The sequence below is a fragment of the Sorex fumeus genome, unplaced genomic scaffold (assembly GCF_029834395.1).
Source record: "Sorex fumeus unplaced genomic scaffold, SorFum_2.1 ptg000098l, whole genome shotgun sequence".
NCBI classification, from domain to species: domain Eukaryota; kingdom Metazoa; phylum Chordata; class Mammalia; order Eulipotyphla; family Soricidae; genus Sorex; species Sorex fumeus.
In genome coordinates this window covers 44,698,293-44,820,188 of record NW_026606155.1, presented here as the reverse complement: position 1 = coordinate 44,820,188, position 121,896 = coordinate 44,698,293, and the positions used below count along the sequence as shown (strand labels likewise).

The window sequence follows — 121,896 nt, the reverse complement described above, 5'->3', positions numbered from 1 at the left end:
GGGGATCTGAAAGATCTTGCTATTTAGCCTCTTTGGCCCTTATTTATTTCCTTCCCAGAACTTAAAAAAATATAATTTGTAATTCTTTTATTTTTGGTATGTTCAACTACATGAATATAAGTTCCAGGAAGGCCAAGTCTACTTCTGTATTTGTTCACCACTGTGTCTCTTGTGCCTAGAACAGTGCCTGGTCCATAGCAGGTTCTCGAGAAATAAAAAACAAACAACCAACCACAACGATGTTTTCTGAAAAAAGGAACCATCTTGTTAAGTCCCCTGGTCTGCCTGTATCTTGAGATGCAGGCATCCCACTTCATCTAGTAGCTGGGGCTGCAGCAAGAGAACCTGGCTCCAGGAGCCTGCTGTGTGCCTTCCTGCAGCCCTGGGCTGGTATTTTTGTTCATCACTGCTTTAGTACAACTGCCAACGCTATGTTCACTCCGACGGCAGTCTAAGATCAATTTTGTGGACCTAAAGTTGCAGGAGAGGTCACAGGGCGAGACCTTTCTGGGAGGTAAGCTCCAATTTCAATCCTTTCCTACCCCTCCTAATAATTTCTTCGCTTCAAAGAAAGCATGAGCAAGGTTATCTGGAGAATTTTCCCATGGCAGTGCCAGTTCAGGTCAGTCACCCCCCAAAAAATCATGATCAGAAAAAACAAACCAACCAAAGAGAACTCACCAACATCAAAAATTAAGGTCAAGAAAAGCGACATGGGGGAATGGCGATGCTGTGACGTGTGGGCTGTCTGGGTCCTTTGTTGGTGAGAGTGGCTGAAGGTGGAAGAGAACATGGGCATTACAGTGGTGGAGGGGAGGGAGGGGGCGGGCTGAGCTGGGGGTGTGAGGCTATGGAGCACCAGCTTATCTCTCCACTTCCTCTGGTCAGCTCCTGGCACCCTGTGCAGGGCTGAGCTCCCCGCTGCCCTCTCAGCTGGAGGAAGGCCAGGCCGCTGGTGCCTCCACAGTAGCAGCCTTAGGCTATGGACGCTCTGCTGGAATAGAAGTCTGGGACCGGCAGTCCCGTGTGGAGCGTGACCTGCAGTGAAGGAAGAGGCTGTTAGGTCCAGAGACAGCGCAGGAGGGTCTCCTCTTTCCCTTACTCCTGAGAAGCAGATTCATTCAATTCCTTTTAAACAACAGTTCTGCTAAGATGCTCAAGAGAACACTGATGGAAGTGTGTTGTGTTGTGAAGCCACGTATCCTGATTAGACTTGATAATATGATTCTCATTCATCTGCCTCTTTTAAGGATTGTGGGGAGTCTGTGCTCCTCATGACCGAATCACACTGCCTGTGTGCACACAGCAAAGTTGGCCACACTGACCTCTGCTGAATTCATGAACAGAGATTAGAAAAACAAAAACAATGAAAATTACTCTTTCTTTGTAACTCATCCACCGCTTCTTCCAGCTAAGATATACTTTTCATTTGGGGATTACATAGGGGTTTGCTGATGATGTGTCCTTCCATTATTCACTCTTTGTCCAACCCCAAATGCCTCAGTGGGCTACATAAACAAGGCTAGTAGGACCATTTCATATGGTCCAGTCATTTTGCCCTTTCTTGTCCAGTCTTGCCCAGTATTTTTGCTTTGGCTCTGTGCTCAGAGATCACTCCTGACAGTGTTCAAAGGAACATACAGTGCTGAACACTGGGTTTAGCCATAATCAAGGCAAGTGCCTTAGCCTTTATACTATCTCTGGTCCTCTAAACTCTCTCTCTCTCTCTCTCTCTCTCTCTCTCTCTCTCTCTCTCTATGTGATTTGTGGGCAGTCATACCCGGAGGTGCTAGAGATTAAACCCAGGGCTTCCCCCATGCAAGCCTGTGCTCTCCCACTAAGCCATATTCTCTGCCATAACAGAGTCTCTGACAAAAGATACTTAGAATAACCTGGGAACTCTTCAAGAGGCTAGATACAATTGAAGATGTGTGAAGTGTTGAGATTTTTTGGAGACTGACTTCTGAGCCATTTCTGGTTTTCTATTTTCCTGTGCAGAGGCTGAACTGTGATATTAAGTTTTGGCCTCCCAGCAGTCCCAGTCTCACTGCAGGAGGAGGGAAGTGCAGAGGGCACCGAATTGCAATCATTGCTACTGCGCAAACTGATAAACAACACTGAGGGTGGGTTTTTTTGTTTTTGCTTTTGCTTTTGGTTTGAAGAGCTCCTGAGGCTGATTCTGAACAGCTCAAAAGGCAGCTGCAGTATTTTATTCTCAGCCCCTATCTCAGATAAGAATGCCATTTACTGAATAAAGTCGAGCAGCTCAAAAGGGAAGTGATCATTGTATAATTGAAACCCAAGCACAAAATTTGTAAGTCTACAACTGTACTTCATGGTGTCTCACTAATAAAAATTAAAAAAATAAATAAAGAGGGAAGTGAATGCCCACATTCTGATAGAGGCGGCAGGGTCTGCTCTCTCCCCCACCGACCTCTCTACCCAGCTCTCCTGAATGAAGCCATTCAGGTCTACGAACTCTGCTTCAGCTCATCTCTGCCTGAAAGAGCTAGCCACAGCTCACTACTTCAGCCCCTTCAAAGTTCAGCCCCTGGGATCCCAATAAGCCTTCCTACACTGACTCCCCAATCTAAGGCCTCAACTGCCATTCCAACCATATACTCTGAAACCCTCATCCTCCCAGGGTCTTTCCTACTTTTCTTTTATCACCTTTCATCACATAATACTTAATGGGTAGCAATCATGCTTATCACTCTTGTAACTACAATGTATGCATAAAGAGGGAAAGGCTTGTTCTCTGTTGCTCTATCCTAAATATGTATATTAGCACCTGACCTGTTTAAGACATCTGGTAAAGATATGAATAAAAGAGAACTTGCTGTTTTCTTCCTACAAGAGTCCCAAGTACCTAGCTCATGGGCAGGTTTTCCTAACACCAAGCAGACATGTGTAAGAATGCAGAGAAGATGCTAGGTCTCTTTTGACAATGGTGTTAACACTTGAGTCCTGTACTGCCACTTCTCAGGCTCATGTAGAACGGGGCATAAGTCAGCCCATTTGTTTTCATGTCAGCTGCTTCAAGAGCTTCAATTTCTCCTGGAGATGAATGTAGGACTCTGGTGGCCAATCCTTAGCAAAGCACAGAGAGAGTTGCAGATTCCCACCTGTGATTGTTTAGAGTATTTCCAAGCATTGAGAGGCGCATGGGGCCATGGAGGTGACTGAGACTATGCCCTATGTGTGGAAGGCCCTCAGTTCTGTCCCTGGCACCTTATACCCCCCCCCCCACTCTCAGCCCCTCTGGGTGTGGCATCCACCACAACAACATCAACAACAACAAAGAGAGCTCAGATGGGTTTACAGTAATCTCATTTGCTAATGCAGAGCCCCCTCCTTCCTCCTTTGCTCCAGGTCTTCATCTGGACCAGTGGCTTCCCTTGGGGATTGGTGATGCTCAGGCAGCCTCAACTTACCTGCACATTCCTGTTCAGGCTGACCGCGGGGAAGAACATACCCTCCACGTTCTCAAATGCTATGGGGCCTTGCTGCTCATCATTGATGAAAAAGGTCAAGGTTTTCCTATTTAGGTCAAGAAGGACCCCGATGGTGGCTCCCTTGGTGATCCCTCCTTCTGTTCTGTGAGGAAAGAAGACAACTGGGCTTCACTGGCCTGTTATTAGTTTTGCAGCTCCTCCTTATGCACGGTAAAATCAGGTTTCTCAACCCATTCAAGACGATTGTCTTCCCCCAACTCCCACCCCAGGAACTGTTTGGAATAGATTTTTCCCACACACAACATTCAAATGCCACAGATATACAATATATATCTTTTTATGTGATTGTATGTATATCTGTGATATGATATATATACATACGTATACAGATATTGATATATATATATGAGTAAAAGTTTTTGCTCATTTCCACCCCTGCCCAAACCAATTTTCAGTCCCTGGAGGGTGAGGGAAAAGTACTGCCACATGTTGAGAGGTACAAGTTTAACCACACTGCTCTGCTATTGCTGAGAGTGAGATTGTTCACAGGGTTTTCTATTCAAATCCAGCAGTAGAAAAAAAGAGTATTAAAGACATAAAAATGGGGCTGGAGCAATAGTTCAGCAGATTTGCCTTACACATGGCTGACCTGGGTTCTATCCCTAGCACTCAATATAGTTCCCAGGCCTGCCAGGAGTGATCCCTGGGTGCAGAGCCAGCAATAAGCTCTAAGAACTGCCAGGGTGGTCCGCAAGCCAAATAATAACTACAATAATAAATAATAATGACAAAAAGGTTGACTTTGGATGATTGGAGCTCTGCCTATATCTACCGTGCTGGTTTTGCACAAATGGTATGAATTCAACATCATTAAATCTAAAATGACTTCATTTGAACATGACTATTAAGTATTATCTAAGCTAAAATGGAAAAATATGCAGCAAAAAGTGGCTTGGGAACTTATGTCAACAGCAAAATTCATTTCAGAAAAATGGTAATTTGGGATCCACTGCACTTAAGTTAAGAAGATGGAGATTCTCTCTAAAATGACAACAGTGAAGAAGAGTCTCCCTGTCAAGGGAAGTGATTCTACTGTAGGAGCAGGAGTGATTTTAGAGCACCTGCATTCAAATACAATCACACAGAGAATTGTGCCATACAATTCAGTGGACAATTTCACAAACTCATTCGGGCATGGGGGCTAAGATCTGTGCCTCTGCCCCTCTTTGCTTTCTAGCAGTACTGAACCTCATCTCAGCAGAGCAAAGAGACTTCAGTGTGGTTCCCCCCAAGCCCAGCATGCATAGCACAGACACAGCTGCTAGGTTTCAGATGGCGACTTGTTAACTCACAGCTTTAACAGGGACAGCATGACATGCAGTTTGCATGCAAGCAGGTGTGTTCAGAATGTGTTTCTCTGCCTAGTGTGGCACTTGTGTTAACCTTTACTCCTCTGGACCCAATAAAGAGCCTAAGAGGAAAAAGTAAGCATAGTACCTGGGTGTGGGCATCAGAAACCTAGTGACAGAGGATTTCCACAACTGTAAGTCCCAGAGGATCTTGGGTTGCTGGCAGGTTGAAACTAGTGCTCACTTCAAGTGCTGGGGCCTGATCTTCATCTGCACTGTGTTATGGAAGACAGTGCAAATAACAATGGGCATAGGGAGTGAAAGCCTGAAAAGCCTCCTGGCTAGTGATGCGACAGTGATGGGTTAAAGGGGGTGCCCCTTTACTGACACTACCTGACTTCTTTTCCTTTGAATCTGATTATCCCTACTGAAAAATAGGGGCCTCCCCAGCAGTGTGTTCCAGCGACCCACAGGCAGCTGTGATGGTTGGCCCTGAGGTGCATGTTCCATGCTCAACCCTCGGATTCAATTTGCGCCAACGGTCCTGGGGGCCACCAGAGTCATAGGTAGCAAATTTGGAGCTGGGGTTATACAGTGCTGGGGGTCCAATGCAGGGCCTCAAACATGCCAGGCAAGCACTTTGAACTAAGTCCTAGACCCTTCTGTTTTTCTTTTTCAGAGACACCAATGAGAATTTTGTAAAGTCAAGAATAAAGTGAACCATGTCTGTGAAAGACACTTCTTTATTTAGGAAATTTGAGGAAGAAAGGAAAAGCACAAATCAGATGAAAAAGAAAGTCTGGCACAAATGTGGGTAAAATTGTCTCAGCTTTGTGGTAGAGGAAAACTTTGGAGATGAGGTGTGCAGAACTTGACCAAGAGTAAGAAAATTCTTCAAGTACAAAGCTATGCAGATTGTTTGATATCCATAATATATAGCTTAATAAAGCCTTCAGTTCTGAGTAGTGGTAGTGATAATAGTCATAGTAACAAGACAACTGCTTCTATTCTCCGGTGCCTCTGATGTTAAGCATCCTTGCATTTCTGATTTAATTTTGAGGACCACCCAGCATGGACAAATATTATTCTTATTTGGAAGCTCAGGAAACAGAGGTTCAAAAATAAAAAAAATACCCAAAGTAACTTGTCCAAACTTGTTTTTCTGGTCAGTTGTATGTTTGGGTTTCAGAACCCTGGAATGTTTCTCTATAATGGAAAAGCATGGGGGTTCCTAGTTCATGCCTCTCGGTTCAATGCAAAAAAAAAAAAACAACGAAAAACTAAGCAGGCAAAAATGAATGTTTCTCCCCAACAAAATCCAACAAAACAACAACCAAAAACCCAGCAGATGTACTCAGCTAAGAAGAGTAGAATTCCTGTGCTACTTAATGGAGGCCGCTTATCCAGCTTCTGGAATGGTGTCTGTTTAATAGGTCTTTGAATTGGGGCTCTCATTCTTGACCAGAAGCCAACGTGAAGATGGCTTGGTTTGGGGGCTGCAGGGTACCTGTTGGTGTGCGAGTTGTTGTGCATGAACCAGCTCCGGTTATTGTCCACATACATTGCCCAAGCTTTGTCGTCCTTCCCTAACATCACATCCTTCATCACGTCCATGCGAGCCACGCCAAAGGCAGGGTCAGGGTGGTTGTCGTAGCGATCCACGGTGAGCTCCCAGTAGTGGACACCCTTGGAGAAGCCTGTCTTCCCCAGCACTACCCGGTCATCGTAGCTGCTGCAGGTCACGGTCAAGTTGTCATTGGAGAGGATGATGTCAGAATGCGCCGAGCCAGGGTCGAAGGCAAACCAGGCCACTGGGGGAGAAGAGAAGTGAAGGGGGTTATGAGAAGGGCCCTGGCAGCTCACACCATCCCTTGCTCCTGGTCAGAGGAGGAGCACTGCGCTCTGGTTCATGCTGTCATGCAGGGAGGAGATGTCCTGGGCCCTGCAGGGACTCTGAGTGAGCAGACAGGGGCACGTCCAGTGAGCTGGTGTTCTCTGCACTTCACAGATGAAGGACATGAGACCATTTCAGCAGAGGTTACACTGCACTTCCCAACCGGGTGATCCGGGAGTGAAGTGGCATCGGTTTTGAAAGACCCAAGTCCATTCACCTGGAAAACTGGCAGAATAGTACACCAGAGACGAAGAGGGGTGTGCTAAGAGGTCTGTATAACCTGAGGTGGGTTTGCAAGTCCTAGATGAAGGAGGGATAAAACACACCGAGCAGAACCAGGAATGTGGCAGAAACACTCATATCTAGTTTTTGTAATATTTCCTCAACGCTGTTGAAAGCTTGAAGCTGCAAAGTCATCAGTAATATAAGCTTGTTTTCATGAGTTTGACTTGCATGTCAGATAGATGGCTTCCTTTTTAGGGCTAAATAATACTTGGCTTATTGCTCCTAAAACAGGTGAAATATTTTGCTGGAGTGGTAGATGTTTTGAATGTTGGGTGCAGGGACAGTAACTTCTATGCGCGTATTGCTATGCTCCAGGTCCTACCAATAGCCACACTCCCGAGAGATGAAGATGCTGATTCACTGAACCTGTGTGTCACCATGCATGCACTTTGGTCTTTGCTATTTGTAACAAAATAAGGTTATTCCATACCTGCCAACAGCTTTTTAATGTCAACTGTTGTCATTCCAAATGAAAGGCATAGGAGAAAGAAATAGGAAGCAAAATTGACATTGATAAGAAAAAAAAAAGTCTCTGCCTTGATGAATATCAAAAAGGGGGTCAACTTAAAATGCCACATACACTACAGCGATTTGCCGTATTGGTACCTCTATTGAGGACCCATAAAGAGTACTTTGCATGAATGCATAAGGAAATTGGGAAACAAGTCTTCTTTGTGGTACACAATTGAAACATACATGTGTCTTTTTCAGTTTTCTAAGAATTTCAGAAACTATTATAATGGGGTTTGAATGACAAATAGACAAGTTTATTGACATAAAATAAACTGCTGCCATTTATTTTGTGAAGGAAGTTGAGCATACCAATCATACAAGTCAAAGATAATGATTACAGTAGGTATACTTGCCTAATTGAGAGTATGGTGCAGATTGTGTCTCAAAATTGCATCCTATAAAGAAATACTACACATCAAAGCTATGAAACAATGACTGAGGGATAAAAATTATTTTTATACATGTAAAATCACCAACTAAATCTAATCACCAGAAGCCTGATTCATGAAAAAACAAAGCCCTGATCATGTCAGTTTACTTTGCTGGTAAAATTTACTTCTCTGCTCTTGCAGTTTAATAATCCTTCTTCAATTAATTCTAACTCCTAGACTTAAAATTTTCATCATTTTCTAAGTTCAATCTTTCCCACAAGGTTTCCTATTCAGAAAGGTTGCAATTTTAAAATGATAATTTATCCAATTGACATGTACAATCACTGGATCTTGGTAAAACTCCATTCTACTTCACAATTCTATGCACTTCTAACTCTGGTTATGCCAAGAGGTTTTTGTTGTGATTTGGTCCCAAGTTAAATGATACACAGATAACCAAACATGTTGATAAATACACCTGAAAAATATTAATAATAAGCTATATGTAGTAACCCCCAAATTACTTTAATCACTGTCCTACACGAGTGCTTTTCACCTTAGGGAAGGGTGGTAGATGGTAGGGTAGCAGAGGATTCAGGGATATTAACATCAGCTATGGGATTTTTTCCCCAGTCTCTTGAAGGTTTGGATACTCCTACTTTGCCCATGCAATGATGCATTGGGGTAAAGGAAGCAGTCCAGGCTTAAAATGTACTAAGGTATATGAACTATAATGTACTGTGGGACTCATCTGGAAAAGCCATTCTTGATAAGTGTGGGGGGAGGGAGTAAAGTTTTGCAACTCAGCAAGGCTCTTATCTATTCATTGTTAAAACAACTGAAGGGAAATACATCAATTAAAAATATTTTCAGAAGAACTGAAACAGCAACTTGATACAAAGGACTAATGATTGAAGCAAAACCAAAACTTAAAAAGTATTACCTGAATATTAATTGAAGCATGAAATAATTCACATGTAAAAGAATCATTTTTCAACTAATGACTGATTTTTCTGTTTTACTTCTACCAATTATCACTTCAATTCCCATTGATGGGTTAGAGTGCAACGAATATGAAATACATGGAGTCTATAAACGGAATCTTATATTGAGCATTGAAAATACATTTCTAGAATATGAATAGGGCTTTTACTTTTTTTTAATGAATCATGCTAGGTGCAAATTTGTTTCCAAACAAGTTTTCTGAAACAGTTTTACACTATTTTAAACACACCATTTTACATTTATAGATTCAATGATACAACTAGAACAATGCTGTCAAACACAGCCATCAAATATCCCCAAACCCACATTTTATTTTATTTTGAGACAATATACATTACAAAGACTATAACAATTTTTAGTACATTAGACACAGCAAAAAGAGTTCCATAACAAAGCATGTTTGAAAGCTCATAGTGCACAAGAAAACAATAAGAAACGTAAAAGCACAAAGAAAAACGCCATTTTAACAAGAGTTTGAAGTCCCTGCATCCTTTTTGCACTGTCATGCTGTGGCCTTCTTCATTCCAGAATGTGGGATGAGCAAAAAGAAGAAAATAAAATACCAAAGAAACCTATGGAATGTGAAATGTGAGCCATATGTATCCATGATTACAATATAGTCCTGAAGAGATCAAACGGGTCTGCATCTCAGATCTTTTAAGATTCTATGGGCCAGACAGAGTTCTCTGCACACTAATACGGGTTTAGCTGCTCTGAAATCAGCCTGTCATCATCCACTAGACTGTGGGAAAACTGCAGGAGACCAGACTTTGGGCATTAATAAGGGGTTCTGATTCAACTACTGGTACTCCCGTGACCCTCCTGGCTTGGAAAGAAAAATCAGCCATGAGCACAACCGTCCTACCAGTGAGCACAGGCTTTTGCAGAAAATGCTTTCACTTCCGCTTTGGTTTGTCTGCTTTGTAGGATGCATTCTTCTGTTGGTGTGTTTTGATTTTATTTTTTAAATAAAGATCTCTTGAGTCTATGTTTAATCAGACCACTTTCAGCTGGATGCACTGATCCAGTCTTCCAGACACTGCTGGTTTCCTGGATACAGCAGGACTGCAAACCTCCAAACATAGGCCACCCCCTCCACTCAGCCAAGCACCCGTGCCGTGTGGTGTCACTGCATGTGATGACAGAGAGGGTCATCCATGGTGCTACCAGCTTGTGCAAAAAAAGAACAACTTCATTGATCACTTTCCAATGCCATTAAACATTGACCACAGCTCAATGGTTGGTCCTCACACCATACAAACAAGAACGCCACAATGCTCCATCATCCAAATGCTCCTCATACTGGAAGCAGGTCACAGACACAGATCAGCTCATGGCCCTCTCCAACATACAAGAATGGCAAGAACAAAAACAGGTATTTCAGAGATGCCTTCAAGGCACAAAGATCAAGAGGAAAGGTCAGAGGTGCTCAGCTCACCCGGTGCATTGAGAGACTGTAAAGAGGAATGCAAGCTCAGCTGGTGGGGTGAGGATCTCAAATCAAAGTAGGATCTCCCGGGGAAGCTGGGTTGTAGATTAAGGGTGGAGGAGAAAGGACTCATTCTACGCAGCGGCAATCTTTCCGAAGGCACTGGAAAAGGGGGTGTCTGTTCTTCTGAGTCTGTGTCTAAATGTAAGATCAATGCAAACTAGACATCAGACATCTGCTGCCTCCCCAGGTGCGGTCCCCCCAACACTGCCTTATGGATGCATAGGCACAGACCTCACCCTTCCCAATGGTGTCATGGGCCCTGTGGCGTGGTGCTGGGAGGGCTTTCTTAGCAGATCAGAACCACAAACCATGGGACAACTCTAGCATCTCAGAGACCTGCTTCCATCCCTCCTCCCAGTGTTCCCCACTTACCCCCCCGTCCCAATTTTAGTGGCAGAAAAATAAAGATTTTCTTTTAACTCAGTGAAGTAGTTTTAGAATTCCATTTAGAAACATTGGAGATAAATTTTACCCCTTGATGACCAAGAAATGATTATACTTTTTGGCACCTTCTTCTACTATCTCAGAAATTATCTGTATAACAACATGCTTTCGACTATTTTTATGTAGGAGACAATTGATAAAAAAAATCTTTGCTGATTTTTCCATATTTTCCCCTTTTCCCCGTATCTAAATGGAATATATATACACATACACATACAGATTTATATATGTATATATTTTCCTTTTTTAATGAAATTAGGGCTGAGAGGAAAATATGGCTGAATAAATTATCCTGCCAAAAATTTTAACTATGTTTCTAAATTTTATCACACCCTAGGAATACCACTCAACATTTCTGATTCTTTTATAATAAATATGGTGGGTAGTGGGGAGGTACACTGATGGCAAAATGTCTCTTTTTCTTAGTGGGAAAAAAGGAATTTCATAGCAAGGAGGGCATAATCTTTTAGTTTAATGGAAAAAATTAAATCTAACAACACAATCCTGCCCAACTAAACTTGGTTTCTTTTAGGAAAAACAGATATTTGTAGCTATATTTATATTGAAATTTAAAAAAATTTTTCCAGATACATAATATAATAAAAAGAATAAGAACTCATTAGTTACCTTCTCTTGTTATAGATGGGCTTGTGAGTACTTTCTCTAAATCACTTCTAAAATCTGTTTTCTTTTTTGTCAAACAAAAACTGGTTTTATGTTATACCAAGGTGGTCTGATGAGAAAGGTGGCCTTTTTAAAAAAAACTAATTGGGTACTTCATAGAACTCAGTTTGAGAGAAATGGCTGAAGAAATATACAAATGGTATGATCAGGTAATATCTTATGTCCAAAACCAGTCAAGGAACTTTTTTCTCATTGTTTTTTTGTTTTGGTGGCTAGAGAGTGTTCCTGGGAATATTTATTTTATTTAAATCTGTTAGCATGTTCCTCTGTCATGGATAGGCCCTGATGCTATCAAAATGGCATTTGGGGGAATGTCCAAGAAAAAACAACTGGAATTCAGGTGTGTGAAATATGATCCTAGTTGAAAGTGTGGAATAAGACATCAGAGGGGTTAAATATACTGCAAAGAGTTGGCCTTATTTTCATTTCAGAACTTACAATATTAAAGCTATCTTTTCAAGATTTAGACTCTTCCTAAGGGAAATTTATTGCTTTAAAAAAAGCATAAACCCATATTTCAGAGAAAATAAATTGGTATTTATAAACTTAAGGCTTTATATTTCCCATAAGAATACGTTCAACATTTTCTTCTACCTAAACTTCATGTGATTTGGATAACTAGTCAAGTGTGACTATTGCTTTGCTCAGAAGTGGTAAATCAGAAATTATTTTTGTTAGAATTACATCACAGGGAAATTAGTCTTTTAATTTAATGGGGGAAAAAAAAGAAATCTAACAACACAACCCTGCCTAAGTGAAATGAGTTTCTTTTAGGAAAAATAGGTACTTATAGCTATATTCATATTGAAAAAGTTTTTTATTTTCAGGAATTTGTTTGAAACTTTGTTTTTCTCCTGTCGGTAACTACTCATTAATTGAAAACACAATTGCTTTACAAATTAAGAGAACAAATACAGAAAGCAAAATAATTGTCAGAGACTATTGAACTTTCAAATAATCATGCTAAAATTAGTGAAGAGATGTGTAATGAATCCAGACTTTGAAGAGCATATCAACATTTATCAAGAATTGTACTTACCTTTCTATTCTCAGCACCAAGAGGAAGAATTTAGAGTCAGTGATGACACCACTCAGTGGAGTAAGGGTTGAAAGTAGCTATTTTTTTTTAATGAGAATAAGTTCTTTACTGATACCCCATTTTCCTTTCATTTCTGCCACTCTTGAATCATAGCCTTTATTAAGGCAAATTATTTAATATTCAAGTTCTCTAATTGTTCCATCTGAATTTTCCCTAACTTTGATTTTCATGCTCTTCACTTGAGCATCCTATAGTAATTTTTCTAAGCAGCTCCAGATTTTTTCCACCTACCTTGTTACCAAAGGAATTACCAAAGCAAGAACACTTGATTCTATTCAGGACACATGAGTATTGTCCCTTTATGGCCTTCCTCAAGGATTTGGTCAGTATCTGTAGGTCATCTTTGTCACTTCATATTATCTTGCTCGATTTGCTCGAGCGGGCCCAGTAACGTCTCCATTGGAGACTTTGTTGTTACTGTATTTGGCATATCGAATACTCTCGGTAGCTTGCCGGGCTCTCCGAGAGGGGCGGAGGAATCGAACTCGGGTCGGCCATGTAGACACTTTGTCCATAACATCTGAAGAACAATCCTCAAGATTTCCCTTAAGATCCACTGGCTCACAGAACTCATTGCCTCTGGGAAGTCACTGCAGTTTGTACTTATTATTGCTTATACTGGTCTGAATAGACCTCTCCAGGAAGTCTATGGTACTACTAGGACACAAAAACATCTACAACTTGTTCTTCAAGTATTTAAAGGCAGCCACCAATCCCTTTAAAATCTCTTCTCTGGACTAAACAGAATTTGTTTCCAATATTTCCTTTAATGGTATGAATTGAAGCTCATCATTCTTTACATGCCCCTCTGGATATGTTCAAAGATGTGAAGAACCAAAGTAAATCCTGGGAAAAACATAGCCACACAGCTTTTCATGTGTGTATTCTGTGTAATGCCTGCAGATGGCAGAAAGGCTGTACATCCTATTTCTTCACCAAATTTTAGATATGGAGAGGTTTCTAAGCTATTAATGTTCTATTAGTGAAGACTGAGACGAAAGAGTACATTTTTTTCATTATTGTTTTCTGAGTTCATGATGCAGTTTTCTATCTAGCTAAAACCAGGATAATTATTAGAGAAAGGCAAGTGTCTCCTTAAAAGAGTTTTAAGTTTTCATCCAGTTTTAGCATATGCAGTGCTCCTATTGTTGGGTTAAAGGCTGGAGAGATAGTATAGTGATAGGGCATTTCCTTGAACATGGCTGACCCGAGTTCAATCTTTGACACATCAAATGCTCCCCTGGGTCACGCCAGGAGTGATCCCTGGGTGAAGAGCCAGGAGTAAGCCCTGAATATTACATATGTTTCCAGAAATACAAACAAAAATTAAAAACCAAAAACAACTTGGCAAAAAGTATGGCAGCTGAACACTGATGTGACCTCTCTAGACATGCCTGTAACTGCTAGATGAGGACGGGGCTCATAGCAGGAATGTATCAACACATGCGTTCCATCAATGCTGTCAGTGAGAACAAGTGTTCTCCTGCCCTTTCCTGGACTACTTCCTTCACAATTGGGTTCAGCTGGAGTTTGGAGTAGGGAGCCTCTGTAGAAGTAATAAAACAATATCAATGCAAAGATTGGCTAGAGAGTTATAATTCACTAACATTTGGGTTAGAGCCAAATAAAGAATATTTGGGTAGTATATGCTCATCAATTCACTATCTCTTTGATTTATCTATTAATGAATGAAGGATACCTTCCACATGTTTATGTTAAAACTGAGCAGTTGGGAAAAAGGATGTTGGCAGGAGAACTGATAATAAGAAAAATAATAGTTTAGAAAAATTTCGGGTTCTCTATTACTGATGTTTGTACTTCTGGGGGTAGAATTTTTGACTAATTTCAACAAAGATAGAGTGGTAAAATTTCCTATGGATGTTTTATTGCAGAAAATTTTGAAAATGTGAAATATAGCTTCTGAGATGTTACTTTTGAAATTCAAAGAGGAAAATCAAAGATTCTTTATGACCATGTGTGCTGATTCAACGTTTTCAGTATCTTGGTAGCATTCTTGTTTGTCTTCCTGCATGTAAGTGAACAATTTCCTGATCCAAGCAGCTCTGGGCATGAATCCAAAGAGATGATTGCATTTCAGAGCACAGTAAAGCAGGATGTGTCCTGAAGTACTCTGCACACATACAGAGTTAAATATGTGTTTCAGTGCAATTTAAGCCAGCTGTAAAATAATTTGCTTTTGTTGGGAAGATTTTGAAAGGGACAAAGAAATAATGAAGGTGGCTGAGGTTCCTTAAATGATCTAATAAGTATCCAAAATTATAATTAGGTGCAACTAGTACATAATTTACAACAAACAGTGGTGTTTTAAGCTTTCTTAAGTGTGGCATTAATTGTAGTTGAAAAGTGAGAAACAAATCTGTTTTGAAAAATCTCCTTTAGAAAAGAAAAATGAAAAGCCTCGTATTACCCCTGGGATGCTTGTATGCCGTGTTACCAAGCCATTCACTCCAATGTAGAGTACCATGGGGTTTAAAACAGACTATCCTCTGAAGAACTGAGAAATGTTCTAGTTCAAATAAATATAAAATATTTCAAAGGACTACTGTCCTTCAGAGTGTTGACTCCAAAGTACATCCCTCAAACACCAAACAGACTCTGGGTCCAATATAGACATATGGAAATATTCAGGAAGTTCCCTGGGATATCACATAAGTTGGCAAGATGAAAAGGAACAGTGTTCTGAAAACTATTGTTATGCCTCTCACTTTGAATTTCAAAATCTATCCCATTTTTCCCCTTATGATTTACCTACCTGGAGAAAATGGTCCTGGGAATGCACATTCTTTAAACTATTTCTAGGAAGCTCTATGCTCTGGGTCAAGTAGAGCAAAGCAGAAGCACAGGGAAAATAGCTGCAATGGTAGCAAGGTAGTTAAAAATAATAGCTCTGAATTGTATGGTTTATTATTAGAAAGTTATGTTTTAATAACATTTATAAGAGCTATATCATCTATACACTTCATACATGTATCACTCTTTAAAAATAGCTGTAATGTGTTATATCAGTTTTTTTCTTTCTTTCTTTCTTTTTGATTTTTCAGCCACACACAGCCATACTCAGGACTGACTTCTGTCTCTTCCTTCAGGAATCACTGTGATGGGTCTTGGGGAACCATATGGGGTGCCAGAGATTGAACGTGGGTCAGCATCCTATCTGCTGTGCTATCACTTAGGTCCTCCTTTCTGCGATTATTTTATCAACTCTATTCTGTTAAGTGCTGAATTTTTGGTTTTGCAGAAATCTTTAAAATGTGTTAAGAATATTAAACCAGAGGTGAGGAGGGAGGGGAGAATTAACTCAAAGGGCAGGAGAACTTTGCATGCAGAAGGCTGGGTTACAGGTCCAGCACCACTTGGTCTCCCAAGAATTGCCTGGAGAACCCCTGAATATTAATGTGGAAGTAGCTCCTGAGCACTGTTTTGTGTAACTCCCAAACAAAATAATTTTTAAGGAGGACAGAGGTATCTGTTGTTGGTACATTGCACCTCTGAAATAGTTAACAGATTTCAGTGATAATTTTTTTATAAGGACCCCACCCCATCCAGTGGTCCTGGCAGAGATGGCGTGGGTGTCTGGGACTACTCCCGAGAGATGCTCAGACTGAAGGTTTGGTGCAGAATCCTGAAGGGCACTGTTTATGATGCACCCAGAGGTTCGAGGCCTCACCAGGAACACGTGTGGTAGTGCTGGAGGCAAAATGAGGTACTGGGAATTTAATTGTTTTAAACCTGTGTTCTACTACCAGAGTCATATACATGGTCTTTTCAGTGGTAATTTTGAATTGAGAAATCACAAAAGTCAAAGGTACTTATAGCAAAGTACTTAGGATATCTTCTCTAAGCCCATAGTTATAGACAAAAAAAATCTCCTCAAAACAAGTCCAGAGAGATTAAGGGGTACATCCAAGTCATTTCATCAACTGAACGAGGCAGGATAGGGGACCAGGCAAAATCAGATCTTGGGGTGGTGGACAAGCCCACTGAGGCTCATTTCGAACACTTTTGGAAATGTTCAAAAGGTAAGGTTTTTGCCATAGGTTAAGGGGGACATTACTGTGGGCCCCACAGTGTCTAAGGTTTGTACAGATGACTAAAATCATTCTCCAAAATCTGAACTATATTAGTCACCTATTCTTCTTCTCTAAATACTGTAGGTTATGGGATCAAAAGGCAAATGCATCATCTTCTCCTTTGGAATTTTGGCCATAGGGAGTGAGTGACCTGCTGTTCTATTGACTTGAAATCAGGTTCCTCAATAAATCAGGATTTAAGAATGCAGTACTGGACTGGGGCAACAGCTCAGTGGTAGAGCACAAGTCTTATGTGTATGAGGCCCTGCTTTCAATTTCTGATAACACAAAATGAAAAACACCCAAACACCGTACTTCAAGTATGGAATAGTTGTGCTTATTCTAAACACTGTAAAATATCTGCAAAGAGATTTTGTAGAGCTACATTTGATGATATGTTTATCTGTGCCACTTAGTATTTTTTCAGTTATTTTCTTTGATGAGTGAGAGAACAGAGCTACCACATAGAGTGGGGGAGTATGGCAGAGCATCTCTTGGGCGGAAGTCACGTCATCTTTCTGAATAACACCTCTGCGTTCCCTTTTAGAAAGCAATTTCTAAGATTTGATTTCAAGACTCCCAGTTCTTTGATTGCCATATAGAAAGACTTGGAGGCGGAACAATGGAATTTACAATCTTATCAAAGCCGATTCTCTTAAAAAATCACTGATGACCACTTTTCCTCAGAGTTGAGATCTTGTGAATAAAGAGCTGCTTTCTACCTGAGAAGAGCCCTGGGTTCCAAACCTCTTTGGGTAGTGTCTTTTAAGAACCTTAAAGGTGTCGCTTGAACCGGTTAAGAGCATCTACTGGCACCACTCGGGGAGAAGAGCCCTCTAGGTGACACAGGGCTGGGGGAGGTAGGGGAAACACAGAGCAGTGAAAAAAGGATGGAAACCAAGGCGGTGCTTGGCTGGTATGCCACAAATGCCAGCTGCTTCTAACCTCCTTCTGAAAACAGGAATGCTCTTTTCAACTAAACAAACAGGGTTCTTTGAATGCTAAGGTCCTATTTTTGGTGTCTGATTAAACACATGAGGCAGCTATGCAATGCTGCTTCATTGTAACAAGTTTTCTGGTACTGAGCAGACAAATGGGACCATCTCCTCTTCCCTCCCTTTATTTTATTTAACTATTTATTGAGATTTGGGCCACACACAGCAGTTCTCAGGGTTTACTCCTGGCTCTGTTCTCAGGGATCATTTCTGGCTAACTCAGGGGATCATATGGGGTTCTGGGAATAGAACCCAGGTCGCCCATGTGCAAGGCAAGTGCTCTAAACAGCAATGTGCTATTTATTCAGCTCCATTTCCCCTTCCTTTAGACAGTGCAAACATCCCTGTTCCAGTGCCAACTCCCAGGGGCAGTGCATTGGGCAGGGAGGGCTGGAAAGCTCAGTCTGACATGTGAAATTCTCAGAGGCTGCTTTACTGTATCTAGAAGGAGACAACAGGAGAGCACAAAGTACAGTGGGTAGGGCATTTACCTTGCATGTGGACAATCCAAGTTCAATCCCTGGCACCCCATATGTCCCATGAGCACCATCAGGAGTGATCCCTGAGTGTAGAGCCAGTAATAAGTCCTGAACAGTGCCGGGTTTGGCCCATCACATACACATACATACACACACACACATGCACATACACACATGAATGGAATAATAATGATGGTTATAGCAAGAATAATTTCCTCTTTAGAATATTGGAGGCAGCATAAGCACCTGTCCCTTCTTTCGGTGTCTGTTATTATCCTCAGAATTTATGAATTTACTTTATAAAACAAAAAGTACTCTAAAGATGCCTGAAAGACCTTGAGATGGGTAAATTATCCCGCGTTATCCAGGGAATTGCAAATAAAAGGGACACAGGAGGATCAGAGTCAGAAAGAGTGTGGATCCAAGTACAGTAGAGAAAAGGGACAGGAAGATTGCTTTACAGCTGGAAGCCTGTCTCATGAGCTGGGAGAGAAGGCGGCTGGGACAGAGAAGGATCATTAAGTCAATGATGGCTGGGAGGATCGTCGGGTTGGAGATGTGTGCTGAAAGTAGATAAAGGACCAAACATGATGGCTTCTCAGGTTTCTGTATTGCAAACCATAATGCCCCAAAGTAGAGAGAGAGAAAGGGGGCAATTGTCTTACATAGAGGCAGGGGTAGGGATGGGATGGGGGAACACTGGTGGTGGAAAATGTACTCTGTTGGAGGAATGAGTGTTTGATCATTGTATGACTGAAACTCAAACATGAAAGCTTTGTAACTATATCTCACAGTTATCCAGTAGATAAACAAATAAATAAATCCTAAATAAAAGCATCTGTCATTTGCCCCTTAATTCATATTCTTATAAAACCAAATGTCACTTTTAAAATGGTTTTAAAAAAAGAAGAGTGTGGAGGATGCTTTGCTGTTGGCTTTGAAAATGGAGGAAAGGGCCAAGAACCAAGGAAGATACAAGGTTTCTAGAAGCTAGAAAAGGAAAGAGAACAAATTCTATCTTCTAATGACTGAAGGAATGTAACCCTGTTCACACCTCACTGTCAGCATAAGTGAATTCTCCTTAGCATTTTATTTTATTCTGTCTTTTATAATCAAATCTATAATCTATTCTATATTCCAGAGCTAGAAGGCAATACATTTGTGTTGTTTTCAGTTACTAAATTTGTGGTAGCCTGTCACAGTTGCAGATTACAGACTAAATCTGGGACATGCAGCAACAGACATGAAGAGAGGGTTGAACCTTGGCAAGGGGGCACAGAGGTGTAGTCTGAATCCCTATAATTATCTTAGGGTGAGTCAAAAATTTCCTATTTCCCCCCACACCCCAGAGAATCTTATGGTGAAATGGAATAGTTATTTCTACAATTCTTTCTTTGTATTTAGTATTCTAAAAATAGTTGTTGGCTCTTATTGGCTCTTATTTCTCCTAGAATTTTTTTCATATACAATGAAGAAAGTTCTCAGAAGTTTGAGTTTGAACCAAAACAAAACTGGGTTTTTCTAATTTCATGTTATGACCTCCTAACTCACTGATACATATCACCAAGGATTTGAAATAAAATCAATATATTGACTTTTAAATGTATTAAAATCTTTTTCAAACATGTTATATACTTTGTGACTTTTAAACTCAGATCATATTATCTTAGACAGAATGCTCTTTTGATTTTCGTTTTTTATTTTTTTCATTTACCTCTTAGACTCACTGTTGGAAACCATCTTCACTCACTTCATATCAATCTTCTTTCATTTATCTAATGTGATGCCTATAGTCTATTGTGCTTTTGCAAAAATGCATATGAACTCAGCAGAAGTGTCTCAGGGGCTCTGAGGGCATGGCACAGAAGCATCTATGTCTGTCCTGTTTCCTTTCCAATCATCATCAGTGACTTCTTGATTATAAGATGACCAGATTGCTGAATGGATAGCTTAGTTCTAGAGAGGTGAGGTGGAGGACTAGGTTTAGGTTTTCTGAGCCAGTGCTGAGAAATTCAGGAGCAGGAGGAGCAATGGCTGTGGCAGGGTCCTGCATCATGCATGTCTGTGACCCTGGGTCCCAGCTCAAAGTCTAACAAAATTAAGATATTCAACAAATGTTTTCGAGTAAAGGAATTTTACCTTTCCTAAGCAGCTGAGGGCAGATTTTGAATTGTATGCTTTATACACATCTTTTTGCCTTGCATATATTCTCTCTTATCTGAGAAGTTTTCCCTCTTTAGATCTTGTTCATTTCCCCTGCTATATGCTGTATCTTATTTAATGCAGCTATTAGATGAAAAACCATCGGAATATCATTTCTGTTGGAAATATTAGTTCAAAAAGCCTTTTTTAAGGGCTGGTGTACATGTTTTGCATTCTTCAGGCCCTGAGTTCAATCCCCAGAACCACATGGTTCCCCAAATATCTTTGGAGTGGCCTTGGTACCCCCCACTCCAGTACCACCTGATATAGATCTGATGGTCCCCTGCATCTCTGGATCCAAGCAGCACCCCGTTGTTTCTAATCAAGCACCTAATCATCAGGTTCACTGCTGCCATACCAAGTATAGGCTAGATCAGGGTTTCTTAAACTTTTTCCTCTCATAACCCTTTTACATCCCAAGAAAATTTTTATGTGGTCTGGATATATAGCCATACAAAATAGATATATAAATCAAACATTTACTGATATTAAATCTTAGATAAATTTATTTAAAAACAACTCCCTCATTCAATTACATGATCCCATGTAGGGTCAAGATCCACAGTTTAAGAAACCAAGATCTAGATTAGCTCCAGGTCCCTAAGCATTTCTGGGGAGACCGCCCCCTCTCAACCCTTCGTTTGGAACCACTTTTTTTTGTTTCTGTTTTTTGAGCCAGCAGTGCTCAGCCTTACTGCTGGCAGGCTCGGTGGACCATATGGGGTGCTGAAGATTGAATGCTGGGGATAGAACCCTAGTTGGCCACATGCAAGGCAGGTGCCCTGCATGCTGTACTTTCCCTCCATTTCCATAGAAACAATTTTTACTTTTAGAAGAGATTGTTTATTAGTAGAAATTAAACTCAAGGAAGAAATTAAGGTGATATAAAAATGGAATGGCTCATACATTTCTGTTCTAAACTATCTGAAAACCAATATGAAAACACAGATCAACAGCTTTCAAAAAAGTCCATTTTCTTTAGTACAATAATTATACCCTAAGAATTTGTCCCAGAGTTTGTATATATATATACACATACACTATATATATAAATATATATAAATATATATATATATATATATATATATATTTGCTTAAAGATTTTGAGAAGGAGCTAGGAGATAGCTCAAGGGACTGGAGCACATACTTTGCACATGAGAGTCCTGAATTCCATCTCCAGCACATGGTCCATGGAGTGACCCCCAAACATTTTCCCTGATTCCATCCATGTGTCCCTCCTTCCTTCCTTCCCTTCAAAAGGAAATTGTGTTAGGTTGGCTTTGTTGTCATCCTCAGTATTACAAGTGCCCTGATGAAGTCTATGTGAAGTGATTCTTGGCTTAAGATCAGAGGACAGTTAGAAAGAAGCCTTCTTAGGCTGGAGAGAGTATAGCAGGTAGGGAACTTGCCTTGCATATGGCTGACCTGGGTTAAATCCCAGCATCTCATATGGTCCTTCAATCCCCACCAGGAGTGATCCCTGAATTCAGAGCTAGGAGTATTCCTTGCGCACTGTTGGATGTTCACAAAACAAAACAAAACAAAACAAAACAAAACAAAATAAAACAAATCAATAAGGTCTTCTCATTTCAGCTACATAGCTCAGGGAGTTGTCTGAGTCTCAGGAACAATACTTTTGGTCTATTTCATTATCCTTTCTAGATTATAAAAAAAAAAGTACCATTTGTTTAGATCCACAGAAATATAAAAAAATAAGAAAAATGTTCCTATCCTGTTTTCAACCTTTTCTTTTAAAACAAACTAATAAGAGTTTTGAAGTAGTCTCTCAGACACAGAATAAGCCTGAGAACATGATGTTCTAAGAAGGCCTCATTACTGGATTTCAGCGGGTGCTCTCACAGATGGTTGCAAAGACTGCTTGCTGGCTCAAAGGCTGCTACAGTCAGGATGACTGTTACATGCATTCCTTCTGAGAGAAATACAACCACAGTGGTAGACATTATTTTGTCATTTTCATTAAAATTTTCAGTTGCTTACCCTATCTTAAGTCATGGTTGATTTGGTTGATTTAGTTTTTTTTTTCTTTTTGGCTTATTGGGTCACTCAGCAATGCTCAGGGAATTACTCTGCACTCAGGAATTACTCCTGGGGTTGCTTGGGGGATCATAAAAGATGCCAGGGCTTGAACCTGGGTTGGCCGTGTGCAAGGCAAAAGCCCTATCTGCTGTACCATCACTCTGGCACCTGAAACTGGTCTTTAAAAAATTATTTTAGACACTATGATTTACAACATTGGTAATAATGGTAGCCTTTAGTAGTTGTCTTAGGTCTGTCCCCAAGAAATTTGCTTTCAGAGAACTAACCAAGCTTGGACTCATGTAATGATGCGCTTCCCTTTCTTCTTCTATTTTCATTATTTGTAATTTCTATTGAATTCACTTACTTTAAATTCTTGTGTTTTCTGATAAATTACTCTATACAAATTGTGTCTTCTTTCTGGTCCGTCTGTGTAAGCCTGCACTGTCTGGGGTCTCCCCAGGAGGCCTGCCTCTCTCTCAGATTGGAAACTCTCAGACCCCACAGCGCCCCAACAACTCTTGAAGCAAACATGTTCCATCAAAATACAAATCAATTTGCTTTTGAAAAAACAACCAGAATTTATCACAGTGTGAATATGTGCTCTCGCCTGTATAAGTTTGTCTTTAGGTCAGCAGCAAAAACTTTGTGATCAAATAAAAGTGAAAAGTGATCTAAGTCTCAGACTTAGCCATAAGTGCCTTTCTGACACTTTTTGTTTTCAATTCTGGAAAAGATGAACTCTTGCTAAGAACAAAGCAAAGGAGTTTGTTTCAGTAGAAAGTCAAGGGAACCCCTATATTATTCATAATAGCATCAAAGGAAAAAATCTCCAAGTAAGTCTCTTTTCAAGAATGGTGGAAAATAAGGTGAATAAAATATAAGTTCAGCTAATGTATAAAACTGTCAAAGGCAGTTTCTAAAACTGATTTCTAAAACTTAAAGAGATACAATTCTTTAAAATGTTTTATATAGGCTTTCTCTGTTAGAAATTAACCAAATCTTCTTAAAAAATAATAAGCTACCATTCATTGAATTTTCTTTTCTTTCTAAATCTTGTCTCACTGAATGAATCAAAATGAGGGAGAAACAAATAGAACAAACCAAAGTTATGGAGAAAGTATGTGTGTGAACTTTATTTCATCATGAGTAAATCACTTCTGTGCAGTAACAGAGAACACTGATATCTACAGGATAAGAGGGTTTTCTTTGTGTTGCGTTACATACCTTATATTTGTACACAATATATAAAATTCATGGAGGAAATGAATTTCTACAGTACAGTTTCTTTGTTGAAAAAGGACTTGCTCCATTAATCTTTCAGAAAATCCATCCCTTCTCCCCCAATTCTGTGCCTGTGATACTAAGGATTGCAGTTCCAACCCTGTTATTTATTAGACACCATATTCTTACAAACATTTAGAGAAACTGAGAAACTACATCCTCCTGCAGGATGAGAAGAGATATGTAAGTGCTCAGGCTCCTATGCTAATAACTTATTTGAGTGGAGTGATATTAGTATGATTTCCATGAAGTATGATGGATAGAAATAGTTTATTATATAGCTGATGACACATGTTAGTGACATGACTATGAGTTCCCTCCTGCCTGACACATGCACTTTCCTCATCACACTGCCTTGTGCCCACGTGAGACAGAGGTCACCACCACCCAGGACTTTCTCATTCTAGAAAATCTGTTGGAGGGTTTTCACATTCAGCATGGAATGTAGGGGACAAAGGCCAACTCTCTCAAGCTGATTTATCATCCCAGAGAGAAGTTCTAAAATGACCATCCCAGAGGAGACTCTTGCTATCCCTGGTACCTGGATGGGTATGAGACATGTGGACATTTCCCCTTCATCACATCCTTCTCTTTGAACACCATTGCTCACAGACTCCCCAACCATGGTTTCCATGGCCAGGGGTCTCACTGTGGGGTTGAAAGTTGTGCTTGTTTTTAACCATGTGAACCATTTCAAGGGTGATTGGCACATGCCAGGGTTTGTAGGAGGCAAGGAAACACACCGCCACAGTTCTTCCCACTCATATCTTGAACTTGGACACAATCAACAGCATCAGTTTTGCAGAGGGAGTCTATGGCTAATGCTGGTGGGGTGGGGCTGACATCTAGGATTAAAATGACTCCGAGAAGGTCTGAAAATGCTTTGGCACCTGATCACAAACACTTCTTCATGGGATAATTTCATGTGCTGCAATTGCTTTCAAAAATCAGTAAGTTAAAAGCCTCAGAAGTTGTACTCATCATCAAATCCAAGCCCCTCATATAAGATAGATGGCTTGCCTTTGATGAGGAGAGTGTTTATAGTAGAGCCAAGATGAAGCAAAGTTCTCTAGAGACAGACCACATATACAGTGGCCTGAGGCAGCCTACCCGAGCCTCGTGGGACTAGCCATGATGAGAATGGTGAGGCAACGAGGAGTTGCTGGTCTCTTCCTGTCTGGTGCCCACAGGAAGCCTCAATCCTGGCGTTGCCGGCCTCAGCTCTGGGTGTGAAATAGAAGCAGTCTGTGCTAGTTAAGCCATGAGTAGCCAAATGGCCCTTTCTGAATAAATCTAGCACCTTGTACTCATGGGAAACACTTTCCGTCAGACAAACCCACAGCTGAAAAGAAGCAAGTTCCCACCCTCAGGAAGAAACAAGCACTACACAGCAACTTAGAATCATTTGGGCAAAACTGGCAAACGATGTGTAACGTGGAGCATGGGAGCCTGCCCTAGAGCCTAGATACATTCGTCTCACACACGAGGGGCACATTCAGGCCTTCATTTGTTCAGCTTCTTCAACTGCAGCTTATTTAGAGGGTTATCAAAGGAAGCCGACGGCCCAGCCATTTGAACTGCTGTTGCGGACTCTTTGGTTGGATCACATCCACATACCATGGGCTCTCTAAAGGCAGGAGAGGAACAGCAACTCTGTGCCAGAATGCAGAGCAAGTCATGGAAACACTTCAGAATGTGGGCAGTGGTAGGGTTACCTCCGGCCTTGCCAACCACTTAGATGCCTCGCAGTTCTCGCTCTGAGGGATACTGCTGAAGGGCCTTACCCTCGGACGTTTGGAGAACCAGGGTCTTGCTGTACTGGCTGACTCCTGTTTTGTTGAAGGCCTTGACTCGAGCATTGTATGTGCTGTTGAAGTGAAGACCGTCCACAGTGCACATTGTCTCCTTCCCAACATAGACTTCCTGAGGGTCAACAAATAACAGGCCAGAACTTAATGGGAATCTTTATGACATGTCAGGAAGACAATGTTTGCAAACCGTTTCATGTCAGCCTGATATGATTTTGAATCCTGTGAGATATTAGACCATTTAACGGACTCCTTTCCGCCTCAGCATCCTTACCTGTTAGAAGAATATCCACCTTATTATGATGGTTGTGAAAGGTCATATGTGAAAACTAACTAGTATAGTGCCTTGTATTTAACAAGGGCCTAGGAACTTAGTGAATGGTGGTAATGAATTAGTAATTGGGGCTTAAAATATCAAAGTTGGGTGCTTATAGGTAGGACTAGACTAGTAATAATTTTAGTAATAAGTAATAAAATTATTACTAATAAAATTTTAGTGATAGTTACAGTGTATTATACCAGTGTGATTTGTAAAAACCAGGTCTGCAAACGTGAGTGGACGGGGGGGGGGGTTCTCTATCATGTCATAAAACTGCCATGAAGACTACCTTCTAAGCTATTACAGGAACTCAGGCTTCAGCACAGCGCAGAGGGAAGGGGGAGGAAACAGGGGAAGGAGGAAGCATGACATTTCAAAGGCTTAAAATAAATCCTAGCAGAATGTATCTTTAGCATAGATTAGGTATTTATTTTACTCTTTATCATTGCAATTTGCAACATTATGCTGACGTAATGGGTAAAAATAATTTGCATTCAAAGCAGAGCCATAAAACACCATCTTTCCAGTGGTGTGCTCAGAAGACTGGGGTCTGGAATGGCAGCAACAGTGGTAGGAGGGAGCTGTTATTACCCTCATCCCAATTTACAAGTGAGCATCTGCAGGCTCCATAGGTGAGAACTAGGCACAGTCACATAGTGAAGAGGTAGCGTTCTTATTTGAATACTGTACGAATACCAGAGCTGCCATAACTGCTTGTACTTTCTCTTAGGAAAAGCAATTTCTAGTCAGAGACTGTTGGTCTGGCGCTGATGATACCTTCGGGGCGGGGAGGGGGGCGGTATTTCCTGGGATGAGGTAGGAGGCTGGCCTAAGACTCCACATGGATGGCTGGAGTCAGGTTTTGGTTTAACAAGGAGTGGGTCTGACTCACCCGGAACTGACCACCACTGCCGTCATCCAGCTCCAGGATATACCCATCTGCAGGCACCGGGGACAGAGGGGGCTGTTTCCAGGACAACGTAGCACTGTTGTTGTGGGTACAACACTCTTCCAGCTGTAGGATGGGGGTCGCTGGGACTGGAGAGGAAGCTAAACAGAAATCAGTGTAACTTTGGTTTCTGTTGAGTTGCAAACACATCAGTAACTTAGTACCATAAACACCTCCCTGATAAATTTATGGCTAGATTGAGTAGCCGTCCTGGGGTACGGCTTGAGGAATCTGAACAGAATCCCTCATAGTGTCCTTACAAATGGGGCCCATTCCTGAGCTACTGTGCTTCCCCCCCAAGTTTATTGTTGCTATTCCTACCTTAATTGGAAGGGACACAACTACTTTGCTCTGACATCATCCAGAAGGAAAACATTTCACATGAGGGATGAATTTCCAGTCCACAACAGCCTATCTAACACAGAACTTGATGGGTACATTGATTGTAAAAGTTACTCTATGGATTAATCTCAAGTTTATATATCAAGGATGACCTGTTTTTAGAAACAGCTTCGAAACCATGATGTTTCTAAGGTTTTATTGCTTTCTTCTACCAGCGATTCTGTGCAAGGTCTTGTGTATATGAGCAATGACAGCAGTGGAATTTTGAAAATTTGGAACCTAGTGACATAGTGATTGAAACAGTTTGAGACTTTTGAAGAACTTGACATGTTCTTTCAAGGTTGAGCACCTTGAAAACAGCACTTGCTCCATCCCTCATCTTTTGCCAGCACAGAAGAGCCAACTATGAATCTGAAGCGTAGTTCAGGGGAATACTGGCACTGAAAGTGGAGGGTCCAGGAATTCTCAAGACCTTTAAAAATCTTTATTTAAATTTTAAAAAATTGTGTTTTTTGGGCTGATCTTACCTGGCATAGGTCAGGACTTATTCCTTTCAGTGCCAGGAATCACTTTTGGCAGTGCTATGAGACCATATTTGGTGCCAGAGATCAAATCAGAGCTGACTTGCAAGGCAAGTACCCTACTGGCTGTATAATCTCTTTGGGCCCGAATCTTTAATATTTTGGGAGACTCTATTACCAAGTTACTTCCAATAGACCTTCTCCCCATTTTGTGCTAAGAATATTTTATATTCACTAAAACTGTACACTAGTTGAGTTATCAGAATGCAGATATTATGTAACAAGTCATTACTGCTCCTAGCATACCAAAATCTGATTCTGGGAATAATTGTTTTTTTTTGTTTGTTTTTTTGTGGTTTTTTTTTTTTTGGTAATTGGTTAAGATGCTTTTTAGCACCAACATATAAATACATTTTCTTTGGTAGTTATTTAACAACAGGAGAGAACAATTTGGATTACCTCCAGGGACATTTAGATGAACAAATGTTAATGTGGAACACCTGGTGTGCTGTACCAAAATTGGAATTGAAGTGTCATGCATCGAATTAAATCTGAACCTTGCTAGTCACCCCAACAAAGGTTATTAATTTAACAGCAATTTAGAGAACAACTTCTATGGCAAACAACCTAGGAAATGAAAATCCTGACTCATAAGAGCTGAGAAGGTGAAGCAGGTCAATTATTTTATACTTTAAAAAGACTGTGATACCACACACACATACACACACACACATACACACACATGCACACACACACGCGCGCGCATGCATGCACACATGCATGATGTTTGAGTTAGTAGACCAGACTTAGTAAAATCAAATTTATAACCAGTTAACTGGAGATGATCAGTTTAGGAAGGGAAATCATGTTTCAAGAATCAATTGCACAAAATTTAGGTTTTATCAGAAAACCAATAACTTCTGCAGTTTCAGAGGTTCCAGGATTTCAAGTAAAGGAAATAAATTCATTGCCTACTTCAAGATAGAGAACAAGCCTGCATGGAAAGATGGAAGAGACCAGTTTTCTTGTAATCATTCTAACAATTTGCAAAGCAGCATCAAATAGTTTGTTAAGTGGAGAATTAATTTTAGGTCACAACACACATAGGGAAGTTTGTCATACCACCTTTTTCATTATAAAAAGAGTACATCTAGGGACGGGAGAGATAGTACAATGGGTAAGGCTTGTCTAGTGGTAGCTGAACCTAATTTGATCCTGGAAATATGGTCCCTTGAGCATTGCAAAAAGTCATCCTTGATTATAGAATCAGCCAGATATGGTACAAATCCCCCTACCTAAAAAAATACATTTTAACATATCAACTGTAAAGTAAAATGTATGAAAAGTTTAAGCAACCCATTTAGAGACATGGAATGGTTCTCTTAGTTAGATTTACTTAACTCTTCTTCTTATAGTTTAACATAAATCAACTATTTCTTAGGCCCTATTTATTGCAATAATTTGCCTGTCAGTCTGTATTTTTCCTATGTCTCTCGCAAATCTACATCAACTTTAAAATGAAAAATCACAAGTTGGCTTTAACTTGAATCACAGTAATAATTGTAGTGTGCCTGGGAAGAAACTCAAATTTCCTCATATAGACAGAAATAATTGAAAGATTAATTAAAGCCTTTGGGATAATATGTCTTTAAAATATGTGAATCACATAAGTCCTTAGTAGGCATTCTTTAAAAGACTAAATGGACAGAAAAAATAGTCTAACCAATCACTAATCTTTAGACTTTAATATTGTCCCAGATTTTAAAAAGCAACCAAACAAGCAAAAAGGAACAAAGTGAGAAAGAACAAAGAAACCAAGAGACATTTGCATGTGTTGAAATTTGTCTCAGAGTGCTGAGAATTGTTTCTGCTTTTCCTTATTTACCCCAAGTGATGTTGCATAGAAAAGAAAAATGTGACAAAATTACACCCTCATTAGCAAAGACAAAGGCTGTCATTTTAGAAAAAAAAAGATTTTATAATAGTTGTGATGTTACCTTGTTTTACCTTGGTGTAAGATAAATGGTCTATAAGAATCCAAAATATTTCTGAACTAGTTTATCTGTTTTGATTTGGAAATGGATAGCATTAGATTGCCTAGCCCAACCCTATGAAAAAACATTAAAGTTGATTGGCTGTCACAGATATTTTTATTTTTACTTATTTTTTATACCAGATTTTTAATTTCAAGACATTAATGATAATTCTTAGAATCTTATTTTTCCCAAACTAGTTCTCCTGAGTGGATCAGAATTCTAGTTATTAGCATCATTTCACGTTGTAAAATCAAGTCTGGGCTAAAATACTCCTTTTAGCTACAAGAATGAGGCTTCTTTTATTGACTTTCTCAAAGGAGTCTGGTGGAACTTTGGCTCTGATTTAAATCCCCCAAGTGTGGTTTGCTATGACAAAGTTTTCAAATGTCTTCTATTTTTAGGGTCATGTTAGTTCAAATTATATCTCATATTTTTTCATATTAAAATTTCCCCTTCTAATTTTTCAGCTATAGGTCAAAATAACTACTCCAAAAATGAGATATTACCTCACACCAGTGATATATATGGCCTAAATAAAAAAGGTAAGAAACAACCATGGCTCTCAGATATGTTGAAAGAACTGGAGAGATAGTACAGCAGGGAGAGCATGAATCTGACCTGGGCTCAGTTCAAGCATCCCGTTTGATCCTCTGAGCCTTCTAGGAGTGATTTCTGAGTGCAGAGCCAGAAGTAAGACCTGAGCACAGTCAGGTGTATCCCCCGCCCCCAAATAAATAAACAACAAAAAACAGAGATGTGGTGAAAAAAGAACTCTGCTTCACTGTTGCTGGAGACTTGTTCAACTTCGATGGAAAAGAGTATGGAGACTTTGCAAAACACTGAAAATAGAATCATATTATAAGCATATAGTTCCACTCCTCAGCAACTTCACCAAGAACACAAAAACATTAATAGGAAAGTTATGTGCATTGTTCATTTCAGTATTACTTGTAAGAGCTGAAAAGAATATAAGAGCCCTGGAGGCCATACCTAAGGACAATAGAGATAAGGGCCAGGAGGATCATTCCGTGGCTTGGAAGTCAGTCTCAGGTGCTGGGGGTAAAAGCAGTTGGGCTAGAGAAGGAACCACTAAGTAAATGATGGTTGCAGGGCTTGCTTGGGATGGGAGATGAGTGCTGAAAGTAGGCTATGGACCAAACATGATGGCCCCTTAGTACCTGTATTGCAAACCATAACACCTGAGAGATAGAGAGAGAGAGAGAAAGAGAGAGAGAGAGAGAGAGAGAGAGAGAGAGAGAGAGAGAGAGAGAGAGAGAGAGAATGTAAGAGGGAATGCAACTGCCACAGAGGTAGAGGGTGGGAAGGTAGGGATACTGGGAATATTGCTGATGGAGAATGGACACTGGTTGAGGGATGGGTACTTGAACATTGTATGACTGAAACATGATCACAAAAGTTTGTAAACCTGTAAAAAAAAAGAATATGAGAGCCCATCAATATATGAGTGAATAAAGAAATTGTGGTGTATATACACAACAGAATACTACTCAAATATAAGAAAAAAATCAACCTTGCAATTTGCTACAACTTGAATGGAACTAGAAGATGACATGTTAAGTAATATGTCAGAAGGAGAAACTCAAATATATGTACCAGATGATTTCACTTATATTCAAATGTAAATATAAAGAAAAAGAGCAAGAGAGTGGGCTATGGCTAAGGAAAATCCTAAGACTGGCAAAAGAATGAGATTCCCAGTAAGTTTCCAAAGAGTGGGAAGGGAAAGATGGCCTAGACGAGACCCACAGGGTAGCAGTGGAGGGATTCTGGTACTTCGGTGAAGAAAGCGATTAAATAACATTACATGCCTACAGCATAAATAGGGACAGTATTTGTAAACTTTGCTATTTAAAAAAATTGCCCTGTTAAAGTTAACGGAAGTGCAGGAAAGTTCATGTAAGAGACACAAGTCTGTCTTCTACACTCAGTAAGAAAAAAATTCCTGAATGCTGGATAGTGGAGTAAAAGGTTTACATATATTCTCTTCTTTAATGTGCATAGCAATCCCCAGAAGATAGGTATGTTATTATTTCTGTTTTGTAGATGAAGAGACAGAAACACAGCAAGGTTTCCTGGGTGGCAGGTGGTGTAGCTGGGCTCTGATGCAGGGGACCACACGGGCCCTGCACTGCACTGCTGCTTTAGTCTGCAGGTCAGTGATAGTGTTTCAGAGGGAAGTCTTCCTCTGACTTCTAGGAGGAATGCTTCATTTTATTTCCCAAATGGAAACAATAAATCTCCTCAAAAATTTCTGGTAGTCCTGCAGGGGTAGGGTGGGATGGGGGGGTGGATGGGGGGTGGGAGGGATACTGGGATCCGTGGTGGTGGGAAATGGGCACTGGTGGAGGGATGGGTACTTGATCATTGTATAATTGAAACCCAAGCACAAAAATTTGTAAGCCTACAACTGTACTTCATGGTGTCTCACTAATAAAAATTTTTAAAAAAAGAATTTCTGGTATAGATGAATAAAATATTTCACCTTGAGGGCTATGGAGTTTGGGAAGGCATTTTATAGAGTCATCTTCTTTGAAGGTTTATAGACTGTCATTCCTTTTAGTGGTGTTTGAACACCACCACATTTGAGGAAAGTGTGCCATTTCCGGGAAGTCATCACTAGCATTTTGCTAAGAGTAAATGTGCTGTCTGCCTACTCATTTGAGGTCCCTAAACCATAAATAGACTGTGTGCATGAACGCAGTAAACGCAAAACAGCATGTCCACTCATTCCTGTCACTGCCCAAACCTCTGGGCACTCTTTCTCCGTGATTTATAGGAGGGTATGTTTGGATCACACTGCCCTTGCCTGTGACCATGATGTCAGCTCATGGCTCTTATATCCAACATAAGTTAATAAAGACAACTGGGCCCTAAAGTAAGTAAAGGCACTTAAAGAGATTAATAGCCATTGTGTTTAAAAGGTTCACTAGTCTTAGGTGACAGATTTGGGATAGGAATTAACACATTGGTTCTCTATTTTAATTCCAATGATTCTTGAGATGCTGCATATAGTTAGACAATTCTCACAGAATATTTTCCTATTTAAATCTAAAACCTAACATCAGACCTATATTCTTTGATATTAAGAACAAAAGAGGCATTTGAGATAAAAATGTAAAACTAGAGACATTAAAATTTTGAATTGAATTATACAAACCACAACACACACTAGGAGAGAGAAAACAAAAGGGAATGCCCTGCCACAGAGGCAGGGTGGGATGGGGGATGGGGTGGGGTGGGAGGGATACTGGGATCCGTGGTGGTAGGAAATGGTCACTGGTGGAGGGATGGGTATTCAAAATAAAAAAAAATTGAATTGAGAAGCAAACAGACATTTTAGTTGTCAGAATGAATTATAGCATGGTTTATGTAACTCTGAAAGTATTTTAATTTTCTTTGTAATCTATTTGGCCCAAAAGAAAGCATCATGTGTATTATTAGTTTCATATAAGTCAGATTAGTAAAATTATAAATGAAATTTAGATTTTGGCCCTTTTGTATATGGGTTTTGCAGTATGGTTTCTTGGCATTTTTACTGGCAAGTTCAATAATAATGCAATTTATTAAATTGACAAAGAAAATCATAAAAGAGTGAAAACTCTGATACTACCTCAGGCAAAATTGTGTACATTTCTAGCCAATGGACATCTTAACTACTGCCAATCAGGTTCCATCAACCTTTTGGCCTTTTCTTTCCACTGAAAGAACTGACAGATAAAAATTATTCAGATTCTTAAGAAGATTAAGCTCTCTCTGAATTAATTAAACTTAATGAATACAAAGCAAACCATATAAATTAATTCTGCAGAGGGATGCTAATCAGAAATAAATTAAGATGAAGTGTCAAAAACAAAAGAAAAATGAAATAAATCCAATTTCACACCAAATGACTCATCACATTAACTTCATAAATAACTGTTTGGACAATTTGGTGTATCACATGAATTTTTGTTGTGAGTGTGTAAGTTTTGACCTTTAGAGTGATTGGCAATCTCTGCTCTGTGGACAGATTGTAATGGATTGTAAACACAACCAATAAGGCCCACACTCAGATGAAGGATCTATTCTCTCCAAAACTATTGCTACCACTGTGGCTACTAGCTTGGGCTCCCGACTCAGACAACAAGTAGGGAAGTTTTTCAATTGTTTACAGCATTTCAGAGTCCTGAGACTTTTACCCTTCCATTGTCCCATCTCTTTCCTTATTATAAATGCTAACTGGATTATTTGATTGTTTTTTCTTTTCAACAAAATTCCTTATCATGTCCTTTTGGGGACATAACATTTCCATTGTAGACCTCATTGAAAAAATGGGGTACTGAGAGAAGCTGATGGGGGTGGTGGCAATTACTTGGACTTTATCCATTATTTTGGGTGGCTTTATTTATAGACAGCCAGGTGAAATTATTTCAACAGCAAGAAAGAATTTAAGAGGGGAATTTAAATTTATTTTTAAAGTTTAGAGGGGAATTTCATTATTCCTTGGAAAAGCCTCACAACCTGAAAATTATGCATGTGGGCTCTGGATTTTTGGGTTTGAACACCCCACTCTGCCATTTGCTGGAGGGGTGAGCTTAGACAAGTAACCTGGTATTCCTGTGCCCTATTTTCCTCACTGTCTGGTAGGATTATGAGAATAACATGAATTAATCTATGTTAAGAACCCCAGAGACTGGATTGGTAATAAGTCAATAAATGGACTTTTTGTTACTACAACATAGTTCTTCCCCACCCCCCCAGGGACCACTGCTGACAGTATGTAGAGGAATATATGGGGTATTGGAGATCAAACCCAAGTTGGTCATGTGCAAGACAAATATGTCCACTGTAATACCTTTCTGGCCCCAACAAAACAGTTTTTACTCCGTTAAAAAATTACAGTGCCATTCACAAAGCAATAAACTTATTAAACAAAGAAGGAGAAAACTGGAGAGGAGAGCAAAAATCCATTAAAAGAAAGAAGTACATGTACCAGGTACCAGGTACAGGGATGACTTAAACTATCATATGTGCTGGATTACATGGTTCTCTGATAAAAGAAAACACAGATTTTTCTTAGGAAACATAAATTTAGAGCCAGGACAATAGTATGGGGTTTAAAGTACTTGCCTGGTTCAGCGAATCCTGATTCATACCCAACACTGCATCTAGTCCCCTGATCACTGCCAGAAGTGATCTTCAAGTGCAGAGGCAGTCATGATTACCTCCAGGTGTGACCCACTACCTCCCCCTCCAACCCTGCCCCCAGTAAGAAACAATGTTTGGAACTCAGGGAAATGGCTCAAAGGGCTGGATCATACACTTTTCATATGGAAACTAGGAGATTGATCTCTGGCTCTACATAGTCTTCCAAGGAGCACTAGAGATAAAACCTCAAGCACTGTGCCATGAGTAAACTCCAAGCACTGATGAGTAAACCCCTTAATCCCCAGAAGAAAATAGAACTGGAGAGAGCCTCAATGGGCTGAAGTGAGTGCAAAGCAAGCAGGAGGCCCACGTTTGATCCTAGGCCTTGAAAGTCCTATAAGTATTATTGGGAAAACACAAACCAAGCAACTAGCTGGGAGGAGTCCCTGAGCACTGCTAGGTTTGGTTCCCAAACCGAAAAACAACAACAAAATCCAGAATGTTTAAAGTACTGACATATAAATCATTCATCATATGCTTGAATTGGTAGAAGAAAACTCAATTCAATTTTCTCAGTTTAAAAAAAAAAACAGAAAAATGACAGAACTATGAAGATGGAAAGAAAATTAGTAGTTTCCAGGGATTGTGTAGGGGGTAGGTATGACTGCAAAGAGCTATAAAGGCCCCAGGGTGATTTTTGTGGTGAAGGAATCATTTTTAATCTCATAACAGTGGTGGATAATGAAATCTATACATGTGACAAAATGGTACATAACTATAAACACATTGTACCAAATTCCTGGCTTTGATATTGTAGATATATCTGAATAGGAAAATTGGATGAAAGACCCCTCCTATTTTAACAAATTTCTGTGACTGTCTAGTTATCTCAAAAGAAAAAGTAAAAAGGATATGTACTTTAAAATAGATATTACTTATGCTCCTATAAAATTACTGATTTTTGACTTGAGTTTTCATTTCTTTTTGAAAAAATTATGTTCTTTAACATCATTTTAAATATCAGTAACCCCTAAAATTTCAGAGATTTTGAAATGCTCATTAACCACATAAATCAACAAATTTTATGGGGGCTGGAGTGATAGCACAGCGGGTAGGGCATTTGCCTTGCACGCAGTTGATCCTGGTTTGATTCCCAGCATCCCATTAAGTTCCCCTGAGCACCGCCAGGAGTAATTCCTGAGTGCAGAGCCAGGAGTAACTCCTGCGCATTTCCAGGTGTGATGCAGGAAAAAAAAAATTTTTAAAGTTACATTTCAAATTTCAATTTCTGTATTCCAGCTCATTATCTTGATCAGCATTGGCAAGCAGATATATATCATCTCTCAAATTCCCACTAATCCACGTGCAACCATTAGTTCACTATCTAAACATTACAATCTGTCATCTCAATTCTAAACTTTCTTGATTTAGATCAATAATTATGGGTTACTTTTCATACCAAGATTTTATTTATGTAGTGACATTTTTTTCTTTCTCTGCTCTCTCTCTTCCTCTCTCTCTTTACTCATAGCAGCTGTTCTCTGATGCTGAGCATGTGAAATCGCTAAGACTTTTAAGAGATACGCATTGAGCTTATCTGAATTAAACTCACTTCCTAAGAGGGATGTAACATGGTTACAGGGTTCCCATTACATGACAATACAGAGGCCACTCCAGACCTTTGGAATATTGACCAAAGGATTGTATGTGTGGGAGTGGTGGTGATGGTGGTGTGTATGTGTGTATGCAAGAACATGTGCTTGTGTGTGTTCCCCAGCTTCCAGATGATACATAAGCCACTTGGCAAGTAGCAGCCCATATTCTCCTTCAAGTACAGGAATCCACTGGGGACATGGGGCTGAGGATGCAAACACCCACCTTTCATTTGCACAAAGTCGAGCTGGTGAATGGATTGCAGCAGAGGGCTGTTGTCCAGACTCAGGTCGAAGTCGGTGGTCATCCTGGGAGTCAGCGTCCCTTTTCCCCACTGATCCTCGGTCAGGTGCACTCTTCTTATGAGGGCATCAGAAATCTAATCACATCAAAGAGCATAGTCTAAGGAATATGCCACCATCTTGGGCATAGAACCTCTTCCCAGTTCTCCAGGAACACTTCATTAAACTGCTTCATGACTCACATCTTTCCTGTCTCTGTGCAGGTGGTGAGAAGCCTGTTACAACCAGGATGACTCAATATTTATCAGCTCATTTTGGGCATTTTTGTGATTCAGAGGTGGGTGCTAGAAATAATTAGTTGTCAAATTTGGAATATCTGATCATGTTATGATAGATCAATGGAAACCCAACAACATTAAATATGTATGCAGTTAATTCTACTAGAACCAACAACCCCAAATTTCTAATATGAAGTGTGGGTATCCTGATGAAACTCAGCAATAAGTTTTATAAAGTAGTTTTGAGAGGATGTATAGAAATAAATTTAATCTGTAATTTTTAATTTTAAATCTGTAAAGTATAAAATCTTCAAATCTGTAAAATCTGTAAAGTGGTATCTCTTACATTTTAAGCACATCATCTTCATATATTACTTTGTTTTTGGTTAAAAAAAACTTTTATTTCAAATCTGTGACTCTTGACCAGTTTAATAGAATGTTAGTAAAAAAATGATTTTTTTAAAAAAGGTCTATTTGGAGGGTGGGAAAGTTGGGATATACCTTGGGGTGCTTATGGCTGATTCCCTGCCTCTGCTCAGGGACCATTCCTGGAGATGCTCATGGAACCATATGCAGTGCTGGGAATCAGACCTGCACTGGCCCTGGGGAGGGTCTTGTCCCCTATCCTCTCTATAGCCCAAGAAAGAACTGCACTATCACTGTACACTGTCCTCCCGTTGTTTATCAATTTGCTCGAGTGGGCCCAGTAATGTCTCCATTGTGAGACTTGTTATTACTGTGTTTGGCATATTGAATACGTCACGGGGAGCTTGCCAGGCTTTGCCATACAGGCAAGATACTCTCAGTAGCTTGCTGGGCTCTCCGAGAGGGGTGGAGGAACTGAATCCCGCTTGGCTGTGCAGGCTGCGTGCAAGGCAAATGCCCTACCACTGTGCTATCGCTTCAGCCCCAGCCCAACAAAAGGTCTCCTTATCATTGGTTCAAAAGTTAAGTAAAATTCAGTTGGCAACAGAATCTTAATGAAATAATTAACACTAAAATAATCCTGGAACATGTAAGGAGGAAAAACCCTTCACTACCCTCAGAGCGATAGCACAGCGGTAGGGCGTTTGCCTTGCACGCAGCCAACATGGCCGACCGGAGTTTGATTCCTCCGCCCCTCTCGGAGAGCCTGGCAAGCTACCGAGAGTATCTCGCCCGCACGGCAGAGCCCGGCAAGCTCCCTGTGACGTATTCGATATGCCAAACACAGTAACAACAAAGTCTCCAGTGGAGACGTTACTGGGCCCACTCGAGCAAATCGATGATCAACGGGAGGGCCTTTACTTTACTTACTATTCTTGCAGAAATCACTGGCATATTGGCCAATTGTAGTTGTAAGAAAGTATGATACTTTCATGCTTAAGACATTAGTAGATGGTTAGGTAAAATAATGCAATGTCCTTTTCTTGTTTCAACTATCATACTATAAACAAAGATACTTTTTGTGTGTTTTCTAGTCATACTTTTCATATATTGTACTTATGGCTGTTGGCTTTTAATGACCTACACATAGAGTCATGGACTGGAGGGGAGGGGACTGGGCATTTTGGTGGTGGTGAGTTGAAGTGAGAAAACTGTGAATGCCATGGCCATAAATATCAACATCATTGTAAAGATGCTATAAACATACTTAACCATAATAAATTTTTAAAAAGAAAAAAGATGTCTCTAGTTACAAAGCCGCTTAATACATATAGGAGAAAAGGACTGAGTTCTTAGATTATGCCATATCTCTACTTTGAAGAAACTTTAGGAAATTATATTTTCATGACTATGTACAAGAATAAACAAGACTAAAAATGTCCACATGCTTCAGAATCAGAAGCAGAGACTTCATGGAAGTCAGTCACATGTCCACATAATGCACAGAGAGGTTCCCTTGGCATGTACCCAGACTTTAATGTAGACTCAGTTCATGAGAAAAGTGGGTATGTGAAGCAGGAAGTAGTGGACACTTACCTGCAAAAAGCCACTGGGATCATTTTCCTTAATCACCTCCAGGCAGTACTCCATGAGTCCAGTGGTCTGGCGTAATTTTACGGTGCAGTGAGAGATCTGATCTCGAACCACCTAAGATTTACATGAGAACATAATTAACCAAAATGGCAAAAGTTAGGAAAATAAACTGGTCTTTGGAAATTGTCTTCCAACCAAAATATAAGATTATCATGGGATGGAACTAATTCATGAGAATATTTTGTGGCAATTTATATGATAGATAATGACTCTGAAAGATGCATGGTATATGACTACATAGGAACCTGTCACCCCTCAGAAAGGCAATGATGGAATCTTATTTCCTTGGGACCTATAGAGTATCTTTATAGGTCTTTGTTGGTTCCTTCTTCTGGGTAGCTGACAATCAGGATCTGCCTAAGCAAGGTGTTAAGAAGACTATGTAAAGGAGCTGAGTAAACTGGAACCTGGCTGCAGCTTCTGTTGGGTGACAGTTACCTACCAGTTCCCATCCTCAGTCTATCCCTTCTAAACAACTGATGTTAACAATATGTCCAGTTACTTTCTGTTTCAATTTTATTTTCTAAAATGGGTGGTGTGGTGGATTTAGAAATGGATCTTGTGCTGGAGAAATAGTGCAATAAGGCACTTGCCTTGCTTAGAGTGGCCCAGGTTTGATCCTAGTATCACATACCTGAACACCACCAAGAACGATCTAAGCGGAGCCAGGAGTAAGCCCTGGATCCAGCATAATCACCACCTCCACCCCTCCAATAAATGAGAGTGCATCTGGCTGGGGGAAAAATGAACTACTGGCAACCAGGAAGCCAGAGAAAGATAGATGCAGAATTAAGTTTCAATAATAACCCACAGGATCACCATCTCATTCTGAAAAGCTGTTTTAAAGGCTGCTCTATTTGCCAAGTCTGCTTTAACCTAGGAAGGTGCCTCTCTGCAAATGCACTTCTGCCATGGGCACTCTGGATTCTCCCAGTGCCAAACTCATGATGGTCCTCGAAAATTTCTTTATTCAGAGATTTTCATCTTGTGAGCGCTTTGCTCAGTAACAAATCCTGAAGAGGTTTTTGAGTAGATAGTTGAAGTGGGGTTTTTTTAGGAACCTCAATTACTTATATCCTTGGTATTTGCACTACTCTGTGATAGTCTCAAAAGGACCCCGTGTCACAGATTTCATGGTAACTAATAAAAGGGGTTTTTAATAGTATTCATAAATATCATTTTCATGTAGATTATTGCATTCAGTTTCCTAAACAATTGGAAAGTAAATGGGAAAAAGGTATCATTTCATCATGCACATGCAAAATATGAAAGCATTTTGATATTAGCTTTTCCTCTTGAATTATACTTTCTTATAGTTGCAATAGTAATAGAGACAATTTTATTATATGCATATTTCCTGTTGTCACCATGGATGAGTGTTACTGGCTTACATGCATAACCCATTGAGTGAATTCTCATTATTTACTTAATGATTTCCATTAATCTGTTTTTTTGACATTTAAGTTCTTCCTAGTTTTGAATATTCATTTATTATTGCTCATTTAATTTCTAATTTTTATAGGGCACACACACATCAGCGTTGGGGGAACTATCAGGATTTTACTTGATTGTGCTCAGGGAGCCATAAAATTTTGGGAATTGAACACAGGGGTTCAACACATACTAGGATATGCCAAAAACTGTAACAACAAGTCTCACAATGGAGACGTTACTGGTGTGCGCTTGAGCAAATCGATGAACAACAGAAGGACAGTGCTACAGACAGTGCTACAGTGCTATTTATTTTTTAATTAATTTAAATAATTGTGCTGATTTTCAAAGACACACATGATTATATATTTCTATCAGCAATACATGATAGTTTGAATTTCTTCTTAGCCTCACCAGCACTTACTATTTCTTATTCTTCTTTATTAGTAATAGATACCCTAATGGATATGACTAAAATATGGTATTTTCTTGTGACTCGAATTTCCAGCTTCTTGTTGGCTAATGATATTAAATATTTGTTCATGTATTTAGTGAAAATTTCTATAACTTCTTTGGAAAAGTGTGTATTCAAAGTCTTTCACCCATTTTTAAATTGGGTTGTTGAATTTTTTTATAGCACAAAGTTTATATAATTTCAATGTTTTTACCTTTTGTTACCTGTATATTTGGTGTCACATTCACTAAATAATTGCTAAATCAGTGTCATGAAACTTTAGCCTGGTTTTTGTTTGTTTTGGGTATGCCTGGCAATGGTCAGGGTTACTCCTGGCTCTGCATTCAGGGATCACTTATATGCATTCAGGGAGGATTATATGGGGAGCTGGGAATTGAACTTGGTTCAGCAGCAAGAATGACATGTGCCCTTTTTGCTGTGCCATTGCTTTGGCTCCTGTTTTTGTCTAAGAGTTTTGTAAGCCTTAATTTTGAGTTAAGTGTTTTGTATACTCTTAGATAAGAGTCCAGCATATTTTTGCATGTGGGTGACCTGTTTCCCCAGCATCACTTCTTAAAAAAAAAACTGTGCCATTCCCTTGAGTGGTCTTGAGTTCTTGTCAGAAATGATTTGACCATGTTTATGAGACTTTACTTATATCTGGTTATATCTGCCTAAGTGTCTGTCTTTGAACACTTGCAGTACTAAATTGCACTGATTATTGTAGTATGGAGGCAAGTTTTGTAATCAGGAAACATGAGAACTCCAGTTTTATCTTTTTTCTAAGACTGTTTTGGTTATTGGAAGTTTCCAATTTTTTTTTTACAGATAATTTGTCATTCCTTTTTGTACCTTTAAATTAAAAATGGAAAGTGTAGAATTCCATATATAATGGAATTGGTAAAATAATCAACTTCGGTAGGAAGATTGTGATTTTGGTGTGAAAATAAGTTGGGAGCAGAGATAAAACTGAAAATTCTCTGTTTGATTTATTTTTTCAGGCATTTACTATGTTTTTGTCAAACTACCACACTTTTATTTCTATTCTACTTTTTAAATTAGAACACTGTTTTACTTTTAATTAGAAGGAACACTATCTTACTTTTTAATTAGAAGGTATACTGGAAGGTAAATCTTTTGTTTCTTGAAGGAGGAAAAACCTACTACTAGTAAAGTATATAAAAATGCAAGACTAGTAATTTACAGCTAATATACTGCTTCTCCTTATATATGATGCTTAGCTACAATGTTCCCAGAAAATATTTTTCTATTTTGGTAGTCTGCATATCTACCCTGCTAGGGAATGGAAATCTCAGCAGACACCGTTCACCACCCAGATGCCATCTGCCCTACAGTCATACATAACTAAATAATAAGAACGTGGTGGATCTGAGCACTGTCATTCAAAATGAGTCTGCTTTTGAGGAAGAATACGCCAAACTGCTGTGCTTATTTTCCAGAGCACTCAACTCAGAAGTAGTTTTATGACCTACATGTGCTGAAATAAATACTTTACTCAATCCTCATAAAACTTTATATCTGCTTCTATAAATTTCCTTCCAAGCAAGACTTATTAGATGCCAAAGTTATTGTGTGAGTGTTGTGACTACTGACTATACCCAAGAAGTTTCACTGTCACACTGCCAAGAGTGGGAGTTTTAGCAGCAGGGGTTTTGCTGCTGGCTCCTGTATTTTATGATTCCTTGAAGGACTCAAGATCTTTGAGGTTTTGGCTCTTAACTCCCATTCTTGAGAGAATTAATAATTCCACTGCAATGAATTTTGGCCATCATTTTATATTTAGCCAACATTTCACAATGATCACAATAGTTGATAAAATCACGGCTATTGGTTAGGTACAGCATTCCAGAAGCAGAAGTTTTGGGTGTGTTATAACTGACTTCTAGTTTCTGACATTAGCAAGATTTTTCACCTACAGAGGCCAGCCAGATACTTAGAATTTTTAAGAGTACATATATTAATAACCAAACAACAAACAAAATACAAGTGTTTAGAGAGAGTGATTTGTACTTTTAGCAATATAATTAATTTATTTTGCAAGCACATTGGTAACATAACAGGCAATGCATGGTAAAAATAACAAATATAATTATAACAATAGCAATAATGATTATAACAAAAACCAATGGTACACTAGGATTCAAAATCAAGGATTATGTAGATAACTGTAAATGGGACATGGAGGCCTTATGCAAATTTGAAAAGCTCTATAAACTTCTAAGACTCATGATTATCCCTTAGCATTTTTACTGAGTAACTTTATAAAGTTAATTTATAAACCACACATCAAAGTTAAAGATAAACTAGTTCTAGAATTCTTTTTCTTTTGGAGAATTCTAGATTTGAAAGACAACCAAGAAGACACCTACTACCTCATGCTACTCAACAGATGAATTAATTCTAAAACATTGGGGAGATTACTCATTTAAAATTATTGGAGAAATATTTCAAATTTTGACTGCTACAGAAATATACAGTTATTCTCAGGCCTACCAGAAGAAAAACGGTACTTGAAAAGTTCCTATAAAAATACACATACAAAACACTCATATATATTATGAACAGCACATTTTAATTTGAGCATTGATACAAATTTCTCTTGAGTACCATAGCCTATTAAGGACAGTTTGGGGCTCTCCTCAGCCAAAGAATATAAGAGATGATACAGATAGAACAAGAACTCGAGGGTTCCAGCTTACTCTGCTGATTGTGGCAATATTGCCTCAAGTTTGTAATATGACTTAGTAATGTTTCTTAAAATCTTAGAAGTGTTTTATCCCTTCCAGCAGCTTTCTGACATTTGCTTTAGTTACCACATCCTGAAAATAGATACTTGCCTCCTAGTGTTTTTTCCAAACCACAGAAGAGTATTAACTGTAATTTACATTTCAAACTGAGTTCCTAAAATATGGTAACATCTGCATATATCTCAAAGCCTTTATTTTTTTAAAAAAAGACTTTTAAAAATAGCTACCAAATGTTGTGAACGACTTCATGGGATGCTTGGTTTTAAACTCCTACCACTGAATAATTTCCTAAGTTTAGAGAAATAACACCACCTATAGGGTAATTCTACACTAGCAACTCTAGAATGGTGGAAAATAAGTAGGAGCACTTGTACAGTGAGCTGACTCAAACTTCTGTTGTCATTCTTGTTCAATGATAACAAGAATAACCATAGCTAGTTTTATTAAGTCTTGTGCTAAGTGCTTTCCAATGTCCTATATTTCATGTAGGGATGAAGGGAACTGAGTCACAGACTTGCCCAAAGTGGGAGGTTTGGAAAGTGGTAATATTCTGCTCACCGTGGTTTCCATGACACAGAATCCAGCTCTTAACTCCGCTCTCTCTCTCTGGTCTCAGAACCAGAGCTATTCAATCTGCTTAAGCAACAGAACTTTCAGAGAGGGACATGAGTAGATTACAAAGACTCTCTTTATATGCATTCACTTTCTAGTCTTCCAGCCTTTGAAATTTCTCAAGAAGAGAAACTTGCCAGAAAAAATACACACAACTCTCTTCTTTGTCAGCAAAAAGGAGGCCCCTGGAGAACTTGGCCAAAGGGAAGCGGAAGACTGTAAGATTATCTCTGCCAGACTGTGAGTGATGAGTTAGCCAACAAAGACAGAAAGAAGTACTGTGCTTGGAAGTGATGTCTATAAAAGGCTAGTTTTTTTCTCACACATCTGAATAGCTACAGAAGTGACAAGGAAAGGAAAAGGCAGGAGGAAAAAAAGCAGAGGAGGGAGATGTAGAGACTGGCATTGCTAGCTGTGGTGTCAGCACTGCTGGCTGTTTTTAGGAGCAGTGACAGATACAATCCACTGAAAACAGCAGAGAAACAAATAGTTCCAGATAAAAGACAAAACAACTTTGCTGCCATGGGGGACAACCAGCCACCTGACAAAGGTTTCTGTAGCCCTTTTGGATCTGGGGCAGGGAACACCACCTGCAGCAAGGTCGAGTAAGGGTAGGCAGCTGCCTCTGTGCAGCAGTCCTGAGCACACCCTTGTGCTCTACAGGGAACACATGGATCAATGGACTCTCAACATCTGTGTCCACTGCACAGCCTGTAACCAATACCCATAGTCTCATCCTGCAGAAGCAACAGTGATGAGGAAGAATGGGGGTGGGGGGGCATCTTTCACTCCCTTTGGCCTTTTTGCGATGGATACAGAAGCTTTCTCAAACTTTTCTGTTTCCTTCATTTTTTAAAAACATTTTAAAATTGAATCACACTGAAATATACAGTTACAAGGTTGTTCATGATTGGGTTTCAGTTCTACAATATCCCAAAACCTATCTCTTCACTAATGTACCTTTTCCATCACCAATGTCCCCAGTTTCCCTCCCAATGACCACCCCCCCATTTCCTCCCATTGCCTGCCTCTGTGACAGACAATTTCTTCTCTCTCTCTCTCTCTCTCTTTCTCCCTCTCTCTTTCTCTCCCCCGCCCTCCCTCTCTTCTCTCACACACTCTCCTCTCTCTTTTCTTTTGGGCATTATGGTTTGCAATACAGACACTAAAATTATCACATATATCCCTTTACCTACTTTCAACACTCAGTTCTTATTCAGAGTGATGTGATAGTTTCTTTTTTTTAATCCGTTTAATAGATATTTATTGTATTTTATGTGTTGATGTTTTATTGAATCACTTTGAGATAGAGCATTGCAAAATTGTTCATGATTGCATTTCAGCAATACAATGTTCCAACACCCATCCCTCCACCTTGTAATTTCCTAGCACCAGTGTCTCCAGTTTCCCTCCCAACCCTTCAAGCCACCCTTCATTCTAGCCTGCCTCTATGGCAGGCAGCTGTATTCTCTTTCTATTTCTCTTTCTCTCTCTCTCATTTTAAGCATTATAGTTTGCAATACAGATGCTTAAAGATTGTCATCTATATCCCTTTACCTGCTTTCAACACTCAGTTCTTGTCCAGAGTGTTTATTTCTAATGCGTACTGTCAAAATGGACCCTCCTCTATCTCAACTACCCTCCATTTCTTTCACCATCGACCAACTATTGACCAGTCCTTCTGGCCCATTTTCCCTGGCTTGAATATTACGTTTCATACTTATTTTTTATATCCCACAAATGAATGTCATCATTCTATAACTGTCCCTCTCCTTCTGACCTTCTGACTCATTTCACTCAGCATGATACTCTCCAAGTCTATCCATTTTTAGGCAAATTTCATTGGCTCATTTTTCCTAACAGCTGTGAAGTATTCCATTGTGTAGATGTACCATAGTTTCTTTAACCAGCTTTCTCAATTTTTGATCCCCTCTTCCATCCAGATGACTGACCTTAATTTTCTCTATATAGGAAAACTGGGAGTGGACAGGAGGCACAATATGACTTACTACAATAAAATGTTCATCATATTCTGTGTAAAGATGCTAGGAAAGTACATGACATGCTTAATAAAAGAGATTCTATTGGGAGAATGTAAAAATTTGGTTATTTGGTATTAAAATGGTGGTCCACTATTTATATTTTAATTTATTCATTTGTTTAGGGTCTTGGGATCACACCTGGCAGTGCTCAGGACTGACTACTGGCTCTGTGCTCAGAGATCACTCTTAGCAGGGTTTGAGGGACCATGAGAGGTTCTGAGTTGTATGAGTGCAAGGCAAGCACCCTATCGACTACAATATCTCTTTGGCCTCTGTTCCACTATTTTAAGGAAAAGAAGACCCACTTCCCATGTCATTCCCCACAGGCAGATATGGTTCAATTTCACATAGCTCCATGTGACTCAAATAACATTTTGGGTTCTGTGACCCAGTCCATGGCTCCAACACTCACATAATGTGCTGCAAGATTAGGAAGGTACATTATGCTCACCCCATACTGTACTTCTTCAAATAGGGGCCAGATTTGAGCTCTGAGGCCAGGTTAATAAGACTGGAATTGTTATGGTGCTATCATGTCATCACCTTTAGAATGGAGTAACAGTGACAATGACCTCATGGGGTTGCTGTGAGGAAGAGAGGAACTGATTCCTTCAATGCAGTTTACTGCCTCGGAAATGGGATCCCTAAATGCCAGTAATTGTTATTGTAAAAGCCAGGGCTTGGTTGCAAATGATGATCATTTTGTGTTGGTGGCTGGACAACTACGTAGGCTCATCTCTTGTCATTTTTAGATTAGTTCAGGTAAATGGAAACTTTAGAAGAATTTTCATTAAGGCCTAATATGACTCTCTTGGAGAACACTCTTTACAGAGTAAGTCTATTTCCCATATTGTTGCAGCTAAATATATGACTGATGCCCACATGCTAAAATTTTTAGGGAGGTTTTGAGGTAAAAGAGAGTATCTTTAATATTGTCTCCAAAGTGCCTGGGTATCTCAGTCAATAGAGCATGATACTCTCATAATCACTGTCACTGTCCTCCCGTTGTTCATCAATTTGCTCGAGCGGGCCCAGTAACATTGTGAGACTTGTTACTGTGTTTGGCATATCGAATACGTCACGGGGAGCTTGCCAGGCTTTGCCATGTGGGCGAGATACTCTTGGTAGCTTGCCTGGCTCTCCAAGAGGGGCGGAGGAATCGAACTCGGGTTGGCCATGTTGGCTGCATGCAAGGCAAATACCCTACCCACTGTGCTATCGCTCCAGCCCACTCTCATAATATTGTCCCCAATTTCTTCTCCATGTTTCAGGAATTACTACATACATCATTACTAGATAATTTAGCTTCTTAAACTATGCCTGTGATGACCCCCTGCCCCTCAATTGGGGCTTGTGTAACTGAATGTGGGGTTTCAAAAATTTTGGCAATAGTAAAAAGGCTATGAACATGCAAAGAACAAAAATTACCTTAACATCAACCATGTAATGAATCTAAGATGTTTCTAGCAGTGTTTGTCTATATTGTATTTATTAGGCAATAGAGGCTGTGAATGGACCTGAGCTAGAGAAAGCCACCAAAATAAAGCCACCAGCACTGTGTGAACAATGCATGGACCGAGGGAAACCCCCAGCAAGGCCTGATGCTTTTGGATTACAGTCAGGTCCAGTGCAATGAACTCCGGGACTTGAATTCTTTCTAAGATGAACTCAAGGGGTCTTCCAGCCAGACACACCACCAGGAAATAGTAAAGGCCACTCTGGAACGACCATTAAGATCCCCAGACTTGGCTGTCCAACAATCCACATAAGCTGAGGCTCTGAAAATAAAAGCCTTGGACACTTTTTTCCTCCTCCAAACTCCTGGTTCAGATTCAACTTGAAGAAATGCATTTTTTTTTCTACCAGGAAATTTATTGTGACTCCCTCTGACCAAACTACACTTACTGTCTTCCCAGGGACATTCAAAGAGGCACGCTGATGCTGTGCCAGCAGAGGGCAGGTCAGCCAACTTCATTATGGCAGGCACAGCCCTTGGGAACCATTTCTAGCTTGGATCACCGCACAACCTCCTTGGAGTCATAGTCCTGACATCTCCAAGACAGTGGGGGAAGGTTCATATTCCAGCCACATTTCTGCCTGGACTTTACTGGCCAGACTGTGGGAAGGAAGACACTGTATGTCTCAGAATGTTTTGAGGAGCAACAAGCAGGTAGGTCATGGAGGAAGAAGCTAGAGCACAGTTTTTGTTTTGTTTTGTTTGGTCAGGTGGCTTGCCCTGTCTTCCTGGCAGAGACCTGGGAACTCAGTGCTTGGGGCGGTGGGAGGGGGGAGGGGCGGTTGTGGGGTGGTGGTGGATGGACACAAGTGAAGAACCAGCTGCTCTACTGCTTAGGGCTAAGCCTTGACACTCACTCTCATTGCAGATCTTGCCCAGAGCTCAGGCCCCAGTGAGAAACAGGGTTCTCATTAATTTTTTAATTGAATCACAATAAGATTACAAAGCTTTTGTGATTGGGTTTCAGTCATACAATGTTCCAACACTCATCCCTTCACCAGTGTACATTTTCCACCACTAATATCCCCATTATCCTCCACTGACCCCCCCCCCCCCCTACACACACAGCCTATCTCTAATTAGGGCAAGCACTTTAATCTATCTATCTATCTATCTATCTATCTATCTATCTATCTATCTCTCCCATTTTGGGCATTATGGTTTGCAATACAGATACTGAGAGGCCATCATGTTTGGTCCTTTACCCATTTTCAGCACATATCTCTCATCCAGAGAAATCCCTTCCAACCACCATTTTCATAAGGGTCCCTTCTCTATCCCAACTGCTCTCTCCCCAGCCCTTAAGGCAGGCTTCCAACCGTGGACCATTCATCATAGTCCTTGCAAAAAAAATTAACTCAGACCTCTGTCTAACACCAAGCACAAAGGTCAGATCAAAATGGATTAAAGAAAATAGGTAAAGGGATATACAAGACAGTATTTCAGAATCTGTACTGCAAAGCACAATGACCAAAAGGTGAGAGAGACAGATAGAGGTAGAGGGAGAGACACAGAGAGAAGAGCCTGCCATAGAGACAGGTTGGGGGTGAGGTGGAGGTGATGGGAGGAAATTGGGGTCACTGGTACTGGAAATGTAAGCTGGTGGAGGGATGAGTATTGGAATACTGTATGACTAAAACATAATAATGAACAGCTTTGTAAGGGTCTATATCACAGTAATTAAATTGAAAAAAAAAACAGGATTAAAGACCTCAATATCAGACCTGAAGCCATAAGGTACGTGGAGGAAAACATAGGCAGAATCCTCCATGACATTGAAGATAAAGGCATCTTTGAAGATGAAACACCACTGATCAAGCAAGTAGAAGCAAAGATATACAAATCTATATTTAGCTAAGAAGCTTCCGCACCTCAAAAGAAATGATGATCAAGATACAAATAGCCTAAAGAATGGGAAAAATTATTCACCCAATAATCATCAGTAAGGGGTTAATAAGACATACAAGGCACTGGTAGAAATTTATAAGGAAAAAAAAAACCAATCCCATCAAAAAAATGGGAAGAAGAACAGAAACTTCCTTAAAGAAGAAATATAAATGGCCAAAAAAGCACATGAAAAAATGCTCTACATTGCTAATCATCAGGGAGAGAAGGATTCTTTTTTTTTTTTAATTTTTTATTAGTGAAATACCATGAGGTACAGTTGTAGATTTACAAATGTTTGTGCTTGGGTTTCGATTATACAATGATCAAGTACCTATTCCTCCACCAGTGCCCATTTCCCACCACCATGGATCCGAGTATCCCTCCCACACCCATACCCCCCATCCCACCCTGCCTCTGTGGCAGGGTATTCCCTTCTGTTCTCTCTCTCCTTTTGGGTGTTGTGGTCTTCAAGAGAGGCATTGAGTGGCAATCGTGTTCAGTCCATAGTTTACTTTCAACATGTATCTCCCCTCCTGGGAGGATCCTCCAAACACCCTTTATTTGGTGCTCCCTTCTCTATCTGAGCTGCCCTTTCCACTAGAATGCCCAGCTGGCCTCTAAGCCATGGAGTAATCCTCCTGGTATCGATCTCAGCTATTCTTGGGTATTAATCTCCTATTTTGTTACTTTATGTCCCCTAGATGAATGCAATCTTTTTATGTCTATTCCTCTCTTGAAGAAGGATTCTTATCTTGTTTCTCATCACCATGGACAAGGCATTGGTCCTACTCAGAACTTCCTTGTCACCAGCTATTTGACCCAGATCCTTTAGCTGCACTCCTGTTATTCGTTCTGAATTCTGTCCCTGGTTTTACTACTAAAATAACTTTCTTTTAGAAATGGAATATTCTCTTGTTTTTCAGGGACTGGATTCTGTTCCAGCATACTAAGGAGAACTGCAGCATATGAATGAGCCTGCACCCCTGAGGTTGTTCCATTCTATGTTGTTAACTCTAACAGACAGACAATGGTCTGGCCTCACTTCTCCTTCCAACCCAGTTCCAGGTCAATACTTTATTTTTCTCACACCACCCTCACTTCCTGGCTTAGTTGCCATATATGTAGATGTCTGCTGAGTGCCTACTTTGAAGTTCTCTTCTGCTGAACTACCTGTCCAGTCTGTGTTTACCTTATTGCCCCACCCTTATGGGGGATAAGATGTCTGCAGGAAGAACAATCCTGCCAATAAGTTCCCAGACTTGTAATCAATTGCTATTATTGAGGGATGAGAAAAGTTTATGCAGCTTTTTTAGGCACACCAGTTACTTACAATGTTAAGCAAATCTTAATCATCTTCTGGAAAGAACAGACTCCATTTCTCCACTCAAAAATGTACATTTATTTCTGAATAGTCACACTATGCCTGTCTAAAATTGCAACGCCTTCTCCAGTTCTCCTTAATTTTCCCATCTCCTTCTCCCTCAGAACCTTTTTCTTCCATATTACATACTGTACTGACTTCTCTTATTTACTATTTAGCCATCCTGCTAGAATAGGAGCTCCATGAGAGTAGGGATTTTGATGTATTTTGTTATGCCTGCTCAGAGTAATTCTTAGTCCGGAGACATCACTGAACCAGTAGGGGTGAGATGATGCAGTGGGTAGTGTATGAAGATATGCTTTGCTCCTTGATGGACAAGCCACCAGCACCCAAGGCTATGGCCATTCTGGTTCCTAGAAACGCACATGCTGGGTTTCTGCTCCCCCCACCACATAGCACTCACCTTCAGCTTGTGCTCATGCTCCTTGTTGACACGTGCAAGCAGCTGGGCTTTCCTTCTGTTGAGGGCATCAATGAGGGCATCACACTGGGCCACCAGGCAGGCTTCAAACTCCACACTGTTCTCCTGTGAAAGAGCATACCTCTCAGCCTGGATACTCCTACAACTCAGGCCTCCAGGGGAAATGAAGCTCTCCACCCATTTACAGAGTAGCGATGTTGCCCAAAGAGAATGAAAAGAAACTGTCCACAATATGCATTTGGCAATCAAAAACTGTGTGAGGGATGGGGGTGGGAGGGATACTGGGATCCGTGGTGGTGGGAAATGGGCACTGGTGGAGGGATGGGTATTTGATCATTGTATAATTGAAACCAAAGCACAAAATTTGTAAGTCTACAACAGTACCTCATGGTGTCTCACTAATAAAAATTTTTAAAAAATGGTGTGTGTGTGTGTGTGTGTGTGTGTGTGTGTGTGTGTGTGTCGGCAAGGCAAATGCCTTACCAGCTGCACTCTCTATCCATACTCTCAAAAAAACCTTTAAAATAATAATTCAGGGCAAAAGTACTTACCTTTTTTTTATTAAGGAAGGCACATAATGAGTTCCAGTAGGTAATCATGCATGTAGCTAGTGTAAAAATAAGACGTGAAATAAGACGTGAACACACAGGTTGTAGGGGAAAGGGCATCATGTGACTATGAAGCCGTAAGTCAAGTAAATGATGTGCCATGATGGTTAAGTCAAAGGCTGGATCTAGATTTTACTTGATTAAAAGCTTTATATGCTATAGACAGTTTCTTTAAATAAGCCTTTCACTAAAAGAATTCATGGACTGGAGTGATAGCATAACAGGAAGGGAGAGCTCTTGCTTTGCATGTGGCTGACCTGGGTTCAACCCACAGCACTGCATATGGTCATTTGAGCCCAGCCAGACCCCTGAACAGAGAGTCAGGAGCAAGTCCTGTGCACTGCCAAAACAACAACAAAAAATTAGTAAGGGTTAATTAAAGGTTAATTAAAAATTATTCTTTCAGTAGGTTACATATATAATTTTGACTCTTAAACCATAATCTGAAAACAATTATAATTTACAATTAATGAAGGGCAGAGCACTTACACATTCCCTAGTAACATTGAAAACTGAGCATCTAGCTGAATCATTGTTAGCTTTGGTAGGGGGTGTTGCAAGGAAGGAACAGCTTAGTCTATTAAAATTTAATTTATTTCCCAAAGTATTATTTCTTAATAAAATAATACATTCATTGATAGGTATTTTGTAGCTAGTTTGAAATGAAATATGTTCTTTGTATTAGACCTTCATGACTTTGTATATTACCTTCATGACTGAACAGTGATGTTCAGTTGTTAAGTTTTAGCTTTCATGGTTAATGCTTTTGGGTTCTTATAGAAGTTATTTAAGAGCTTTCTATGTCCCAATGTAGTTTAATATTGGGAGAAATGGAAGGGCCTTCTTCAGGTCTGATTTAGAAGTGAAAGAAAGCTTTTATCTAATGAAATGCTTAGGTGTAGAGGAAAGCTTAGTACATTTTATGCTAGTAGAAGCAAAGAAAGAACTGACTGATAAGCTCTATTGCTTTGGAAAGGAAGTATGCAACTATTAGGTTATTAGGGGACTAAAAGTTGTATTAAAATGCTCATGAATGTCAAGAGGGCAAAGAAATCACTGTGAGATGTTCTGAGAGGTTACTTATTTTGGAAAATATCCTGAAATCCATTTCTGGTTTTCCATGGTTTAAATGTTAGTTTGGAAAACCAACAGACGAATAGCTTGGGCTATCTCTGTGAGGCAAACCTCAAAATATAATAAGAGAACTGTACAGAAGGCTATTGTTTTAGCATCTCATGTAGTTTATTATAGTGCCTTCCCTTCAGCTACAGTGGAGAAATGATAAACTTTCAAATACTGGGTGACAAGTTAGTAATTGTGTCTAAATAAGGCAAAAATGAAATAATAATTACCAGGGAATCATGATAAAAATTACTTAATTATCTAATTAGAGAAAGAAAATTATTATGAAAAAGGAAAAAAGGAAAGAAGGAGGGAAAGGAAGAAGGATGAGAGTGAAAAAAAGGAAAAGTGTGACCTAGTTTTACCATTAAATACAAATATAATCATTGCAAGATGTTTGGGGAATCTATGCATTTTTAAGTCAATAAAATGACTGAATTCATAAAGAGGCTTCATTGCAAATAACCAGAATTTGAGAATTAGGATCTAGAGTGGAACAGAGAAATCATTTGGCCCCCATGTTGTGTTTCTGGGATATTAGAAATATGTAGACATCCTTCTTGCCCTGCCGAGACCACGAGTTCCTCCCCTCCCCCGCTGAGCAGCTCTTCAGCACGGCCATGGCCCCAGAGGCACACAAACCAATCTCGGAACTACATGGCTTTTGGCAAAAATTCCTCCAGACTTAATTAGTAAAATATCAGAAACCTAAAATTGCGTGGCCACTATATCAGCCATGCGACTTCATATAGTCTTCATGAACAGCAATAGAAAACAAATTATTTCACAGTGCCTTTTCAGCAGGTTTGATTGTTGGGGGAAAATTCCAAACAATAATGGTGCATCTTTTGCTGAAATAATGAATGTAATCAAAGTAGAGAGAGAGTTAAGTGGAAATCATCTGCTTCACAGGCATGAAGAGGGGTGGGGTGGGGGGTATATTGGGGTTCTTGGTGGTGGAAAATATGCACTGGTGTAGGGATGGCTGGTGTAGTCATTTGATCATCAAATGACTGAGACTTAAACCTGAAAGCTTTGTAACTGTTCTCACGGTGATTCAATAAAATAATAAATAAATAAAATAAAGGCCCTCCCGTTGATCATCGATTTGCTCGAGCGGGCCCAGTAACGTCTCCATTGGAGACTTTGTTGTTACTGTGTTTGGCATATCGAATACGTCACAGAGAGCTTGCCAGGCTCTGCCGTGCGGGCGAGATACTCTCGGTAGCTTGCTGGGCTCTCCGAGAGGGGTGGAGGAATCGAACTCGGGTCGGCCATGTTGGCTGCATGCAAGGCAAATGCCCTACCACTGTGCTATCGCTCCAGCCCCATATACTCGCTTTGGCCCAGCTCGCTTCGGCAGCACATATACTAAAATTGGAACGATACAGAGATTCAATAAATAAATTTAAAAAAGAATAATACAGTTATGCAGTAACTGAAATAACTAAAGCAAAAAAATAAAAAAGAAAGAAATGTAGACATCATCACAAATCACAAATCATCCTGTTATTCATTGATTGCCTCGAGCAGGCCCCAGTAATGTCTCTTTCATCCTAGCCCTGAGATTATATTCAAGGCTCTTTAGGAGAATGAGACCCATCATTGTTACTGGTATTTGGCATATTGGGTACGCCACGGGGAGTTTGCCAGACTCTGCCATGTGGGCAGGCTACATTTGGTAGCCTGCCAGTTTGTCCAAAGTAGGAATGAGATAATAAGATGTCATAATAAGATGTCGGTTCCGGGAGCTGGTTTTTATAGTCTCTGAGTCTTGGCCGTTGATGGGATTACACGGCACCAAGACTCAGAGACTATAAAAACCAGCTCCCGGAAGAGAACAGTGCAGTCTCCTGCCCCCGCACCTGGCTGTCCTCGCCGGGGCCCCTTGGAGGGGAGCGGGTTGAGCTTTCCTCCCCGCCCCGACCAGGGCTCTGGCTACCAAAGACCTCCAGGACCAGCCACCACCATGCTGAGACCACTTTCTGCACACATGTAGACATCATGGTACTTGAAAAAAGTACATTACAAAGTAACAATAATAATAACGGTTACATAAGTGTCAAAAAATATGTAAATGCCTCAAAAGGGGTATACTTGTAATTGAACTTTACGTATGTTTGTATGTATTAGAAGAGATAAAGTAGAACAAAATAAATGGAAATTTCCAGACCAAGTAAGAGGAAAGAAAAAGAGAAACATCTCACTCTCCAAGTACATCTTACAAGTTTACATTCAGTCTTAGGTGCTGCCAGTACCTGGATCTGCTGCACCATGTTGCGGAGTTGCACCAGGAACTCCTTGGCTTCTTTGGCCCGGTCTGAGAGTCCATTCAGCGCCTGGGAGAGCTGGCTCTGCAAAGACGAAGAAAGAAACCACAGAGTTGTAATCACAGGAATGAGCTTAAGGCCAGCACAGGGCTTTGATGTAAGACTCAAGAGTTCTCAGCTTCCTCCATTATATTTTTTAAGTTTAGGTCACTGAGTTGACATTTTTATATGAGAATTCTGTAAACAATGGTGTGAAGAGTCTTTCTACAGTTTTCCTGGGCGGTTTCTCTTGTGATACCATGAACACTTTTGGTCACAGTTATCACAGGCCTGTACCAGCTGGTATCGGCCCAGAATTCCTCATCTCATTAAGTAGACATTTCAGAGATATTTTTTTAATTTTTTAAAAATTTTTATTTTATTTTATTTATATTTTTTTATTAGTGAAACACCATGAGGTACAGTTATAGACTTACAAATTTTTGTGCTTGGGTTTCAGTTATACAATGATCAAGTACCCATCCCTCCACCAGTACCCATCCTCCACCACCACGGGTCCAAGCACCTCTCCCACTCCCCACCCCCACCCCCCATCCCACCCTACCTCTGTGGCAGGGCATTCCCTTTTGCTCTCTCTCTCTCCTTTTGGGTCCTGTGTTTTGCAAGAGAGGCATTGAGTGGCAATCATGTTTGGTCTATAGTCTACTTTCAGCATGCTTCTCCCACCCTGGGAGGATCCTCCCAACACCCTTTATTTGGTGCTCTCTTCTCTATCTGAGCTTCCTTTTCCCTTAGCACGTGTAGCTGGTCTCCAAGTCATGGAGCAAAATTCCTGGTACTAATCTCGGTCACTTCTGGGTGTTAGTCTCCCATTTTGTTGCTTTATGTTCCCCAGATGAATGCAATCTTTCTGTGTCTATCCCGCTCTTTCTGACTCATTTCGCTTAACATGATACTTCCCATGTAGTACCACTTGTATGAGATAATTTATTTAATGTCTTTTGTTTACCAAAAATCAAAAAATAATCCAAACAGTGGGTCAGATGACTCAATAATGATCAAAAAATGGTTATTAGTCTGGGGGAAAATGAAGAGTTAAAAACAAAATGAGGAAAGGAAGGGTTAGGGCATTAGGTATGATGCTTTGGGCCATTTACATATAGATGACAGATACAAATGCCAGGGCATCATTCTTTTTCCACATCTTCTCTCACCCAGTAGATATCTGTTGCCCTAACTCCTTTCTACATCTTCTCTCTCCCAGTACAGACCAGTTGCCTGGTGTGGTTTTCCACATCACTCTTTTTCTATTTTCCCAAACCTCTCATTAATATGAATGCATTTCCGTCAGAGGAAGGGATGGACGTGAGGACAAATGTGTCCAAGTGAACACTAGTTTTCCCAGCCTGCCTTGCCTGCAGAGGAGGTTCCAGGACATAGTTCTGATTCTTTAAGTAGAAATTTAGTGCTACTAGAGCAGCTTCTTTCTTTTGTTCTCATCTGCCTTCACAGATGGAACTATCATAAAGAGAAGGCCTACATGTTGATAGAAAAAGAAAAAAATCTCTGTTCCAAAGGCATCTGAATAATCTAGCCTCGTACCACTAGGCTTTATATTATGTGGGGAAGGAAATTTAAATACTTTTAGCTAAATCCCTGTACAGAGGTTTTCTATACTTGGAGTCAGAATTACTGTATTTGGTACAGAATTCCTTTTAGCAGTCTGAGTATCTCTTTCCATCCTTTCTGTAAAACATAGAGAAAAGCTTCTCTTCTCACAATGCCTCTTTGGAAAAAATCCAAACCCCACTCTTCTTGCCAAAGCAATGCCTCATTCAGCTTTCAATTAATTATATCTCTTAAGCCTATGAATTTTTCTTTTATGATCCTTCAGTAAATACTTTTTAATTAGGTAAAAACTTTTAAAATATGCAGATCACAATGACAGATGCATGGATAAAGGAGCTGTGGTGTAAATACTCAATGAAATGCTAGTCTGCCATGAAAAAGATAAAATTATTCCATTTGGAAAAAGATGAATGAAACATTTTTTAGTGTTTTTTGTGTGTATGTGTATGTGTGTGTGTGTGTGTGTGTGTGTGTGTGTGTGTGTTTGTAATCCTCACTCTGCACTCAAGGATCACTCCTGATAGGGCTCAGATAGGGCCCAGATCAGCTTCATGCAAGGCAAGTACCTTAACCTTTGTAATATTTCTTCTGCCCCAGAGATAGATAAAACTAAAGAAATTGTGGGGCTGGAGTGACAGCACAGCAGGTAGGGCATTTGCCTAGCATGTGGCCAACCCAGGTTCGATTCTCAGCATCTCATATGGTCCCCTGAGCACCGCCAGGGATAATTCCTGAGTGCAGAGCCAGGAGTGACCCCTGTGCATCGCAGGGTGTGACCCAAAAAGTGAAACAAACAAACAAACAAAACTGAAGAAACTGTGGTAAGCAAAATATGTGATAATTACTAATATAATCATTCATATTTAGATATAAATAAGCTAAAGCAAACTTCTAAACTTGATGTAAACCACAGTGATTACTCGAGGGAAAGGGCATTAGGAGGAATGAGTAGGTTTTTTTTAGTGGTGAGATGGCACAGCATCTTGGGGATAGGGATGGTGATCTGAACACATTGTTAAGCAGTACTTGTGAAACTATATACTATAATCTAATAGTAAAAAAGTGAAAAAGGCCAATATAAGAAGTAGTGTGGAATGATTGTAGAAAAACACAGGCTTTGGAAAAGTTCCTAATACATTTTCCTGCACTGTAGCACTGTCTTCCCATTGTTCATCGATTTGCTTGAGCAGGCCCAGTAACGTCTCCATTGTGAGACTTGTTACTGTGTTTGGCATATCGAATATGTCACGGGTAGCTTGCCAGGCTTTGCCATGCGGGCAAGATACTCTCAGTAGCTTGCCGGGCTCTCCAAGAGGGGCGGAGAGAAGAATACTACTTTGGGCTATTGTAAGTCTTGTATGAGATAGGACAGTTAATGCCTAGATTACTGCTGACATATGGCCTATTACTCAATAAATATCTGATGCTATTCACTGTTATATATCTCTTTACTTCCGACTCACAAAACATGTGCTGACTGATTGGGGGGATGCAGATGGCAGATTCTTAGAATAGGATCTGTTAGAGGATATCCTTCAATACATGTGCCTTTGGTTGGAGGGGGCTTATCAAAAAGTGCTCAAGACTTGCTCTGTACTCAGAGGTCACTCTTGGGTTTGTTTGGAGGACCATATGTGGTTTCAGAGATCAAACCCAGGACAGCTTCATGAGAGGCCTTACCTGCTGTACATCTCTCTGACCCAACACTTACATTGCTCTAAATACTGGGGTTCTGGGAAGTCAGACCAATACAACTGAGTATGAAAGTGCCAAGTGAACTGAACCTGCAGTTACTTAAAGGTCTTCTCAGTTACTTATTACTAGGACCCGGCTGCACTATAATTTGGGGGTAATTATTTTCTCCTTAAGAAATTTCTACAGGAAGTGTAAAAAATTGAAAGAGGGTCTTAGGAACATACAATAAAAAGAGACTCATATTCTAAAGGATTTTTTATTTATACTTTAGAACTTTGTATTTCTGACTACATAATTTCATGCCTTTAATAAATTTATAACCTTACTTGGAAGTTGGAGTATTAAAGCCAAACTTATTCAGTTACATAGAACTGGTTAGCTGATTTCTTAGATTCAGTCTTGGATAATGTAGCTGCATAATGCTAGATGTTAGACCTCACATACCCTTAAAGAAGTGTAGCCCAGGTGAAGCAATGGTTAGGGAAAGAGGCTTGGTCCACACCTGGATGCGTTCAGGGCTTACTCTTTACTCTGTGCTCAGGGACCACATCATCTGGCAGGGCTCAGGGAACTATATGTAATGGTAAGGATAGAATTAAGTGGACTGAACTCAGACAAGCTCCTTATTTCTTGTACTATCTCTGTACCCCCTAGAAACTTTTCTCTTATGCTACAAAGAAATTGAGCAGAAGATAATAAAAAAATCTTGCAATCTATCATCAGAATAATGCTCCTATTAGAAAATTAATAGGTGCATTGCTTTTATAGGATAGCCTTTTGGTCACATTTATAAGCTACAACTGATGTATAAAAATGTTAGTATTGATTGATTTCATTTCCCAAAAGCGTTTAAAATTCTGCTTTGGGCTAACAGTGATATTTGTATTCAGGGCATAAGAACAAGACTGAAAATTTATGACCAGGAACACTGAAGATGTGAACATTTAGGTTACGTTTTTGTTATGGCACCTTTGGTTGCACAGGCCATTATGAGAAGCTGTTTATTATGCCAAAGCAACAACTTTCTGATTTTTTTATATTTCTTTTCCATATTTTCTGAAAAAGGTGTCATAATCAGGGAGTAAATGAGAATGAAAAAATGATTTATCCAAAGAAGGACTGATAAATTTCTAGTCAAGCGGTCAAAACATGTTCTGAATATTCTAGAAAGAGGCAAGTTATTTGGAGATGAAAGGAGAGGAATAAAATCTCTACCCTTCCTTTCCTCTCTTGCTTTCTGTTTGTTTCACTTCTACTTAAGCTTTGGTTCCACTCACCTCTCAGAGAACTGAATGCTACAGGAGACCAGAAGCTTCGCCTGTGAATGCAGAACCCATTATCATGTAAGCTCAGCAAATGGGTAATGAAATTCAGTCCATCCTGACCAATTCCTTATTTACTTACACATCCGGACAGCTGCCAAGCATGCTGAATGAAAACTGTCTCTTTTCTTTTTCCTGCCATAAACATTTAATCATGTGTCCTTTCCTCTCTCAGTTTACTCCACATATTGAATGGAGACAAATTGGGACAAAGGAAGCATCCTTGCTGTCTGAAATTCAACGTTAGAGGCATGAAAAGGGCCAAAAAAAAAAAAAAGGTCAGACAAAGAATTGCCACAAAATCTAGGAGGTGGCTAACCAATAAGTGCAGCTTGGTGGCTCAGAAAATGATCTGCCTGTCTCCCCGGCAGCTCTGTCACAATGTAAGTCACTAAGAAGTGTGACCCATGCCTCTTCCTTCCCAGGTACCAGGGTCAATGCAAAACACAGAGCAGTGATGGGTATAATTTGATTCTAAAGGAATGTGAATAGTATATTTCACAGGTGTATAATTTGATTCTAAAGGAATGTGAATAGTATATTTCACAGGTGTTTTTAAATTTGTAACCTAGTTAATCACAATCATGATGTTGTTGTTTTGTAGAGGTTCAGAGAGGGTATACCTGAATTAAGGATTTACTACTAATACACAGATGAGCTGGAACACAAACCCTAATCTGATTCCAATCATGTTCCTGGCTTAGCCTCCCAAAGAGAATCCGTCTCTCACCAGAAGCATGTAAAACTAAAAGAGGTGAGCGCATGAGGGAGTCTGATTGATTCTGAAGAAAAATTATGCTTAACTGTCAAATAATATGTAAATTATAGCATGGCTGTTTGAGCCATGAATGTTCAAATTCCTTTTTTTTTGCAACATTTTGGAATTCCTGTCATAAAGAGGGGTCTTGCAGAAGGATGCCAAGAATCTTTGGATTAGGCTCAACTCTGGTTTTATCCTGTTAAACTGGGTTATCCTAGATCTACTGATCTTTGGGAAAAACAGAACTGAGTTTTGAATGAGGTAAAGAAATGAGGATTTATGGAGTATCAAGAATATGGAAAACCTTCAAGTTGAGCTGCCCACTGGAATTGATTCCCCTTCTATCTAAAATATTTATTTTTCCTGCTTCCCTGAAGGACTCTCTTTGGATTCCAAACTTACTCAAACCGTAGATTACTGTGACTGGATAAATAGAAAGCCTCAGAGACTGACATGTCAGGAAATGCCAACCTGTTTCTAAGCCCAGAAGCTAACTATTTGTAACTAAAAAAATTAAACTAATAGTCTAGGCAAGCACATGTACATGAGTGTGTGTAAGAGTATGTGGGAAAATATGAGAGTATATGAGTGTGTGAGTATATAAGAGCCTCTTGACTTTGGGTAAGGATGGTGATACCTACAGTAAAACTGACTAATATCAACAGCAATAATAATACTCCTTATATGATTTATTAATTTAATTAATATCCAAGGAGTTTCACCATGGACCACTAGCAATAGCTCATATGAAGCAAAGATAAAGAAATTAGAAACAATGATCTGAAACTACTACAATCTGAGTTTACATAAAAATCTGATTCTATTTAAAATTCTTATTGACTCTAATAAAGCAGAAGATAAGACCATTTGAGCAATCAACAACAGAAATGTAGTTTATCGACCTCTCAGGTAAAATGAGAAGTATTTGCTTTCCTAGTAAGGACAGAGTTAATTCTGACTGGAGTTTGAATTCCAGGAATATTCTACCTAATCTTTATCCACAAAAATTAAGATATTTCTGTGCTGGAGAGATAATAAAGTGGGTAAGGCCTTTGTCTTGTATGTAGGCAAAACTTGTTCAATCCCTGGCACCACATATAGTCCCCTGAGGACTACCACAAATGATCCCTTAGCAGAGAACCAGGAGTAAGCCCTGAACACAGGTGAAAATGGCCCTCAAACAAAAACTAAACGAATTTTGTTTCTTTATATGGGAAAACTCTCAAATCGAAGATGAATCAACATGGTGGGCTTTTCCCCAGCAATGAGATGGGGGAGGACAGCACCTTGGAGATCTTGAACAAACAATCCTACTCTTCACACAAACAAAAACTAAACAACAACAAAATCATAAATAAATAAAAATAAAAATGACAACAAGAAATTGTTGTCTCACCCAGTGATCATTGTTTCTTGAAAGAAAATTGATTTGAGATGCCTCCATGGCTTTTGTTCACAGTGCTGAGGGAGCTGAAAAATTCATGCAGCAACTGTGATTGAAGGCATGTAACTTTACACAGCAGGCACATAGGCTATAAGGTCAGCTCCATTTTGCCTCAGTCTTTGTCAGAGAGCATGCCTTTCTTTGGATATTATAAACCAGGATAGGTGTGTTGTTAGGCAGTATCTAAGTACTTACAGAAGACATTAAAACATCTGCCTTCCTGGAGCTAAGCCTTTGTGCAAATATTGGATTTTACATCCTGGAGATGGAACACAGTCTAGTTGGCCTTTGTGTGAAAGCTGTCTTTTCTCTCAGCTCTAAGTTCTGACTGTTTTCCAGAAAGGTGTAGACAGCATTCCTCATTGTTTGGTACTATCAGGGGAGAGTGTTAAGATAAGCAAGACATTTTTTGAGATGTGGAAATGTTTAGCTCTCTATAGTAGTCAAGTGTTCCAGATAGATATTTTTGATTCAATAAAGACTTCTTCACAAAATAAGTAAAAATATGCTCTTAGAAATAGTGGCAATCAAATAAAAAATCACTGAGCTACTTTTCATATAAATGCACTTTCCTGTGTTCTTTTAGTGACTCAAGTGTTAAAAGTAGAAATGGGTTCTTAATCATTCCTTTGTGTTTCCAAGGATGAGAATGAAATATCAAGAGGGAACTAAGAAATAACCTCTAAAACCTATTTTAAAAGTAGAACATGCTTGTTTGAGAAAAATCAGAAAGTAAAAAGGTTAGGCCAAAGTCACAGCCTTGTGAATATTATAGGGAGGTGTGCACAGACTTGAAATCCAGTCCAAACAGTGCTCCCAGGGTGACTCTGTGGAGAAGGTTCTCAAGGGTGACTGCACTGGGACCTGTGCACTGACTTTATCAGGTGTTATGAGCAGTGTGTGCAAAAAGCAAGGAAGGTGAAGGAGATTCCCAGAGAATCTGGCGTTCATGGGCAAAGGCAAAAAAGTCTGAAGGTTCTTCTTGATATTGAAAGTCACCTTGAAAACTGACTCATTGATAAACAGAGAAACAGAATTTTGTGAGTTAAAGCTGAAGAGAAACTGTTTGATGAGTTTTATTTCTTCCTTATTGATCTTTTTCTCTCACTTGTAAAAGATGATGAACCATCACTTTGAAACAGTATCTCACTGCTCTGGCATTTTGAGAATTTAGTAAGCTAAAACAATTATTTATTGGTATTATGGTTGGAATCAGTCTGGAATCAGATTTAAATATACCTTGCATGTGAATAATTTTTTAAATTCCTGTCAGTATTGCTTGGCCTCTTGATTTATACTGCAGATGACTTTACTTTTTCTGGAGGAGGGGGACATACTCAGTGGTGCTCAGGGATTACTCCTGACTTTGCTCATGGATCACTCTTAGCAGTGCTCATTCCTGGTATAGAATATATAGTTCAGGAGTTAAACTGGAGGGGGCTACTGAGGAATTACTTCTGGGATTACTTTTATAGAATCAAAGTTGACTTTTATTGTGACATTGACACAAAGTGACATTGACATTATTCCACTACATTCCCCCAAATGTTTCACTTAATGTTTAGTATCTCTCAGAAATTAAGAAATGCCATTCTAAATAAACCTTGAATAAAAGAAGTTAAAAATTATTTTGATATTAAGTAGAAATAATAATTTAGGAAAATATATTGCATTAAAGATATTAAGGATATCTTGGGAGACCTCTCTAGGAGTGTTGGGGACCACCACATCTACCCCAATACTAGGGTGACTTTGCAATGCCTAGGATTAAATCTGAGTCTCTGTCCATACCAGATATGGGATCCAGGCCTGAATTATCTTCGTGGTCCATTATATATTATTTGGGGGTTAATTTGGAAGCCCAAATATTTATATAGTATTTCTTTAGATGGAATGTAAAATAATGAAACATTTTTTATTTTCATCCTATACTTACCTCCTAGACCCAGAACAGAATATTTCTCACCTTTCATGTACTGTCAAAGCTAAATCACAATGACAGAATTGGGGAGACAGTACAAAAGTTAGGGCATATGCTTTGTATGTGCTCAATCCAGGCTTATACTTACCTTCCACTCCCAGTCATACTGATAGCCAGATCATGAGAGGTGGCTATTTTCCTCCCTGAATTTCTTTTTAAAAGTGTTCACTTCCAGTATTGCTCTGGCAGTTTGTCCTCATGTTCATCAATAATTTGAGTGTCTCTTTTCCAGTACTAAGAGTTGCATGGAAACTATAAAGAAGTATTTTTTTTCTTTTTCAAAACTTTTGTCCATAATACCAAAGATCAAGTCCTCTCTGATTCTGGACACAAAATTACCTTTAAACTTTATCAGGAGACAACTAACGGCCTTAAAGAACTATTCATTCTTCAGTCTTTGAGACATGTTAGGGGAAGTGAAAGGCACAATGGTCATGTTATGCCTATAGAATGCCTGATGAATTCACTACAAAGGAGCACTAATGTTTTAGCAGTCACTGAAATCGGCATAGATTCTTTCTTAGTGTGTCAAAAAGACTGCAGCTGTTGAATGATGCTCACACCCTAAAATTTTTCACCAGAAACTTCTGCATATGTTTATCTTACTTAGTAAAGGGCACTTTACAGTTATTATGGTTATAGACCTTGAAATAGAGATGTTATATTGGATTGGTTGTGTGAGCCCAATGAATCCTTACATGTAAAGGACATTCTGAGATACAGTCAGTGGGAGGGAAATAAGATTACAGAAGGATCATAGAGAAGCTAAGAAGAGACAGAAATGAAACCCTGGATCAACCAGTGCAGGTAGACTCTAGATTGGAAGATGGAGACAGGGAAGTGGATTCTCCCTAACAGCATCCAAAAAGGAACTCAGTTCTGTGCATCAACTTTCTGAGCTATAAAACTTTAACATAGAAACTCTAATAATAATTTTTAACTTATGAATTTTTTTGCTTAAAAAGCATTGAGTTAAGAGCCCAATGCTTAACTCCCTTTGGTTAGATTGCATTACTTACAGTCAGTAAATACATTTAAAATATACAACTTCTGCTATCCCTTTGAAGTTGGAGGAAATTAGATGGGCAAAATGGCCACAAAGAATAAAATAAACATAATTCATTGCAATCTGTAGACACATTTCAAGGTTGCTCTGAAGAACAAAAATTGACATATTTACATATGAGGCACCTGACATACAGATAAGCCAGAAATTCCGTGAGACTGAGCTGACTCAACAGTCCTATAACTAATCACCAAGAATGAAATGTCCCCATCAGGCTGGAGTCTGCCATTGAATTTTAATGACTTCTTAAAAATTGGGACAGGGAGTTGATTCAATCTCTTTAGAGCAAGTGGCTATTGTTCATTTTGGAAGCCTAAATTGATGTGTCCTTTGGGTACTAACATGTTCCATTCCAGCTTATATCTGTTCTGATAATCAGTTTATGGCTCCCCCGAAACCTTAGTTTATTTATTTGGTCTGTTATTAATGTAAGAAAAACTATGTATTTCTCAAAAGTATGGGGTTTTAGAGTGGTAGGTAATGCTAGTCATAATATTTTAATTTTAATTTTGATCTCAGCAACCCATTGCAAGATTGATGCAGAGTCAGAGCAACTTGTTTTAAAATGAAGGGCACACACTGAGAAGCCAATACACTCCCACTAGCCTAGCTACAGGATGTCTGAGTGATAAAAGTATGAGGGGAAAATGGGCTTTATATTAAAGTTAAATATGCATCTACTCTGTATGACAGCATATCTCCATAAAAGATGCAGATAAATTTTCATTATAGTTTTTAAAATAACAATCCAAAGCTAGAAACAATATAAAGGCTCTTAACTATTGCATGGATAGTGTATATTGAGACATTGCTTGGCAATAGAAAGAGAAAAACACAATTGTTATTATTTTCTTTTGCTTTTCAGCCAGACTTTGCGGTGCTCAGGGCTTAATCTTGGCTCTGCACTCAGGGATCACTCCTGGTAGTACTAGAGGGACCATATATAATGCTAGGGACCAAACTTGGATAAGCTATGGGTAAGGTAAGCATTTACCTCCAGCTTACAAACAAATTTTAAAACACTGTTTTCTACAAAAGAAGTAAGAAACAAAACGTATGTATTGTATTTACATAAAGTTCAAAATAAGAACTAATCAATGAAGACAGAAATAAGAAAAGAGTAATTTTGGAGGGAGAGAGATTGAATAAAAGTGCTGTGAAGAACTTCTCTGAGGTAGGGCCATGTTCTATATCTTGATCTGGTTAGTAGTTATGTATGTGCATATACATAAAAGTATACTGTATTTAACTATAGATAATTATATTCTAAAAATCAGACATTTTTCTATAAGTACTATACATAATTAATCTGTTTATTAAAACAATGTTATACAGAAAAAGTATTTCACACTTAAATCAATATACTGGCAAGCTTCCTGTGAGGTATTCGATATGCCAAACACAGTAATGACAAGTCTCACGATGGAGACGTTACTGGGCCTGCTCGAGCAAATCGATGAACAACGGGGGAGAACAGTGCTACAGTGCTACATTGAAGATAACAATTGACCTCATGGGAAGGGGGGCGTTCCGGTCTGTCCTTCACGCCCTACCGAGGTCACCAGTTGCCCCCCACGAGTGGCTCTCCGGCACGGCCACGGCCCCAAAAGCACAAGGACTTAGCGCAGAAAACCAAACGCTTGGAGCAGAAAAGCGAATGGACTATGTGTTAAACTGCGCCAGCATGCCTGCTCGGAGGGGAAAGGGTGTTGCCCCATTCGCCCTGGCCTCTCTGGAAAGAAAGATGGCGGCTGCACAGGAGCCTTGTGGACAGCAGGTTTGAGCCGGGGGTGGGGGTGGCAGGGACCTCATGGGAAGGGGGGCGTTCTGGTCCGTCCTTCACGCCCTACCAAGGTCACCAGTTGCCCCCCACGAGCGGCTCTCCGGCACGGCCACGACTCCATAACACAGAAATCAATCTCTTAACTATCTAACTTTTAATAGAAATACTTCCAGGGTTAATAAGTAAAATAGCAGAAATCCAAAACTGCACAGCCGTCATCGCGACATCATTTAATTCTTAAACCCAGCTGTAGAAAGCAAATCATTTCACAATGCTTTTTCAGCATGTCTGATTTGGGGGGCGGTCGTAAACTCTAAATAATATGGTGCATCTTTTATTGAAACAATAAATCTAGTCAAAGTAGATAGAGTGTTAACTAGAACTCATCTGCCTCACAGGAATTGGGAGGGGTGGGAGGTGGGGTTCTACTGGGGTTCGCGGGTAAAAATAAGTATTGGTAAAGGGAAATGTGTTTGTTTGATATTTACATGACTGAAACCTAAACCTGAAAGCTCTGTAACTTTTCCCACAGTGATTCAATAAATAAGTAAATTATAAAAAAAAATAAAGATAACAATTGACCAAAGGACACATTTCACTTAGTTTTTTAAATACTTGATTTGAGAATCCTGAACTACAAGGCTCTTATAGACTGGGATAAAGAAAGATGCTGTGACTGTACATGCCCTTCCCTTGGTCAAGACTCTTCTTTTCTACTACAGTCCCTGAGTGGTACCTACTATCTAATCACATTTGACTGCTAACTATGCTCTCCCACAATGACAATTTTAATTTTAGTGTTTTGTCTGGCTGATGGTATTTTAGGGGAAAATCTGTGCCCAATTTGAAAGATGGTAATTTCCCAGAGGGAGCACAAAAGACCCGGAGGTCACAGAGTAATAAACAGGATAACCTACCTCACCTCTGCATGCATCTATATCCATCTTTGGAAATGTCCAATAGAAAGGCACAAATCCCATCAGGCTTGTAATAGATGTGTGCCCTTTCACATAAACTTAGGATGCTTTATAGGAAGAAGTTTTGTGTTGATATGCTCATGTCCTTCATTCTTACTCTGGTGATAGATTGATGATAGATCTACATATTTTTTCCTGCTTGGGGGCTACAGCTGGCTGTTCTCAAGGCTTACTCCTGCTCTGTGCACAGGGATCACTTTTGGCAGGGTTTAGGGAACTTATGTGGTATCAGGGATCAAATTTATGCCAGTCACATGCAAGGCAAGTGCATTAATATGTACTATCTCTCCAGTGCTGATCTATATATTTCTTCTCTAAGAGACTTATCAGTTAATTTTAAAGCCTGATTTATATAAGGAAATAAAGCTATCCTTAATATAATGCTCCTTCCCACTGCCATTTAGCAAGATTTTATTCTAATAAATAAGTCTCTTTTTTGGCAAAAAAGAAACTCTTTGGGATATGTAAATAGCTTTGAAAACATATTTAGGTCTTCCCCTTTTACAGTTTTGAAAGTTTTGTTAGGACCGTTACATGTGGGTCTATTTTCTTCTAACATAAAATTAATCGAGAACATCAGTATTAATATTGTTCAGAAGAGTAGATGTAAGCCATGTCTGATTTCTTTTCACCCTTTCCCCCAGCATCTTTATCAATCCATCTCCATGTAAGTGAACTGCAGTTCCAGCCTAGTGAAATGGGAATGGTTTCCATGGCAACAGATTTTTGCTCTGCTAGTTAGAATCTAAGATTTGACTCCCACAGAAATAAATCTCACCATGGGAATTGGTTGATTTTGTAAACGACTAACTATGCAATCGTTTCCCAAGAAAGCCTGTTATAAGTGTAAAAAGCAAGAACAGGTTACACTAGGTGGTGAATTTGTTGCTAACATCACGACAATGTGCAGGAAAATGTCTACTGTGAGTTACAGCTTGCTTCACCACACTCCTCAGTGTGGGCTGTACAGCATGACCCTCTTGTGAATTTCAATGTTTTAATCCCAGGTGGAGAAAACAAATTTTTGATCACCTCAGTACAAATGACAAGTGTTTATTCCCAAATGATTTCTTTTAATTTCCAGAAACTATTAGTTTCTTAAAAAGATAAGATTCCCATTGTTTTTCTTCTTTTGGTATTCTGTATGGCATGAATTTAATTGTTTATTATCTGAATTGAAACAAACGATGTGCTTTACCGTTGATAAATTCTCTTAAAATTTTGCACATGTACAAGACGAATACATGATTTTGCTGAAATATATATAAAATTAGCAATTTTATTTTGTAGGCTACTTTTTTGGTTTTGGTTTTATTTTTGGTGTTAGTGCCACACGTGGCAGTACTTGAGCTTACTCCTGCCTCTGTGCTCAGGGACTCCTAGTAGTGCTCAGGATACCCAACATGTGGTTCCAGGGATCAAATTGGGGTTGGTTGCTTTAACCCATATACTATGACTCTGGCCTAGATTTATGAATTTTAGATAGTATGTTCAACAGGGAATGTAGATGCTGAAAATGATTTAGATTATGCTGATAAAAGAGATCAGCACCTTTAGAAGGCTCAACAATTTGAATTTTCCTAGAGGTTTCTAATTTCATTCTTTTTTTTCTTTTGTCATATTTCTATTTTTTACTTTAAAAGAATCTACGTACTATTTTCCATAGAGGCTGAACTTACAAACTGTTGGTGAAATTTCTATTCTTTCTAACAGCTTACAGGAGTTTGTATTTTCTTTCTTTCTTTTAATGTATCACCGTAAGGTACAGTTACAGACTTACAAACTTTCATGCTTACATTTCAGTCATACAATGATTGAGTACTCATTCCTCCACTAGTGCTCTTTCTCCACCACCAATGATCCCAGTATCCTTCCCCTCACCCCTCCCCAATCCCCCGCCCCCACCCCCACCCGCCTCTGTGGCAGGCACATTCCCTTTTGCTCTCTCTCTCCTTTTGGGTGTTGTGTTTTGCAACACAGGTATTAAGTGACCATCATGTTTGGTCTATTATCTACTTTCAGCACACCTCTCGCATCCCCAGAGGGCTCTCCAAGCATCCTTTACTTGGTGGTCCCTTCTCTATCTGAGCTGCCTTTGCTAATTTCTTTCTTAATGCTCAATTCCTCCTTCTTCAATTCCAACAAACTGCTGTATTTTTAGAAGCAATAATGTGCTTGGCTAAAAATCATTTTTGAACTTCCTTGCAGCTATGATTAACTAACAAATTATAGCTGGGATTTTGGCAAGGGACTTCTGAGAAAGCTCTTTAATGTGAACTAAAGTTATATGGGAATCAAGACATTTTGTTCTTTCTTTCCTTTCCTTTCTTTCTTTTTCCTGTGTTGGGGATGACTTCAATGAGTGAGATCTTGCAACTATTGGGAACAATGAGACAATCTGGAGGAGTTGCATGATAAGGACACTGGAGATGAAAGACAGAGAAAGCATCAGTCTCTGATGATAATTTAACCACCCTACACATATAGTATGCTCTCAGTATCTATATAAAGAAAAAGTTATTTTATCCAAGTCAGTTTTATTTTCTATTATTTCACTAAATTTAATCCTAACTTGAACAAGCAGGCAGTAAGAAATGAGAGAAATTGGCTAGGTGAGTAGCTACCATTTACTATTTCTTATCATCTTCACCACAGTAAAGTTTCTACAGTAATAGGAGGATTTTGTTTCTCTGTTCGTTTGGTGGGGTTAAGTAGGGGACACACTTGGAAATGCTTGGTCTTATTCCTGTCTCTGCACCCAGGAATCTCTCCTGAGGAGACCATATGTGGACCATATGGGGTGTTAGGGATCAAACCCAGGTTGGCCATGTGCAGGGCAAATGCCTTACCTGCTGTACTATCTCTGGCCCCAAGAGGATTTTATTAAGACAGGAACACTGAGGTTATCTCTAATATTAGAAAAATACTAGTTACTAGAATCCATTATATTTTTAAAGGATAGGAATTTAAGTTTTTTGCTCTCTCTCTCTCACACACACACACATACACACACACACACGCATGCACAAAGACATACAAACACAAACACCCAACCGTGGTGATTTTCATGAGCAAAATTATTTTTTAAAGTCAAGGACAAAAACAAACAAATCTACCAGGATTTGAAGGAATTGAAATTTACCTTTCTACTTATTATTTGTGAAAACTTATTCAAATGAAAACACTGAGTTGTAGTTCCTTTTCGCTAAAAAAGGGATATAACAGTACCCACACCACTGAGTTAGGAGGATCACTTGGTAATGTTTGTTCAATGTCTACAGTATTGCTTGACCCATTTTGTTTTATTTCTGAGCCTCACCAAGCTTATGCCTAGTTTTGTGCTTAGAGATCACTCTAGTCAGTCTTTGAGAGAGCACATGTAGCACTGGGGAGCAAACCCAGGTCAGTTGTGTGCAAGGCAAGTGTCTTACCCACTGTACTATCTCTCTGGTGCTTGGCTCATCTTAACTGATGTTTATTTTTTACATAAACACTATATCATATCACTTACATGAAGTCTGAAAACAGGTGATACTAGAATTGGGATACCTATCTATAGGATAACATCAGTTTGTCCTTCTGCCTTGCCACAGGGAGCTTAGGTTTATTGGGCTACTCCCATCATAGTGCTCCCATTCCTGTGTTTATTTGTAATCTCTTTTTTTGTGCTCCGTTGACTTGTAAATATTGCTTTTCTCTTCTCCTTAAGTCCTTTGCATAGTTAATTCAGAACAATGTCCTTTTTGTATGTACACAAGAAGACAGTTAATGCCATGCCTTTGTCACTTGGGAATTAATTGACTCTGAATGATATTTATCTCCTGCACGTCTGTTCTCTCAACTTAAGCCTCAGTTGCCCTTACTTGCTAGTACTCCCAAATCAGGGCCCTGATGAGGGACTGGATGGACCCAGGGCAAACTGTGAGCTACGTGCTACCCTGGCATCGAAATAGACTTGGCCAAAGCACCATAATACTTAACTATAAGTTAAGAGCATGGTCATTGACAAATTCTGTCATGATCCAAAAAGCAATAACTAGATTCAGACCCTGCTAGGGTTAGGAAAGATTAATCTGGCCTGAGCAATGTAGTCTGGGTCTTTGGTGAGATGTTCCCAGGAGAGCCACCCTACAAGATCAATCTATCTCTTACCGTGTCCATACAAAATAATATTAAGAATCAGAATTAAGATGTTAATTAAGATGTTAATTAAGTTGTTGGACTAAGGAGAAGAGGAACACCACTAGGTGGTGTTTCAGCCCTTGAGTCTGATTGGTGTCAGGAAGGGCTTTCTTATGTTGATTTTGCTACAGGACTGGATGTAATCTACCCTAAATTCTGGGGAGTTGGAGAGAAACAAGAGAGTTGGAGAGAGAGGAGAGACCAGGGCAGCAAGATGGAGCGTGGAGAGACTAGCAAGGGGGACAGAGAGAGAAGACTGTAGTAGAATATAGGAGCAGGCAGGTGGAGAGAGAGAGCCCAGGCTGCAAGATGGAGCGCAGAGAGATGAGTGGGAGAAACAGGAGGAGATGGGAATGAGGGGCAGTGTGAGACTAGAATGGGGGGCTTAGGGAGACTGGAATAGATGCACGGGGAGAATGGAATAAATGGCAACTGATCACCAACTAGCTTGGCCCTCATTTCCTCCTCCGTCCACCCATGGCCTGGGATTCCCCGGGTGGGGGAGCAGCCTGAGACCACCGAACCCTGGCGGCGAGAGGGAGAGACACCAGGGCTCTCCCTAGCCACCCGGAGATTATACACATAACTGCACAATGTAACAATAAAGAAATTTATGAAAGTGATAAGCACAAATTCAGGTCAGAACCACCTTTGATAATGGGAGGGAGATTCCCAAAGGAGACACACACACACACACACACACACACACACACACACACACACACACACACAGAGCATCATTTGTCTGCATGTTTTCTTTTTTTTATTTCTCGAATTCTGCATCTCAAACATACATCATCTCTTCCAAGATGCTGACCTTGCCTATCTCACCCTAATTACTAGGGTAGGGAGACTAAGACCACCTGTCACCCCTTAGGCAGCACCTTAATCTACTTCTATTGACTGTATATTCTTTCATGGCTGTGCTTCCTACTGGGGATCCTTAAAAGCAAGGTTAGGGGCTGGAGCAATAGCACAGTGAGTAGGGTATTTGCCTTGTGTGTGGCCAACCCAGGTTCAATTCCCAGCATCCCATATGGTCCCCCAAGCACTGCCAGGAGTGGTTCCTGAGTGTATGAACAAGGAGTAACTCCTGTGCATCCCCGGGTGTGACCCAAAAAAAAGCAAAAAAAAAAAGCAAGGTTAGATACGTTGTGCATTGAATGACTGCTGACAAATGAATGTAATGCTTATAAAACCTGAAGAATAATGAAATCATGGGATTATTTGTTACCAGAAGAGTTTTAAAGTCAGGAAGTAAAACACTGAATACTCTTTAGCAAGTTATTTGACTAGTAATTAACTGAATAGTCACAATGCATCTAATGTGTAAGACACTGGTCTGGATCTTGCGGGTAAAGGCACATACTCAGGGGATATCTGGCCTAGAATAAGAAAGACTTGTTTAAACTATGTATGATCTTGTTATAAACATAAGCCTTGTAAGAAAAATGATAATAATTTTTTAAGATTATCAATTAAATTCTGTTAGTAAATCATACAACCACTTCTTTTAAGTAATGATAATGAGATAATGAAAGCACCTTAGAGAAGAATAACAGAACTTTCAGTTGGAATAAAAGCTTTTGACAATACTTTACAGAAAAAATATTTTAATGGAACTATATAGGACTTTACTTCCTGTGGTGCCATGAATGGAAACCAGAGCCTCACCTATACAAGCAAATGTTCTACTGCTGAGCTATATCACCAGCCTTGAAATAGTTTAAAAGAAACCTTTTATAGAAAATATCTTAATGGAAGAAGATAGCTTTTAATAAAAATTATATTTTATTCTATTTTCTAATGAAGCAATATTCTGTAAGTGCATTTTCTTATATTATTTATTATTTAAAATTCCCTTAGCAAATCTTTTTTATTAAAGAAAAAAATGATTTATATGATTTACAAAGTTGAGTTTTTGGCATATAATATTTCAACACCAATCCCACTGCCAGCGTCAGTTTCCCTTCACCAGTATTTCCTTATTCCCTCTCCACTCCAACCCCCAACCCCATCCCTGCTTGTCAACTTGACAGGCACATAATAAAGTTTCATTGGTTGCAGCTTAGATACTATATTTTCAGTTTTGTTGAATCTGTATTTTGGATATATAGCTATACCACTCTCCCATACCACCAGAATAACTGAAGCCATGATGCATGTTTACTTTCTGTTTTCTTCTCTCCTTCATTACTTCTGTCCTCCTCTCTAAACTCTGGGGTCAAGGGTGACCTAGGCATCCATACCCCCTTTACTACAATACATTTCATCATTCAGTATTCTATATATCACAGAAAAGGGTTTGTCTTTCTTCTTGCTTACTTCACTCAACCTTGTATCTTTCTGTTTCAACCAGGTTTTAGCAAATTGCATGATTTCACTGGTCCTTGTAACTGCATAGTTTACCACATTTTCATAATCCGGTCATCGGTCATTGGACACCTGGGTTGATTCTGTATCTTAGCTATTGTACTGAAGGCAACAAAAAGTAATTGTGTGCATATGTCCTTTTTGAGAGTGTGTTTTTATGTTCTGGCGGGTAGATGCCCAAAAGTGGAATTGCTGGATCATATGCTAGTTCAATTCTAAGTTCACAGAGAACTCTCCTTACTGAGAGCGGCTGTACCAGACAACATTCCCACCAGCAGTGGATGACAGTACATTTTTTGCCACATCACTGCCAATACAGACTGTTCATACTATTTGTGATATGAGCCATTCTCCCGGTAAGCTACCGAGAGTATTCGATATGCCAGACACAGTAACAACAAAGTCTCCAATGGAGACGTTACTGGGCCCGCTCGAGCAAATCGATGATCAACGGGAGGGCCTTTACTTTACTTTACTTTACTCACTAGTGTGAGATGATATCTCATTGTTGTATTGATTTGTATCTCTCTAATGTAAGTGATGCTAAATTTTTTCATGGGCCCATTGGACATCTGCCTGTCTTGCTGAGAAGTGTCTATTCATTTCCTCTTCCCATTTTTGATAGGGATTTTTAATTTTCTTGTTGTTGATGTCTGTGAATACTTCATATATCCTAGATATCAAACCTTTATCTGATGTGTTGAAACATATATTTTCCCACTCAATTAGCTGTATTTTAGTTTTAGCCTATGTTCCCTTTGTCATTCAGAAGTTCTTTAATTTTATGTAGTCCCATTTGTTTATATTTTATTGTATTGTCTTTGTCAGTAGTATCAGATCATTGAAGAAAACTTTGAGGTCCAAATCTTGCAGTGTTCTGCCTATATTTTCTTCAATGTACTTTATAGTTTCTCATTAGATCGTAAGAGATCCACTTTGATCCACTTTGAATTGACTTTTGTGTGAGGTGGATTCAGCTTTGATTGCTTATGTGTAGTTATCCAGTTTCCCAAGCGCCATTTGTTGAAGAAGCTATCTTCACTCTATTTCAGGTTGTCAGCTCCCTTATCAAAAATTAACTGTCTATACATAGGGTTTTTTTCCCCATAGGGTTTTCAATTCTGACCCATTGATCAGAGGCCTATCTTTATTTCAGTATCATGCCATTTTGATCATTATAGCTCTATAATACCATTACAAATTAGGTAATAAAATACCTCCCAATTTCTTGTTTTTCAGTATGGCTTAGGCTTTTTGTGGTCTCTTCTGATTCCATACAAACTTAATTACTGACTTTCATAGCTCCTAGAAGTCATCTTATTTACTGAATCTATATAACAGTAGGTAGGGCGTTTGCCTTGCACGTGGCCGATCTGGTCAGCCCAGGTTCGATTCCTTCGCCCCTCTCTGAAAGCCCGGCAAGCTACCAAGAGTATCTGGCTTGCATGGCAAAGTCTGGCAAGCTACCCGTGATGTATCCGATATGCCAAACACAGTAACAACAAGTCTCACAATGGAGACGTTACTGGGCCCACTTGAGCAAATCGATGAATAAAGGAGGACAGTGCTACCATGCTATATAATAGCTTAGGGAGGGTACTCATTTTAATTATATTGATCCTCCCAATCCATGAGCATGGGATTTTTTCCCGTTTTCTAAGGTTTTCTATCTATTTCTTAACTGACTTAAACTTATTGTGGCATAGATCTTCCATGTCTTTTGTTAAGCTGATTCCTAGATACTTGATGTTTTGGGGTACTATTTTAAATGAGATAAACTCCTTGATTGTTTTCTCCTTTGATTCATTCTTTCTATGCAACAAACTTTTGTGTATTGACTTTGTAATTAGTCACTTTGTTGTGCTGGTCTATTGTTTATAGATTTTTTTTAACCTTTTATGGTCTTCTATGTATAGCATGTCAACAGCAAATAATGATAATTTAAGTTCTTTTCCAATTTGTATCCCTTTGGTTTGTTTTTCTTTCTGATTTCTGTAGCCAGGACTTCTAATACTATTACCCAATGAATATAAGACCAGGATTCTAAACAAAATCCTATTCAGGATGCTTAATGAAATCCTATTCTCTACTTTAAAGAATGCTTCTTAATAGAGTCTATGCATTTGTGTATCTATTAATCAAATCCTTATTAAGTGTATCATTCTGGTTAGTTGGTAGAGACATCAAGACAAATATGACTGATTATTTCTGGAAAAAGTTATTTATTTAGGAGACGTATATGTGTAAACTATTAAATACACCAAAAATGTTTTACAGTGATGTTAGGGATTTGTGAACAGACAACTATGTAATTAACAGAAAGAAACTATTGGCTTTACTTTACGGGTAGGTACAGGTGAAAAAAGAGGCTGCAAAAAAAAGTCCATGAGTTGATCTCAAGAGAGGGTACATTATTACAAGGGAAATTCAAATAAAAATAACAATGAGATATCACCTCACACCAGTAAGACTGGAACACATCAAAAAGAATAAAAATAATCAATGTTGGCATGGAGGTAGGGAAACAAAAACCCTAATCCACTCTTGTTGGGAATGTTAATTGGTTCAGCCTCTTTGGAAAACGGTATGTGCATGTTTCAAAATCACTGCTGATTCCTAAACCAATGAAAGAGTGAGAGGTAACAAACTGGGTTTTTAGTGCTGTCTAATAGCTAGATCAGGAAAGGCTTTCATGGTAAGGGACTTGGATTTAATTCTAGGTATCATGTAAAGTCAACAGGGAGGTTTTAGTAAGAAACTGACATTTACTAGTTGTAATTTTTTAAAATCTACTTTTCTTCCTATTTCTTATGCCTCTATCTCATCTCAACCATACTTGCTCTCTCTTCAAAATCTATCTCTAGTTCTCTTTTTCTCCTCCCATTCCTTATTGCTGCTTCCCTTTCTCTCTTGTATTCTTTGCTCTTTCTCCTTGACCTGCACAAGGTCACTTAAAGGAATTGGATTCTCTGCACCAAACCACCACTGCAGAGAAAAAAACTCAAGAGGAATTTGGGGTGGGTGGGAGGAGGCAGGCAAATCTTAGCTGGCAGGCCTTTGTAGCACACTGAAGTTGGGAGATGAGAGATTTTAAAACAAAGCACCCAGGAAGAAATACATTCATAATAACTCACTAGTGTGGGTGTAATTAGCAGAGGAGTACAATGCAAATAGCTAAATCATCCAAAACTTGGATTGTTAGTGAGGTACAAATGTGGGCTCCCTGAAAAAAAGATTCAGCAGTCAAACAATTCATACTTAAAGGCTTTTATATCACAGGCACAATGAAGTAACTACTAAATTCCATTAATATCCTTAGCTGGATTGACCTTAAACTAACTCTCTCTGTCTCTCTCTCTCTATATATATATATTATTAATAATATGATGGAAAAAGACCTAATATACTATAAAGAAAACTACTAACTCTTTAAATCTTGAAGAGACCCATCTAAAAATAACAAGAACCATGGTCTATGAATAAGACTAGGATTTACTTTTTAGTCAACAGAAACTCTTCAAAATCTTTCCATTCTTTATTGTGTATATGTTTTATTGGAAATTAAATTTAATCAACAGCTTCATCCTTAGTATTATTATTTTTATTAGTGTTGCTACTAGCAATATTGAATTTGTTAATTACTTACATATTTGACTTTGAATGGAAAGGAGACAGAGATTATGACTGTCTGAAACAGCACTGACAGATTACTGCTCTTCAATGATCTGAGTCATTGATTTCAAGGTAGGAGTTTTGATGTAAGCACAGAGGATGCCAAGATTCTATAAGTAAGCTTAGCAGCTGTCACTATGCACTTGAACTCTATTACTTAAGCAGATTCCCTCTTTAGCCCTTATTTTTCAATCCACATACTGACATCATTGCCTATAAATCTCCAAGTGTTGAGAGTTAGGGTTCAGCAGGTCACATCACTTTACTGGTGTTTTGTCTAAGTACCATAGCTCATTCCTGACACTGATGAAATTTGCCAGTTTACTATCTTTAGAGAAAACCAAACTCAGAATGGAAAAGAGCTTTGAAAAATGTCTTGCATGAAGGACTTTTATTTAACATTTATGAAATACATTATTAGTGCTAATAAGATGAGCTTTATTTTAAGCACTCTCTTGGAATGCATCAGACTTATAAGAATCCCAAGAAGATTCAAAGACCCTTTTTTATCTCAAGGTTCTGCGGAATCCTCTGCTTCTTCCTAGTAGCTTCTTCAGCTTCTTTTACAGTCTTTGAGTTGGGCTGGAGCAACAGTACAGTGGGTGGGGTACTTGTCTTGCATATGGGATGACTCAGGTTTGACCCCTGGCACTACACACGCTCTCTCAAGCCTTGCTAGGAGTGATCTCTGAATACTAAGCACTACTGCCTTGGCCCCCAAACTAAACATAATAAGAAGAACAACAAAATAAATAAAATCTTTAAGTGGAAGATACGGGTGGATAAACGTAGGAAATGCAGTGTCTCTGATTGATGGGAAAGTGATAAAGTATACTTAAACAATAGGAAAGGGTTCCAATCAGAGGCAGAAAAGTTGATGCAAAACTCCTACTCTATGTACTCCAGATACTCTTTCAGAGACTCTGAGACTTAAAAGTTTAAGAGAGAGAGAGAAGTATCTGCCATAGTGGCAGGCAAGGGTATGTGGTGGGGGGCACTGAGGGAATCTGGGGACAATGGTGTTGGGAAACATACACTGGTGAAGGGATGGGTGTTGGAATATTGTATGATTGAAACTCAATCATGAACAACTTTGTAACTGTATCTCATGATGATTCAATTAAAAAGTTTAATTCAATGCTCTACATCATTAATCATCAGAGAGATGCAGATCAAAACCACAATGAGATACCATCCCCCACCTCAGAGACTGGCCCACATCCACAAGAACAAAAGCAACTGCTGTTGGTGCGGATGTGGCGAGAAAGAGACTCTCTTTCACTGCTGGTGGGAATGCCAACTGGTTCAGCCCTTTTGGAAAACAGTATGGACCATTCTCAAGAAATTAGAAATTGAGCTCCCATTTGACCCAGCAATACCACTCCTGGGAATATATCCCAGAGAGGCAAAAATGTATAGTCGAAGTGACATCTGCACTTGTTTGTTCATTGCAGCACTCTTTACAATAGCCAGAATCTGGAAAAAACCTGAGTGCCCAAGAACAGATGACTGGTTAAAGAAACTTTGGTACATCTACACAATGGAGTACTATGTAGCTGTTAGAAAAGATGAAGTCATGAATTTTACATACATGTGGTACCACATGGAAAGTATCATGCTAAGCGAAATGATTCAGAAAGAGAGAGATAGACATAAAAGGATTGCATTCATCTGGGGGACGTAAAGTAACAAAATAGGAGATTAATACCCAAGAATAGCTGAGATCAGCACCAGGAGGATTACTCCATGGCTTAGAGGCCAGCCGGGCATTCTAGGGGAAAGGGCAGCTCAGAAAGAGAAGGAAACACTAAATAAAGGGTGTTTGGAGGATCCTCCCAGGAGGGGAGATACATGTTGAAAGTAGACTATGGACTGAACATGATTGCCACTCGATGCCTCTTTTGCAGACCACAACACCCAAAAGGAGAGAGAAAGAACAAAAGGGAATGCCCTGACACAGAGGCAGGGTGGGATGGGGGGATGGATGTGGGAGGGATACTGGGATCCATGGTGGTGGAAAATGGGCACTGGTGGACAGATGGTTACTTGATCATTGAATAATCGAAACCAAAGCACAAAAATTTGTAAATCTACAACTGTACCTCATGGTGTTTCACTAATAAAAATTTTTTTAAAAGTTTAATTCAATTAACATTGATCATAACATGTATTATTATAGATTGGAGGGGTTGCAAGACTAAATAAAGTTAGTAAATATTTATAAGCAAAAATGGATCTATAAGGTCCAGATGTCTTACAATTTTAATGAATGATCAGTCAAACTGAATTTTAAAAATTCATTATCTTAATGTTTAAAAATTGAAGTCTAGATATTATCCCTGAATTAATCGTCCTTCTCTCAAAATCATTTTTTAAATCCTTTTGAGAGTATGGTTATTATTCATATAGAAGAGAAATTGTTGGGTCTTCATTATACTCATTTCATTTTATTACTTTGAAGTTACAATAAGTTACTTAGCAAGTCTAAATACCATCAGTTGTAAGAAGCAACTTTATTTTATATCAAGGAAAAAAACTTTACCAATAAAACAATATAAGTTTTCTATTTTAAATTTTATCTTTATTTTAAAAAGATTTAACTTTTATGTTGTAGTTTAAGTAGCGTTGTTATTACCGTATTAACTTTCATGGTTTTGGTAAACAATGTCACTGCATCTTCACCATACCAAAGTGCCCAAGACCCTCCACCATTGTCTCCGTGTCACCCCTTGGCCACTTATTCCTTCCCTGCACCCCCCCACCCTACTCCACTGCTTGGAATCTTATTTTTGCCATCTAAAGCCCACAGTTTCTACTCATTTGATATTGTCTATTCCCTTATTTTGTTTCTCACAGATGAGTGAGATCACCAAGTATCTGTTCTCTCTCTGGCTTAATTTACTTAGCATGATGCCCTTCAGTTCCATCCAATTTGTAGCAGACTTTAAGATTTCATCTTTCCAGGGCTGGAGCGATAGCACAGCGGGTAGGGCATTTGCCTTGCATGCGGCCGACCTGGGTTCGATTCCCAGCATCCCATATAGTCCCCTGAGCACCACCAGGAGTAATTCCTGAGTGCAGAGCCAGGAGTAACCCCTGTGCATCAGCAGGTGTGACCCAAAAAGCCCCCCCCAAAAAATAAGATTTCATCTTAGAACTACATAACATTCTAATGTGTGTATCTGTATATTACATCTATATGTATATACATCTGTATATACACACATATATAAATACATGATAATTTCTTTACCCAGTATCTGGTATTTTGGACATTTTGGTTGTAAAAGTTTTCTTATTTTTGTTGACTATTAAGCAAGAAAATAGAAAAACGATGATTGCATAGATAATAAAACATGGAAAGTTTTGTATGGTAGTGAGGACAAGAGTAAAATGCAATATGACTACCTTGTAAGTGTAAGGCATGCACTCAATCCCCAGTGCTGCCCAAATCTGCTGAATTAGATTCCTAATTCTGTTATCTGGAATTCCTGGTACCACAACAGTGTGTAATCTCTAGCCCATTCAAGTCAGAGAATGTGAGCACTGCAAATAAAGATGTGTGAGAACCATGGCAAGGAATGTGACATCCAATTAGTATTACAGGGAGCACCATAGTGACCTCCAGTGAGCACTAAAACCAACATGTGGGTGTGCATCATAACTAAATGAGTGTGACCCCTGGTGAGCAAGTGTGCAAGCACTGAAACAAAGAATGCAATCTTTGGTAACAGTAACAACAAAGGAAAGGGAAATAGTTAATAAAAGACAAAACTGTAATTTTTTAAAATGTATATGGCAGGCAGGATAATGGTTCCACAAACAGGCCTGATCCTCAGAACCTCAGAATATGTTAGGTTACTGAGAAAAGGAAATTAAGATCACAGGTGGAATTAAGGATTGTGAACAAGATTAGGTATTACTCATTTGGGATGTAAGATTCTGTAAAACTGTGTCAGTACCATCAGCATATAGAAAGGTGATCTTGCATCATAATCAAAATTATTTGGGTCCTTAAAGTGGATGACAGAGACAAAAGAATCAGCAGGAGATGTGATCATAGATAATGAGAGAAACTTTGATGGCTTTGATGATGCACATGTTGAAAACTGAATACTACTATTACTTTTGTTACAAAATCAAAATCATGGTCCTCTGTTTGGTTTTGGGACCATAACCAGTAGTTCTCAGGATTTATTCCCAGCTCTGTGCTCAGGGATCACTCCAGGCAATGCTCAGGAAACCATATGTTGTACTGAAGATCAAACTGGGGTCAGCCGGATGCCTGGCAAGCACCTTAATCTCTGTATTATTCGGGTACCCAAATTATGGTCATTTAACTGGAACTCATTTGTCTTTCTTTCAGCAATATAATCCGTTGACTAATCAAGTTTAGATAATAAATAATAAAATTCTTTTAAAACAAAAATATTTATTCAAGGCTAAAACACTGAATTCAAGCAAGAAAGAAAATAAAAGAAAGAGATTTCTGTGGGATCACATTGATACACAAGCTTATCACCACTAAAAAGCAATTAAAGGGGCTGGAGCAATAGCACAGTGGGTAGGGCATTTGCCTTGTATGCGGCCAACCCGGGTTCAATTTCCAGCATCCCATGTGGTCCCCCAGTACCACCAGGAGTACTTCCTGAGTGCAGAGCCAGGAGTAACCTCTGTGCATTGCCAGAATTAATCTCATATTTTGTTATTTTATATCCCCCAGATGAATGTAATCTTTCTATGTCTATCCCTCTCTTTCTGACTCATTTCGCTTAGCATGATACTTTCCATATTGTACCATTTGTATGTAAATTTCATGACTTCATCTTTTCTAACAGCTACATAGTACTCCATTGTGTAGATGTACCAAAGTTTCTTTAACCAGTCATCTGTTCTTGGGCACTCAGGTTTCTTCCAGATTCTGGCTATTGTAAAGAGTGCTGCAATGAACAAACAAGTGCAGATATCACTTCAACTATACATTTTTGCCTCTCTGGGATATATTCCCAGGAGTGGTATTGCTGGGTCAAATGGGAGCTCAATTTCTAATTTTTTGAGAATCATCCATACTGTTTTCCAAAAGGGCTGAACTAGTTGGCATTTCCACCAACAGTGAAGGAGTGTCCCTTTCTCGCCACATCCGCGCCAGCATCGGTTGCTTTTGTTCTTTTGAATGTGGGCCAGTCTCTGAGGTGTGAGATGGTATCTCATTGTGGTTTAGATCTGCATCTTCCTGATTATTAATGATGTAGAGCATTTTCTCATGTGCTCTTTTGCCATTTGGATTTCTTCTTTGAGAAAGTTTCTGTTCATTTCATTGCCCCATTTTTTGATGGGGTTGGATGTTTTCTTCTTGTGGAGTTCAACCAGTACTTTGTATATCCTTGATATCAACCCCTTGTCAGATGTGTGGGAAAGGATATTCGGCGAATATCCTTTCCCATTCTGTAGACTGTCTTTGTATTTTGGTCACTGTTTCTTTGTAGGTGCAGAAGCTTCTTAGTTTAAGATAGTCCCATTTATCTATCTCTGTTTTCACTTGCTCGGCCAGTGGTGTGGCATCTTTGAAAATACCATTAGCCTCAATGTCATGGAGGGTTTTGCCAACTTTGTCTTCAATGTACCTTATGGTTTCTAGTCTGATGTTGAGGTCTTTAATCCATTTTGATCTTACTTTTGTACATGGTGTTAGGCAGAGTTCTGAGCTCATTTTTTTTGCATGTAGCTGTCCAGTGATGCCAGCACAATTTAGAAAGACCATTATTGATTCAATTGCATGTGAATTCTCTCCACTAGAATAGACTGTTTGTGTTAGTCTCTTTTGTAACTCGATATACTACAAGAACTAACCTAGTTATTTATTATTCATTCCAGTGAAGGGAAGTTGTGTGTGTCTCGTGGGGAACCTGACTTCCCTTGTCCTTTTCCCATTGTGGTTTTATGCACACAACATTAGAGTGAGCCATTCTGATCCCTGTGGGTAATGGCAACAAGACAATAGGTATTACATGATGACTGTTTTGGAAGAACATGTATATTCATCTCAGACTTTTATGTGAAAGAAATAACTTCCCACCTTGTTTAAGCTTCTTCAATTCGGCTGCATGTGAAGTTACTGGCATCTATCATATCTCATATCTAGCACATCTATTCAAATGACAATCTGAAAATTCTGGGTGGATTTTCAATGAGATATTTTAACAAAAATACTATAAAGTTTGTACCTTAAATGGGTCATATTTGTAGTTCTCTTTTCATAAGTTAAATTCTCCTGAGACATCTTGCATTTTTCTTCAGATTGTTGTATAAAACAAAGGTTTTGAAAACTTGCACTAAATTCACAGATTTCAAGTACTCTACGACATGTCAAATAGGTTTGGAGGGGAAGAGTTGATGAAATGGAGTCTTCGTCTGCCAGGTTTGGGATCAGTCCCAATAATCAGCACAATTTGCACTATCTCTATTCCATAATGATCCTTGAGACATCATGCTTTTCTCCAAGGAGGGAAACAGTAGAATACCAGAATACCAGAGAATAGAAGGGCAGAGAACCTTCATTCCCCCTATACACTATTTCTACAAGTAAGCTTCATGTTTCCACAGTTACCACATCACTTTTAAATTAATTTTCACAGAATCAGCAATTGTAGAAGCCAAAATACATTGTGGTTAACCAGATGACTTCAGTAATAATAGAATACAAGCTTCACAAGCCTCATCTGCTAAGAATATATACAGTAGGGTCACTGTTTCTTTAAATACTTAAATATTTACTTTTGATTATTCACTAGTATTCAAATTAGAGACATAATAAAGAGACTAATATCCCCATTCCTTTTATGCAGTTTTAGTCATCTAACCATCAATGTGGCTTTTTTAGAATATTGACTACTAGCAAGATCCTAAAATCAGGCTCCAAATAATACATTGAGTGGAAAATATGGAACTAACTCTGAAAGAAAGGCTCATCTGAAGTTTCATATTTTCTTAGCCTTTAAGTTTAAAAGAATTCCACCAAATAAAACACACAGACAAAAAACCTCCTGCCTGGAACTCTTCAGAATTTCTACCAGGTTTTCTTTGATTTCAATTTTATCTTCAATAAATCATTTGCCTGTCATTATAGTACTTTAAGAAACATTATTTTCACCACATTTTTCACTTGTAAAGAATCTATATATTAAAATTAATGGCAAAAAATGTATACTTTGCATTTGGTCATTTCTCACTCCTTTAGCCTAGCCTTCAAATCCCCACATTAACCCATCTTCCTGGTATCATCTGGCTGAACTCTTTAGGCCCTCAGTCCTTCTATGGATAGCAGGCAATTTTCTGAATATATCATAATTTTCTCTATCATAGAATCATACACTATGTATTTTATATTAATTGCTTTCATTCAACCAATTTTTTGAAAGTACTGCTGGGTACCCCCAAACAAAACAAAAAATGAAAAAGCTCACCCATTCACTTCTGAGCTCCTTGCCACAGAGTAAGTTTCTAGAAGAGCTTGTAGAGTGCCAATTTGAATCTAGCTCTTGTTGAAGCCCTAGAACTTGTGAAGAGTAGTTGGATCTGGAGAGCGAAGGGCCTGGTTTCGTTTCTCCCTCCTAGGCTCTCATTTCTGGTTGTCTTTGGAGAGAGCCCTGTGGTTTGTGTGAAATTCCTTGTCTGTGTGAGATTTGTGATGCTTGGTGCCAGTTTCTTTTCAGGTTCTGGTGTAGGGGTGTTAAAGATTCGTTTGAACTAACAATCTTTTTTCCTGACAGTTGTCCTTGAGCAATATATGTGTATTACATACATTTATATATTCATTTGCACAGCTGAGCCTGGCAAGCTATCTGTGGTGTATTCAATATGCCAAAAACAGTAACAATAACGGGCCTCATTCCCCTGACCCTGAAAGAGCCTCCAATATGGCAGTGCTGGGAAAGATGAGTAAGGAGATGCTTATGTAGAGCAACATGTAAGTAAATAGAACACTTATCATAGAGAAGAGATGCCCATATCCTCTGTAAAAACTATTACTGGATGATAAGCATAAAGCAGCTAATCTTTTAAAATTAACTTTAAAAAATGTCTGTGAATAATAAAGAAGTTTCAAGGACAAGTAGGATTTTAATAAAAGGAAAGCAGACAAATTAATGGAAAAAATGGACAAGTGGGCAATTTCAGTGATACCGCACAAAATAATGACCAGAAAATACATGTGTTCAAAGCTATTGGTTATCACAACCATCCACTATCGCTGTATGCTTTCCAAGATAGTTAAAATATAGAGCAACATAAACATAACAATAATAGCCATATTAGTGTGAAGGAGGACTATTGTTGACAGAAATGCACTAAAGATATCATAGTTTGGTAGCACTGTTTGGCAGAGTGTGATACTGCTGAGTTTATATAAATATTATCACCCAGAAAATTCCTTTTTTAGGAACACTTCTTACAGGACTATTCATTTTTGTGCCCCAAAATTATGTTCTGTTGTAGTCTTAATATCAGAAACCTATAAGCTGCTCAAATGTAATTCAACAGAAGAATAGATAAATTGTGGAAATTTCCTAAAATGTAATTCTATTTAACCCTAAGACTGAATGATATGGAATTATGTTAAACAATGTGAATGAAACAAATATAAGGATGAATAAATTACATCATTCTGTAATCTGTGCTTTTTCTCCACAGTTACATGTAATACAAAAGTAGTAAAATTTAATATACAGTTACTTTGCAAGTTCTTTCAGAAAGTGAAACAGGAACACTCCTGAATAGTTTCCATAAGACCAATACTACTTCTATACCAAAAGTAAAAGGACATCATTAAAAGAGAAAATTAAAGAACAATTTCTCTCATGAAGACAAATGCAAAAATCCTCAGCAAATCTTGTCAAACAGAATATTAAATGACTTATACACCACAATCAAGGATAGTTTAAATAAGCATATCAATTAATGTGACATACCACATTAATAAAAGTAATGATAAAAGTCAAATGATTACATCATGGGTGCAGAGAAAGCATTTGACAAGATTTCAACACATTTATGATTAAAAAGTATCAAGAATAGGTGCTAACAGTGCTTACCTCATTTACTTCACACCAACAGCTTTATACTAATTAGTGAAAAACTGAAAGATTTTCCTCTAAGATTAGGCAAAGGACATAAATCTCCACTCTCACAACTATTATTCAAGATAGATTTGAAGTCTTACTAGACAGGCAGGAAAGCAAACTAAAGTAATTAAAATTAGTAAAGAAGCAAAACCATAGTTATTCACAGATGATGTAATATTGTGAATAGAAAAGCCTAGAGACTATAAAAATTTCTAGAAACATTAACCTATAAAGTAATAGATCAAAAATTAATGTACAAAAGAAATCAGATGTTTTCTTATATGTAAACTAATGCAGAAGAGAAAAAAATTTTAATTTTCACTTTCCATCAAATAATAAAATAGAAACAACTCAGGTGCCTCAGAAACAACTTATGAAAGAAGATTAAAGACTTATTAAGGAAAATTATAAATCACTATTGAAAGAAACAAAAGAAAATTTAAACATAGTCTTTGTTTTCTGTATTAGAAAAATTAACATAATTACAATCACCATCCAATCCAAAGTACTATACAGTATGACAGCAATTCCCATAAAAATTTTCATTACAGTTCTCAAATATAGGGAAAATATGGGGCTGGCATGATAGTACAGTGGGTAGGGCATTTGCCTTGAATGCGGTTGACCAGAGTTCAATCCCTGGCATTCCAAATAGTCCCCGAAGCACTGTCAGGAGTAATTCCTGAGTGCAGAGCTAGGTGTAACCCCTGAGCATCGCTAGGTATGACCCAAAAAGAAAAAAAATAGAGAAAATAAAAATCCTTATGGGATCACAAAACTGCACAAATAGTTAAAACAATTCTAGAAAAAAGAATATGGGCAGCTTTGCAATCCATGACTTTAAACAATACCATTAATTAACTCATGGTGATCAAAACTGTGTGGTTCTGGGATAAAAACAGACTCTCAGACAATGAACATAATTGAGAGCCTAGAGATAAACCCTCAGTTTTATGGATCTACCTCTCTATCTCTCTATAAAGTTTATAGAGAGTTTACTTCAAAGCAACTTCATTTACTTCAAATAAACAGTTTAGCACAGCGGGTAGGGCGTTCGCCTTACAAGCGGCCAACATGGCCGACCCAAGTTCGATTCCTCCGCCCCTCTCGGAGAGCCCGGCAAGCTACCGAGAGTATTCAATATGCCAGACACAGTAACAACAAAGTCTCCAATGGAGACGTTACTGGGCCCGCTCGAGCAAATCGACGATCAACGGGAGGGCCTTTACCTTTACCTTTACTAATTAATGAAAAAACAAAGATTTTCCTCTAAGATTAGGCAAAAGACAAAGATGTCCACTCTCACCACTATTACCACTGTTATTCAACATAGATTGGAAATATTAGTAGGAGGGCAGAAAGACAAATTAAAGGAATTTAAATTGGTAAAGAAGCAATTTACTCTTTGATATATATATTCATATATGTAAACATATTTACACATCTATACTGATATATGTACATATATGTACACACATATATATATACATATACATATATACACACATGTATCTGAGTGCATTAAATAGAACAAGGAAAGACTTTTCAAATATGCTAGCCCTTTAAGAAAAAGGGTACTCTCATGTGTAACGAAAAAAAACTTGTCTCATTTCTCATGAAGACAAAAGCAAAAATCCTCAGGAAATCTTGTCAAGAAAAAAGACCCCTGTTTCACATCAGACACAAATGTTAATTCAAAAACATTAATTCAAATCTAAGACCTAGATATGAGACCTGTATCCATAAAACACAGTGAGGAAAACACGGGTAGAACTCTCAACAATATTGTTCAATGAGAAGACCCTACTAGCAAGGAAAATAAAGCAGAAATAAACAAATGGAACTATATTGAATTAAATCATTTCTAATTGTGAAAAAATGATGATAAAATACACTCCCCCAGAAGGAGAAATATATATTTGACAAAGGGCTAATATCCAATATACATCAAAAGAACTTATGAAGCTCAATGACAACAAAACAAATACTCACTGAGAAAATGGGGAGAGAAGGAGAGGTAGTATAGAGGTTAAGAAGATTGCTTTGCAAGATATCTACCCTGTTTGGATCACCAGAACTAGATATGGTCTCCCAGTCCCACCAGGCATGATCCCTCAGTATAGTAAGGAGTACACCCTGAGCACATCTGGGTGTGAACTCAAACCAAAAATCAATCAGTTAAGGTAAGAGAAGAGCTGGAGGAACGATGGTATAAAAGCAAAGCACTTGCCTTGCCTGTGGTCAACTTTGGGTTCAATCCTTGATACTGCAGCTGGTTCTCTGAGCACCAACAGGAATGAACCCTGAGCACAGAGCCAGGAGTAAGCCCTGGGCAATGTTGAATATGGACAACCTCTCCCTCCTGGTGGGAGAAGAAATGAACAGATATATCTTCAAAGAAGATAAGCAGATGGCCAACAGTCATATGAAAAAAGTGTTCATCATGACTATTATGGAAATGCAAATCAAAACAACAATTAGATATCATCTCATACCAGTAATTACTTTGCAAAAATTATTTTGAGCTATATATTTGTGATTTTTATACTAACAATTTCTGCAACATTTCTTTTCTTTTTCATAGCAGTTGCTGGCTTAAACAATTAAAAAAATCATTTTAGAAAACTTGCAGTCTGACATTTCCATCTGAATAAAGCTAAAGAATTAAAAAATGATGGCATTGCCCGGAGGGGAAATGGTGTTGGTCTCTTCCGCCTTTTTCCCTCTAGAAAGAAAGATGGCAGCCGCTTGGGAGCTTTGTGGAAAGCCAGGTATGAGCCAGTCGTGGGGCGACTGATGGGAAGGGGGGCGTTCCCAGCTCGTCCTTCACGCCCTACCGAGGTCACGAATTGCCCCCCAAGAGCGGCTCTACGGCACGGCCAAGGCTCCAGAGCACAGAAACCAATCTCATAACTATCTGACCCTCAGCAGAAATTCTTCCAGGGTTGGTTAATAAGTAAAATACCAGAAATCCAAAATCTCGCGGCCGTAATATTGTTTGATTCTTGTGTCTAGCTGTAGAAAACAAATTATTTCACAATGCCTTTTCAGCATGTCTGATTTGGGGATGTAAACTCTAAATAATAATGGTACATCTTTTGTTGAAACAATGAATCTATTCGAAGTAGATAGAGTGTTAACTAGAATTCATCTGCCTCACATGCATTGGGAGGATTGAGGGGGTTTATTGCGGTTCTTCGTGTTGAAAAATAAGTATTGGTAAAGGGAAATGGGTTTGATATCTGCATGACCGAGCCTTAAACCTGAAAGCTTTGTAACTTTTCCCACAGTGATTCAATAAATAAATCACAATCACTTAACTTCCCGTTAGTCGTCGATTTGCTCGAGCGGGTGCCAGTAACGTCTCCATTTGTCCCTGTCGCGTGCTAGTGTAGCCCAATGGCATCTGTTCGCTCTGGGAACATGAAGAGCCTCAAACCGATCGTTCATGATCTTGATGAAGAAGTCTGACCATCTGGTAAGTGGGCGGCCACACGGTCTTTTGATACCCCGTGGAATCCAGTCGGTAACAGCTCTAGTCCAGCGGTCATCTTTAAATCTCATTACGTGACCAGCCCATCTGATTTTTGACACCTTGGCAAACGAGACAGTGTCCCTGATTCTTGATCGTCGACGGATGTCGGAACCCCGGATTCTTTCTCTCATTTGAGTGAAACGTGAATTCCAAGCATAGCTCTTTCAATTCTTTTGGAGACCTGAATAGCATTCTCATCCTGTTTGCGTAGGGCCCAGGTCTCTGAGGCATATGTTAATGCAGGAAGAACAGTGGAATCAAAGAGATGTGCCCAGATCCAGAGGTTCGAAGTTCTTGAAGGTGTTCCAAGCCTCCTGCACAGCTCGGGTGACAGGTCATTTGTCATGTTGACTTCTCGACATAACTGTTGCATTCGGAGATGGTTGTTCCGTTGAGAGCAAATGGGGCGTCAGGAACAAGGCTGTTTCTCATAAACATTGTCTTCGTAAGATTCAGCTGTAGTCCTACCTTTCCACACTCACGGTCAAAGTCGGCCAGCATTTGTGCCGCTTGGCTGATGTTTGGTGTTATTAAAACAATGTCATCAGCAAAGCAGAGGTGGTGTAGTTGCCGACCATCTATCTTCACTCCCATTCCTTCCCATTCCAGTCGTCGCATGATGTTCTCGACGGTGGCACTGAAGAGTTTCGGTGAAATGGTATCACCCTGCCGAACCCCTCTCTTGACATCAATGATTACTTCTTTGTAGAATGGTGAGATCCTGGTAGTGAATCCGCAATACAGCTCACGGAGGATCTTGATGTATTGGGCTTGAATGCCCGATTGGCTAGGGCTTCAATGACTGCTTCCGTCTCATCAGAATCAAAGGCCTTCTTTAAATCAATGTACGTTAAACAGAGTGGCATCTTGAACTCCCGAGAAACCTCAATGAGCTTGGTTATCGTGTGGATATGGTCGATGGTGCTGAATCCTTTGTGGAACCCGGCTTGCTCGCATGGTTGTCCTTCATCTAGTGTTCTGCCAATCCTATTTAGGATGACTCGAGTGAACAACTTGTAGATGACAGACAATAGGCAGATCGGGCGATAGTTGCCAATGTCATGGATGTCTCCCTTCTTAAACAGTAGTACGGTCCTGCTGGTTTTCCATTGGGACGGAACCTTGCATTCAGACAGGTAGCGAGTGAAGAGCCGAGCCAGTGTATTGATGAGTAGTGACGGCAGGTTCTTCAGGTGTTCAGGTCTGACCTTGTCTGGGCCGGTGCTGTTCATTTCTTTACCGACGAAATGGCGTGTCAGATTTTCGAAGGGAGAACGACATATCCATCCTGTGGAATTTGGTATTTCGGCAAGTGGACATGGCTATCAAAGAGATTTGAGTAGAAGTCATGGATAATCTTCTCCATTGCCATTCTGGAGGATGTGATGGATCCATCAGGACGTCGGAGGGCAGTCATCTTGGTCTTGTAGTTGGCAAAGGACAGGCGGGCGTTACGAATACTTTTTTCGGCTTCTGCCGCATCTACCAGCACTTCTGCTCTTCTCTCAATAAATAATTAAATAAATAAATAAAATGATGGCATGCTGTAACTTAAATTTGTGACTTATAGTGACTCTCTAACTTGAAGATCAATCAATCTCCTAATGTTAGAATGGCCTGAAGTTAGTCCTGGAAAATTCTGCAAATCAAGGATTCTGCATATTTACTGGTATAGCACTGAATAGCAGCAAACTCAACGAAAACAAAAATTACTTGACATAGAAGGAATCTGATACCTAAAGTGAACAGCCCTTAAAAGTTTAGCATCAAACACACTCTTTCATTAAGATAAGGAACTTCAGTTCAGGTTTACTCAATCTTCATGATAGGGGAGTAAGAAGGTTGAAAGCTTATTTACTCATCTTGTTTTCATCAAATCTTGCTTCTCATTTTAGGAAGTAGAGTCAAACACTGTTTTCATTGCTTCTTCATCCCACCTATTCCTTACTTTTATCTTTCTCTGTAAGGAATGAACTGCAATCACTCCACAAGTGTTAGACCACAGTCATTGCCAATCTGCTTGAAAGTTCTTACACATGGGATGCAATAGTAAAATTTAAAGCTGGTCAGTGCTTGCTCTCCTCTTCCCACGTAGTGCCTTCTGTAAGTTTTGCTAAAGACAGATAAATGGGATTTCTCAGCTACAACTGCATGAACCAATTTCTTATAATAAACAATATCTATCTATATTTCTATATATATATATACTGGCTGTCTCTTGAAGAATACTGGTTAAAACACCCTACTTCTTCACTTGGAGCAAAATGCACTGAACATCAAAAAAAGAAAAAGAAAAAGTATGAGTGTGTGTGTGTATCTTGTCAGAAAAAAATACTACAAGAGGATTATAGTAAATTCAACAAATGTCCCATTAAATGTATTTTTATTTAACAAGTAGGTAATTTTAAGGACTGCTTCCTTGTTTTCACTGTATAGATAGTATTTACAAAAGTATTGAAGCTCCAATACAAATTATTAAATGACCTTTAAATATAAAATGCTATTAATTATTAAAGACCTGTTGGAGCTGGGTACATTTTAGACAGTCTTATTGAGTTTGCCTTACAACCCTTGGAAGTGAGTGGTGTTTGTAAATGAGGAAATGGTTGCAGATGGGTTAAATAGCTTGCCAAAGACTCAAGTGAAAAAAGTGAACGTTTCTGGTCTCAAAGCTTGGGCTCTTTCTCAGAATGAATGTACTGACTCCCCTTTTCTTATAATCAGGACTAACTATAAAGGACTGCCAGACATCCTGCTAGAATTTTCTGTCTCCTGGGCTTTCCTTTCTTCTCAGTTTCTTTAGTCCTGGTCTTTCTATGAAAGGTAGTTTGTGTTATTTGGCTGCTGGACTTTCTCTATTCCCAGGGGAGGGACTTATTTGTGAAAAGAACAAGTCAAAAAGTTTTGGCTGTCCTTTCACTTTGTGTGATTCTCATTACACGGATGCACAATCATCACAAAGAAATAACTTGGATTTGTTAAAGAAGAGAGTTTGTTTCTTGGACATTCATTCTCTTGTTCCATTCTCCTGAACAAGATCTAACTCCGAGTCTAGGCTAAAATTACCAGCTTCACTTAAACAGGTTACAAACACTAGCTGATATTAATTGTCTAATTATTCTACTTATTCAGTTCTGTTCTAAGGGTTTTGTGTTGACCATTCCTTTAGTCCTCACAACAGTCCTTGGAGGTTAATTTCAGCTTTACCACCATTTAACATATGAGGAAAACCAAGGAACAGAGATGTCAAGAATTAAGCAAGTTCACACAGCTGAACAATGGAAAACTCAGAGGTTAAATAAATACAGGCAGACTGCTTCAAGTTTCATGTTTTTAACCACTTCACTGCATTGCCTGGTAATAGAGCTAAGGAATAAGCTAGCTTTATTGACCATACAAGTACGCTAAATACTGCCATATAGTCTTCACTATAGCTTTTAATCACACACACACACACACACATACACACACACACACACAAATAAGGCCTCTTTAGCTGAGCTCTAGGCCATTATTCCTAACTCTCATTTTAGCAGTTGTTCTCAAGGGGCTTAACAAGAGATTGGTTTTTTATTTCTTCCATGCTCATTTTATTCTCATTTTTCCTATTTTATTGTGAGTTAATCGAAATCCCTGCTGTGTAGATCAGGTTCTCCTTAGTTTATATAAAGTATTATAATGTCATCATTTTCTCTCAACTAATAAAACATGGTATAGTAATATCATAATGGCATACAATGACTATATATATTTTAGTAATAGGGAGAAAGGAGTCTTATGTTTTCTAAAGAGGACATTGTAGCCTAAACAAAGTACTTTCTTGAGATAAGGTGAACTTGATCTGTCAGATCTTTTCCTGTCCATTAGTCTCAGCCTCAAATCACACAAAATCCTCCAAGTTAACTTCTCCTCACTTTTAAATCAAATTGCTTATGACAGAAGAGAAACCACATGTTAAAAGCCTGGTTCACAAAGCAAATACTGTTTCAGTCACAGCTGTTTCATAATCTTGGTTTTAACATCTTACAAAAACTAGTTCTTATTTGAATCCCTTGGAAATAAATATGACCATCACTATTATCTGTGTAGTCTATTATTCAGTTCTTTCTCTGGGCACATAAAGATGTTTTTATTTATGTAATCAAAATGGAAATAATACTGTATAGACTTCCCAGTTGAGCTATTTTATAAAACAGGTGAAACATATAAATAATTCTTTACTTCCTTCTCTCAATATAAGGAAAAATCTCAGGTTCTATGAAACAGTGGTCATATTTCATCTCAGTGGTGGATACATGTCAGGGATTCTGTACTTACATCTAGTTAAATAAGTTTATTGCATGTTTCAAAGGAAAGAGTTATATAAGTAAATTTTAATGTAAACCAGATGTAGATTTTGTAACCTTAATTTAACATCACAGACCAAATACATTAGAGTAATCTATTGTTGGAATTAGTGCCAGCCCTTAAACCATTATCCACGAGTTATGAGTTATGATTTGCAGTGCTGATTTGAGACTCTCAGGTGAAAAGAAGGCAGGGGCAGTGTCAGTACAGTGGGCAAGGTGCTTGCCTTGAATGTAGCTGACCCAGGTTCAATACTCAGCATCCCATATGGTCCCTGAATCACCACCAAGAAAGATTCCTGGGTGTAGAGCCAGTAGTAACCCTTGAACATCTTTGGGTGTGGCTCTCAAACAAAAATAAAAACAAACAGAAAAATAAGTCAGGAACAGGAAAAGCCTGAGTCACACTGAAGGCAGAAGGTGGACCAGCCAGATGGGATGGGCAGAGAGATTCCTCAGCAGTTACTGGTCAAGAGTCTCTAGCTAGGTAAGTAGCCTGAAAATACATCAGTTATTATGCAGTTGACCAGGAAGGAAGGAATATCATTATAACTGAAGGTGGACGTGAAGACAGATAAGCAGTAACCAGAATACTATGAGACTATGGGAAAGTGAGTGAAGTAAAGGCTGCTACCATAAAGCTGGCAAGTAGTGCACCAGAATTATTTCGAGTAAAAATGACAGATAATAACAACTGTTTGATGATAAAACAAAGAAATTTGGGCTCTCATACATTATGATAGCAATGTGAGATTATACAGTCTCTTTGGAAAAAAAGAATAAAAATTATTAATGCTAGAAACAATATGTTCCCTTTCACTAGATGTTGCTTAAAATTCATATGAAATATTTATATGTAGTAACCAGAAAAAGAAGAAATCCATGTCTTTATATAGGAGTCGGTTTTTATACTGTAAGGGAATGGTAGTTAAGTTCTGTAAATTTATCATTATGCTGATTGAGGCCATCTAGGAAATTTAGTGCCTACACAAGTTTCTATATCTTATTTCTTGTTCTTCAAAGGGAAAAGTAGAGAAAATTGTATTTAACTTTTTTTTGATGCTGGGGATTGAACCCAGAGTCATATATATGAAACATGAGCTTTCTATCAATGAGCTATATTCACTGTCAATTTTATTCAATACTGAATAACATTTTTAGTTCCTCTCATAGAAAAGTCACTCGCATAATGGCAGAAGACTCAGATGACACTAACTGAATGTAAAATATTAAGCCTCTACATTGGTTGTATCCCAAAACTGTTAATCATATTTTCTTGCTAAGTTTTGGCTAGATGATTGATGGCAAAATCAGTAAAAAATGCTTCTTAAAAGTATGACACATTTATCTATCCAACATAAGATTTATAGGATTGGATAGGTGCTATAAGTTTCACATTTGATATTTATATGACTAATACTCTTGAGTCAACATTTCATATGACGGGGGGAAGGCATAGCATTCAAGTTATCAACTTATCAAGTTCAAGAAATGGTATGTTTGTATGATGGTAAATATGATCAGTAGCATTATGGAATAAAATACTACATATATTTAGAGTAATATCAGTTGTTGACTACTTGCAATTATGAAAAGAATCTGACACAGAGATGATAAAAATGGTAAATTATGTTACAGGCATTATCCTTTGGCTTTGGGAAAAATTTTAGTATACTTAAACCTATGTATATTTGATTTTCCAAGCATTATTCCCTACAAATTCAAAGTCTTGGGTAGAAACTGCTTTATTCCCCAAATGTACATTTACTTCTTTTTAAAAACCATTTTGTTTAGAGACTAGATAATATCTTAGACTGAAGAACAGCACAGGTCAGAACAGTGTGGCCATTTCATACACTTTTTCTGGAGCATTGGAGACAGTGATAAGAATCTGGTGTCCAACGGATACTTCTTGACATGCAAGCTTCAAGCAAAGTAAGAGTAACTAGAATATGAATAATAATTTTAATAAAGCTGAACTGATACTATCTGGCTAGAAAGTCAGCTTCATATGCATAAATCAACATTAGATGAGAATTAATCATCTCTGTGTACAGCTAATGACAAAAAGTAGCTATTTCCCACAGTAAAGAACAATTTTAGCGTTCAACTTCTGATGCTAATTCTCTAAAGGTTGGTTTCTTGTTAGAGAAAACTGATTTATAGCTCTGGATCTATGTAATGCTTAAGAAAATCATTTTGGATGGTCTTTAAATTTGTTATTAAATAATATGTTTAAACAATACGCATCTTAAGCAATATGTTTTCCAGTTTACATGCTCTTTGTTACATTTGTAATAAGCATGAAGGTATATATTCTTGAATAGTAATATACATTTGCTTTTAGCTTTGTAACAAGGGTACAGAAAATGCTAAAAGTAAGCATAAAGCAAATGTCTGAAGACATATTTAAACACATTTGTGCTTTAAAATGCATACATAAATATTTTAGATTTACAGAAATAAAGATACCTAAAATGCCAGGAAATGTTATTTATTTATTTACTTATATTTTTGCTATTTACAGCTATAACTTTTTTTGCAGAGCCAAATATCAAATTCAGGTTCTCATTCATGTGAAGTTAGTTTTCAGTCAGTGAGTTGTGTCCCTCACAAGCTGTCTATAAATTTTACAGTGACTGTTTTGTTAGAGCTGTCTGTAAATTTTATAGTGATTGTTTTGTTAGAAGAGGAATATGAATCTGTGGCTGAGTTGGTGGTATTTTATTATCTAATAGAGTTACTATAAGGCAACTTGGTCTCTCCAGTATATCTTAATGATCTGGTCTATGCAATATTTGATGTACCTGTCTTTCTTTTCTGCCAACCATGTAGCTTCTTCTGTAAATTTATTCAATAACAGGAAATCTAGAAGACAGATTACTTTACATTTTTTAGTAATTTTCATACACAAGAATTAAATCTGTTATTTGTGATGTTATAATAAGTCTATAAAATTTAACTTATAAAATTAATAGATTTTTCTCTGGTCATAAGAAAATAGGAAAGAACAGCAGTTAAATCCATGAAATTCAAACTTGGATCTTCCATTTATAAGTGGTATGACTTCACACCCTTTCTGTGTCCTAGTTTTCTCATAGAAAATCATGTGTTTTACAATGGTTATATGAGAAAGTGCCTGGAAAGGGTTTACGCACAAAGGAACTATTCAGTACATTTCTAGAGAAAATATGAAAAATAATTTTTCCATTTAAAAGTTGTCAATAAACTGACTCATCTGAGATAGTCTTGGCAAGTTAGTTGGGTGATATGAAGTCTAGGTGAAGAAAATGATAAAAGGTAGGTAAGTCTGATACGCATGTTGAGAACTCAGTGGAGAAGTTAAAAGAGCAGAATGAGATCAAGAATAAATAGGTAACTTAGGGAGAAGAAATAATGAAATATTTTTAAAAGAAATATTAATGCAAAAATCCATGATGAACAAAAAGATAAAGAACCTTCAATAAGGACAGGCTTGTACTGATTTTTCCTTTTGTCTTTGGCTCCAATATGGCTCAAACATAGCACTGTAACCATAGCACTGTTATTCGTTTGTTTTGGGAACACACCTGGTAGTACTCAGGGCTTACTCCTTGCTCTACGCTCAGGGATTACTCCTGGCAGACTTGGGGGACCATACAGGAGTGCCAGAGAGCAAACACAGGTTGACTTAAGTGCTCTGCAGGTACTATCATTCTCTCCCCACACTAACTAATTTTATCATTATTTAAAATATTTTTATCTTGCTCATTGTTTTGTTATTGAATTATAATGATCTTTCATCTTTATTATGTTTTTTGTGCTTCCTTAGTCTTTGCACTTGAGGTGAGTGATTCACTCACCTAATCTGCATTTATTAAACAACAAAAGGGACTGTGACCAAGTCAGTTGCTAGCAGATACCTGCTTCAAGTTGAGTCAATCTATCCATTCCACAAACTAGAAAACATGAACTGACTGCCACAGAAACACTTAGTTAGATGATAGCAAACTGTCATCTTAAACTGAAATGCTAGCTCTCACCCACTACTGGTGGGAATGTCAACTGGTCTAGCCTTTCTGAAAAACAATATGGACATTTCTGGAAAAAAAAAACCTACTAGAAATTAACCTTCCATTTGACTCAGCAATTCACTTCTTGGAATATAAATGACCCCAAAAAAAAAGAAATGGAGAAAAGACATTTGCTCCCCCATGTTCCTTGCAGCACTATCCAAAATAGTAAAAATATGGAAACAAACCCATGTGTCTAAAAATAGGAGACTGGATAAAAAATAAGGTACGTATACACAATAGAATATTACTCAGTAATAACAAAAGATAAAACCATGCAATTTGCTGTTACATGAATCGATCTAGAGATTATCTAGAGATTATCATGCTAGGCAAAATTAGTCAGAGGGAGAGAGACAGACACAGAATTATCTCTCTCATATGTGGGAATGTAAAAAAAAATACTGGCGGAATAATGAATGCCCAAAACAACTGAAACAAAGAACATAAGAACTTGTCTTCAGTAGGAAACATGCCATGGAGGTGGGTAGGAATAGGACATAAAGGTGGCAGCAATTATGGTGGAGGGAAGTGTCAACTCAGAGAAGAAGGTGGTGCTGGAAGATGGTAAAGTGTTATGCATGAAATCCTATCAATAACAGTACTGTTAACTACAGTGCAAAACCTACCCCAAAAAGCACCTCTCACAGAGGCAGTGGGTGGAGGACTAATAGGGTAGGGGCAGTGGCAGAGGGAAGCAGACACTGGTGAAGGGACTGGTGTTCAAATATTGTACGTTTGGGAATGAAGGAGCCATGCTGGGCCTTGCACAGGCTAAGAAATCTATTCCTGGGGAGAAGCAGAGTTTAGCATGTGGTGGGTTGCAGTCATCCAAAATACTCTCTGCCCTCCTCTATAGGGTGTTTGACTTGTGCATCTCTTTACTGGAACGTGTAGATCCTGCAGCAGGAACACCAGGCTTGTTTATACTATTTGTTTCAGCCAATCGACAAGTTACATGTCACAGCTGAAGAGAATATTCCCATGTCATTCAGTTCTGTTTTGCTTTCTTCCCTCTGTCATGGGTTGGTATATTCCAAATATGCTTTCTGACGAAGTTCAAGAATAAGAAAAATGTGCCCCTGTTGAACAGGGGCACAGGGAACTCTCAGTAAACATTGACTGTGAACAATTCAATGCTGTTGTAATCAAGGAAGGTTTGGAGATTGATTGCTACTGTAGCACAACTTAGTCCAAGCTGACTGATACAACAGAGGGTGAATTTGATTTCTAGCTACATTCTCCATGTGAAATTGTTTTGTTTCATTTTCTTTGAAATCCTTTGAGATCCCCTTAGTGAGTTTCTGTTCTTCACAACAAAGAATTTTTAATTAAACTACAAATGATATTATTTAGAATTATTTTGTTGTTAAACATCAAAAAGTTTTAGGCTTGCTCTTCATCCCTTGAAAACATATCTCACTTGCCTGTCTCTATGTTTCTTTGCTTGCTTTTTCCACACTGAAGAAGCCTCTGTTATCTCTTGAACACATTTTTCCTTTCTTTCCTCTCACATCTTTCTAAGCCAGTTTTATTCAATAAAAACCACCTTGGTGTACACACACACTGTCACTGTCCTCCTGTTGTTCATCAATTTGCTCTAGCGGGCCCAATAACGTCTCCATTGTGACAATTGTTACTGTGTTTGGCATATAGAATACGTCAAGGGTAGCTTGCTAGGCTTTGCCCTGAGGGTGAGATACTTTCGGTAGCTCGCAGGGCTCTCTGAGAGGGACAGAGGAATTGAACTCGGGTCGGCCATGTTGGCCGCTTGCAAGGCAAATGCCTCACCACTGAACTATCGCTCCAGTCCATACACACACACACACACACACACACACAAACAAACAAACAATAAACAATTCTATCCTTCTCCTGCCAAAATCAACTGGATATATATTTTAAGAAATGTTTTGGTCATAAAAGTATAATTCATTATGATATTGATTGAAAGAATAACTTTTGCCTGTGGGTATCATTACTTAATAACAGGGAGGGGACTGTGGTAATTTTCTCTTAGTTTATGTAAACTTTGATTTAACCCAAAATTTCAATTAATAGCATGTTTTCATACCAAATATACAAGAACAAATGCAGATACTTCAAAATATTAGTATCATCATGAAGAATCTGAAAAACTTACCCATCTTAGTTAAAATTTTAGTTCCATTGTAATAAAATTAGTTTGTTTAATACATAAATAAATGTAAATGAGTGCTCTCATTCCTTTAGTTTAATTCACCTGCACATTCTCCATGAAAACATGGCTGACTGTTTCAGGACATCTTTCAGAGTGGCCTTTGTATTGTTCTCTGTGCTCTAAAAGGAGAAAGTAAAGCACCCCACATTGGCAGTTCAGGTTTATTGTTGGTGGTACTGTTGTTGTTGTTACAGACACACTCAGAAGTGTTCAGAAACTATGCCTGGTGCTGTGCCCAGGGCCACACCTGGAAGTGCTTGGGAAACCATATTGTACCAGGATTGAACCTAGACCACCTCTATGCCAAGCACATACTCTGGTTCTTCCAGCTATTTTTCCAGCTCAGGGGAAGATTTTCATAAACTGAAAGGTAACAATAACTTACCCTTAAGCCAGAATTAAATTGGTAACATAAACACTAAATTATTAAAATATATTCACAAATACAGTTTGAGTTTTTACATGTAATCACAGAGAAATTATAAGGCTTGCTTAAAGAGAGTGGTGAGGGCTGGAGAACATGCTCAAAGGGGTGTCATGCATAGCTACAGGTACAAAAAATGAACTCTGTGTAGTGTGATGGCTTTCAAGAAACACTGGGAAGACCCTCTAAAAGATACTGGAGATTAAGAGGTAGTATCAGAAACCCAGATAACTTGGGTCAGAGAGCTAGCACAAGTATTCATATGTTAAGACACTTGACTTGAACACAGCTGACCCCTGCTTCAATCCTCAGCCCTACATATAGTTCCCTGAGCACCACCAAGAGTGACCCCTGAGTGCAGAGGCTGGAATAAGACCTGAGACTGCTGGTGTAACCCCAAAACAAATAAGCAAAAAATTTAAAGCAGAAAGAAAAAAAGACAAAAAGAAAACCCAGGCTCTTATCATCTAGTTCTCTTATGCATCAGTGCTAAAAGGAATAATTCAGTTTCCATAACATTCTTCATAATGCCTGTGAGTATATTTACATTGCACATGAACTTTCTGATTTGTACTAGAAGCAAGTGAATAGAAAAAAAATGAAGTTATGTTGTCATAGTTACCACAGAAACATCCAGATTTTATTATTTGCTGTTCATAATTAGTTGAATGCTATTTTAGTTATATTAAATGTAACACAAATTTTGCTACAAAATTATTTGATGAGATGCCACTATATTACAAAACAAAGATTATTCCCAGTATAGTTGGTTTTTTTTTGTTTTGTTTTGTTTTGTTTTGTTTTGCTTTTTGATTCACACCCGGCTATGCACAGGGGTTACTCCTGCTCTGCACTCAGGAGTCTGCACTCAGTAGTTACTCCTGGCGGTGCTTAGGGGACCTTATGGGATGCTGGGAATGGAACCTGGGTCGGCCACGTGCAAGGCAAATGCCCTACCCGCTGTGCTATCCTTCCAGCCCCATTCCCAGTATAGTTTGAAAATGAAAGGTTAACTTTGTTTAATTTAAATGTTTAAACTGCAAATACTCATTTAAAATAAACTGAGAAATAATATTTGAGACAAGATTAAGTGTTTAGAATAGGAAGGAAAAGAAAATTCTTGTTCAACAGCACAAATACAAAAGAATGATCATAAACATATTACTAATTCTATGATAAAACTTGTATTAGTACTTTAAGGAAAATATTAAAGTTAGGATTGTGAGTTTCTAGGATTACAAAGTAAAAATTGTAGTTCTAATTGCTTATTTAAAACAACAAAATCTTTTTTGGGTAGTAATTCTATATTCCAATTTTTAAGTTGGGTAAAAGAATATAGTAGGTGCTGATACTAAATAAAAATTGTCACTAGACATTTATATGTCTTAGAATATCATCTCACACATCATTTTTCATGGATTTTGAAGACCACAGATATTTGAAAAGTATTTTAGTTTGATCAACTGACAACTGATAAATTTTAATAAGTGGTTTCAAGATAAATTAAAAATAAACTTTATCCATTTTCTTTAAATGTGGAAGATTAAAGAGTATAGTACTTAAGAGCAATATTATTTCCAAGATTATTTTTAATCACTAAAAGTGATTAACCAACATAGCTGAACACGAAGAAAAAATATTAAAATCTGGGATGGATAATCTATGTTTATAATGAATTGCCCAACTTTGGGGGAACTAGATAGTGTAGTTTTTCACTCATCTACATTTTCAAGGTCATGGAAATTCTGGCCAATGAGTTTTTGTGGGGATAAAGGTATTATTCACTAGAATATATAGATTATGTAAAAAACTCAATAATTAACACATAATATGCCTTATAAAGGAGCTAAGATGAGGGAGTAATGTTTGTTGTTCATGTGTTCATGTAACAGATGAAAAGTGAATGTTGAAATCTGTTATCCTTCTGCCTCATTTTTTCTTGGCAGCTTAATAACCCTGATATTGACTGAACAAAATCTATACTTATTATTGTGAAAAAACATAAAAAGAATAATAGAAAAATTGTCTTTTCACAATGAATTAATAGTTTTCTGTCTATTCTACTATTGTATACCAAAAGCTTTAACATCACTGTGATTTTTCATAACTATAATATATGAATTGTAATATAATAATTATAATAACAATTTTATATCCAGCAAGCACCTTATCCCCTATAGTATCTCTCTGATCCTTATTATTATTTTTTATCAGACTTTAAAACTCAGCTCAGACCACAGCACAGTGACTATTCTCAACTTCCACTACCAACAAAACAAGTGATTCATCATTTCAAATATAGATGAGATCTGACAATGAAAGGCTGCTTCAGTCTTAGTAGATAAATTATTGCTCCTCTTCACACACAAAAAGAATTCTGCAATTGACTATACTAATTGGCATGTTGTTTTTTTCTTAGCATCTCTACATTGTTTTTCCAGACTGGACGATTAATTTATTAATTCCAAGGATAGTATTGTAGGGCAATTTAACATAGATTGTAGTGGTTGAAAAGTGAAATCATAAAATGTAAAGAGGCTTGCTTTTCAAGTCTGTGTTCTCCCTTGAACATCTACCTTGCTTGCTTGTCTCTGTTTTTTTTTTCTTCTTGCTTATTTCTCCTCTGGAGAAGCCTGTGTTCTCTCTCAAGTGAGTACTTATCTCTTTCTCTCCCTTCTTATCTTTCTAAATAAGTTTCAAAAAAAGCTACCTTGTTTCACCATCCCCATTGGCTGTGAACTAAAGTTTAGGAAACTTTAAAAGTTAAGTGTCATGTAAAATTTTTTAAGTTTTAAAAAATAGTGATATGTGGATGATCTGATTCATAAGTGTATATAGCAAAGTAGAAATGGATGGGGGAACTGATGAGCAACATAAGGGAATGGAAGTAACATAAGGATATTAGTGTAAAGTGTGGAGAACTTCAATGGTGGTGGTAAAGTGTGGTAGCTGTGAATATACTTGCATGTAGCCAATCTAGGTTCAATCCCTGGTATTTTATATGGTCCCCTAAACCCTTTCAGGAGTAATCCCTGGGCACGGAGCCATAAGTAAGCCCTGATAATCACCAGGTGTGGCCCCAAAACCAAAAATAAAAGAAAAAGGAAAAAAAGGTTTATGTCTAAGGAGACTCACATCTGTGCTGAATTTTATTTCTACCAAGATTAACATAGTTTAATAGGGTATATGTGAGAACACAAATGACTATAACAAAATGCTTATTACATAAATGACATTCAAATAATAATGAGTTGAGAAGACATTTTGTTTCTTTAAAAAGAGTCAATATTTTCTTTTGCTGTAAATAAAATATCAGTGGCTTTGCTTAGTTATCCTTTTTCGTTCCAAGAAATGCTAGGAAACTCTGGGGGCAGAGCTAAGGCTTAAACATCTGAACTGTGCTCATTAATCTTTGGACTTGCAACTCCAAATGTGAACAACACGTCCTTACAATAATTTTGACACCCTGTCTTGCTCTTTACACCCCACCCCCTATTAAGTGAATTATTTAAAAAGAGTCAGATTTATGCAGACCTTGATGCGCTTCTTCCCTCTAAGCAGTCTTTCGTTACAATCATTCATCATGAAGTTTTTTTCCATTGTATGTCGAGGAAAGAGAAAGCAATACACAAAAGTAACATGATCATTAAAATATATAGTGTGCCAGAGTAATAAATGCTACAGAGAAAAATTAAGCAGGGAAGTAATTATCTGGTTCCTTCAGGAAGATTTCCCTGCAAATGTGACTTTATGAGTAAACATAAAAAGGAGATCAAAAAATGTGAGCCATTAGAAAATGGAGTATTGGGAAGGATCATCTCAGGCTGAGTGAACATCAAATGCAAAGGCCTGAAGGTGTTGCTTGTTGACCAAAAAGATAAACAGTGTGGCTGGAACTGAGGGCAAGAGTGTGAAGAAATGAAATAATGAAGATAAAGGAGAACAAGTCATGTAGGTGCTAGTGGATCTTCCCTAAGGACCATATAAGAGAAAGTGGGAGGATTGAGTTGAGGAATGGCATAACCTGACATATAACCTGGCACTTTCCTTGAAACTAGCTTTGGTGGAGACTCCATCAAAAGGGATCAAACGGTAACAGGTGTCTCAGAGTTGCACCACGTGCAACTAAAGAAAGATGAAAGAATAGAATCCTGGAGAAATGGGCATATATATGACTGGGAAGACAGAGGCGCAGGTAGGGGAGGGGGAAGTGTCCCAGAAAAGGTGTGCTTATCTAGCTTTCAGGTTAGGATCACAAAGAAACCTTTAATTCTACTGCTCCAGTATCAGGTCCCTTCCCCAAAAGCTAGGGTAGGAACCACAGCTTTTGAGTTTGCGTTGCCATGGCGACCACGGGGTTTTTGTTGTTGTTGTCGTCTCCCTTCCACTTTCCTCTTGGCCTCTCCAGCTCCAAGCACCCTTAAGGCACCCAGCGCATCCTCTCAGACAGGAGCACAGGGTCTGGGCCAGCGCAGACATTAGTATTCCGCTGCTGATGCCTTCCAGCCCCAGCCCTGAGATTCACACAATCTGGCTCCTCCAGCAGTTCAGTGCCTCCGCGTTGGTTCCCAACCACTACCCTAGGCCGCGCCACGGAACAAGCTCCCAATCTCCTCCCTGTGTAAATGCTCCTGGTACCCAGCGTCAGGTTTTGCCCTTGGAGAACGCCAGGCAGGCCTGACCACTGGAGTGGCTCTGTCCAGTTATGCAACGCTGTTTTGCTCGGTGGCAAGGGTCGCAGGGTACACTTTCGCGGAGGAGAAGGGGTGCCCTACGCCCGACTCCAGGCTGCGCGCGCCTGGAGAACCGCTGGAAGGACGTCCCCGCAACTCTCTGGAGGAACTCCACTCCCCTGTGAGGGCTTAAGGTCCCCCGGCTCTTCCTGCAATGCACCAGACGGGGGAAGCAGACACAGGCGGTACCTGCATTGCGCCCCCGCCGGGATGCTCCGTGAGCAGACAGAGGGACCAACCGTCTGCTGCAAAATCAGAGGCAAGCAGGCACGGGGAGTCAGGGGTGGATATTCATAGGACTCACCTTGTGCAGCTTCCACATGGCCCCCAACGCCTTGACTTCGTGACTGGAGTGTTTGCCCTCTTCCAAGCACTGGTAGCACACGGGCATCTTGCACTGCACGCAGTACATGCTGTGATTCTCCAGCTCGTGATCTGTGCAGGTGGAAACCTTGCGGGGACTCAGCCGCCGGCTCACGCGTCCCTGGGCTGGAGGCACCAGCCTGTGCTTAGCGAGGGGACCCCGGGGCGGGTGACAGCGCAGGCGGCACGGGTCGCAGTAGAAGACATCGCACTGTTCGCACATGACGGTGGCCTCCTTGGGCGCCTTCTCACACAGCTGGCACTTGAGGGCCGCGGCTTTGCTCTGCTGGTAGCGGTCAATCACGCCTTCCAGAACGCGGTTCTTGGGGAAGCCGCGGAGCCCCCGGTCGTCCAAGATGAGGCTGCGGTGGCACTGGGGGCAGGTGATACAGGAGTTGCGAGGCACCGGCGCCAAGGCTGGGGACAGGTGGGTGGCCGGCGGCGGCATCGCCGGGGGGAACACACGGACGCCGTTTGGAGACTTCTGGCACGGGGTCGTGGGGGCGCTGGCGAATCCCCCGTAGGAACCATAGCCGCTATCCGCCTCGCTGTACAGGCTCATCTTGTCCAGATCCAGATAATCATAGTCGGAGACCCCGGAGCCCGAGGCCCGACGGCTCTGGGGCGACTCGGACTCCGGGGTCTGCACCAGGATATTGCGGGCGCATGCCTGACATAAATTGTGGGAGCAAGGCAGGATGATGGGCTCCCGATAGAAGGAGCCGCACACCGGGCATTTTAACTCTTCTTCCATTTCTTCCATGGGGACCCAGCGGAGAGGGAAGCAGCCTCGGCTGCCGCGGTTACCTTAGCTAGCGAGGTGGCCGAGCGGCCTGTCTTGGTCCAGCACCTTGGCCAGCGGCGGCGGCTGCGGCGGCGGCGGCGACGCCGACTCCCGGCGTTGCCCGGCGCTCCCTCCGCGAGTCACTGAAGCGCCGCGCGGGGCGCCAGCCCGGGCCCGCCCCCTTCTCCCCTCCTAGTCCCGCCCCGGCCTGTAAACAACCTCCTATTGGACCGGCGCCGAGATGACGGGGCTCTCATTGGCTCAGTGCCCTGTCCTTCTCTTCTCCTCCGCAGGCCGCGGGCCTGATTTCGCCGGCGCTCCCCTCAAGCTGAAAGGAATCTTCGCCCGCCGCTGTTTGATTTCGGGAGGGGGCTGGCGTGCGGAGGCGACGGGCGCGGGAAGGAGGAAACTAGGCGGGATGACTCATCCCTCGCCCAGCTTCCTTCCGATCTCGGGTGCTGGGGGGCGTAAAAAAACCCTCCCCTCGGCGAGGGGGCTGGCGGAGCCCCTCTTGACAACAGTCAGCCTTTGGCTGCCCGCCCCAGTCTCCCCTCAGGCCTCCCCCACAGCAAGCGGGCCGCGGGAGACCCGCCCCTCCTTCCCCTATCGCGGCTCCCCGAGGCTGAATGTCCGTGTGACAGCTGGGCTCTTCCCCCTCAGCCACCCGCCGAAAGCCTCCACGGTCGCTCCCGCCACCCGGGACTTGGTCGGTTTCGGTGCTTTCGCCGTCTTAGACCCTGGCATCACTGGAAAAGGGGGGGGGGGGGCGACTCTGCTTCCTGGGGGAGAGCGAGAGGCTATTTCTTAAAATCCCCGCCCGCGGCATTCCACGCTGGAATTCCCAGATTCGGCCTAGAAGTTTCCATGCTAGCCTGTGAACGTCGTCTGTTTGCTCTTCGCCTTCTGCCTCCCCAGACGGAGCCCAGTGGCCGCTCACAGCTTTTCCTAGGTTAGGCGGAGCCGAAGAGAGGGACGCCAGCGCCTGAGCGCCCGCAGTTTAGAGACTGGCTCCGATTCACCTTGCCCCTGCCGAGTGCCGGTGTTTGGCTCCCAACCGGGTTATTTCACATCGAGGTCAGCAGCGGCTGCCACAAGGGCGGGGTCTTTCCGGTTTCTTCAGGAGGAGCTGGAGGGATGGTGGAGTGGGAGGTGGTGGGGCTCCTTGACGGATATAGGGGGCGGATCTAATGGTTGGTCTCCTACACTGAATGTCCCTGCTCCTCTCTCCAAAACACCGTCAAAGATACCTGTTTTATACCTTTGCCTGAAGGACTGCTGATTTGGTGATGGAGGATGGAAAACGAGAAAAATATCTTTGAGTCAAAGTGACGGCACGATATTTTGAAACAGAAACATTTGAGCTAGCGCAACGGGTGCTTTCTGCTCTGTGATTCGTGACGCCAGTGACAAAAACTTTATAAGTTCCAAGCAATCTTCCAATTTTCCATGAGAGGAGATCTTGATATGTCGCTATACTGACCAATTAAAATTTGGCCAGAAGAAAAAAAAACTCCATAAATTTGTCCTTGGAAAAGTAGTTCAATAAAGTAAGGTTATTTTCCAACACCTTTTTTTTTTAAATTGAGGCTGTAGTTTATTTATCAAAAGTATCCTACCCACACGGCAGAGTCTGGCAAACTCCCCGTGGCTACCCAATATGCCAAATACCAGTAACAATGATGGGTCTCATTCTCCTAACCCTGAAAGAACCTTGAATATGGCACTTTTTAAAATCTCAGGGCTAGGACAAAGGAGTCGTTACTGGTGCCTGCTTGAGGCAGTCCACGAACAACAGAATGATCGTGATCATGGTCGTGATGGTTTATGATTTATACAGTACTACTGTATATGCATGTATTAAAGGTAAATGCCACACCTCTTCAATAAAGTGTTACTACACCACACCCACCACCAAAGTACCACTATATCCCTCCAATACAGTCCAGAGGGCCCCCTCCACCACCTCCAATGACAATGAAAATAGATTTGATCACCACCTGGGGGAAGTGTTCTCTTGGTTATTTAAAGTTATGCTAAAACAAATCCTATGGGATTTATTTTTAACTTGACTTTTAGCTAGTTGAGACAGTCTCCAAAGAAAAGCATAAGAATTCAATTTACAGACATTTCTTCATGTGGCTTTGGGGTGGGATCTTTACTTTCACAATATATCTATTACTGTGTAGGTCTCAAGAGAATTTGCTAATACCGAGTAGTGTTTCCTTTTTTTTTTTTAAACTGCTAAAAGGAGTCTCTGTACCACTCATACTATGCAGTCTCTTTCATGATTTATTTGTGCATTTGGTCAAAGAGCCAAGGCTTTAAACAACCGAAGGTGAACAGCTGTTTCTATTTTTATGAGTTTGAACTTTGCTTATTAGAGTTACCATTCAGTACATACTGTTTGCCTTCCTCAAATTCCTGTGTTAAAATCCTGCCTGCCAAGGTGATGATACAGGGAGGTTGGGCCTTTGGAATGTGATTAGGTCAACATGGCAGCACTTTAATGAGTGGGATCACTTGACCACTTGACTTCCCATTAATCGTCGATTTCCTCGAGCGGGCGCCAGTAACGTCTCCATTTGTCCCTGCCACGTGCTAGTATAGCCCAATGGCATCTGTTCACTCTAGGAACACGAAGAACCTCAAACCGATCGTTCATGATCTTGATGAAGAAGTCTCATCATCTGGTAGATGGGCGGCCACGCGGTCTTTTGACATCCCGTGGAATCCAGTCAGTAACAGCTCTAGTCCAGCGGTCGTCTTTAAATCTCATTACGTGACCAGCCCATCTGATTTTTGATGCCTTGGCAAACGAGACAGCATCCCTGATTCTTGATTGTCGACGAAGGTCGGAACTCCAGATTCTTGAAGGCTTGGAACGCCTTCAAGAGCGTTGAAGAAATGAGTGGGATGAGTGCCCTAATAGAATTCTGAGATAGGTTTTTTTGCCCTCTTGCACATATCCTACAGAAAGAAAAAAACTGTCTATGAGGAAGCAGATCCTTAGCAGCTATCAAATCTGCCAGCATCTTGTTCTTGTAGTTCCCAGCATTCAGGACTGTGGGAAATAAATTTCTGTTGTTTATAAATTCCTCAAACTTGGGCATTTGGCTCTCCAAACATGAAGATGCTAAGAGATCTGCTTAGTAGCAGAATATTTATGTTCCGTTCAAAATAAAGGACAGTTTTGGGGGAGTGTCTTATAGAATTATAAGTTTGGTTTATTTTGAGATATCTCAAGATTATTTCATTGTTAACTCTTTTTGATTGGGAATTAGCTAAATCAGTTGCTCTCAAATGAGTTCTTGAAATAACTGCCATTTGTTGAGTGTTCACCCTATTCCAAGTGTTTAACCGAAGGCACAAGTGATAGTTCAGTGGGTAGGGTGGTTGCCTTACAAGTGGCTGAAAAGATTTGATCCTGGGCACCACATATCTTTCTTCATTCCCTGAAACCCCTGCTGTTCCCCAGAGTCCGACAAGGAATGATCGCTTAGCAATCTCTGAACACACAAAAGAAAACCACGTGTTTAATTTATTTAATCAATATCACCTAGGTAAGTCTCTGTAATAAAAAGAAGTGGGCACAGTTATACCATTTACAGATGAGTAAACTTAGGAAACACAGATAAAGTCCTCAAGGCCAAATATTGACTAGGGTGAGATTTAAATTCCAGGAACAAATACTTTATTTCTTTGTCCATCCGTTTTTAAATAAATGCTAACTTATTACTCTGTCTTAGTTGTGTGATAAACACACAAAAAAAATTAACTTAATTAATGTTTATGCTATTCTGCTTACCTTCTTTCTGAGTTAACTATTTTATGGAGTCCATTACTCTAAAATATACTTGTAATGTTTTTTTAATTTTTATTAGTGAAACACCATGAGGTACAGTTGTACTGCCTGGCGCCCAGCTCCAGGGACCCTTTCCGGAGTCGTGGCCACTAACATGGCCGCGAAGTATTCTCCCACTACATATCCCATAGGAACCATAAGTTACCCTCTTAGATGGAACCTTCTCTAAGTTAGCTCAACCACTAGAAACACATTGACCAATAACTCGTTAAGCCTATCTCAATTCATTCTGCATATCAAGCAGAATAGTAACAGTGAACGTGAAGGTCGATACCAAACTGGTCACAATGGTAAAGCAACGCAAAAGCCCACCAAACTTTCTTATTGAAGAGTCTAGCCCAGAAGACACAACAGTACTGTAGTGTTAGACAACCTTTCTGACAAGGAATTCAGAAGGGAGCTACTTAGGATGCTTAGGGAGCTAAAAGAAACAATGGAAAGCAATGCCAATAAAAGACGAGAGGATTTGAAGGCAGAAATGAGGAAAGTGCAATCGGAAATGTCAGACCTGAAAAACCTGGTAGGCGAATTGAAAAACTCAGTGGAAGGCCTCAGCAGCAGAGTAACAGCTGCTGAGAACAGAATCAGTGAGCTCGAAGATGAAGTTCAGAGACTCTCCAGAAAAGAGCAGAAAATGGAAAAGACACTCACAGTTCGGGAACAGATATCAAGACAAGACCGTGATGAAGCCAAGAGGGGTAACATAAGAATTATTGGAGTCCGAGAGGGACGGGAAGAAAACCTTGATGAAGAAGAAACTGTCAAAGACTTCATTGCTACAACGTTTCCAGAGCTGAAGAAAACCTGTAGCCACATTCAGGAGGCCCGAAGGGTACCAGCTAGAAGAAATCTGAATAAAAATACCCCAAGACACATTTTGATCAAAATGACCAAAACCTTAGACAGAGACAAAATTCTGAAAGCAGCAATATCGAAGAAAGAAATCTCTTACAAAGGAGCATCCTTAAAATTCACAGCTGATTTTTCTGAAGAAACCCTCATGGCCCGAAAACAGTGGTGGGACATAGTGAAAAAACTCAATGAAACAAATGCCTCACCAAAAATACTTTACCCAGCGAGACTCTCATTTATAACAGAAGGAACAACACACAGTTTCACAGACAAACAATAGCTCAGGAACTTCATAGACTCAAAACCATGGTTATAAGAACAACTAAATGGGCTACTTTAAGGCAAGATAGGCCCCTCAAGTACACCAAATTTCAACAGAACAATGGGACAAAATCCCATAACAATAATCTCTCTCAATGTCAATGGGCTAAACGCACCAATTAAAAGACATAGAGTGGCAGGATGGATTAGAAAATTGAACCCAACATTCTGCTGCCTGCAAGAAACACATCTCAATAGTCAAAGCAAACACAGACTCAGAGTCAAAGGCTGGAAAACAATCCTACAGGCAAACAGCTCCCATAAAAAAGCTGGGGTAGCCATCCTAATATCAGACCACATCGATTTCAGAGTGAAGAAGGTCATAAGAGAGAGTGAAGGCCATTTCTTATTGATCAAAGGATCTGTACAACAGGAAGAACTTACAATAATAAATGTATATGCACCTGAGAGACCAGCAAAGTACTTAAAACAACTACTCATAGATTTGGAAAAAGATATCAATATCAACGCAATACTAGTGGGAGACTTCAACACCGCTTTGTCACCTCTTGGTAGATCAACCAAACTCAAGCTTAGCAAGGACATACTTCATCTGAGGAAAACAATGGAAGAAAGGGACTTAGTAGATATAGACTACAACTTAGTAGATATAGATGAAGTAGACACTTTATCCTCAAAAAGTTGAATACACATTCTTCTCAAGTGTACATGGAACATTCTCCAAGATAGACCACATGCGGAGCCACAAACCATACCTCCATAAAATTAAGAAGATAGAGATTGTATCAACAATCCTCTCAGACCGCAATGCGCTGAAATTAGAAGTAAATCACACACAAAAACAGAAAACTAAATCAAACACCTGGAAATTAAACAGTGCACTATTGAACAACAAGTGGCTTAGAAAGGAAATCAAAGAGGAAATCAAAAAATTTCTAGAAACAAATGAAAAAGAGGACACAAGTTACCAAAACTTATGGGACACAGCAAAAGCTGTGTTAAGAGGAAAGTCTATAGCTCTACAAGCATTCCTCAAGAAGGAGGAGCGAGCACACATAAATAACCTAACCTCACAGCTTAAGAGCTTGGAGAAGGACCAACAAAAGGAGCACAACCCGAACAGGAGAAAGGAAATAATAAAACTCAGAGCAGAGATTAATGATATGGAAACCCAAAAAACAATCCGAAAGATCAATGAAACCAAGACCTGGTTCTTCGAGAAAATTAACAAGATCGATAAACCTCTAGCAAAACTCACAAAGAAAGGGAGAGAGAAAACCCTAATAAAACGAATCAGAAATGAAAAGGGGGTCATTACAACAGAAACTACAGAAATTCAAAGGATCCTCAGGGAGTACATTGGGAAGCTTTATGCCACGGAACATCAAAACCTTGAGGAAATGGATAAATTCCTAGACTCCTACAGACTCCCAAGGCTGAACCAAGAAGACCTGGTGAATACCTGAATAGACCCATCACCATCAAGAAAATTTAAATGGTAATAAAAAGTCTCCCCAAGCACAAAAGTCCTGGCCCGGATGGATTCACTAGTGAATTCTTCCAAATCTTTAAAGAGGACTTACTCCCAATCCTCTTTAAGCTTTTCCATGAAACTGAAATATCAAAAACACTTCCGAACAGTTTCTACGAAGCAAATATCACACTGATACCAAAAGCAGACAGAGATACCACAAAGAAAGAGAATTACAGGTCAATATCCCTGATGAACACATATGCAAAGATCCTCAACAAACTACTAGCAAATAGAATCCAACTACTCATCAAAAAGATCATACACCATGACCAAGTAGGATTCATCCCAGGAATGCAAGGATGGTTTAACGTTCGGAAATCAATCAACATAATCCATCATATCAACAAAAGAAAAGATAAAAAGCATATGATCATATCAATAGATGCAGAGAAAGCATTTGACAAGATCCAGCACCCCTTTATGATGAAAACCCTAGCCAAAATGGGTATAGAGGGGACTTTCCTCAACATAGTTAAAGCCATCTAACACAAGCCTACAGCAAGCATCATCCTCAATGGGGAAAAACTGAGAGCCTTCCCTCTAAGATCAGGGACGAGGCATGGATGCCCACTCTCTCCACTGCTGTTCAATATAGTACTGGAAGTACTTGCAATAGCGATTAGGCAAGAAAAAGATATTAAGGGCATTCAGGTAGGAAAGGAAGAAATCACGCTCTCACTATTCACAGATGATATGATACTCTACTTAGAGAACCCAATAACCTCCACCAAAAAACTCCTAGAAACAATAGACTTGTATAGTAAAGTTGCAGGCTATAAAATCAATACCCAAAAGTCCATGGTTTTCCTATACGCAAACAGAGAGAAGAAAGCTACATGAAAAAAACAATCCCGTTCACAATTGTGCCCTAGAAAATCAAGTACCTAGGAATCCGCTTAACTAAGGAAGTAAAGGACCTGTACAAAGAAAACTACAAAACGTTACTCTAGGAAATAAAAGAGGACATGAGGAAATGGAAAGATATCCCCTGCTCGTGGGTCGGGAGACTTAACATTGTCAAAATGGCAATACTACCGATAGCATTGTATAAATTCAATGCAATGCCTATAAGGATACCCATGACATTCTTCAAAGAAATGGAGCAAACACTCCTGAAATTTATATGGAACAATAAGCCCCCAAGAATAGTTAAAGCAATTCTTGGGAAAAAGAAAATGGGAGGAATCAACCTCCCTAACTTTAAACTCTCCTACAAAGGAGTAATAATTAAAACAGCATGGTACTGGAACAAAGGCAGAACTGCAGACCAATGGAACAGGGTTGAATACACTGACATCTCCCCTCAATCATATGATCATCTAATCTTTGATAAAGGTGCAAGAAATGTGAAGTGGAGTAAGAAAGCCTCTTTAACAAATTGTGCTGGCCTCACTGGATGGCTACATGCAGAAAAATGGGCTCAGAACTCTGCCTAACACCATGTACAAAAGTAAGATCAAAATGGATTAAAGACCTCAACATCAGACCAGAAACCATAAGGTACATTGAAGGCAAAGTTGGCAAAACCCTCCATGACATTGAAGCTGATGGTATTTTCAAAGATGCCACGCCACTGGCCGAGCAAGTGAAAACAGAGATAGATAAATGGGATTATCTTAAACTAAGAAGCTTCTGCACCTCCAAAGAAACAGTGACCAAAATACAAAGACAGTCTACAGAATGGGAAAGGATATTCACCGAATACACATCTGACAAGGGGTTGATATCAAGGATATAAAAAGTACTGGTTGAACTCCACAAGAAGAAAACATCCAACCCCATCCAAAAATGGTGCAATGAAATGAACAGAAACTTTCTCAAAGAAGAAATCAGAATGGCAAAAAAGCACATGAGAAAAAGCTCTACATCATTAATAATCAGGGAGATGCAGATCAAAACCACAATGAGATACCATCTCACACCTCAGAGACTGGCCCACATTCAAAAGAACAAAAGCAACCGATGCTGGAGCGGATGTGGCGAGAAAGGGACACTCCTTCATTGTTGGTGTGAATGCCGACTAGTTCAGCCCTTTTGGAAAACAGTATGGACAATTCTCCAAAAATTAGAAATTGAGCTCCCATTTGATCCAGCAATACCACTCCTGGGAATATATTCCAGAGAGGCAAAAATGTATAGTCAAAGTGACATCTGCACTTGTTTGTTCATTGCAGCACTCTTTACAATAGCCAGAAACTAGAAGAAACCTGAGTGCTCAAGAACAGATGACTGGTTAAAGAAACTTTGGTACATCTACGCAATGGAGTACTATGTAGCTGTTAGAAAAGATGGTAAAGGTAAAGGTAAAGGCCCTCCCGTTGATCGTCGATTTGCTCGAGCGGGCCCAGTAACGTCTCCTTTGGAGACTTTGTTGTTACTGTGTCTGGCATATCGAATACTCTCGGTAGCTTGCCGGGCTCTCCAAGAGGGGCGGAGGAATCGAACTCGGGTCGGCCATGTTGGCTGCGTGCAAGGCAGACGCCCTACCCGCTGTGCTATCGCTCCAGATGAAGTCATGAAATGTACATACAAGTGGTACAACATGGAAAGTATCATGCTAAGCGAAATGTCAGAAAGAGAGGGATAGACATAGAAAGATTGCATTCATCTGGGGGATATAAAGTAACAAATATGAGATTAATACCCAAGAATAGCTGAGATCAGCACCAGGAGGATTACTCCATAGCTTAGAGGCCAGCCAGGCATTCTAGGGGAAAGGGCAGCTCAGATAGAGAAGGGAGCACCAAATAAAGTGTGTTTGGAGGATCCTCCCAGGAGGGGAGATGCAGGCTGAAAGTAGACTATGGACTGAACATGTTTGCCACTCAATGCCTTTTTTGCTGAACACGACACCCAAAAGGAGAGAGAGAACAGGGGGGAATGCCCTGCCACAGTGGCAGGGTGGGATGGGGGTGTGGGTGGGAGGAATATTATCCATGGTGGTGGAAAATGGGCACTGGTGGAGGGATGGGTATTTGATCATTGTATAATCGAAACCCAAGCACAAAAAATTGTAAATCTACAACTGTACCTCATGGTGTTTCACTAATAAAAAGAAAAAAATGTAAAAAATAAATAAAGAAAGAAATGGTAATCAACCAACCTTAAAGTGAGATCAAAACAGTTGTATAAAATAATCATCATTCTGCATTTTTATAGGACCAGATTTAGAAAGAAAATTAAACACAAACAACCCTTTATATTTTTACTTTTATCGTTGAACTTTCTATCTTTACATTTTTGTTCTGCATGTATCATTGCTTCTCATACAAACCCACAGGGTTCTTGGGAATAGGGAAATGCCCCTAAGAATTCTATTGTCACCTCTATGATAGTATTACTACATAATAATAATCTGCTAGTTTTTCTATCATTTAAAATTATTAAAAGTTATAGGTTGATCTGATATTTATTGGAATCCAGAAGTTGCTGAGAGCTGTTTGAAAAGTTTAAGAAATCAAAGGGAACAAATCACAAGAGACAGTTTTTTTTTTTCTAGTGACCTTCCAATTTCCATCAGAAGGTACAGATCTAGAGGTGTTTGAGAGCACTTCTCCCATTCTGTTTTTCTAGTAGTCTTGATCTTTAGTTTCTTGGGAGTCAAAGTTAATGGGACTACAAAGGACTTTTCCTTCTATCCTCGTTAGTCAAAAGCATGTTCCTCCATTATTTCATTTTTAAATTTTATTTTTATAAAGTTTTTCACAATATTTGATTACATTTAATATTCAAACATCCCATCCAAGTACTAACCAGGCCAGACCCTGCTTAGCTTCCGGGATCAGATGAGATCAGGCGCGTTCAGGGGCTGGAGCCATAGCACAGCAGGTAGGGCATTTGCCTTGCATGCGGCTGACCTGGTCTGCCCAGTTCAATTCCTCCGCCCCTCTTGGAGAGCCCGGCAAATTACTGAGAGTATCTCACCTGCATGGCAAAGTCTGGCAAGCTACCCGTGACATATTCGATATGCCAAACACAGTAACAACAATTCTCACAATGGAGGCGTTACTGGGTCCGCTAGAACAAATCGATGAACAATGGGAAGATAGTGCTACAGTGCTATTCAAACATCAATTCCACCAACATTACACCTTCCCATCACTATATTTAGGATGTTTCCATCCTGAACTCCAAACTCTGACCCCAAAGCAAAAGCGAAATAATTTATTTTGTATTATTTGTTATGAATAGTATAGGCTACCAAAAGTATCCTGCCCGCACGGCAGAGTCTGGCAAACTTCCCGTGTTGTACTCAATATGCCAAGTACCAGTAACAATGATGGGTCTCATTCTCCTAATCCTGAAAGAGCATTGAAATGGCTCTTTTAAAATCTCAGGGCTAGGATGGAGACGTTACTGGTGCCTGCTCAAGGAAACCGATGAACAACCGGATGCTTGTGATCTTGTTGTGATCTTGTTATAAATAATCTGCTAAAAATTATACAAAGAAGGTTTCTTAGAGAAAAGTGTGTGAAGATTATTGTATTTTACCCAGGAACCATTAAGCTCTTTTATAAGAGATTAGTAATATGCTGTTAAAGGTTGAGCTTTGTGTGAGACTTTATATATATAAAATCTGTATAAATGTAATTCCCCTCAAGATTGGTTGCCTTCTACTTTAAAACCGATTAATGTGGTGTGCTACTTTTGGTACATTAATGGTGTAAAGCATGAGATGCCTAGGAATAGATTCTTTGATGGGTGAAGCTCACCTAAACATGTGGAGAGTGGCCGTGGTGGTTGAACTTTGGAGGTTTTCGGCTGCCAGGGCTGGTTCCATTGGGGCTGGGAGGGACCTCACCCACGCCCCTCCAGATTACCCTGAATTAAACAGCCTGAAACATCTGGAGGCATGTCTACGGCATATCATTCAGTGCTCTCTTCTGAGAGATTTGCTGTTGAGTCTCTGGATCATGGCCATTGATGAGATTATATGGTGCCAGGGGTGGCTTGTGGGCCCCATTATTTCCTTTCTCCCAGTAAATGTGCATGTATGCTGCTGAATTTTCCACTCATTCAGAGACAAAATTAACTACCAATTTACTTCTGGATACCAAGTTCAATGTTAATAACCGTATTTGACAGGCTGATAAGAGCTTCCTGAAATAAAAAGGCTAATAATTTTCTGTTTGCATGCCAATTCAGAATGATTGATTGGAAGTGACTATCTACGCAAAGGCAGAGCTATGATGATTGTGAGACCAGTTTTCTTTTTTCTTTTTTTTTTTAAGGAAAGAATGTTACAGTCAATTAGTGAGGTCACCCATGGGAAAGGAATTAGTGGTGCAAGAATAAATTACCTTCCATCACTAGTCAATTCAGAACTACAATTTACTGAGAGTGTATTTTGTGCCAGGCACTGACACAAAAAAATTTTATCTGTTGATCTACACAACTCTTCAGAATAGGTACCATATATCCCCTTTGTAAGGATAAAGAAGTTTAGGCAGAGTGGGATTAATCCAAGATCACTCAGCTAGAATTTAAGTCCTAAAAGTAATAATATAGACTCTGTGAAACAAGACACTAAGTGCTTGGACTAGAATTTACAATTTAGGATGTGCTGCAGAGCTCTATACACCATGAAGCTGCCAGCCCCACTGTCACATAAGTACCCTTCCTGAGATGTGACTTCAAATACAGCCTTTCTGGCTTGTAGATGTGAGGCAGAAGTGAGGATTGGGGGTTTACGGGAGGTGGACTTGTTTCTCTGCATTTCAGTCATCTAATATTTAATGATCACCTGTTATGTACCAAACATATGGGTGACGCAGCAGAGTTGTCTGTTTTGTATAAGCTTACACTTAAATTGAGTAAAATAGACAATAAACTAAGAAATACAATAATTTCAGGCCATATTAATGTGATGGAGATGCTCTAACTGGGTTACCAGGTAGAACTGAGTGGGTGGCTAAACCAGGATGAAGGAATGGGCATAAGGGAAGAAGGCAGCTATGAAGAAATTTGAGGACAAGCATCCTTGGCAGAAAGAGGAGCAAATATAAAGAATATGATATATAATGCCCTAATCTCTAGTGCCTAGGAGGAAAAGGCTCTGTTATTTCTATTACAGTTACATATGATTGGTACTCAGAGCACCATTTGAGAGAAAAGATAGCAGCAATGATTAGTCCTCTCAAATTCTTTTCTCCCATCTTCCTTCTAAAAGTGTTATGTCTGAAAATTAGTGAGGGATCACATATGCCAAACCCTTGGGATGGACTGAATTAATTTGCTTAGAAAAATATAAATTATAGCATTTTTATAGACATGACATATTGGCCATATAATGGATATTCATTGATGGAACTCATTGAGAGAGGATAATTATGTTGACATATTGTAGAGAGTTATCTTTGTTAAGTAAAGAATATGTGAGAAAATTTAAGAACATACTGGAGAGATTATACAACAGGTAGACACTTGCTTTGCATGTTCAATCCCCAGCACTGCAAATGATTACTTGATTACTGCCAGGAGTGATCATTGAGCACAGAACCAGGAGTAAGTCCTGACTATAGCTGGGTGTAGTCCCAAGTCCCCATTATCCTCCAAAAGTACGAATAAAGGGGTAGACATTTTTATTAGCCTTGCTACACAAATCCCGGCAGATCTCCATTACCTCCACTACCTCCTCTACCCAGCCGCAGACGCCCTCCAGGACGCTTTTCGGACACTCAGACTGGGACTCACGCACGAGTAAAGCCCCAGAGAGCCAGGGAAGTGAAACTCTGTGACCTCGAACTCCAGGCTCAACGGACCCAGGAGCAGAGATCCTCTTCCTGCTCCCAGCAGCCTGGCAGACCTCCATTACTGTAGGATGACATTGCTTTGTCTTTTCTCCCTTTCTCCACAAGGAGCTTAGATTTATCAGGTTATACCCATTACAGTGCTCCTGAGGCACTTCCATTCCATTGTGTTTATCTATAACTTCTTCCCTATGCTCTCCTCCCCAAGCAATTAATCAACTTTCCCTCTAATCAGACTCTGTTAACTTGTAAGGTTAGATTCCTCACAAATCTATGATTTTATATGTATAAGTGAAATATTACCTTTCCCCTCTCCTTATGCCTTATGAACAGTTTAAAGCAATGCCCTTTTTGTATAGATACAGGAAGACTGTTAACATTATGCTTTGGAATTTAGGATTTAATTGGCTTTGAATATTATTCACTTCCGGGCATGTGATTCCTCGACTTAAGCCTCAGTTGCCCTTAGTTCCTAACACCCCAAAAGCAGGGTCCTGACGAGGGACTGAATGGACCAGGGCAAGTGGTAAGCTACCCTAGTAATGAAATGGGCCAGGCCAAAGTGCCACGATTCTTAACTATAAGTTAAGAGTTTGATCATAGACAAATGCTGTCATTATCCAAAAGTAATGATGAGACTAGGATCCTGCTAAGGGTAGGAAAGACTATCT

At 39.4% G+C, this 121,896-nt stretch overlaps 1 protein-coding gene across 5 annotated transcripts; it reads right to left on the bottom strand.

The window, feature by feature from the left end:
• Positions 1-620: 620 nt before the first annotated feature.
• On the bottom strand, positions 621-108,021 carry TRIM9 (tripartite motif containing 9). 5 transcript variants are annotated; one of them, XM_056134399.1, is made up of 13 exons: positions 107,104-108,021; positions 55,495-55,590; positions 51,489-51,611; positions 38,938-39,048; positions 36,681-36,834; positions 26,699-26,856; positions 25,464-25,602; positions 10,311-10,499; positions 7,850-7,891; positions 7,414-7,437; positions 6,312-6,615; positions 3,435-3,597; positions 622-1,038 (listed from the first exon to the last, which is right to left on the bottom strand). In XM_056134399.1, the coding sequence occupies exons 1-13, from the start codon at positions 107,923-107,925 to the stop codon at positions 976-978; spliced, it is 2,388 nt and encodes a 795-aa protein (XP_055990374.1). In that variant the 5' UTR covers positions 107,926-108,021; the 3' UTR covers positions 622-975. The 5 variants fall into 5 exon arrangements, with proteins under 5 accessions (XP_055990376.1, XP_055990377.1, XP_055990374.1 ...); XM_056134400.1 differs by having other exon boundaries at positions 6,366-6,615; positions 107,104-108,020; XM_056134401.1 differs by lacking the exons at positions 7,414-7,437; positions 7,850-7,891 and having other exon boundaries at positions 621-1,038.
• Between the last annotated feature and the right edge of the window lie 13,875 nt (positions 108,022-121,896).

Bases quoted from the DNA above. Each gene is read 5' to 3' on its own strand.
- TRIM9 (XM_056134399.1), bottom strand. From the start codon at position 107,925: ATGGAAGAAATGGAAGAAGAGTTAAAATGCCCGGTGTGCGGCTCCTTC. The intron at 26,857-36,680 runs GTGGGTGTTTGC...ATTTCTGTTTAG, and splicing joins CGACTTTGTGCAAATGAAAG to CTTCCTCTCCAGTCCCAGCG. The intron at 25,603-26,698 runs GTGAGTCAGACC...GTTGACCCTCAG, and splicing joins GCAGTGGTGGTCAGTTCCGG to GAAGTCTATGTTGGGAAGGA.